The 144,179-nt window shown below is 40.1% G+C and overlaps 3 protein-coding genes across 5 annotated transcripts; 2 read left to right on the forward strand and 1 right to left on the reverse strand.

Annotated features, from left to right (window-relative positions):
* Window positions 1-1,849: 1,849 nt before the first annotated feature.
* PDHX (pyruvate dehydrogenase complex component X) lies at window positions 1,850-73,396 on the reverse strand. 3 transcript variants are annotated; one of them, XM_004436860.3, is made up of 11 exons: window positions 73,215-73,395; window positions 56,235-56,315; window positions 40,588-40,688; window positions 33,274-33,473; window positions 30,471-30,569; window positions 23,178-23,352; window positions 21,399-21,546; window positions 14,291-14,349; window positions 9,999-10,157; window positions 5,409-5,473; window positions 1,850-2,705 (listed from the first exon to the last, which is right to left on the reverse strand). In XM_004436860.3, exons 1-11 carry the CDS (start codon window positions 73,372-73,374, stop codon window positions 2,447-2,449), a joined length of 1,506 nt encoding a protein of 501 aa, XP_004436917.2. In that variant the 5' UTR covers window positions 73,375-73,395; the 3' UTR covers window positions 1,850-2,446. The 3 variants fall into 3 exon arrangements, with proteins under 3 accessions (XP_004436917.2, XP_087279270.1, XP_087279269.1); XM_087423144.1 differs by lacking the exon at window positions 73,215-73,395 and adding an exon at window positions 62,201-62,288; XM_087423143.1 differs by lacking the exon at window positions 9,999-10,157 and having other exon boundaries at window positions 73,215-73,396.
* A 194-nt stretch (window positions 73,397-73,590) lies between these two features.
* On the forward strand, window positions 73,591-105,839 carry APIP (APAF1 interacting protein). Its single transcript, XM_004436859.3, has 7 exons — window positions 73,591-73,754; window positions 93,207-93,307; window positions 98,536-98,584; window positions 99,724-99,841; window positions 101,635-101,770; window positions 104,740-104,907; window positions 105,516-105,839. Exons 1-7 carry the CDS (start codon window positions 73,698-73,700, stop codon window positions 105,613-105,615), a joined length of 729 nt encoding a protein of 242 aa, XP_004436916.2. The 5' UTR covers window positions 73,591-73,697; the 3' UTR covers window positions 105,616-105,839.
* A 13,137-nt stretch (window positions 105,840-118,976) lies between these two features.
* Window positions 118,977-121,539, forward strand: LOC147912668 (ral guanine nucleotide dissociation stimulator-like). Its single transcript, XM_087423201.1, has 4 exons — window positions 118,977-119,269; window positions 119,911-119,970; window positions 120,923-121,116; window positions 121,382-121,539. Exons 1-4 carry the CDS (start codon window positions 118,977-118,979, stop codon window positions 121,537-121,539), a joined length of 705 nt encoding a protein of 234 aa, XP_087279327.1.
* The last annotated feature ends 22,640 nt before the right edge of the window (window positions 121,540-144,179 follow it).

Consider the following 144,179-nt stretch of genomic DNA (forward strand, 5'->3'; position numbering starts at 1 on the left):
AAAATAATCTAAAAACAGAAGTTCCATTTGATGCTATATATAAAATACTTGTACCAGTATACATAAATTTCTTAGTAATGTTTCAAACAAAGGAGTCTGGCCAGCAGTATACTGATGATTTTAACCTGGCACAAGATAGTTAGTGAGCAAACTGTAAATGTTAACTAGAAGTTGTAAGCAGGGAGAGGCAGGGCCATTGGACTTATAAATTCTAACATTCATCGATATTTTCATGCCCAAGCGTTAACTGGAATGTGTGTGGCCTTTTCCTTAGAAGTCTTCCCAATGTTTTAGTCATTTACCCTGTTTAAATGAAAAAAAGATGACCAGGTATAAAATTTCATTTTTATATCCTCTCAGCACTACAAAGAAATAAATATATCTGAAGTGTGGAGAGGAGCCTGCCCATGCAGCACACAGTTCATTCTCTGTAATGACCCAAACCAAGTGTCCCATACTCCTTTCTCGAATCAGAGTTCTTCTTTGACCTCATGCAGCGATAGAATTCTTTTTACAAATGACAATTTCCTTACATAAACCTAATCACTAGAGAAATATTAGAGAAAATATTTTTAGTCAGAATGAATGAGTATTTGTGCCAACAGCTGAGAAGTCAAACCACAAAAAGTCAAACCACGAGAAGCAACTGATACGTGAAAAGCCTGGTTGTGATGTCCACAAAGAAGGCAAACGCCGTACATTTACGCAGCGTTTCTCTGTGTGGCTCACAACATCTGTAAGGTGGGCTAGGGTGGGCACCAATGCTACTCCACCACAGGCAGACACACACTATGGTTCACGCACGCCATTCCACGGAAAACAGAGCTCCAAGACATGGCTTATTTATGGCTGTCTCACATTCTACTCCTCAGACATAAAAATTCAAAAAAAAAAACCCAGATAATTTCAGTTATAAGTGAATGAGAATAATGTAACATAAAAGTTATTTTACAAGTAGCACTTGGTTACAATTTTCAGTGTAACCGTTAATATGGCAAAAGTTTTACAGACTATTTAAGAAGGGCTTGTTAAAGCTGAGTCATTGGATTAAGCGTCTTCTTAACAACTCATACGCTGGGCTCCAGTTATTCTAGAAAGCTCTTCTGCTGAAGTGCACGTATTTCACCATGTCGCCCCATGAACTTGTAGCACAGTCTTTCTTCTGGTGGTTCACGTCAACAGACACTAACACGAGCCTCTCTGTGACTTGTTAACTAAATTACCCTCCAATTCCGGCACACTTATCCTGCCAGTCGTAGCAGAACTGTTAAAAGAGAACTAAGCTCTTCTAGCCTTTAAAATAATTAGTGAAAATCCCACATTATCAATGCAATAAAAAGGACAGTTCTCACCTGCTTCACAAGCCTTCTCTTCCACTCTTTCCAAAGTTTCACATTCCATACCCGTTACTTTCCTAATGTCATATTAATTTTAAATTCCTTCTTTCCTTCTGTTGAGTTCCTCTTTAGCTGTTCCAGGAAAATCACTAATCTACCTCAAAGTTTTACTAAACTTCTGTGTCCTATCATTTAAAATACAATAGAAATTTTTATATTTTTTCACATTTTATTGTACAATACAAACTTGATTAAAATGCACTAAGAAACAACATTTTGTGTTTAAATCAACACTAACTTAAAATGTTTGGTAGGAAATAGCATAATTTATTTTAATATATTCCAACTTAGTGTGAAGGTGAGCAGTTTATTTCTGAAGGTTTAGATATTTTAATTATAGTTTATTATTAAAACAAATTTTTTGGTCTCTCTTTCTCTCTCTTCATTTTTGATTTTTATATTCCTCTTTAGTTCACAGTGTCATAGAAGTGAAAAATAAGACTGATAGAAACCACTCTAAAACATATGGCTTTATATACATAAAAACGTCAATAATGTTGCCACAACCCCTAATACAATGTGATCCTTACTTATTTACTACCATCCAGAATAAATTTCTGTACATATTAAATTGTTCAAGTATATCTAGAGCAGTGCTTGTAAAACTGAGGCCCCAGTGCGAAATTAATGGGATCCTCTTTGAAGATCACTTCTAATTTCAACATAATTAAGGTAGAGTTCTAACAACTTTTTGATATTATAATTTATGATACATTCTCAAATATTCTAAAATGCTCAAATGAGCCAAACATATAATTTAATATACATCTAGTTTAACACCCTTTTGTACAGCACCAGAGGTTAAAAATGGATCTGACTAACCAAATACTCTCTCTCTTTTGTTAGTTACAGTGTGTAATCCTTTATTTCTACAACCTTAAACCCAAATTGAAAATGAAGACAACTCAGGTCAAACTCTCTCACCTTGAATAAACAAACACTTCATCCACTGCACACTTAAATTTCTAACTGTTCTCCTAATAGCGTATGTCTCTGAGTAACAACTATAAGATTAACTAAGCCAAAAACCAACTTCTTATCTTTGAGGACTAGATAAGTCGGACAGGATTCTCTAGGTTTGCTTTAAAGCTTTCGAGAAACCTGGTAGCCAGTTCATCATCTACTGCCCGGCTGTCACTGGACATGGTGACCTTTATGAGCTGGTGCTGCTGCAGGCTGGCGTTCCCCTCTTCGTCTCGAGTGAGCCTCAGCACAGGCCGGAATCTCCCAACAGACAAGATGCAGGCTTGAGGAGGGTTGATCACTGAAGTAAATTCATCGATGCCAAACATCCCCAAGTTGGAAATACTAGAGGAAAACAAAAAGCTCTGAAGGTGGCCCATCCTTTATCAAAGTGCCCTTTCCCTGAATCACGCATTTTTACTTTACTAAAACACTACGTTACAGAACCTTATACCAAGTTACTCAAAAACTAAAGACAAACAGAACCATTTATAATAGTACCAAAAAATAAATATTGACACACATACAAACATTATGTCTAATATAAAGATTTATTCAGCATTGAACTGGAAGTCCTAGGCAGTGGAATATGGCAAGAAAAAGAAATACAAGGTATAAGGACTGGAAAAAAAAAAAAAAAACTGTCATTCACAGATGAACTGATTGTATACATAGAAATTCTAAGACTACAGATAAAACTAGTAAGATTAGTAAGTGAATTTAGCTAAGTCATTACATAAAACGTCAATATAAAAATTCATCTTGTATCTATATACAAGTTGTAATTAAAGAATGAAATTTAAAAGAATACCATTTACAACAGTATAAAAAAAAATCAAGGAATAACTGTAATGAAACATATGTAAGACCTCTATCCAAATACTACAAAATAACAAAGAGATCAAAGAACTGAATAAACAATGGTTTATACCATGTTCATTGACTAGACGACTCAATGCTGTAAAGATGTCAATTCTCCTCAACCTGATCAAAAGTTTCAATGCAATCCCAATCAAAATCCCAGCAAGGTTTGTATGTGTGTGTGGGTGTGTATGAAAAAATGACAAGTTGATTCTAAAATGTATTTGGAAAGACAATCTTGAAGGTGAACAAAACTGGAAGACTTTCATGACCAGAGATCAAGTTACAGCCTGGTGGTACTGAGCAAGGAAGGGACAGACAAGCAGGCCAATCGCAAAGAAGAGAGGACACAGAAACAGACCAAACAGACACATGGTCACCTTCTCAATGCTGTGGAGAAGGAATAATCTTTTCAGTAAGTGATGCTGGGTCAACTTAATATCCACATGGGCAAAAAAATGAGAATCCTGACCTCTATCTTTACACCATACACAAAATCCAATTTCAGATGGATTGTGATCTACATGTGAAAGGTTATAAAGCTTCTAGAAGATAACACAGAAGAATCACTTCATGATTCTGGGACAGGCAATAATTCCTAACATAAAAGAAACATTACCAACTATAAAGAAAAATACTGATAAATAGAACTTCATTAAAATGCAGAACTTTTGTTCATTAAAAAAACACCATCAAGAAGGCTCCAAAGGCAAGGTAAAGAGTGGGAAATGGTATTCAAAATAATGTATATCCTACAAAGGTCTGTGTATCTGGAAATAAGAACTCCTGCAAATCATTTTCAAAAATGGACATGAGATTTCAACAGGTACTTTTATCTGATTAGTTACTAGATACCCAATGGCGGAGAGATAAATGAAAACAATATTCAACATCATTAATTTGCATTCTTCTGACCATAGGGTACCACTACAAACACCCCAAATCATTAAAATGTAAAAGTTAACCTTACTAAGTGTTGGCAAAAATATGGAGCAATGAAAATTCCCACACACTGCTGATTGAAGTATAAATTTATATAACCATTTTGGGAAATTTTTGCCAGTATCTATTAAAGCTTTCAACCCAGCAATTCTATTTTCAGGTCTATACAAGAAAAACTATGTGCACAGATTCACCATAAAACACAAGAATGTCCATAGCACCATTACTTGTAATAGCACCAAGCTGTAAACAACACAAATGCCCAACAACAGTAAAAGGGATGCTCGTATATTTATACAGCATACCATGGAACACTATGCTCTGCAATAATAACAAGTAGATGACCCTTCACATAGCAACAGTTAATGTCACAGACATCGGTGCTGAGTGAAGCAAGTCAGACACTACAGCATAGGTATGTACATAAAGATCAAAGCTAGCAGAACAAATCTACAGTGACCATTTTCAGAACAGTGGTTACCTTCGAGGGGGATGATTAGGAAGGGGAGAGGGAGTATACCTTGCCTTGGTTGGTTAGTTTTCTTCACTTTGTAAAACATTCAAGCTACACTCAGTGTACTTTATTGTATGTAAGTGACAAACAAAAACAAAGCTGATAATAACTGAAGGGCCTAAGTATTAACCTTTTTCCCTGAAGTATCTTAAAACGAAAGAACACAAGTAGAAAAAAAACAGTTGAGATTTATAAATCTATTGCATTTATAATTTTTAAAAAAAATTTAAGTTTCAGGGGCTGGCCCGGTAGCGCAAGTGGTTAGGTGTGCGCGCTCCGCTGTGGTGGCCCATGGTTCGCCAGTTCAGATCTCGGTATGCACTGATGCACCGCTTGGCAAGCTATGCTGTGGCGGTGTCCCATATAAAGTAGAGGAAGATGGGGATGGATGTTAGCCCAGGGCCAGTCTTCCTCAGCCAAAAAAAAAAAAAACAAAAAAAAAAAAAAGAGGAGGATTGGCAGATGTTACCTCAGGGCCGATCTTCCCCACAAAAAAAAAAAGGTTTCAGACCCTAAACATCTTTCTATGAACATGTGAATGGGTTAAAACGAGCTAACCCTACTAACTTTGACATGAAAGCCTAACTAGTCTGAAGAATATTTTCTGTTGTCTAAATAAAGTATGTGATATTTAACTTAAATTAAAAAAAGTTTCAGAAAATAAATGAAACAGGTTGACATAAGCCTTATATCTGTTCGATGCTACTGATAAGTAAGAGTTTAAATTTTACCTAAAAGATCCTCCTTGGTATTCTTCAGGTAACAACTTTCCATCTCTTGCTTTCTTTGATAGAGCCTGAGACAAATACAAACAGAGCATGACAACCAACACTACAGTCCACAGTTGATTTTGTCACCTGAAATGGGTGCATGCTCATCTCTGATACGCCCTGATTTGATTTTATGAGATGTTACACGTCAAAATAATTTTTTCTAATACAATTAAAAAATGAACAAGGTAGATCACAGATAATACAAGAATCTAAAGCTGTAAATCAAAACTAAAAAAAAATCACTTCCCTTTAAAAATTCTTCAAATGTTGTAATTACTCTATGCACCATCACTATGCAGAATGTTTCAGTGTTTTCTTATACATATAAAGCAATTTTCTATTTTCCCTATAAAATTTTTTCTTGTAAGACACAGTATTAGGTGAGGCCATTCCTGTCAATCTGGCAGCTTTTAAATAAATTATCCAATAACAACAATTCACAACCAACATATCAATTTTCATTTTTCAGTGTTTGCTTCTTTTTTACCCATAACATATATGTCAGTTATAAAAAAACAGAATTTTATATATCCCTTCTCAATATTATAAGCATCTTTTGTGTTGTTAGTCTTTATAAATGATTTTTAAATGTCTGCTTAACATTCTAAAAACTGCATCTTCAACAATTTAGTCATTCCCCCAGTGTTATAATTTGGTTCATTGGTTTCTTTTGAATTATTTCATATAAATTCTCAGAAATGGAATATAGCTCTAGAAAATGGACATTTTTTTGGTTCTTGATCCTATAGCTGAAGCATTTCCTGAATGAGCTAGTCCAATTTACACCGCCACAAGGAATATAAGAATGTAGCAATTTCATATCATGACTGACAATAGTGATTTCTAAAAACTTAGAGGGAAAGACAGATGACACTCTGAGAGTAACATTAAGAAAAGAAGTTAAATTTCCCCCACCTGCACTTGCAACCAGCCACACTTATGTTCATTTTTATGTTCGATGCTTCCAAAGCAAAGGAACAGAGGTTGAGTTATTACATAAAAAATTAATAATGAAGTACTTTATGCAGGGAATAGTAGAGAAAAATGAAGCTATATCATTTGGGTAGATGAAATAAATCTGGTGCTTACTTAATTTTCTGTATTATATAGCTAGCATAGGTAAAATCACCACTGGTAACTATTTCGTTTTAAACCACAGATAATTAAACTGTTGAAAAATGAAACAATCTTTAAACATCTAAAAATGATCTCAACATATCATTGTGACTTACTGCCAACAGAAACAATTAAATATTTATATTAGCTGGATATAGTTACTTATAAAACTGTTTGGATCCAATATGAAACACAAAGAGAAATTTAGACTTGTATAGTCCCTGGAATATGAGAAGTAGAGAGAACAATCTACAAATGTGTTTTCCTGCCTTAAGCAATGTAACTGCTCACATGATTTGAACAGGCACATATCACATGAACTTCAAAAGGCATTTCTTTAAAGGCAGATGATCTCAACATATCCTGATGAGTTACCAGGCTAAAACGAATAAAAAACATATTCATTTAAAAAACTAGGTTGCAAGCACACATAATACACTTAAAAGAAAATCTCTGTAGACCCTAAACACATCAGCAGGATATTCCTGTCAATGAACTCTGAGAGCCTGGAATAAGAATAGATTCTGAGGAGGATCATGGATTCTGAAACTTTCAAATTCTCACTGGGATTTCCTGGCAACGTGAACTTAAAATCAAAGCACATGTTCCCTGAACCATCCAGCTGACAGGATATAATACAAGACGACTAGCAAACATTTCTCAACTATGTCATGTGCCTTACTAATTCATTCAAAAAATTTACCGGGTACTAATGAGGTAAACTTTGCCTCTGCCTTTTAAGACTGTCACGATTAATGAAGAATTAGGAATAGCATGGGATCTAAGGCTCGTTACTATATTACCTTCTTAGGGAACACAAACTTGAACTTGGCTGAGGCATGCCTTTAGCCCCAAACTTGAACTTGGCTGAGGCATGCCTTTAGCCCTGCACGTTGACATCCTTGGGATTACTGAGGGTCAACAAGTAAATATTTAGTGCAGGTGTTATTAACCTGGGGTCCACGGATGATTTCCAGGGACCCACAAACTCCTTGAAAAAATAATTTCAATAAAAACAGTTTTTATTGCAAATTAAAAAAAGAAATTCACTGAGCAACTACCATCTTCCAAGCACTCTTCTAGAACTGGATATATGGCAATGAACAAGACAGTCAACATCAGACAGCAGGGGGCATAGAAGGGTCAACAATCAAAGGTAATTTCAAAGGCTTTACTGCATGAAAACAATAAAACAGGGTAATGTCAGGAAGCTACTTTAGTTATGGAAGCCACAGAAGGTCTAAGAAAGTGGCATTGGAACTGAGAAATACCTGGGTTTAAATAAATCCTCACCTCCACTGCTTTCTAGATACATCACCTTGGGCAAATTTCTTAAAGATGCTAAAAATCAGTTTCCTCAATTTCAGAATGGGGAAGTTAAGGTTCCAACTATAATATTGGGCTAATAGGATGAAATGAAGTGCTTAGCCTGGTGTCTGATATATCACAAGAACAAGCGAGAGTGGAGTGCTGATCACAGAGAGCAGGGTGGGAGAGAAGCAGGGACAATGAGGAGCAGAGAAGCAGCCAGAGCACAGCAAACCTGAAGAGTGGGTGGGAAGTACAGGAAACGCTCAGCACCGCCAGAGGCCCTGGACACTCCAGAGGGTTGGGACTGCCCTTCCCACCCCTGGGAGGCTGCAGACACTGCTTCCTTACCACGCCAAATTAGGCTCTTTCAGGATGCAAGGCCCGATAACATGGCTACTTTAAGAACGACGCATTACAGTAGTAAAATTGGTAAATTGGTCAGAATCAAAGAAACCTCCCTATAATGGTTAACTTTAGGAATTTAATATATATAAAGATAAGGAAATTCTAACTCTGTAGTTAAGTTCAATATCATCTGAACGTCACAAAACACTAAAATATATGTATTCTCACGGCTGCTGAAAAGGCTTGATGAATAAAAGGCACGTGCTATCCTAGCAAGCCAACCTCTCTGACTTTGACTTCCCAACTGGCCACGTTAACAACACCTCTCAAGAAAAACAGTTACATTTTTATCTGTAAAAATACACTCTGCAAATCTTTTCAAAAAGGAATGAAACAAGACTTAAAAGTGTCAATCCCACGAAGGTCACCTTTAATTACAACTAACTCTAAAATTTCAAGGGTAGGCTTTTTATTTTTCTTTTATTTTTTTGTGAGGAGACCAGCCCTGTGCTAACATCTGCCAATTCTCCTCTTTTTGCTGAGGAAGACTGGCCCTGGGCTAACATCCGTGCTCACCTTCCTCCACTTTACATGGGATGCCGCCACAGCATGGCTTGACAAGCGATGCATCAGTGCGTACCCGAGATCTGAACCTCGGACCCCGGACCGCCACAGCAGAGCGTGTGCACATAACTGCTTGCGCCACCGGGCCGGCCCCTAGAGTATGCTTTTTAAACTAAATTACCTTGCATTCACTTATTTATTTTAGGCAAGTAGGTCTATGCATTTATCTACCGCCAGCTCCCCCAAGAAGTCTTTTTTTTTTTTAAAAGATTTTATTTATTCAGTTTTTCCCCCCAAAGCCCCAGTAGATAGTTGTATGTCATAGGTTCACATCCTTCTAGTTGCTGTATGTGGGACTCGGCCTCACGTTGGACGGAGAAGTGGTGCCTCGGGGCGCGCCCAGGATCCGAACCCGGGCCGCCAGCATCAGAGCGCGCGCACTTAACCGCTAAGCCACGGAGCCGGCCCCTCCCCCAAGAAGTCTTATCTTCTACTTTTATCCTCATAACTGTTCCACCACTATACATAAAACAGGTCCTTGGTAAAAGAAAAGAGAAAAGAACCCTCATCTAAATGAATCTGAAATTTTCAATGCTAACACTTCAAGACCTGCCAAAAAATACACTTGAAAATTACTGAGGCTGTCAAAGCTGACCTACTGCCTATGTTCCTGCCTACTCAATGTGATGCTTTTGGTGAAATCAGATTCTTCCATATTGGAAGAGCTACAAAAACTGTTTTTAAAGAAACCCAGGAAAAATAAAGTACCTTTGCTTCTGGAATGCTAAGTGCTTTTAGGGAGGAATGGAAGAAACTTTCTTTTAAGAATAAAATGCTGTTAACAGTGAGGTCTATCTATTACCACTTTCACAGAAATACAGTTTCAACTTTAAAATCTATCTGAAATATTTTTAGAGGTGAATTCTAGACTTTGGGCAATAAAGCATTTGTCTATAACTTGAATGCAGCTGGCCCCAATTTACTTGTATATTATACCTGAATTTTCAAATGTTAAATGTTCTTAAAATGGGTTGTACCTGGATAAAAACTTAAATCACACAATTGACACATCACTTGGAAATACCAAAAAAAAAAATATATGTATGTATGTATGGCTGTCTGTCTCTACCACAGTGTGACCAGGCCATGTGCAGACTTCATCAGAAAGGCAATCCTAACATCCTGACAGCACAGACTTCCCCTAAAACACACCTTTACTGAGTCAGCGATTTCCCGTATACCCTTAGCAGCAGCATCTTTTATGACTGGTGTCATTAAGCCTCTATCTGTTGCCACAGCCACTGAAATGTCAATAAAGGGCAGTTGCTTCGGGCCCTCTCCATCCCAGCTTACATTAACATCTGGCATTTGCTAGGAAACAAAAACAGAAAAAATATGTTACTAAAAAGTAGCTTGAGACCAAGGTGGTTACAGAAAAATAACACTATTATGCACTTTTGAAAGTGAATATAGCCAGACAGAAGGAAATAAAGACAAATTCAGTTTGAAAAAATGGTTTGGATCTCTGTGTTAAATATTTTTTATGTTTGAGAAGAATAAACACACCATCTTTTTTGAAGCAAGCTTGAGGAAATTCTGATGATATACACATTTTGATCTCTTTATATCATGGTTAAAAAAAGGGCTCCCTTTGTTAAATCTGATTGCAAGAAGGCATTTAACGTTTGCTGTACTTCTTGCCTCATATGATGACTGACATGACCTTGAGGAGAAGAGGGCAGGGGCGGGAGTGGGGCAGTGACAGTCACCCACATCATTCCTGTGACATGAAGGAAGCCTGATTTTCCAGTGCAGCCCTAGGAGATATTAGCAGGCCCTTAATAAAAGACTTCCCTATTTAAGAGATTCCCCAGACTTCATAAACATATGATATACAGTATATATAAGCACGTATATATTTAATATATATACCACAGCACTGAGGATGAAAAAAACAGATGAGATGACTAATTGCCTAGAAATAGTGTGTATTGATAATGTTGCCAAACATCACAGGAGAAAATGATGCTGAAAAATAGAAATCAAAAACTAATTTCTGGGTCGGCCCCGTGGCTTGGCGGTTGGGTGCGCACGCTCTGCTGCTGGCAGCCCGGGTTTGAATCCCAGGCGCGCACTGATGCACCGCTTCTCAGGCCATGCTGAGGCTGCATCCCACATACAGCAACTAGAAGGATGTGCAGCTATGACATACAACTATCTACTGGGGCTTTGAGGGAAAAAATAAATAAATAAAATTAAAAAACAAAACAAAACAAAACAAAACTAATTTCTCTTCTCAAAAACTCTTTCTATAGAACAAGATCCAAGCCTCCCAGCACATCATTTAAGCATGGCAATCCTTGATTTGATTCCACCCTACCTATAATTTTACTTCTGACCATGCCCCTAAGATGAACTTTCCACTTTACAGATTTCTCACTGTCAGGCTATGCCCATTTCCCTTTCATCCCTTTTCATTGGCTTTTCTCACTCTCCATCTTTCAAGGCTCAGCTTGTTCATTCACCAATGCCACTATGTCAAAATAATAAAGTCTCAACTCTTCAGAAGATTTTTTTTTTTTTTTTGTGAGGAAGATCAGCCCTGAGCTAACATCCATGCTAATCCTCCTCTTTCTGTTGAGGAAGACCGGCTCTGAGCTAACATCTATTGCCAATCCTCCTCCTTTTTTTTTTTTTCCCCAAAGCCCCAGTAGATAGTTGTATGTCATAGTTGCACATCCTTCTAGTTGCTGTATATGGGATGCGGCCTCAGCATGGCCGGAGAAGCGGTGCATTGGTGTGTGCCCAGGATCCGAACCCAGGCCGCGAGTAGCGGAGCGTGCACACTTAACCGCTAAACCACGGGGCCGGCCCCCAGAAGATTTTAAATTCTTCATAGCCAACACGAAAGTAAAAGAGAAAAAAAAAAAAAAACCCTCTCACAAATGAATAGCTGGCAAATAAATTTAATTAGAAAGCTATGTAACAGGGCCAGCCCCATGGCTTAGCAGTTAAGTGCGCGCGCTCTGCTACTGGCAGCCCGGGTTCAGATCCCAGGCGTGCACTGAGGCACCACTTCTCCGGCCATGCTGAGGCCGTGTCCCACATATAGCAACTAGAAGGACGTGCAACTATGACATACAACTATCTACTGGGGCTTTGGGGGGGAAAAAAAAGGAGGAGGATTGGCAATAGATGTTAGCTCAGAGCCGGTCTTCCTCAGCAAAAAGAGGAGGATTAGCATGGATGTTAGCTCAGGGCTGATCTTCCTCACAAAAAAAAATAAAATAAAAAAAAAAATAAATAAATAAATAAAAGCTATGTAACAAAAACCTATGGGACATAGCCCAAGTTGTATTCAAAGGAAATTCATAATCTTGATCCTTTTTATTAACAGAAAATAATTATAACGAATTATACATGCAAATTTTCTAACAAAATATTTCTAACCAAAATAAACCAAAGGAAATGAAGGAATACATAAAGAAACAATCAATATAAAAAGAGTGAGAATACAAATATGCAATAATAAAAGCGGGACACCATTCAGAAACACCCCAGGCACTGAGGACATTAAAATAATTAGAAGAAACAAATTTAAATGACTCCAGGCTAATAAGCTTAGGACTCTAGATGAGAAAAACGATTTTCCAGGAATATATATGTTTCTAAAACTGATTCAAGGAAAAGCCGAGAATTAAACAGCTCAATAATCATGAGGAAAAAAGGGGAAAGTTACCAAGGCCCCTCCTCAAAATAGAACCAGGCTCAGATATTTTTACTGGTGAATTCTATACAACTTGAAGAAATAAAAATCTTTATAATATTGAAACAAGCACAGAGAAAGGAAATGGAAAGAACATCAAAATTCATTTTATTAAGCCACCGATTTTAAAAAAGGAAAAGCCTGACAAAGCTAGCACAAAATTTAAATCACAATTACTTATGGCTTCTAATATAAAATTATGAAATGAAATGTTAACAAATAGCTAACGACCCCTAAAGATTCACTTATAGAGGGCAAGAATGATTCATAATTAGAAAGTCATCAATATAATTCAAAATATTATCTGGTCAAAAGAGAAAAGCCACATGAACATTTAGATACCAAATGGTTGGAAAGGCATGCCTTTAAAACTCTCTATCATTGTAGTGTTGAGAAATAAAAATAAATTCATTATAGATGCACTTTAAATACAGCACTTCATAAGCAGGGATCATAAAGTAGCCTAGTTCTGGGAAGAAGGCATGACAGAAAATGGTGCTGAGCAGGGAGTCAGGAAGCCTGGGTTAGGTGTAAATCCAGACACCTTCACTGAAGTGGAGGCTCGTGTGTTCACCTGCCTCCCTGTTACCCCACTGGGACACTATTAGGCTTCTGAAACCTAAATTGTCCCAAACCAAACTCCAGATTCCCTGCCTCAAACCTGGTCCTCTCCTATTCTCCCAATCTTGGTACATGGAAAGTTCCATTTTTCCCACTGCGTGGGCCAAAATCCTCACCCTTCTTTCTCTCACACTCCGCATCCAGGCCATCAGCAAATCCTGTAAGCTCTACTTTTGAAAGGTAACCAAAATCTCTCCTTCACCCCGCTCCACTGCTACCATCTCCTGTCCAGCCACTGTCATCTTCTACAGCCTCCTGGGAGAGCTCACCACTTGCGCTGTTGCCTCTCCACAGGCTATATTCCACACAGGACCACGCAAGTCGCTCCTTTTCCCTCTGAAGTGTAAGTCAGATCCTGCTAGTCCTTTGCTCAAAGTCCTCCCAAGGCTTCCTTCTTACTCATAATAAAATCCCTAGTCCTTACCACGGCCACCAAAGCCTCATGTACTTTGGGCCCTCTTCAACTCCTCCCTCTTTTTTTATGGTTCATCTCATCTCCGAGCCTCTACTCTTGCTAACTCCCCTCCGGGCATGCTTGTCTGAATGATCAATCCACTCCTCACAGCCTCTGTGCTGCTGTCCCTCTGTCTGGAGCACTCTTCTACAGATATCTACTTGGCACACTCTCTCTTTCACAGGCCTTGTCTCAATTATCACCCTGCCAGAGAGGCCTTCCTTGCCTAACCTTTGAAAATAACACCCCTAGTTATCCTGTCCCCTTATTCTGCTTTCCTTTTCTCCTCAGCACTTTCACTATCTGACATATATTTGTTTGTCTCTCTCAACTAGAATATAAGCCCCATAGGAGCAGAAAATATGTAGGCTTTTCGTCAATACTATATCTCGAAGGCCTAGAATGTATTTAATATAAGATAGGAGATCAATTAGTATTTGTTGAATAAATGGTCTTTATTCTGCTATTATTAGTTGTAAGCCCTTCTGATTCTCAGTTTCTTCATCTGTAAACTGAGGGAGTAAGATTAAATGATAGAATATTTTTAGCAATAAAATTATAAAATTTTTGTGACTTAAAAATAAGGGTTCTATTTATCATTAGAAAGAACCCAAGACATGAGACTACTTTAGAAGCCAAAATTATCTGGGGTTTGCTACTTACTTTAAGGGTAACAGCTGCTGCCTTGATGATAAAATCGTTTACTGATACTTTAATGTCATCTGAAAGAAAAACAAGCATATTAAAGTGAGTCTTCATAACAAAACTTCAGTGCTGACCACTATGATTTCATACTTGCAACTTACGGACTGCACTGACAAACAGTGATAAAAAATATTACAGGTGTGTGTTTGTTTGCTTAGTCAATAACGTTCCCCTGTTTAGAAAAACTTGCATTATATCATTATATGAGGTTGAGAACCAACTCTCTTGTCTCTAAACAGACAAATGGTCTCTCTGTGGTGTGGATAACCAGGAAGTTTATCAGATGACTCATTTTTTCTCATTCTTTTCAAATGTCCTTATTCTGTGTGTGCTTTATAATATATTGATTATATTACAACAGTGGTATATGTAGTCACTTTAAAGAAACAAATATATATAAAGAAAGGAGGGTGTTCAAAAATTTCTTTTTACTAACGAGGTGTATAACAAAAAAATTTAAGACCACTGCATTAAACAAGAGCTGCTTTTTAACTTAACAACACAGGACATAGCAAATGTCAGAGATGAAGCAATACAAGCAGAGTTCCTAGTGCAATGAATAGAATGAAGGCCTCTGTCTAGTTTTATGGTCAATCCATCTCCTTCCAGTATACATAATGATTTTAAGATAAAGCTGAGGTGCCCTCCCTTCCCACAGAGCTGATCATAACTAAAGTATATGACTTATACCTTTGCTTCCCCAGTGGGTATTAAAAAGTGTTGGAAAATGTAAAGAATACTTGATTCTTTATTGTAACAAGCTCTAGAAAAAGACTTTAAGACCGAGATCTAGTCAATGGTATGCAGCAGCATACACAAATCCTGTTACTATAGTATCATGGAATTTTATGTGAACAACAGCTCATTCCAAAGGCATGCTGGAGATTTCAGAAAGAGATTAGATGAATTACCATAAACCTAAATACCGCCCGAGTGTCATGGTAACTGTCAGCTGCTTTTCTAATTCACAACTCTTCTGATTCATACTTCCAGGAACACGTACACATTTTTGTTTGTTTAAAAGCCCTTTAGGAGTAGAAATATAAATGGATTTCCAGTGCTTAGAGACTTTTAATAGTAACCACATACAAGACTTGGTGCAAAAATTCAAATACACAGACATAATATTTTATGGACTCATTATGCTTATTTCTCATGCCTCTCAGCCTCCTCCTGACTTGATCTACTCTCCATAGGTCTCCGCCCAAACCACCTACCAACTGATGATTTCCAAACCTGCCACCCAATCCACAGCCCTCACCTAAAATCTCTGTCCCCATCATACAGTATTCTTGAGTGGACCACTGTCTGCATCCTGACTGAAACGTTGTCTCTTTCTGGCGTCTATGTCACTTTACTCTCTGGTTTTCTTCCACTCTCTGCTCACTCACTCATTTTCAGTCCCTTCCTCTCATTGTTGGCATCTCCCCAGGTGAGAACTTTCAGTTCCATGGTTTTGATACCATTTATATGATGATGATTTGATGATTCCTCCAAATTCTATCTCTAATCCTGATGTATCTGGAGCTTCAGACTCATATCCAATTTCTCACATAACATTTCCACTTACATGTCTAATAGACATCATTTCAAACTTAACATGTGCAAAGGAGAGTTTTTTCAAGTTCCTCTTTTTGTAACTCTTTATTATCAAAATTTTCAAACATACAGAAAGGAGGCCACGGGTGACATTTATTAAGAAGAGAGTAGGAAATAGTTTCTAAGGAAATATCAAACATTCTCACTGGCATATTGTTATAAAACAAAGTGTGGAACATGCTTATAGAATATTATATATTATAACCTTATATAGTAAAGGGGAGTGCAGGGCCGGCCTGGTGGTGTAGTGGTTAAGTTTGCGCGCTCTGCTTTGGCGGCTGGGGTTCGCAGGTTCGGATCCCGGGCACGGACCCATGCACTGCCACCTAGCCATGCTGTGGCAGGCGTCCCACAAATAAAGTAGAGGAAGTTGGGCATGCTCAGGACCAATCCTCCTCAGCAAAAAGAGGAGAACTGGCAACAGACGTTAGCTCAGGGCTAATCTTCCTTATAAAAAAAGAAAAAAAAGAAAGAAAGAAAGAGGAGTGGAGATACATAGATCATGTGGGCTCTTCTAATCCATACCTCCACAGAAACGGTACTGCTTGCTGCCTCATGAGAACAAGGAACTAGGAAAATTATTCTATAATTTTATAGATTTATAAATTTCCATGATAACCTCTATGTCACAACTAAGCAAGCATGATTTGAGACCTATAAGGGGAGCTTCCAGAGTTAACTTTTTGAGTACTGATCACTTTCCTTAAAATAGCTTTCCATTTGCTTCCTTGAACTTTTAAAAGCTGTCAGGTTGCCTTCATCTGAAATCTTGGAAGTCTGTATCTAAACTGACTCATCAGTCCTGCTTTCACTTAGGATGTAGAAAGCCACAAGAGAAAGCTGTTTCCATCCTAATAAGTGGGAGAAAAACCAGGATAAACTGCAAAATCATAACTTTTTGGAGTTCCTTCGGGAGCTGAGGTTACACAGCAAACAGGTGAACATAATGTAAAGGGTGATGATGCTCTCTGGGGACAGGCAGACACAGGAAGTGATTAACCACAGTCAGATATGGGAAGGTCTAGAACAGAGAGTGGGACAATGTGTATGAACAAACGGGGAATATCTGTAGAGAGAGATGGAAACTATAAAAACTCTCAAATGGAAATCCAGGGGGAAAAACCATGCTATCAAAGAAAGAATTTCTTTTGTCAAGCTTCACAGACTTAATACAGCAGAGAAAGAATCAGTGAAATTGAAGTGAGGTCAACAAAAACTTTCCAAATTGAAACACAAAGAGAAATCAGGGTGAACAAAAAAATAACAGAGCATCTAAGAGCTTTGGTCAATTTAGTCTAACACTCATAATTAGAGTCCCCAGGAGAAAACACACAAAGCAGAAGATACAGGTAAAAATAATGGCTGGGAGTTCCAAAATTAATGAAGGACAACAAACCATGACTCCAAGAAGCTGAGAGTAACCCAAACAGGATAAATGCAATAGAGAAAAAAAAACACTTTAGGCACATAATAGTCAAATTGTTAATGGAGAAAATCTTGAAGGCAGCCAGAGAGGGAGGAAAACATCAGATACACACGGGAACAAAGATTAAGAATGGTTGCAGATATTTTGCAAGTCAGAAGATAATGGAATGGTATCTTTAAATGGAAGGGTATCTTTATTTAAAGTACTGAAACAAAAAACTTGTTTACTCAAAATTCTATACCCAGCAGAAATACCTTTCAAAAATGAAGGAGACACACTCATTAGGATGGCTACTATAAAAAAAACAGAAAATAACAAGTGTTTGCGAGGAGGTGGAGAAACTGGAATCCTTGCGCACTACTGATGGGAATGCAAAATGGTACAGCCACCAAGGACAACAGTACAGCAGGTCCTCAAAAAAATTAAAAATACAATTCCCATATGATCCAGCAGTAATACTTCTGGGGATATAACCAAAAGATTTGAAAGCAGGGACACAAAGAGAGATTTGTATATTCATGTTCACAGCAGCATATTCACAATAGTCAAAAGGTGGAAGCAACCCAAGTGTTCATTGACAAACAAATGGATGAACAAAATGTGGTGTATTTATAAAATGGGATACCACTTTGTCATAAAAAAGAAAATTCTGATACATGCTACAATATGGATGAACCTTGAGGACAACGTGCTAAGGGAAACACGCCAGTCACAAAAGGACAACTACTGCATGAGTCCACTCATATGAGGTTCTTAAAGTAGTCACATTCCTAGGACAGAGAGTAGAATAGTGGTTGCTAGAGGTAGGGGGAAAGAGGAATAGGGAGTTATTGTTTAAGGGGTACAGAGTTTCAGTTCTGCACAATGAAGAGTTTTGTGAATGGATGGTGGTGATAGTTGCATAACAATGTGAATGTACTTAATACACTTGAAAATGGTTAAGACGTACATTTTATCTTATGTATGTTTTACCACAACTTTACCAAATAATTAAAGAAAGGGAAAAAATAAAGGAGAAACAGATTTTCTGGACAAAAGCTGAGATAATTTATTGCCAGCCAACCTGTACTACACGAAACATTAAAGGAAGTTTTTCGGACAGAAGTATGATACCAGACAGCACTCCAGATCTATACACAAAAATGAAGAATGACAAAAACAGTAAAAATATGGACAAATATAAAAAGGCTTTTTTCCCCTCATTTTTAAAACTCTTTAAAATATAGTTGATTTGCTAAAGTAAAAAACATTATATATTCTAGGGCTTATATCCTATGTAGAAGTAAAACATGAGAACAACAGCATAAAGGACGGGAGGGAGAAGTGCAGGTATATTGTAAGGTTCTTACATTATACATGAAGTGGGGTAAGAAAAACGTGCAAGGAGACTGTGATAGGTTACAGAATTACATTGTAAACCCTAAGGGAATCACCACAGGAAAAAAAAAAGAGAGAGAAGAGACAGAATAGAAATATAATGGAATCATAAATAAAAAAGTAATCCAAAAGGAGTCAAGAAAAAAGGAAAAACAGGAAGAAGAGAGGGGACAAATAAAAACAAAGGACAAAATGGTATAAAGGACAACAAATGGTACAAAGCAAAAACTAAAGACAAAATCACTAAACGTGAGTGGTTTAAACACCTTACTTTAAAGACAGAGACCACAGGACTGGATAAAAAAACCAGACCCAACTAGATGTCACCTGCAAGAAATCAGTTTAACTATAAAGACACAGATACATTAAAAGTAAAAAGATATAATATAAAAACACTAATCAAGGGAACCTGGAGTTGCTGTAGCAACATTAGATAAAGGTTTGAGGATGAGGATTATTATACCAGGAACAGACAAGGACACTATGTGACAGGTCTATTCATCAAGAACACACAAAAATCTTAAATGTGTATGCCTAATAACAGACCTTCAAAATATACAGAGCAAAAACTGACAGAACTAAAAGGGGAAACAAACAAATCCACCATTACAATTCGGCATTTTAACACTCCTCTTTCAAGAACTCATAGAACAAATAGATGAGAAATCTCCTATATCTAAGGATATAGAAGACATGAACAATACTATCAACAAACTCCACTTGACATTTATACAATACTTCTCAAAACAAAAGTAGGAAAAAAAACCCCCACAAAAGTAGAACATGCATTTTTTTCAAGTACACATGCAACATTCACCAAGATAGACCCCATTATGACTATAAAATAAATCTCAAGAAATTTAAGACTTAAATCATACAAAGTGTGTTCTCTAGACACAATGGAGTTAAACTAGAAATCACACAAGAAAGTTAACTGAAAAGTCCCCAAATATTTGGAAATTAAACTTATACTTCTAAATAACTCATGGATCAAAAAAGAAATCACAAGGGAAATTAGAAAACATCTTGAATTGAATGAAAAGGAAAATAAAACATATCAAAATTTGTGGAATACAGCTAAAGCACTGCTTAAAGGGAATTGAAAAGTATTATATACTTATGTTAGAAATAAATAAAGTTTATTATATTATATTGATCTCAGTTTTCACCTTAAGAAATTAGAAAAAAACCCAGCAAATTAAACCAAAGCAAATAGAAAAAAGGAAATACTAAAGGTTAGAGCAGAAATCAATGAAAACAAAATTACGGAAACAATAGAGAAAGCTAGTGAAATCAAATGCTGGTTCTTTGAAGAGATCAATAAAATTGATAAACCTCTAGCCAGCCTGATCAAGAAAGTCAGAAGACACAAACTACTAATATTGAAAATGGGGTCATCACTTCAGGTTACATGGATGTTAGAAGTGTAATAAGTTAATATTATGAACAACCTTATGCCAGCAAATCGATAACTTAGATAACATAAACAAATCTGAAAGACACAAACTACCAAAGCTCATTCAAAAAGAAACAGATAACTCATATCTATTTAAAAAATCCAACTCATAGTTAAAAATCCCCCTATAAAGAAAACCGCAGCCCTACATCGCTTCACTGCTGAATTCTACCAAACAATTAGAAATAAAACCAATTCTACCCAAACTCTTCCAGAAAATAAAGGAGGAGGAAACATTTCCCAACTCAGACTATGAGATCATATCACAAACCCAGAAAAAACATCTCAATAAAAGAAAACTACAGGTCAGTATTTCTCATATACACAAGTGTAAAGATTCTTAGCAAAATTTTAGAAAATAGAATCAAGGACTATATGAGAAAATTAATGATTAAATGAGTTTTAATCACTCATTAGTGAGAATAACTCATGTAAACAAGGTTGATTCAACATTTGGAAATCAACCAATATAATTCACCATATTAACAGAAAAAGGAAAGACTATCTCAAAAGATGCACAAAAGGCATCTGACAAAATTCAACATCCATTCAAGCTTAAAACTCTCAGCAAATCTCCTCAGCCTGAAAAGGAAATCCAGAGAAAACCTACAGTTAACATTAAAGATCGCATGCTTTTTCTCAAGACTAAGAACAAGGCAAGAATGTCTGCTTTTACCACTCATATTCATCACTGTAACAAAGGTCTTTGACAGTGCAATAAGGCAAGAAAATGAAATAAAAGTCTTGCACACCAAAAAAAAAGAAAGAAAGAAAACATCAGTTCATGCTAAAAATTCACGTCTCTCAGCAACATAGGTTTTAACTGATTTTGGGGAGGAACATTACAAATTTAATAACCTTAAAACGCATTTTGAAGAAGAAATAAAAAATTAAAACTTGTACAAAGAAGAGTGATATCTAAGATATATTTACAATCTAAAACATTCTTGAATTAGTTTTGGATTTTATATGTTCTGAGATGTTAAGGACTGCTTTGTTCAGGTATCATACCAAAAAGCATGATTTCTTCAAAACTACAGAACCAATTTATTTCCTATAGGATAAGAGAACCAATCACTTTCTCTAGCACTGAAATATGCCCAGATGATGAAACTGAAATAACAAGCTGTACAATGTACATTTTATAAATAAAGGATTTCATGATGGTTAGCATGTATATTGCATTAAGTAAACTCAGCTTTACTAACCTCTGACCAGATTTTGTCTAACTTTTAAAACAGCTCCAAGGTCACAGTCGACAGTCATATATGCATGAGGTATGGTACTTTTAGATTCAGTTAACCTCTTGGCAATCACTCTTCGAATATTGCTAGCAGGGATTTCAGTGAATGTGCCCTGCAAAGAAACAGCAATCTTCCATTAAGCCATAAACAGAAGGAGAAAAATCCAACAAACTTCATAAGTGAAATCCAGTCTCCATTACTTATAATAACTAAAGTTAATACAGGAAAAGTACTATTAAAATTTTTGATATAAGGAGGAATGTAAGAAATCTGAGTTTTAAGTTTATAGTATATGGCTAGAAAAAGTAGAAAAATTAATGTTTCAATTGTGAATGGGACATCTTATGTTACTAGGTTTAAGATGAGTTAAAAAAAAAATCTATCAATCATTAATAACTCCCCCATGCATATGCACATACACACACACAGATACCACCTGTAAGCAATTTTTGTTACAAACATCATTTCCTAACAAAACTCAAAGCAGCCAATAAATCAACAACTAAAAGCAATTCTTACTTATAAAAATGGCATACAATAGAAAAAAATAATCCAATATACTGGATAGTCTGCTAAATTATTTCTATTTTGGTTTGTCTTTTTAAAAAAATCACAGGAGTACTCTATTTCCTAGAAATTCATAATATAAAGTATGAAGGAGATGATAAAATCTTCCTGTAACTTTACTGTAGCTTTTTCCATTCTGTTCCTTGAACCTCTAACAAAAGCATGATGGACCTTAAATTACATCTAATTCCTTCCGTGTCCTTCACTCCATTCTGGTACTTGGTACTTGGTTACAATCACTTCAGGATAATAAAAAGAGGCAGAGAGTACAGCTGATTTCTTTTTTTTTTTTACAGATGCTCCCTTAGGAAATTAAACATTTTATGTTAGCAAAGCATTTGATCAAATAGAATAAGTGCTCTCTATATACCATAAGAATTGAAAGTAAGATTTATCTTCCTAATCTGAATAACTTACTTTTTAAATAAATAAGATTTGATTAGTACACATAAACTTGTTGTGTATGTAGTCTTGAATCATTAATGTACATTAAAAAAATCTGTTTCCTATGTGAAACTTATACTGTTTTCAATTCTTTTAAAATATTGGAATATATTTCTCCATTAAAAAGAGCAGCATAAGTTTATTTATTATTTTTTAAGCACCCATCTAATTTTAAAAAACCTTATTAACCTGCATTTCTTCTGATGGGACGCAAATGACATGAAAGGTACTAGGAAAGGGAGACAGAGGGGCAAAATGGAGCAATTTGAAAACAAAAAAGGGCTGTTATATTGCATGTGTCCGAGAAGGAAAGAAGGATAGCTATATAGTCTCTACAGTTCTTCATAGTGAGACTATCTATTCCCCTCAGTCAAAAAATAAAACACACCCACAAAAGGCAGCTAGTGCCAGTTACCAATTATTAGTACCACATCCAAGAAAAAAGACATGTAAAGTGTCATGATTAGAGAGCATCTACATGGTACTGAAGTTGTGGTACATCTAAATTGAACCGTAATTCTTATGTTCTATTTGGAGATTAGCACTGTAAAAACAAACTTGGTTTGTGCTAGGAAATCTGCAAAACAAAGCCTTTGGAGTACTTTGTCTTCTAAGACTTTTACCTACTTTACTAAAATAGATTGCTAAAAGTACTAGTAAAACAGACAGTAGTGGTTCTTATTTTCTCTTTCACTTAAATCTGAAAAACAGAATCTCCACAGGTGACATTACCACTACATTAGGTTGTCCTGGAGTTGACACCGGTGGGATCATGGGCCGGGGATGAGATGGCCTGGCCATGGCCTGTGTGGGCAGAGGAGCCGTGGGAGGGGTTGGAGGGGTTGGGACGGGTCTGGACTTGGTGATCTTGCCCATCTGTTTCAACTGGACCAGTTTGAGAGCATCCCTGGAGATAAGAGGGAATTAACCATGATTAGCAACAAGGAATATGAGGAACTCTTAGAAAATGGAGGTGCGATGTGGAGGGAAGACACAGAAATATATAGATGTCAAGGCTATAATGCAAAATGAATTATTTGAGCTAGACAAGTAAATCTTGTCTCTTACCTGGTCTGCTGATTCATATTATTTGTCCAATGCCTACAATATTTGTACGTTTTCCAAAATCAAACAACAATTAGAATTTTATCAAAGTATTAGGTGTAGATAGTTATTTTGCAAAAAGAAATTTCCCTGGGGTATCATTTGGTAGATGAGCAATTCATACATTACACCATACCTTCATTCTTTATAACAGTGAAATCATTGTCACATGACATTCAGAAAGTGACAAGTTTATTGTGCCTATGACTTTCATCAGGATATTTACTAAATCATTGTTTATTCTAGTGCAAATTAGATTATGGCCAGAAATCACACCATTTTTAATTTTGCTCAATATGCTATCAGCACAATCCAATGTAACAAACCTAACCCACAACATTGTTTAGCATGAAATATAACTAAACTAGTAACAAACTTGCCTTTGTAGTATTCTGTAAAGCAAAGGTATCTTTGTTTTTTAAAAGAATATAATTAGACTACTAAATATGTCAAGCCCTCAATTCACTAAGCTAAGTTACAGTGGGTATACAGTAATGTATTTTCTTAAAATAGTTTTTTTTGAAAATTTTATTATCTGACAATTCAGAAGTACCTTTTTCAAAAAAAATTTAGATTTAAAAAAACGTTTTAAATTATATATATTTTTTAATTTTAAAAAAAGGTTCTACATAATCTAAAAACAATGTCAGAATGACATACCTCTTAAAGCAAATTATATTTTTAAAATTTCTCAAACAGTTAATACTTTGGTATTTTATAAAAAGAATTGGTGAAGAGAAAAAGCTAGTATCCGTTGAGCATATTTGAGATGACAATTATCCTCTCCCAAACAAAACCTTTTACTGGATATCTTTCGGCAACATGATAGGCACAATTCTGAGATGGCCCCAACATTGCCGTTTTGGTGTACACAGCCAGTGTCATCCCTCTTGAGTATGGGTGGGTCTGTGAATATGATGGATGCCACTCTCATGATTGGGTTACATTATGTGACCAAGGTGATGGGATTTTTTAGACATAATTAAGGTTCCAAATTTGTTGACTTTGAGTTAATCAAAAGGCAAATTATCCTGCAGGGGTCAGACATATCAGATAAGCCCTCTAAATGGAACTGGGAAGTCCTGAAAGAAGAGATTTGAATGGAGAGAAATTCTCCTGCTGGCCTCGGAGGAGCAAAGAGGCATTTGTGAACTGCCTACAGAGATGACCACGTGGCAAGAACCTGAACAGGAGGCCTCAAGGAGGTGAGAGCAGCCCCTGGCTGACAGCTAGCAAGGAAAGAAGGGCCAGAGTCCTATAGCCCCAGGAACTGAATTCTGCCAACAACCACTTGAGCCTGGAGAGGACTCAAGCTTCAGATGAGACCCTAGCCCTGGCCAACAACTTGATTTCAGCCTTGTGAGACCATGAGCTGAGAACCCAGTCATGCTGGGCCCAGACTTCTGACCCACAGAACTGTTAGATAATGAGTTGGTGTCGTTTTAAGCTGCTAAGTCTGTTGTGACTTGTTATGCAGCAATAGAAAACTACCATAGGCAGGAATGCCCTAACCTGGAGCCCATCATTAGAGGGACCCCCTCCAACGTACTGGTACATTTTTCATGAAGGAAACTGTTATATAATCTTGGGTCACTAAGTACGGAAAGAAAGAATACAAGTGAGAAAATGAGCCCCTTACGTCTGTGTCGTGCTTAAGTTAACTATCTAAGTTTACACCAGCCATGTGAGGGAGGTGTTATTACTCCCAATTTACAGATGAGTAAATAGGCTCCAAGAGATTAAACTCCACGTCTAAGTCAACATTTCTCAAGCACCTACTCTGTCGCAGGTGTTGGGGACATAACGTTACACAAGACACTTCCCATTGAGGAACGTTATCCCATAGGGCAGTATGTTCAGCAGGTAAACAAATGGGTAGATGACAGCAGAGTAATGAGATGGAGACGGACGGACAAGAGGAGGGGTTATTTTAAAACAGGATGGTCAGGGAAGGCCTGAGGAGGTCACATCTGTGTGGAACAATGTGAAGGAGCAAGCCTGAAGAAGAGCTGGGAAAAGCATGTTTCCAGGCAGAGAGAACAGCAAGTGCAAAGGCAGTGAAAACAGGGCTCCCCTAAGAACAGAAGGCCGGCCAGTGTGGCAGGAGTGCAGGGAACAAAGCGAGAGGGCCAGAAGACAAAGCTGGAGAGGGGGTAGTAAGAGCTGCCAGGCCAGGATCACGGCCGCTATGGCCAACACCTGTGCACTTCTGGCCACTTTTCTACTACCTATGTACTTAGTACGCAAATTAAATATAAACTAAGGCCAAGTCAGACTAATTTTTTCTCACTAGAACAGACTAGAATAAGGATATCTCAGATTTTTTTTTTAAAGATTTTATTTATTTATTTTTCCCCCCAAAACCCCAGAAGATAGTTGTCTGTCATAGCTGTACATCCGTCTAGTTGCTGTATGTGGGACGCGGCCTCAGCATGGCCGGAGAAGCGGTGCGTCGGTGCCGCCCGGGATCCGAACCCGGGCCGCCAGCAGCAGAGCTCGCGCACTTAACCGCTAAGCGACAGGGCCGGCCCCGGATATCTCAGATTAACAGCAGCTCTGGGATTGAACGAGGCCTTTTACTAGTGAACAAAGGGTAGCATGGAAATAACTGGAAGTTCCCAGGGCTGGTTCTCAAAGCACGAGCCCCAACATGGTACTGGTTACAGAAAGACTGAGGGAGCAGAGGAGGCAAGTGTCCTAGAGAATGATCTTATGCACTGTTAAGGCTTCTGATACACGCTTACTTCTGTTTGGAAATTAATTTTTAACTTACTTATGATATTTATAACCAAAGCAGCATTTTACAGTTGTGATAACATTTACAGGTGAAGTAAATGACTGCCAGTACAATTCACTGTCATGAGCCAACACTCTAGCCAGACAGATACAAGTGCAAGAGCTGATATAAAAGAAGGCCTTCTGCTGATTCAGAAAAATGCCTCCCACCAAAGACATTTAGCTTGCAAGAGCTCTTACAAGTCACAGCCTAACATTACTAGTCCCTCTCCATTCTGTATGGGAATTAAATACGTCTGTAACAAAACCTATTATTAATCTGGGTTTTAAATCGAAGTTTAGCATTAGAGTGGCATATCCAATACACAATAATTGCTTTATACAAGGATCACTAGTTTACCCTCAGTAGTCAGTCAAAAACAAACAAACAAAACATAACGAACATTTGAGGAGACTAAAAAATCTAAAATAATGCCTGAATACATCTATTTTAAAAAAAAGGCTGGTCATACTAAATAGACACATTTTTATTTCACTATCAGCATAACTATTATACATACTATTTAATCAAGAAAATGCAGATTAGTTTCATCCCAGTAGTAACTGAGATTCTTGGGTAAAACAGCACTCGGTGAAGAATAAAAGTAAGGAGGAGTCTTTAATCCTCTTTACAAGCGAGTGGAAAATCAGTTTGGTCCCTGGTTCCCAGTAAACTTCTATTGCTGATTTCACACCTACATACCTCATAGAGTATAACTGTAAATTATTGTTTAATAACAGTCAATAATTTAGTTTCTATAATGCAGAGAATGATTTTAATGATTTCTGTCCATTAAATAATCAGACTAAACTGGAAGAATTAGGCAGGCAGTAAGAGCTATAAAAACTAGAAGAACTAACAGACCACACACTTCTGCAGAGAGGCTGAGGATGCTCAGGTAGCTCACTCAGGGCAGAACCTTTTCTACCAGACCCTGTAATTCATCTGGGCGTGCTATGAATTAGTTTTAAAAAGAAATATCACTGAAAACATAACAGACACTTGTCGGTCATGCCTACCAGATTTCTGATGCCGCGATATGAATACAGACATTAACTACAACTACGATTTAAAATGTAGATACGCCCAAGATGTTAGGCTGCAGGCAGAGAACCTAAAAGTGTTCTGCCTATAACTGTGACCCTGGCACTTGTTTTCTTAAAACAGTCACACATACAGGCAAAGGAAATCTATGCTTTTGCACAACATATATTCTGAATGATATGTTTGCTTTAACGCAACGTTAAACTAGCAACCCTGACATCAGGATTTTCTTCATAAATACAATGGATCAGAGGCACTTCCTCAGCAGTTGGAACTGACCCTTCTGTCTTACTGGCACTTTCAGTTGGCAAGGTGAGGAGGAAGGCTGTCCTTCACTATTTTAAGAATGTGTGCTAAGGTATTTTGGGGGCAGCTTATACCAAAGCCTGCAATTTTTCAATTTTATCAGATGACATTTCTGTAGATGACACCAGGACAAAATTTTTTCAAAAGCTCACCTTAATGTTAAAACACAGGCATCTTAGTGGTATACAAAGCAAAAATCCTTAATAATGCATGCTTTAAGGATCCATTTTTCTCATGAAGTCTTTTGTAATATGTCATATTTTGAAGAACAAAGGTTGACTCTCTTATGGTGGGGAGTTAAAGAATAAGGGCAGGGAGGGGAACTGGGTAATAGGAGGAGAAAGACGGCAGGAATATTAAAAACATAACTCTTGAATACTGCTTCCTTAGGGTATCCAGCAAGACAACAGCATTTTGCTCTCCTGAGGAAATGTTAGATTACTATTATAACTCTCAGTTTGGGTTTAAACACCATACTTGCTCATCATGTGTGCATTACGCACATATGGAGAGAGAAGGGAGACGGAAGGAAGCTCTACTTCTGTATCCCACTGCTGTCACATCGCTGAGCTGCCTCCTAAAACGTCACCCAAACACCAGCCTCAAGAGCCTTTTCTCAGATCCCTTCTTCTTTGACTCTTTACCCATCTCATAGATGTCCCCCAACACAGGAATTTTAGCTTTCTACAAAGTTTACCTATTGACGATCCTAATTATAACCATCACTTTATCATCTACCAAATCCACCTCTCCAGTCCCAAACTACCTCCTGAAATGCACCGTCACCTCGCTGATCCTGATACCTGAATGGCTTGTGAGCACTCACAATAAGCTTCAAACCAAACACATTAGTTATTCCACCAAGACAAATGCTTCCCCAAATCCCTCATTTCTATTTATGGAGCCAAAATTTCATCCCCCAGACCAGAATCCCAAATTCATTCCTTGACTTGTTCTGGATTCTATCCTTATAATGTCGTCTCTATCAGTAATCTCCCTTTTACGTCGTCCATTCACATTCAAGTATTCATTCTCTCTTACCTGGATTAGTTTATGAGCCTATTAATTTATCTCCTTACCTCAAGTCTTTTTCTGCTCTAATTTATCTTACACAAATTTGCAAAATTGATCCTTCTAAGGAACAGCTATGATTATTTTACATTTCACCAAATCTTCAATGATTAATAAGTTAAATATAGACTCTTTAATCTATCCCTCAGATATACAAGTAAGTCTACCTTGTTATAAAGAAAGTTGCTTTGTCTCATTTTTACAGAGTTTTACTAACATAGAGACTGGTAGAAATTTAACAAATATTAAGACACAAATAGTAGACACTATTAAGGATCCATATTGGGGAAAAAACTAGGTTTAACTGGCTATCAGGATTCTTAATTTTAATTTTTTATGGCTAAGTGAAAGTTTTAAGTCATTTAACTAAAAATCTACAGTGTAGGATGTTGCTTTCAGCCAGGGGTCAGGACAGCTGACTTCCAACTCACGTAAGTATGGCAGGAACGTCACGGTATATGTTTAAGAAAACCACACACGTGTTTGATTAACAAATCAGTAAGGCGGCAAGACAGATAAATTAGCATATCTAAGAATTAAAGCTATATTGCTTTCAATAAAAGAAATATCCAACAATAAACCAATGCTTTAATGAAGAGTAAAATAACCCAATGAAAAAAAAAAGAAAAGTCACCGGGTCCAGTGCTGCCACTTAAAAATTTCATAACCTTTGCTCTATCTCAACTTACAAAAATTTTGGCCAATATTACTGATCATTTCTAAAACTAGATAAACAGAGAATAAGCATACTGCTTTAAAATGTTAACTCAATTTGAAGAATTGAATATTACTGCCAACAGAAATGTGGCACATACCACCACAGTAATTTCACATTAGTTTGTATGCCTATTTGATTAATCTTTGTTTTCCCCACTAGACTAAGTTTCAATAGAGCAGGGGCTATCTGTTTTAATATACTCTTGAAAGACACAAAATTTTAACAAATGGAAAGACATACCAATGTTCTTTAATAGGAAGACCTCAACATCATAAAGATGTCAGTTCTCCCTAAGTTAATTTAAAATGTGATGCAATCCCAATAAAATTATCATAGTCCTGCCCAACCCTGCCAGTGGGGCTAGATGGATTGTTTAAAATTCATTTGGAAGAATAATAAAATAAGAATAAACCAAGAAAACTGGTTTATTGAAAAAGCAGAGCAAAGATAGCTCTATCGGATTTTAAAGCTTACTATAAAATATTTCTAATTAAGAGTGTCATACTAAAAAAAGTGAGGTATTAACTCATGGACAGACAGATCAATGGAATAGAAAAGAAAATCTAAAAAGAGACCCAACCTCATACGGAAATTGCTTTGATCAAACAAGTGAACAAAATCCAAATGAGGAAGAATGAAATTATTTTTAAAAGTGTATTTCCATGTTTTAGAAATTTAAATGTGATTGCGTGATCATTTTATACAAACTTAAAACAATATAAAGTTTCACCATTCTGTACTCTAAACTTTCTGCATTTAATCACTATTTCTAAACATCTGGGTTCAGTTACCAAATTAGATCTGTTCTTCAGTAATGCTGCAATTATTCAGAAAACAACCCTTGCATAGAATACAATTTTATACCGACAAAAGCAATTAAAAGTACAAAAGAACAGTGTACTTCCTTTTAAATCTTACCACTGAATAAGCTCTTCTTTAAATACTTTCAGAAAAAGATGGTTATGATAAATAATGGAATTGGTTACTACATAAAGCACACACATACTCTTTAGTGAATATCCCCCGGGGGCCAGTGGCTGTGCCCTGGCTAGCATCCAGTGTATGTTTTTCCAGAATATTGCGGGCAGCTGGACTTAAACGGAGCCTAGGAAGAAAACACGAAGATTAATGGAACAAATTAACACAACACTTGATTCAAAGATATCTAAATGTCAACAGTTTTGCTGATTATTAGAAAAATAAAAACTTACAATAAAGCTAAAACAACTCCCATAGATAGTCACAGTCAAATAAATTAATCTGTATGAATCTGGCTTATTTTACTACCAAGACATTTTCATACTGGTTACTACTTAAAAAGTTAACTGGTTACTATTTCAAAATATTCTTTTAATAAGAGTAAAAATTCGTAGGGAGAGAGTTTCTACTCTGACTAGTAACTTTTCACACGGCTCCTCATCACACACATCAGTGAGGAACCAGCTATATTGTTCCTTCATGTATTTTTTATTATAGTAAAATATACATAAAATTTACCACTTTAAGGTGTACAATTGAGTGGCATTAAGTACAATCACAAGGTTGTGCAACCATCACCACCATCCATCTCCACAACTTTTTCATTCTCCTGAACTGAAACTTCGTACCCATTAAACAATAACTCCTCCCTCCCCCAGCCTCTGGCAGCCATCATTCTACTCTCTTCACCAATCTGACTACTCTGGGAAACTCCTATAAGTGGAATCATACAGTATTTGTCCTTTTGTGACTGGCTTATTTTACTTAGCATAATGTCTTCAAGGTTCATCCATGTCACAGTGTATGTCAGCATTTCCTTTCTTTTTAAGACAGAAAAACATTCCACTATATGTATATAGCACATTGTGGACACATGGGATATTTCCATCTTTGGCAATTGTGAATAATGTTGCTTGAATGTGGATATACAAATATCTTTTTGAGTCTTTGCTTTCAATTCTTTTGAGTATATACCCAAAAGATGAACTGCTGGATCATATGGAAATTCTATTTTTAATTTTTTGAGGAACTGCAATACTGTTTTCCACACCTACACCATTGGTGTGACTATACCATTTTACATTCCCACCAACAGTGCACAAATTCTAATTTCTCTACATCCTCGTCAACACTTATTTTCTGTTTCTTTGTTTTTTGATAATAGCCATTCTAATGAGTGTGAAGTGTTATCTCACTGCATTTTTGATTTTCAGTTCCCTAATGATCAGTGATGTTGAGCATCTTTTCGTGTGCTTACTGGCCATCTGTATACCTTCTCTGGAAGAAATGCATATTTGAGTCCTCTGCCCATTTTAATTGGGTTGTTTGTTTTGTTGTAACTGAACTGTATCCTTCATGTATTTTTTAAAGTTCTCAGTATTTACATGAAAACATTTTTACTTTACATTCACTCCAGAAGAGTAAGAGAGACAAAAACAATTATGTTGATTCTACAGACAAGGAAACTAAGGCACAACAAAAGGTCACACGACTAGTAAATGTCTACTCTTCAATTAAGACCTTTAAGCAAAGCAGCAAACACGAACGACCACTGTTAGATGGAAACAAGAGTCAAATGGGCTGGGCTGGAGTTTATAACCCACAAACGGAGAGGAACAGACGTGGTGCTTGCTGCATTTCAGGGAAACAGCTCCAGCTGATAGGCGCTCAGTACTACCCAACTGTCACATTCTTCAAGAGACACTGAGACTTTAGATGTGTATGTAAGATTAACTAGTAACCAACAAATTAAAAAATGTTTCCAAAAAAGAAAATCACTGTGTGGGCCGACACTGTGCAGGTTCATGGGTCAGCCGGTTGTAACCCACACTGAGGGGCCTCTGACCCAAGTAAGTCTCGAATGACGGATCTTAAGGGAAAGACAAAGCACACGCTATTATCTTTGCAAGGGGAGAAGAGCATTAAGTACAAAACATCTGTGAGCCTACCTTCTAATTTTCATGGTAAATGAAAAAAGAGAAAATAGAGGAGTCAAGGCAGTGGAAACAGAAATACTGTGTGTAGTAATGGGGATTTCAAACTCAGTACTTCAAAACACTCAATTTTTTTTTTTTACAAGAACTGACGTTGGTAAATGAAACGGAAAAAATTTTTAAAAATGAAATGGTTTGCATTTTTATTTAAGTTCAAATGTGGTTCTTAATAGGACATTTTCTCTATGAAGAACTTTTTCTTATAAGGAAAAAGTAATTTTGTATAAACAGAATATTAAAATAAATAAATGAAACTTGTTAGAATTTTCCCAGTCCATCAATTAAAGCTATGTAAAGCTAAAGTAAAACGATGTTTACTAAGTGTCTGTGTTGTTACAGAACAAATGAACAAAACAGAGCTCCAATCTGTCTCAGAAACTCAAATGCAGACTAGTTGGAAAAGGAATGCATGTTAAAATGCTAATTCCATTTTATATCAGTTATACATGTGAAACTTTGGAATTCACATTACAGTAACTACCATTCCACGGATGGGAACACAAAATGAAGTTTGGTATATTGAATTCCATTCTGGAATCCTAAAACCTAAGTCAAGTCCAGTGTGGACACAGACTGTCTGCTTTGTTCTCCACTGGGTGTGCCGGGCTTTCACAGGACCTGGAACATAGCAGGTCTTCAATAACTGTCTGTTGTGGAATGAACAATGATGATAAAAAATAATCATGCCTAGGCCTTAGTTTCCTAAGACAAAAAAGGGAAGATCAGCAACTTCCTACTTACTGTACAAAGATGTTTTAAATATGATAATGATTAAAATACCCTAAAAGTTGCTGTAACTACTTTTTTTTTAAACATCATTCAAAGAAATATACTCACTGTGGTTTCCCTGGTGTGTATCCCACTTTGACAGGAGTAGGAATCTGCGGTTCTGGTGAGGGTTGAGGCACCGATGGTTTTGAAGTTGGTGATGGAGGACCTATATCTTTGGGAATTTCAACATGTTTCCAATCTTGTCCTTCTTCAACTAGCAAACCAATTAGTGAACCTAGCCGTATATTTTTAGATCCTTCTTCAATCTATATTTTAAAAAGAAAATAATTGCAGAGACAGAAAGGCTCATGACCTCATGAAGTAGTTTATTCCTTGGATAATTCTGTCCTGGTTAGAAAGATCTCTTAATTTGAGCTAAAATCTACTTCCAAGCCAGCCTGCCTCCTCCTCCTCCTCCTTCCACCCACCACCTTCCTTGCCTACCTTCCCCCTCTTACACCTTCTTTCACCACTCTCCCACTCCCAGGTACTAATGCTACCTCCTGAAACAAAGGGAAAAATCTAGAATCTCTCCTCTTTCTGACAGCCTTCAAATATGTAAGAGCTATCACTACCATCTTCTTTTTGATGTCAATCAGCACAAATCCAAAACAGGAGACTGCAGTTACATACCTCAACCACTTGTCTTTTGCAGACAGTTTCTATACAATGGCTTAGGAAGTCCAATCCCCCAAATTAGTCCTATTTACCCAAATAAATTTAAAGGAAAATCTTTTCAGTAACTTAGTCTCTGGAAAAAAGAACGTCCCATTGTATATTTAACTTTTTCCCTGTGTATCTATGTATTTACCAAACCTGAGAAATAAAATAAAATTTTATCAATTTTTTATAAGTGCATCAGAAACATGGTGGTGTCTCAGCTAACCAAACACTTTTTCATTGATAATGCCAATTAAAAGCATAAGTAAGATCAAAGATGAATTTTTTAACTTATGATAAATGTCTTTTAAGCCTTTCAGCAGCATTAATTTATAAAGAAAGGGTTGATTCTTATTTACTTGTTAAAAGTAGTCCCTAGAGAACCTTCAGATGACAGTATTTTATAACTTCAGTATTGGAACACATGTCATTCCTTTAAAATTTTCTACTATTCTCTTTCAATTACTTTAAGTAAGAGTCATTACAGAAGTAATTTAATGAATAGAATGCTAGGCTGCAGGATGCTCGCCCATATAGTAATTACAAGTAAAAGCATAACTCCGAGAATGCATTTGACATTTCTGAGTAACACTAATTTTGATGCTTATTAGTATGTGCACTATTCTTAAAATAATATGGCTTACGTACTGGGAGTTAGGAAGCTTCTAAGTTTACTAACTACTGATGGGGAAGAACAAGAACAACGCTCTGATGAAGCAAAATACATAGAAGCAATGGGTATATAAAACTAAATAAGGACGTTTAATGAATTGCAAGCTGTGAAAAAATACTCAACAACCCAAGAACAATTCGTTTAGTTTGTCACATACTAAAAAGTCTTACTTCTATGGACTGCTCATTTTTCTTTACTATGTCAAAAAGATGAGTTAAGATTATTATTAGGTCAACATTTTTTCTTCTTCTAAAAATGTTTAATTACCTGCTTATGAACTGCTAACTCAAAATCACAAAGTAAAATGACTAATTTTCTACAAAATTGATAGAAAAAGCACTAAGTGATATGAAGTCCACTTATGTTAATGTCTATCAAAACTGTATCAGCAATAAGATCAATATCCAAGTACAAAGATCATCACTCAAATGCAAAGCATTCTTTAAAAAACAGGAAAGTTTTGTTTTAAAAATGTCAATAGATGAATCAGACACTATACTGAATCTGAAAGGGACACCTCATCCTCTGTTTTATTTACTACAATAAATCATAGAAATGATTCCATACATACCCTACCTACTGACACCTTCACAAGTAGGCAATAATGAGCATTTAGTATCATTTTAATTTTTACCATACTGAAATATCAAATAAACTTTATTTTTAACTACTCATGCTTTTTCCATGTTTCCACCATGGAACATGAAACCCAAATACAATGCACAGGTGATATGCTACCACACAACTTGAACATGTAACAGAAGTCAACAGAAAACACTGTCTATTACAGCTCCACTTAAAGTCATTAAAATCACTAGAGGAATTGAAGACAATTTCCCTTTTACTATTCCCTTAGTGCAGTAAGAGATCTTTTAGAGGCATGCTAGTCTCCTGTAGACATTTGCTTATGTTGTGGTCAGCACATATTTGAAACTGGTGTCGACTAAGCAACAGAAGAGTAAACAATGCTCTTTTCAAAACTGTGTGCTGCTCCCTGAGTGAGCACTGTGGACGCCCTGGCTCCACTAGGGCCTCTGAGCCAGGCCACACCTCAAACACCCAGCTCTTCTCCCAGGCATTCGGCAACTTGATCAAAACTCTCTCCTACTCCTGAGCCACTGATTTCTTATTATCAAAGGCAGGATTTGTACACCACGCTCTGCTAAAACAGCTCACTAATGCTCAAATATTGGATCTGGAGTCTGTCATTCAAAGTATTAGCCTTTCCTCTCAGTTTTCTACCAACTTCCTGGGTTTCAATGCTGGCACTGTTACTTACTACTTATGTGACCTTAGTCATGTTTCTTTACCTCACCATGCCTGTTGCTTCATCTGTAAACTGGAAATAATAGCAGCTACTTCAGAGTTGTTATAGGATTGAGTTATATAATAAGACAGTTAGAATAGTATCCGCCATCTAGTAACTGCTACACAAACGTGAAAGGTATTATCGTTGTTATTATTATTATCATTATTATTGTGGTGGTGGTGTTTTCCTCCCAGTTACTGATTTTTAAAATGAAAAATACACTCAACATAGATCAAGACTGAACTACACAGGACTGCCCCATTGGTGAGGGTTGGAAATTCATGCCTCAAGGCCCGGCATGTGGCTGGCAGCCCTGCAGAGGAAACAGCAACATGTGAGACACTGACGTGGTAAGGCCTGTGACAAACTACTTCTCAATAATACTCATACAGAGGCTAAATTCTATCCCTAGGCCCGGATCCCCAAGATGGGGCCTCTTTACCAGAGACCTCCCCACGGGCTGATGTGAATCACCTGCAAATATGCTAACACAGCCCACACAAGCTTGTCAGTGTACCCAAGGATAGGAGATGCTGAAGTCCAGACACAAAATGTCTACCGTAATATCTCCCAACAGAGAAATTGTTTGAGGTGCTTCATTCCATTAAAGGTGCTAGTAGATATTGTCTGTTTTGATTCTGACATTAAAAAATAATCAACAAATAAAGCAGTTTTTAAAATATTTTTCTTCTTTAAAACACAGTAGTCTGAGAACTGCAGAGGCATACACGTGGTTAGTGGGGATAAGCTGAGTCACATGTCTGACTCAGTTGATTTGAAAACTTAGCAAAGATTTTCTCTCGTGGTTTAAAACTTTATACAGTTTTAAATTGTTTTTATTCTTTAATACATACTGTTTAACTTATATGCACAATGAACTTTGGTTTACAAGGAAGATACATAAGAAACACTGAAGCTGAAAACAAATTAGTGACAAGCTAAAACGCAGAGGGGGAGAAGAAACATTCATTAAGTCCTTGAATAACAGTCTGTCTAGCATTCAAGCGCCAGGCACTGTTCTAGCACAGTATTAACTCATTTAATTCTCCTAATAACCTTATTAGGTAAGTGCTATTATTAGTCCCATTCATGGACGAGGAAACTGAGGCAAAGAAAGGTTAAATAACTTGCTCAAGATCACAAGGTTAGTAAGTATCTGAACCAGGATTCAAATGCAGTCTGACCTTCGAGATAGCATTCAATACAATCAGTACCAAATCTGTGAATCACATTCACATGATCAGTACCGAATCTGTTAATCGCATTCACATGATCGAAATTATCATGTAGTATCTCAAGATGGTGCTCTTTTTAAAAACAAGCCTAAAAAAGAAGATATAAAAGGGGATTATAATTAATTTAGCTTTTAATTCATGAGGAACATAGACTGATTTACCACTTCAGTATGTTGTTTACTCATTTCAATATGAAAAAATTGGAACTGAGAATATGTTCCATTCAGTAGGATTTGCTCTGAGCTTTGAGAGGGTATTTTCTCAATTAAAAATATTACAGTTTACAGAGAAGAATCAAGTGAAGGTCTCACAACTTCAATATCAACCATAAACTTGCAAACTATAAAATGCAACTCTGAAGGCAACTGCAGGCAATTTCATGAAAAATAAGGGGAGGAGGTCCTAACAATAAAATAAAACCACGTTGAAAAATAGCCATTCTTTAGAAAATGCTAATGACACAGTATTAGAGTGAGAAACAGCTACGAAATTGATTGAATAACGTAACTAGTACCAAAAATAATTATTATTTTTTAATATTCAGATGACCAATAAAAGGAAGTATTTTTTAAAAAATTTGTTTTAATATCCATAGGTGTTAATTTTAGAAAAGAATTCTATTTTTGAAAATTGTTTTGAATAATGGTCTACCAATAAAATAAAAATCTATCAATAAATGTATTGCCAGTCAATGAATTAAAATTTCAAAAAATTATGTAAGTTTAAATAATCATAACATCCTACACCCGTTTCATGCGCAAAAGTATCCTGGTTTGTATGACAAATTATACAGTAACTCTAAACACGTTTGAAGCCAAACTAGACAATCTCTAATAAACTCTCCAAATATGTCATCCTAATATTCTGTTTTATTACTTTATCATTTAAAACACTTGCTGTCCAATTTGCTGAATAATAAATTTAAGACTAAGTTTATGAACTAATAGATGTGTAATAATTTAAGGTTTCTGCATGACTATTTACTAGTGATTAAATGAGAATTTAACAACTCTCCCATTAACTGAATTAAACTGGAAATAAATCATACTTATCTATACTGACAGCAATTACTCTTTATTAACATTGTTAACACCTTCTCAGAGCACGAGGGGCCAGACGACATGGCACACTGACCTATGACATTGTCAGCAACCTGAAATGCACTGCTAAGCAGCTAAGCGGAAAACGCTATCAATTCTGGAAGACTTTCACAGCCAAACCACCCAGAACTAGGACCAAGAACATAGCTTGCCAAAAGCACACACAATAAAATGTCGCTGGGGTTATTACAGATGATAGTTCAAACAATCTTTTTCCTTTTCAAAATGCTGCATGAATTAGTCAAAGAAACTATTTTTGGTACAAATATTTATATCTTCCTAGTTATAAATGTATAGAAATTTTAGCCTTCCATTCATATTTCCTCCAAGGAAGTATTTTCAACAATGTGTTTCAACACGGCTGTTAATATCACAGATGACAAGTAAAGGAAGTTTGACAAATTAGAATACAGGAAATAAAATATAAGTGACTAGAAAAAAGGGAAAGGGGCTTTTCTAGTAAGAAATAGGAATGAAAAACCATGTACAGATCTACATCTAATTAGAGTATAACATTCCACAGGGTGGTCTTTGGATAAAGTATACAAAGGAAGGCGTTATATCCATGCTCAAAGCAGAGGTGAGCTGGTGGCTCAGAATTAAAAACCCATCAACAATTAGCAATAGCTATAAATAGCAATTAGCAATAAATATGTGGCTTATTTGTACACATCAAACTACAGAGGCATGAATGGATACTTACTGCCCAGTTACAACCAACCAATACAAATTAATACACAAACATACAGATTGACGTGGGTGCTAACGGTCCCCAAGAGCTGAGTGAAGAATTGTAACGTTAAAGAGAATGGCAACATTTATTAACACTTGTTGTGTGACAGGTCTTGCTTATGTGTATTATCTTAATCTCTACTACCTATCCCATGACATAGGTATTATTGTATCTCCACTTTATTATAAAGAAAAAGGCACCGAATTCGCCAATCATTACATAACTAATAACTGGCAGAGCTTAACTAGCTATATGAGGCAGGCTGCAGTGTGACTCCAGAGCTGACAATCTTACTTGACACACCATACTATCTATTAATGCTCTAGAACTTAAGAAACAAACACACTCCATAGTTAATATACCACCTAACCATAAAATGCTGACTTTTCATATAAATTAATATTGCACTATAAAAATAAAATACATATTATAAAAAATTTAGAAAATACAGAAAAATAGAAAAAATGGGGCTGGAGGATCACTTAGTTGTACTCCCCAAAGACAAACACTCAACATTTTTACATTTTATTCTGATCTCTATATTTATGTTTTTCTTTATTTAAAGTCCTACAAGATTGTGATCCCTGTCCATTGGCAATTTTAAAAGTATTTTTTCAAAAAACCTTTTTGAACTTCTATTAACATATAACATATATAAAGAAATCACAGTATTTTTTCTAGAAACAATTTTTAATAGCTACATGATACTCCATATTTTCTTCTGCTATTTAAGTAACCTCTCGTACTGCTACACATTTTGGTTGAAAGGCTGAACTAACTTCAGCTTCTACTAATACCACCAAGTATTCAAGTTGTAGCTCCATAGTTTTAATTAGTCATAAAGCAAAGATTGCCCAGAGAAGAGTATTCAAAATTACTGCATATATTTAAATTTAGATCTAAAAGGAAATGACTTTGCTCTTGCTAGACCCACAAGCATAGTTTCCATAAAAATGCTCACGGAACAGAAAATATACTATCAAAAGACAAGACTGTCAACTCAATTATATTTAAGTACGTGAAATATTCTATACATACATCTATTTATATAAATATATTTTTAAATGTTTATAAAAATGTCCCAACTGTAAGGATGAGTGAATTGGACCAGGCCACCGAGAGTGGCTATGAAATCTGCAGACAAGAATCTGCACAGGACAACTGCACACAGCCTTGCCCAGAGAACAGGAGCTGGGCAGACAGTCACTTTACATACTTCCAGCCCTGGGAGTCCTAGCGATGGATCAAGATGGGACTTTTTTTTTTTTTCCATGTAATAAAAGTAAAACATTCCTTCTTTTTGATTTTATCAACTACAAACTTGAAAATTGCTAGCTCTAAGCTTTAACCTATACTTTCTTTGTCTTGGATTTCCACCTCAAATAATCTTCGCTCATCCCTCAGGCCAGAATGCTTCTCATCCTCAACAAGAGAACCCAAAACACTGAGCACCAATGTCACAGTTGAAATAGTTCTATGTTATCTGATCATCACTGGCTATCATTAGACATTAACACTAAAATATTTTAAACATCTGAATTAAAAATGTATTATCTCAGATAATACAACACTAAAAACAAAGAGGTAAAAATAAAAGGAAACTTTATTTCAAGAAAATTTACATTTAGGAAATCTTCATCCTGTTGAAGACAATCAAAATAAAAACTTACCACTATTTTGGCCAAGATGCCATCATCACTTGCATCTAAGGTAACCACAGCTTTGTCAGTCTCTATTTCACATAAGGCATCTCCAGCACTCACGGCCTCACCTAGAAAACAACACTGGGTTTGTTCTGTTTTTTTTAATATAAATATTAATATGTGAGTCTGTGTGTGTGTGTATGTGTGTAAAACACGAATAATGAATACCAAAATATTCAGTAGCTATTTCTGGGCTATGGAACTACAAGTAATTCTCATCATTGTGTGTGCGTGTGTGTGTGTGTGTGTGTGTATGTTTTGCTGTATTTTCCAAAAATACTATATTGGATATAAATTTTATTTGTTATAATAAAAAAGGGATTACAAAGATTACTGAACAAATACTAAAAACGAAATCACATTTTAGAGACAATAGCAAGGAATGCATATCCTCCAAACATATCAATTTCAAATCCCACATTCCTTCCTTTTTTAATATACTTTATTATTCCATGAAGAGAAAAGTTTATAATTAATAGCACTTCTGGGTTAACATCATAGGGTGAGTTTAGAAATCCTGTTGGCACCACACAGCATAAACAAATAAAGCCTATTAAGCATAAAAAGAGAAAATCAAAGATACAGCTGAGGTCAAATGAGAAACATTTCTGTGCAACAGAAACAAAATGGATACTCAACAATGTTGAGCAGAACCTGACTTGCTGGTTTCTGATCCAGAAGCAGGTTGGGGGCTGGGGGGGGGGGCGCGGGAGGCAGTGTCCTTTTGAGTAAAGGGAATGAAAGTGGCCTGCTGAAGACCAGGACTCAAATCAGATTCTCTACTTAAAGCTAGGGTTGGGTTAGGGTTCCTCTACTCATAAAGGAGGCTCATAAAATGGGGAATCAAGCCTGCTGACTAGGACTGTGACTTTAATCAGAACTGTGGGTCTAGGACTGTGGGGAACAAAACCACTGCCTCAACACCAGGATCTGAGCCAAGCCACTCTCTGGCTCCGTTACTGCAGCTACGGATATGTCCACTACCAACAGTAAAATCCCTAGAAAGGGGCTGGGGGAATGGGAGAAGAGGAGATGGGTGGGAAGACATCGACACACAAATCAAACCTTCCACTCAAAAGCAAACTGCAAAACAAAGTTCCAAAACATATGAAGAATTGTAACGCTAAGAAAGAAAACCCACAAAATCAATAACTGGAACAGAAATTCATTCCAGGTGCAGTTCATTTACTGCAACCTGCCAAAGATTTTAAAATAAGCATCTTGAGGATGTTCAGAAATATAAACGAAGGTAGAAGATCCATCACAAGAATAAGAGATTAAAAAAAGAATAATGTACAGAAATAAAACAAAATAATACCATGTAGAAAGGAAAAAACTAATTAGAAATCTTGGAAATGAAAAATACAGTCGTTGAAATAAAAAGAAACAATCAATGGGATATATTCTAGACTGGACATAGTGAAGTGAATTACTAAATCAAATATAGCATTAAGGAACTACCCAGAACTTAACAAAGAGAGATAAAAAGATAAAAAATAGAAAAGAGCAGTTTAGAGAGACAGACTGAGGCTGCAACGTTTGTCTAATGGAGTTCCTAGCTTTAAGGGAAAAGACTGGAGGGAATGGTTAAGGAGCAATACATGAAGACATATTTGTTGAGAATTTCCAAGAACTGAAAAGAGAGATATATACCCTCAAAATGAAAGAGTTCTGAATGAGTTTGGAATAGCGGTTATCTATGGCGTATTGACTAGGAGGGGGCACAGGGAGCCTTGTAGCTTGCTGGAAATATTCTATATCTTGAGTAGGTAGTGGTAATCTCAATATATGTGTGTGTAAAAATTAATAGAGCTTACACGTTATGTAAGTTATCACATCAATAAAAAAATAAACAAGAAAAAAGAGTATTAGACTATGTAAACACTAATTCATATTAGATACACTGCAGAGAAACTGCACACTATCAACAACAAAAACAATCTTAAAAGCTATCAGAGGAAAAAAAACCAGATTACCTCAGTGGAATGACAGACTGAGAGCACACTTCTCAGCAGCTCAGAAGACAACAGAGTCACATCTTCAAAAAGCTGAGGAAAAATAACTGTCTAGAATTTTATATGCAGCAAACCATCATTCAAGATTGAAGGAAAAGTATTTTTTAGACATATAAAGGCTAAGAAAATTTACCACTTATTGATGAACTATTACAAAATGCAGTTCATCAAGAAGAAAAGTGGACACAGGGGACCCATGGGCTACATGAAACAAGTTACCACAGAAACGGATAAAATGCTAACTACTAATCATTTAAAAGGTAATTTCTGAGGGTTTAAATACGTGTAAAACTCAAACTGTAAAAAATAATAAACTGGGTAAGGGGATGTTTAGTTGATAGTTAAAGCATGCTAAGAACTCTGATACAGATAAGTGGAAAAAACGCTGAATAACTCTAGACTTCACTGGAAAAATTTAATTAAGTATGTACCCCAAAAACTTCATAGTACACACCAAAAAATATATAAAAATAGAAATATAATTCACAGCAATCAAAAAAGAAGAGAAAAAATTAAATAACAAAAACTGTCACCCAATAGAAGGCAGACACATAAAAAGAAAAAAAAAACAAAGAATAAAACAAAAAACACACAAAAATGATAGAAATAAGTCCAAATGTCTTAGTAATTGCAATAAATACAAATGGATTTAAACTACCTACTAAAATCAGAAATCACCAAAATGAATACAAAAAAATAAAATCTGGGTAAATGTGGCTTACAAGAGACAGACCTAAAATGAAAACAGAATAAAAACACAGAGAGTGATACATATATAACACACAAATACACTCCCTCACACACAGAACAAAAATAGCTGGTAAAGCAATATTAATAGGCACACTCAACGCAAGAACATAAAGGAAAATCTAAAACACTCAGACAACAAATATGCTCTGAAAGTTCTCTGTACAGAAACTACTCCATTGCATATTAAGATGTTCATACAGATATTATAATATCTTCAGCTGAAATAGTTCAGAACTACCATAATAAACTATTTTAATGAAATAAACAAACTTATCTGTTAGATGATATTTATTGAACACTTAAAATGTGCTGGGTCTCACCCCAAAGAGATTTTTCTACTCCACAAATATTTACTGAAAATGCATTAGGGCACCGAGGATACAGCAGTGGAGGGGAGAAAAGTCAAGACTTCTGCATTCAAGAAGCCTGCTTACTCTCCACTGACAAGTTAACTGGAATCACAGTGGGATACAGTGAAATTACAGTCAGGACGCTATGGGAACACTCAGGACGGACATCTAATGCAGTTTTTGGAGGGTGAAAGAAGGCTTTTTAAAAAAAAAAATGATACCTAATCTGAGCCTGAAAAGATGAGGATACAATCATGTAAAGGGCAGTGATCCAGGCAGCAGGCACGACACACCCAAAGCCCTGGGGCAAAAGGGACAGGAGTCTGGAGGATCTGGCTCCTGGCACCTGACAGAAGGGATGCCAGATTAGTGGGATGAGGTAAGCAGAGATCAGACCAAAAGGGACCCTTGTATGCCCTACAGAGAAAGCCACAGTACCAGGTTACATAACCTTACACACTGCTTTATAGGACAGACATTTCAGTAGTTAAAATAGATTGTCCTTCAAAAGGAAAAAAAATCACACCCTTATATGTTTCTGCTGTAACCATGGAAAAAACAACTGAACTAGGAACCTAACAATTAAATACTTCTTCTAGACTCCTAGGAAAGAAATTCTGGTCACAGGAAAACAGTAAAATGATGTTTTATCACTTGTGCTCGCCTATTTCAAATCCCAAACACTCTTTAAGAACCATCCACAAATTCTACTTCAGCCACAGATCAACCTAGATGATGCCGTTCCTATTCCTGAATTCCTACAGTAGTTGTAGTTAATTTGAATGAATCACAAATTGTATTATAAAAAGTTATGTTACTATTACTACTTCTTTTAAACTGGGCTTTCCTCGATTTACCAGACTTCTTCACTAATGTTTTATACTCTCCCTCATGCTCAAGGACTCCAGCTGGTGCCTCCACACACAAAGAGTTTGAGATTAAACACTTCAGAAAAAAACTGCAATAATTTGACAAATCCTCATTTCCTTATAAGGTATACATCAAATTGTCCTTTATATCTCTTTTGTTTCTAACGTTCGATTTGTAGTATGCTTCTAACATAACTTAGGTAGATTGTTTCCTTTTTATTTTGCTTTAATTCTATGTACATCTATTCACCTAACATAGACATATATATTAGCTTTATGAGAATGCTGAGAGAGAGAGAGAAAATGAAAAGAAACAGAGAAGGATCTATCCATCGTGTGGTGAACTTTCCCTAGGAACCACAGCAAAGTTTAAAACATCGTTATTATTATACAAGGGCACATTACCCCTAATTTATCATGAAACTAAAGTTCTATCTATCAATAATAAAACATAATGTAAATGCCTAAAGAAAATTTTGAGACTAAATAATGAGTCATGAAGATTCCAAATCTACTCAGTTTCAGCCTTGATCAATAATTTAGCGCTATAATTCAGAAAAGCTGCAAGGCATAATAGTTAAAACTCTTCCAACTCAGAGACAGGTTTGATTCCAAGTTCTGACGCTTAACTAGCAATCTTTTTTTTTGTGTGTGTGTGAGGAAGATCAGCCCTGAGCTAACATCCGTGCTAATCCTCCTCTTTTTGCTGAGGAAGACCGGCTCTGAGCTAACATCTGTTGCCAATCCTCCTTTTTCCCCCCAAAGCCCCAGTAGATAGTTGTGTGTCATAGTTGCACATCCTTCCAGTTGCTGTATGTGGGACGCGGCCTCAGCATGGCCGGAGAAGCGGTGCGTCGGTGCATGCCTGGGATCCGAACCCGGGCCGCCAGTAGCGGAGCGTGCGCACTTAACTGCTAAGCCACGGGGCCGGCCCGCTAACTAGTAATCTTAACCAAGTTACTTAACCTCTCTGACTCAGGAAGGTTTTGAATGTGCAGTTACATTAAAAAAAAAATCATGGAACTGAAAATGTGAGGTTAACTCTTCACAAACATCTTCAAATAACACTTCAAAACAGCTTTAGATAAAAACATTAGGGATGTTATTAATAACCATTAAGAACCAAGATTCATTCTAGCTCCCTAGTCTATACTCTGTCATTTCAAACAGATCACTCGACAAACATCGGTGTATAACTAAGCATCGCGTATAAACACAGCGATAAGACAGGGTTGTATCCACGAGTTCACAGTCTAGAGAAGACTGAGAAGGTGGGGGAGAGCATCATGGATGGTGCGAGGGGACAGACGGGTCCTCAGCTGCCACGTTGATGGCTGACTGGGTGTAGGAGATGGCAGCCTTGCTGTGTCCCTGCGCCATCTCCTTGTGGTGTGTGTCAGCAGCCGAGGTGGAGCGGGCCCGGAGCGAGAGTGCGGGCCCCAGGAGGGGCCAGAGCAGAGGCCCGCCCGGGGGCCGCTCCCCAGCACCGAAGCCAGCAGCATCATCCTGTTCCTTTGTCCAGACGGGCAGCTGCCAGACCTGAGGACTGGAGTATACAGAGGCTTCTCTTTCTCTTTTTAAATTCTGGGTATGAAATACAGTCTTCATGAAACACAGTTAATGGTGATGTTTATGTGATTAACTAAACACATCCTGTGGCCTTCACAAAATAACTTTGTTCTGCCAAACATTAAGAATAAAGGTCTTTATTTAAAAGGTGTGTGTAGTGGTAGTGGTGGCGGAGAGTTAGTTTTTATCTGTAAGACCAAATAAATCACACCTACATGAGCATTAAAGGAAAAACCTCTTCTTAGTGCTATGCTGAACCACGATGACAACCAGGATTAGACAGAAATGTCAACTGTTTACTCAACGAATACGTACAAGCTGCCTCTATGTGAATGACATTGTGCAAGACACCATGGTAAAAAGTAATGCGACAGACCTGCTTCGAGAAGCTCCTAATCTGACTGAAAAAGAGCACGAACAAGCAGACAATGCCATCCCGTCTGATCAGTGTCTACAGCGATGTGGGAAGACAGAGAAGTCCCTAGGCAGTGTTTGCCAACTCTTCCCCCTTCACCACACACACACACACACACAAAAGGGTATCATTTGCATGGCCCAAGACCCAGGTGACCTGGCTCCTGGGCCGGCTGAGGTCCTGCCAGAGGGCTGACGGCGTGAGCAGCGGTTTGAGGAGACTGCTGGGCGAAGCTACCTCCCTCACAGCCTTCTGCCCTCATACATTTCGTTGCGCTGCCCGTTTCAAGCGCTCGACACCCACGTGGCTAGTGGTGACTGTACTGGACAGTGCAGACACAGAGCATTTCTAGCACGACAGAAAGTTTATTGAACAATACTGTAATCTATAATTCTACTCACCCATTCTAAAATTCTGACACAACAGAAATCTTAAAGATAAACATAAAAAAGCATTAATGATGGAATGCAATTTAGCAATAAAAGGAATGAACTGCTGATACATGCTACAACATGCATGAACCTCAAAATCATGCTAAATGGAAGACGCCAGTCACAAAAGACTAGATATTATATGATTCTATTTACATGAAATGTCGAGAAAAAGCAAAATTTTAGAAACAGAAAGCAGATCAGGTTAGGGATGGGAGAAGGAAGTGATTGCAATCAGCCACCAGGGATCTTTTTGGATGACAGAAATGTCCTAAAACTGGATTTTAATGATGGTTGTACAACTCTATATATTTACAAAAAATCACTGAATTGTGCACTTAAAATAGGTGGTATAGTATGTAAATTATAGTATATTTATTGAGATATACCTTAGCTGTTAAAATAGTAGTAAACAGTGAAGCTATTTACAAAATGCACATTTCAAAAATTTTCCATTTTAGCACCAGAGACATGTATACAAATCCCCAGAAATAAGAGAAACCAATCTTCTACAACAGAAACCAGAGACCCATATAACTCTCTGGTGGCACCTAGTGATAACACTTCAGTGATAAACTCCTGCAAAAGTTTCACTTCTGAATTTTACACACTACATTAGTGAGATACGGTCTAAGATTCACATGAAAACTATTTGAAATATTCAAAATTGCGAGTCACATGACAGAAGGAATGCCCATATAAAATGACAGTCTGAGATAACACCAAGAGCAGCATCACTGCGGGAGCATGTTGTATGCACGTTCCAGACACCGCTTGGCTAAGTACATCACATAACTATCTCAGCCCAGTGCCGTTCCACAGCGTTTCCCGACATGCTCTTAAACATTTCAAGAAAGAAAACAACGTTTTTCATACCCTCAAATATTCTCTCACAAAAAGGGGGAACAAGAATATTTTCATCTTTTTGTTACTTTGTTTAACAGATTTGACCTTTCAATTGAGGAAAAACTGAACTACATCCACTTTAATTAAACTGAAAATATTTGAAGCACCCTTTTCTCCCCCAAATAACAAACTTGTAATAAAGATGTGGAATTACAGTTCAATTCACCTTTCAAGAGATTTTGAAATTGTACATGTTACCTAGCACTTTTGAAATGTTTTCTCTACTAATTTTATGATGCAAATTCTTAATCCTGACTGAAATTAAGGATTCTAATACTCATTACAAAACTACTTTTCTAGCATTCATTAGACCAACAAAGATGGGAATAATTTATATGCTCTATTATTCCATGTTTCCATGACTTCAAAAAAGAAAATGAAATTGAGTTATCACAGAATTCTGAAGCCAGGGATATACCTTAGATCTCACGTAGTTCAACTCACTCCCAGATACTTCACGACAGAGTGGGAACCCCAAAGGACACACGGTGATTCCTAGGCCAGAGTTCTTTACACTGGACCCTTATTGTCTTGGCCACACACACACACACACACACACACACACACACACACGACATTAGTAATAGTACACACACACACACACGACATTAGTAATAGTACACACACACACACACACACACACGACATTAGTAATAGTAGTTGTGAATTACAGAGTCTCAGATTTTCAAGAAATCTTAAAGGTTTGTAACACCGAACTGCTATCCACTGAAGTGTGACCAGATCATTAGCCTTTGCTTAAAAATAAACTAGATTCATAATTAGATACAACACTACTCTTTCTCATGAAAAAAATCTCAATCCTCTTCACGTTTGAAGGTCTAATCTCATTGTTTTAAATAACAGCATACATTAATAAAGATCTCAAGATAAAATTTTTAAAAAACACAGCTAATAAGAGAAAAAGGTATATAAAAAGTTTTCTGCCAGAACATAAATGTTTTTAACACAGAATGACTAAACCAGTTATTATAAATGTATCAAGCACCAAACCTGCTTAGACACATACAGTCCTACTCATGTGTACAGTACCTAAATGTTAATGAAAAGAAGAAAATTATGCTCAAAAGATCACAATTAAATCACAAAGGTGATGAACTTAAAAAGAAGGCAGTGAATTATTGAGAACCAAGGATTAAGCTTGCTCTCAATTATTTATAACATATTGGTAAATAACCATTTCTCCTCAGGTGACAGAACACACAATTTTAAGAGCAGCCTTCAGGGAAACATGCTGCAGGGGCTCCAAGTACAGCCTGGCTTGTCCTATATGAAACAGCACATTGTCATCAAAGTGAAAAAGAACAGACTGATGAGACCATATGTCTCTTGGCTCTTCATCATTGTCTCCATATTCTAATGGGCGTGAATAACTTAGCAGACTGCCAGCGAAAGTCTGAGAGATAAATGTGGTCCAAAGAATCTTCTTATCTACTTGCCCATCAGTTCTCCAAGTGTGAAGAGATTTCATCCTTTTATAATAATGCTAAAAGGCTGTTCTGTGTCTGAATCATTATTTAACGACACCAACAATCTGTCACATTGAATATAGAAATAGCCAAAGCTCTGTAATTCATCAGGAAAAGGAAACCTAAAAATAGACTCCAACTGATTACATTATTTATAAAGGTGAAACTTCCTTAGATACCGGTAATTACTTTAAAGGATGGCAGCAACCATGCAGAGCCAATTGCTCAAAGTGCTTCCTAATGAAACACTGGCTCTTTCATTTATATGACGTATGTCTTTTCAAATTCTAGAAAGTTCTCTGCCATTTTTTCTTTGAATATGACCTCTTCCTCATCCTCTCTTTTTTTCTCCTTCTGGAAATCCTCCTATCGGATTATCAAATGGTTCTCATTTTATTCTTCACGTCTCAACTTCTCTTTCATATTTTCTACTGCTTTATATCTGCCGTGTGTAAGCTAACTTTTTCAGGTTAGTCTTCATCACGAATTCATTGGTCAGTCACATCTAATCACACTTTAATCAAACCTTGAGTTTTTTGTTTTTCAATTTTAGAGACAATACTTTTCATTCCTAGAAGTTCTATTTATCCTTTTCAAATGTGCCTGAACTTTTGGATAGTGTGTCTTTTTTCATATTTTCAATTCCTTCTCTTACGTTTTTAGTCATTTTAAACAGACATTTTTATGTATCTAATAATTCCCAACTGACTGAAGTTCTTGGAGATCTAGTCCTGCTGCTTGTTATGTCCACCAATTTTTGCTCCTAAAAGACTGCTTCCTTGTGCATTATTAAATTTGAGATTGTGAACTCTTGGAAAGCGGGCTGTATCTGGGAATCTTGTGTGGCTTGGATTAGATGCAGCGTCCTTCCAGAATAACGGCTTCTGCCAGGTACCCCAGGAAGACCATCAGCCCAGGACCACCTTACCTTTTCCTGTGGGTTCAGAAAATGCAAGTACTATAAATTTGGACCCCAAAGCCTCATGAGGACAGGCCCATGAGAGCAAATTTTCAAGGGAGTAGGCATTCTTATTCCAAATAGATCTCAAGTCACACAAATAAATTTGCCTATCAAATGGCATTAAAACCCATTCACATGTTGACAACTCTCAAATTTCTATGTCTAAGCCAGACTTCATTCCTGAACTTCAACTCCTACAACCAAGTGTCTACTGAACATCTTCCCTTGAACGTCTAGTAAGCATCTCAAACGTTACCACATCCAAACCTGAATCTAATTTTTGATTTCCATCCCTCCCTCTCCCCCCACCCCAAAAACACCTGTTCCCCATCTCAGCTATTCCAGTCTTCTAGGCCCAGTGGGGCACGTGGCTTCAAGTCTCACTCTCTACTCTGGACGCTGCTGACACTTGGTGGCTCCTAACTCTTGAGTTAAAGCTCAACTTACTTTTAAAAGATTTGTTTTATAACATTACATCCAGTAGTGAGGAGAAGCTTTTTCCCATCTACTTAGATGGTCATATTGACTACAAGTCCTCAGCACTGGCTTTTTTTTTTGGGGGGGGACGGCGGGGGGGATTGGCCCTGAGCTAACATCTGTTGCCAATCTTCCTCTTTTTGCTTGAGGAAGATTGGTCCTAACCTAACATCTGTGCCAACCTTCCTCTATTTTGCACATAGGACGCCATCACAGCATGGTTTGATGAGCAGTGTATAGGTCTGCACCTGGGATCCAAACCCGTGAACACTGGGCCACTGAAGCGGAGCGCGCGAACTCAACCACTACGCGCGCGAACTCAACCACTACGCCACCAGGCCAGCTCCCAGCATTGATTTTCTAAATGTGAACAGGCAAATGGGCCTACTTAAATTCTCTATAGTTAGCTTTTGATACCAGAATGTTCCTAGGTTCCATTGAGCACTGTTCCATTCAGTGTAATGCTACTAACACAGCTCAAGAAAGCACACAGAAACCAGCGCCTAAAAAATAACCATGAGTGTGGGTATATCTTGGCTTTAGGATAAGGACCCTCACAGACTGACAAACTGCAGATTGCAATTCAAGATCCTTCCTATAACCTATCTTACCTCACACCCACTATGCCCTTAATGCAGCCAGAACTACCTGCTATTACTAAAATATATGTCGTGACATCTCACTTCTAAGATTTTGCCCATATTGTTTACACTACCTAGAATATCCTTCATTCTCACTACTTTTTTTTTTTTTTTAAAGCCCATTTATTCTACAAGGACCAGCTCCAATAGTACCTCATCTGCAAAGCCTTCTCAGATCCCTGTCACATTTCCTGCTTTTGGCTTACTCTCTCTTCTGCCAATATATTTACTAACTGACTACTTACAGTGCTATTGGGTCTGCTCCATTACTATGCTAGTCATAACAGGGAAAGGAGATCTATCAAAACTCAGACGTATTCCCCTTGAGGAACAGAATTAAGTAATGCTTCCAATCACACGTGGTATCTAGCACATGAAGGACCAGTCATAGTCATCTGGATAGCCCCACTGCACCATACCTCTTAACCTCCATATTGGCCCAATCCATAGTCCCAAACTCCTGCTGTGAGGCCCATTCTGTAATCTATCTTGTTGCCTTTCCTAGCACCCCTGTCTCCCTCAAAGAACTGGGGCCTTCTCCCAAACTCCCAAGCTCATTTGGCTTGGGTTCTGAAGTAAATACTGCAGCCCTCTTCCTGATCCCCACACTTGTCATCACTGGTAGTAGTGATGCCGTGAATGCCTCCATCTCCTGCAATCACAACATAACTCTGTCAGACTCGGAATTCTTGCCCACTGCCTAAACTCTCTCCATGCTATTTTATAAGCACTAGACTGGACCACTCTATATCAACGTTTGCCTGGATGACATCTGTGCCCACCAAAACACATACGAATACCCTAGAAGTCCTTGCCACAGCTAGTCTCTGGAATCAGACAAGTTCTCCCAGGCCACGTCCTTCATTCTCAACTCACTCTTCCCTCCTCTCTGTCCATTTTTACACTTGGCTCACCATTTCTCAAGCAGCATAATAATGGCTGTGGGGAATTCATCTGGTCACTATAATTTCTCTGTACATCTGTTGAACAATCCCTAATAGGGACCGGAGACTCATCCACTTTCCTCCACGAAAGTTTAACATGTTGAGAATGAGTAGAGCATAGGGAAAGACGGTTACACAGGGTGCTAAAAGATGCTGTCCTCGGGGCTGGCCTGGTGGCGTAGTGGTTAAGTTTGCGTACTCTGCTTCAGCGGCCTGGGCTTTGCAGGTTCGGATCCCAGGCGTGGACCTAGACACTGCTCATCAAGCCATGCTGTGGTGGCAACCCACATACAAAGTGGAAGAAGACTGGCACAGATGTTAGCTCAGGGTCAATCTTCCTCAAGCAAAAATAAAAAAGAAGCTGTCCTCCCAGGAGGGGAGAGGCCTGCTACTCCACCACCACATGTGGCAATGACCAGAGTAAGAAAAAAGAAAAAGAAGGCAGCTGCCAGAAAAATAAAAGGTCTCCTTCCCCAACTTCTTTCACAGGAACTGTTCCTTTGCGCTGCATTACGAACACTGCAGCACATTCACCTCTTTGGCCCTCACAGTCTTAGTCTTATTTTCTAAGCACCATATTGAGCACTTAAATCTGGCAAAATGGTTGCTATAAACAGTAGACTAATATAGCTTTATAGGTAGTATTGTAGCAAATATTTTCTTGGTAATAGCAACATTCTAATTCACCTGGAGCTTACAAAAAGGAGAGGAAAAAGTAGTTTCTCACTCCAAATTAAATCTCAAAGGCTATTTATTGATTGTATGACTTTTAAAAATATATACTATTACAAAAATTTCAAACATATACAAAAGTAGTGAGGAAAGTTAATGAAGCCACACATACCTTTCATCCAATTTAAACAATTGTCAACTGATTCACAGTCTTGCTTCATCTCTGTCCTGCCCCATCCTTTTATCCACCACCAGAGTTATTGTGAAGTTAATCCCAGACAATCATTTCATACATAAGGATTTCAACTCATCTCTCTTAATAAGATTTTTAAAAAAATATAACCACAATATCACTAAACCTCTAAAATGATTAATTCTTTAATATCATTAAATATACCATTTTCAAATGTCCCCAAATGTTTTATTGGCTTGAATCATAATCAAAATATGGTCCGAACATTGGAATTGGTCTCTTAATCTCTTTCAAGCTATAGGTTCCCCTCCCTCCTTCCTTTGCCCACCCCCTCCTGCCCCTTGAAATTGATTTGTTGAAGGAACTGGCCTGTGGAATTCCTCACAGTCTGAGTTTTGCTCATATACTCCTCATGGTGTCATTGAGTTCATCCCTCTTTCCCTGGTATTTCCTGGAAAATGGTAGGTAGAGCTACAGGCTTGATCATATCCAGTTCTGGCAAGACAACTTCGTATCTGGCGTCTGGGTGTACTAACATCAGGAAGCATGTAATATCTGGTTTTCTCTCTTTTTGTGTTATTAGCAGCCACTGATAATCACTGGTTATATCCTTCACTTCATTAGAAGATGCAAAATGGTGATACAGTAACATTCTATCACTCCTCTATCTTTTAAGAGTTGGGATATGCTAACAATGAGAAACTTATTCTCATCAACTATTGGTTATCCTGAGCTACAGTTAAGATTGGAAAGGCAGGGAAAAAAAACTTGAGTCTTTCCACTGATTACCAGTTTTCAAAATGAGTTAATTTACTAGCATCCTTCAAAGAAGAACAATAATTAGTAGTTTTTTTCTTTAGTATTATTGTGAACTTTGGATTCGAATACATTTCATGTGTTTCAATACACTGCACTCATTCTCCTTACTGACCATCAGGTTGCCCCATCTTTAGCTCCTGAGTCCTTTAGGATGTCCTCGGGAGTTCTCATAGCCTCTTCGCCTTCTAAATTGACAAGATGTTCCAAGCTCATCTTGTACCTACATTTCCTGCCCAGAACTGGAAGCAGCTATTTTCCAAGGATCTTTAGTTCACTTTAGTGGGAGTTGGCATTTACAGACTACAGTCTGGTTGCTAGGGGTGCTCACTGCTACTGGGCTGGTCCTTTTTCCAGGCTCTGCTAGCAAAAGAGCTGGAAAATTCATCATCACAAGATCGCTCCTTGACTTTAGCTATCTTTTAACTGTCTCTCCTTTAAACCACACCAAAAGTCTGGGTTCCCTGTGATATCATCTTAATCACTATATTTTCTTTATCCCATTAAATACACACAAAAGCCTTAGAATAACAATACCAACATAACCACTTTACGATTACACTAAACAGTTTAGGATTTTTTTTTTTTGAGATGTCTTTGTCCTTCAGTTATTATCTATTAGGGATACATGGTCAAGTTTACTGAGATTTGAAATAATCCCTCTCTGTATGGTTACATCAGCCACTCAATATATAATTAGATTCATCTGTTTCATTTTGTTTCCACTTTTGGGGATCTTTTAAATTTTAATTTTGTTTTAAAATTATTCAAAATATGTATATGGTTCCAAAGTTAAAGAAACGAAACAAGATATATTCAGAGAAGTTTAGCTTCCACTTTCTCCACCACACTGTTCCCTCCAGTGGTTACTCTCTAGGTAACCATTTGTTGTTCAATTTTCGTTTTATCCTTTCTTTTTAATTTTTCAAATACTAGTACTCCCATCCCTTTCTTCAATGAATGATACATACTATACCTACTTGTCTCCACTCTGCTATTTTCCCTGAAGATCACTCTACAGTAGTATAAACAGATACTCTTCATTTCGTTTTATATTGTGGATGCAGCATAAGTTATTCAGCAAATCCGGTATTGATCAACATTTGGGTTGTTTCCACCTTTTGCTATTATTTGCTGTATCTAACCATTTGTTCATGTATCTTGACTATTTTCCTACTGAGTTGACAGTTTTCGTATTCTCCAGTTTTGGGGGATATTAACCCTTTGTGATAAAAATTGCAAATACCCTTTCTAATTTGTCACTTCTTTTTTTACTTCACTTATTGTGTTTTCAGCTATACTAAAGTTATTATTTTTATCATCAAATTTATCAATATACCCTTACTGCATCTGGATTTTCAGTTGTAGTTAGGGTGTTTATTCCACTTCCAAGTTCAGAGGAATTCACCAATTTTTTTCATAGTACTTGGATGGTTTCATTTTTGTACATGTCTGATTCATTTGTAATTTTTCCTTGGCAGAGTACAAAGAATAAATATGAGATCACCTTCCTTCATTAGACACTAAACACCCATGCGCAGCTGAGTCTACTTCCTCATTTTCTATTTGGTTCTATTAGTCTGTCTTTTTAAGCACCAATACTACACTTTTAATTATGGGGGCTTAACAATATGTTTCGATATCTAGTAGGGCTATAACCTTCCTCCACTGCTCTTCTTTTGAGAGCCTTCCTTATTACTCTTATTTGTTCTTTCCAATGAAATTTATAATCAACTTGCCTAGCCCAGGAAAAACACACATACACACACACACACACACACACACACACGACAAACACACAGAATCATCATAAAGTTATAAATTAACTTAAGGGGATCAACAAATTTATGATGTTGAAACTAAAAGCTAAGTATGAGGAGTAAAACTTAGAAAAAAGCCTTAAAATATTTTACCAATCTCCGCTTGTGAAAAGATAGGGGTTAAACCCAGAAAATCTTTGCTACATTACCATGGGAAAATTTTATTTAAACAAACTTAGATTAACTATTAAACGAATCCAATTTATCTCATATATATCACGTACTATGTAATACAACTCATTAGAAAAAAACCAAAATGGTCAAAATAACACAAAGCATCAGTAATATACTTGCTCACCTTCCTTTTTCAGCCATTTCACAATGTTCCCTTCCTCCATTGTAGGAGACAGTGATGGCATTAGTATCTTAATAGGATCAGCTGGAAGTAAAAAAAAGGAAAGATTAGCCACAACAAAATAATGTACTTCCTGAGGCATCAATCAAAAGTTCAAGTAAATTAATATCAAATTCAATTTGAAAAAGAAAATATTCTGAAGTCTAAAAGACTTCCAACCGATCAAACTAAGCGTCCAGTAAACAGTATGGAAACATAAAATTCTCAACTTTTTAAAAATAACACTCTGGAATACTTTCAACTCCTAGTCCTCTATGCTTTTTTGCTTTTTTTTTTTTTTTTTTTGCTGAGGAAGACTAGCCCTGAGCTAACATTTGTTACCAATCTTCCTCTATTTTGTATGCGGGTTGCTACTTCGGTCTGCGCTGGGGAACCGAACCTACAAACCCAGTCTGCTGAAGCAGAGCGCACCAACCTTAACCAGTAGGCCATGGGGCCAGCCCTCCTCTATGCATACTTTTAAGCTAGGTGCTTAAAAGATTAAAAACAAAAATTTTGACTTATGTTTCATCTTCTTCCCCTTTTGTTGCTGAAAAAAATATTTACAAGTAAAATGACCAGAGGAAAAGATAAATAAGAAAATAATAATAAAAAAAACTAGGGTTCTGACAACTTAAAACAAAATAATCAAATCAGACTTTAAGAAATTGGCTGCATTTTCATTTTCCTCTGATATTATACTCTTCAAGAATGAAAGGTTCTTACTGATAAGTGTGAATGAAAGGAAAAGTTTGTCTTGTCAAGGATGATTAACCTAAGTAGTTAATCTCAAATAATGTTCCATTCCACAACTCACCGGGGACCCACAAAGGCAGACTCAAACCAGGACAGCCTCTCAATGACACACAGCTGCTTTCCCTAGGTATCCACAAAGGAGACACTCCCGCTATTTGGCCAGATGGGGTTCCCAGTAGTCATCTGCTGCCCAAGACCATAACAAACAGCACACAGCTGTTAGATGACAAACTTATGTGAAGTTTGTACTAATAAAATAGTTAACAGCATGCGCCAGCTCTTAGCAGTAGCCATGGTAACAAATTACCTTCCCTGAAATCTTCCACTGAACCTAGTCTCTCCTCAGATTATTCAATTCTGTGACGCCAAAAAGCAAAACAATGCACCATATCTAACATATTTCAAATGTGGAAGAGGGTAGAATGGGGCTTCTTTTTTTTTCCATTGACGCTTTAGGGTTAAAAGGAAGGGAACTGAATACTAATGTTAAATGAGGTTAAGTATTTCCTTTGGGAAACTGAACTAATTTTACTGTCATTTCAAATGGAGAGTTCCTATGGCTTTACGGTAAAGGAGTTTCATCTCGGAAGTATTTCGAAGGAAGCTTCTGTCCCCTCTCCCCTTTTCCTTCTCTCCTCTCTAAAGAACTGGGAAATGGACCCAAGCATACATACCTGCCTTTCAGCCTTTTCCTCATTTTGTTTTAAGACTTGCCTGCCAATAGGGAACCTGCATTTTCCTTGCAGCTCTTCTATGTGCTAGGCCTAAATGCACCTGCCTTTCAAAGGCAGACAGCAAGCCCACCTCTCTCTGTCGCCATCAGGGCCCAGTGGGCGTGAGGAAGCAATTCAGGTCTGTGTGTTTGTTTTGTATATACAAACTTTCCCTCTCAAACAAAAGCCCAAAGTGTAAATATAGGGTTGTACTGGGAAGTCCAACTGTACAAGGCCACAGATCTAAGTCGCATTTTCCAATCCAACAAAACCGTCAGCATCAAGACTGTTACTTTGATCTCCATCTGTCTGACTTTTTTGCCTCTGTCTCAATCGGTACCAAACTCCAAGAAGAGTAGAAAAGTAGACTTATCAATCCTAATACCCCAAAAATGATAGAGCCCAAACCAATTTCATCAATGAGAAAACTACAATCCATTGATTAAAGGATTTGAATTCTGTCTGCCTAACTCTCAAGGCTGTACTCTACTACACGGCACTACCTCTCATCATTAATCGATGATCCTTACAAATATGGATCATCAGTTAATCACTGGTTATTCACAGCCTACTCACTCAGAAATTCAAACACAGCAAACCAGACATATCAAGTCCACGTGAGCATTCTTCATATGTCCAGTCAAACATCTTAATAAACACTTTCCCTACCTTGGGCATAAAGAACTCCTGTACTAAGAAACCACTTTTACTACTGACAATGAATATTTTGAATGTAGAAGAGAACAGGTCATTGTTAAGTGCATTATATCTTGGAATTAAGGGAGGAAAAATAGCCACAATGAGTTTCCTGACTCCTGACTTATTATTAAAACATACAATTATCTCAGAAGAGCCTGGAGAACACAGGCCAACAGCTCCTGTGCACTACGTCTCTCAGTAACTTTCACCACTACAGTTTCATTTAACTTGCAAGCTGCCTCTAGTTGAAATGCAAATTATGACTGGAACATAGCTTAAAATATCTTCCCATATTTTCTTTAGTAAAATGAGTTCTTGTGGATTAAAAGAGGCACATTAAGACACTGAACAGGTAGAAAATAATGCAAACTACTATGCACAACCTCAGGGCACTGCAGTCTAGGAAACACTGGAGCAGTAACCTCCTGAGTGAATGAGACTGAGGGAAGTGGGCTTAGGAAAGTACACACAGGCAAACTTTGTTTTGATACACTGGAACATCAGCGATGCATCTCCAAACCCAAACCTAACAAGCCTACACTTGACTGCAAGAGTTCTTCCAAAGTGCTCAAAGCTTGATACTCGACACATTTGGAAAGGATAAAATGAGCTGTCTAATCCCCTACATTATGTTGTGTCTATTATCTTTTCCACTTTTTACACGGTTTGATGAAGAAAACAAAAACATTTGCCTAAAGAATGTATAGCCAGCTCAAGCCTCAGCATTTAATCTTTTTAAGGGTCATAATGACAAATAGGATTAAAAAAAAAAAAGTAAACAGACAAACAAACAAAAACTATCTTCTAATAGCATCCTAACAAGAGGCCAGCCTCTTCTTGAAAAGCATAGCTTAAAACAAGTCCCAATATGATGCTTCTTTTAAAACGTTCAAGCCTGGCATTATGAGATGGAATATTTCATAATCACATACACATTAAATTTATACATCAAATAGAGTTCCACTACAAAGAAGCAAAAGAAATGGACTTCACCGAGTCTATGACCAGATTCCAATTTATGACAAACACTAAATTGATTCTCTCAACACAAAGGCTCTCTTCAGTATTTTTACACTTGGTTCTGGTTGCCATGATACAATTCACATTTATTTTATGAGTCTATCTCCTACTATAATCTCTCACCTACAAGACCTTCACATTTCCATTACTCCTGACATTAAGGACTATATTATGAAACTTTTACATTTATTGAGTATTATTTTCCAAATTACCACATCAAAAACCTCAAAAATTTTCATATTTTAAAAGTCAAAAGAACAATCATTCCTCATACAATCACCCTTCATGGATGCATTGAAATTGCTTTTCTGAATAATGGCAATAAAGTATAAAAATTCTGTAATAGATCAGTGTCCTTACTCTGGAACGAAGGTCACAAAAACCAGACAGACGTTTTGGATATCTCCATTACTCACTTCTACCCCTTGATTGATTGTACTGGCTTACTAGGCAGAGCAAAACATGCAATGTATTTTCTGATTAATCTAACCAATCTATCTGCAGACTCTCATGCTAGAAAATCATTTCAAAATGTAAGCATTAATTTATTAATACTGGTACGTATTCATTCTAGTGTATGCTCTTTCCACTGGAACATTATACACATCTTTTCCAAATGTACTTTTCCAGTGGGAAAGTAATTATACAATCATAATACCAGTTCTGAGTGACAGGGCTGCAAATAACTAACATTTACACTTTATGGTCAATTCTATTAAGACATTATGGGCTTTTCTAGACTCCTTGTAATTTTAACCTATACCCAATATTGTTTAATTTTATTAGCAATTAAATACAGCTTCCCTTTTCATTCCAGTAAGCAGTACATTCTACCTCTCTCCTGTCAAATTGAGGAGGCCTTGAAACGTGCACCAATTATATTTCCTACTAACGACTGGGCACAACCACAGGTGAGAATAAAGGAAATGTGCTTTTTTTCTCCACTGATCATACGAGTTATTTCAATTAGTGCTCAAAAAAAAAATACCCAAAATTTAGTTAGAATTTAACCCTTTTGTAGTCATTTTAGTGTTCTATTCCTTTTTATCAAGCTAATAAATTATATCTAATGGCTTATAAAATCTGCCCTCCCATAGGAGTTAAAAATCATATTTAAAATTTAAGATAACTACAGTAATGTGAAATTCCAGCTTATATTTAAACATACTGATTTTAAAAGTAGAGTCTCACAAATCATTACAACTGTCTTAATCTTTTTTCGTGCCTCAATAGAACGATACAATAAATAAAACTTTTTGCTTAGTATATTGCTGCTTTGCCTTCCATACTGAGCACATAAGCAATCTATCAGTGAATTTTACAGCAGTTTCTCTAAGTAATTGCTACATTTCTTCAGATTCACTCTTCCCCTCTTTCTATAGCATAATGCTGTCTTCAACTTCAAATATGGTACACTAATCTAATTCTGATTTCTTGTTTCCTAAAGTATTTCTTTTATCCAAGAGTAAAACACTCATACTTCAGCAAAATGAATTATATCAAAGTTTTAAATTGATGATCTATACACCAATTGTAAAAGGTCTCCAGATTAAAAAAAATAAAAAGATTAATATAAGCAAACTCTTAAAATACAAATGCAGAACGAATTGCTTTGTGGCTAATACGAAGCAGATCTAAGCTCTATTACTCTGACTAAAGTAACTAAGGAAATTCAGCAATTTACACATGGTACTGCTTGAGTGTCATGCTCCAGTCCATTTATACAACTATAATCCAAACACACAAAAATCATGAAATGAAGACAGAGCAAATGAAGAAGTAAATTACCCAGCACTTACTTAGTGTGGCTCCCTGTTTCTAACATTAATCTGCTTTTTCTCTATTAGGGAGAGATGCTGCTCATTTAATCACCTCTCTTTCCAATGCAAGAATTCATTAAATAAAATTGAATCTTTAAAATTTCCATTCAAATAAAACAATTCTGCCATCTGCAGGCTGGATGAAATAAAGCCAAATGAAGTACAGGTAATTTAACAGTCAACACCAGGGCACAATAATACTCACACTACAGTTTTACATACAGGCACCTAAAGTTTTTTTTTTTTTTTTTTAAATCAGTGCTTGTCATATGAGTCTTCTTTGTTTAAATAGTTATTTTGGTGTGGTACTGGTGTAAGAATAGATTGAAAATGTCAATGGATAACAACAGAAAATGTATGCACAGTAGTTTGTTTGAAAATAGCATTTACAGGTCTTGGCATGGTAACAAACATATAAAAGATGTCCCACAAACAGTATATGACATAACCCAATTTCCACCTGATTCGCCTGTACACAAAGACTGAAAAGATAGCCTCTAAAATGACAATAGTGTTATCTCCAGTTGGTGATATTATTATAAGTGCTTTTTATTTCTTTTGTTTCTTATAAGCTACATTTTAACAATTTTCTACAATAAATTTATCCAATTTCACTCCCTCCCCAAAACTTATCTAACACCAAGTAAAAAATGTGCCTTTGTTTTTCCTATTTTTAGACAAAAACCAAAAAAGACAGGGAGAAAAGGAACAAGAGCACACAATATTGGAAGCAGAGAAGTAAAGAGATGAGTAATAATTGACTAAAGAGACTCTAGAGAGCCAAATCCTAAGCCAGCAGTGGGGAAAGCTGAGATGATCAACCTGGTTGATACACAGAATCCCCCAAAAGCCCAGGAACTGGCAGTACTGAGGAAATGGGGGGCAGATTTGGGTGAATGCCTTTAGAGATGCAGTTAGATACCTGGATCCTCTTCGTCAGTCCAGTGCTGGTAACAGCCCCAACCTCATTCAACGGCAGACTGAAGACTGGACTCTGGAGAAGGAAGAGAGGGGACCTTTGGAATGGACGTTCAGCCTACATACCTGGGGATAGACAGACCACTGCAAAAATAAGTTTACTGAGAGATTATCTAATGTGACTGACAATACAGAATATTGTGCTCAGACCCTATCAGATGGTGTGGGATGATTTAGCAATAGCTACAGACAAAACTAAAGAAAAAATTTAAAAGGCAACAAATAGGGAGCGGGAAAACACCAGAAGAAAGCTAAGAGACAAAACGTGCTGTTTCTAAGGAGGAAGACCACTGGGGAAGGCGGGAGAGAGGGGTCCGAGACCCCTGTATTTATAAGCCTTTTAGTGTTATTTGACTATTTAAACGATATGCGTGTATTACTGTGTTAAAATATATATTTTATTATTTAATAAAATGATTTCTTTTTAAAAAAGTTAAGAAGCAGCAGTATACCATCGTGATTTAGATAACAGACACTGGAGCCAAACCGCCTCTGTTCAAATTACAGATGCTCACTGACACGTTACCTAGTCATTCTGCACCTCGGTTGCCTGTTGCGTAACATACAGAGTTTTGTAAGAATTAAATAAGGTAACACCTGCAAAGTCATTACAACGGGGCCTGGCAAAGAGTAAGTCTGTCTCAAAAATGCTAACTATTTATTATCGATAGGCAGTACAGACAAAAGAGGGTGGACTCTGAAGGTATCCGGACAGTTGGCTCGATGTGTCACAATATCCCACTTCATAATTCCTTTCTCAAGAAGAGGGATGGATTCACAGGTTCCTTTCACCTTCCCAGACTAAACCTGCAGGGTTCCTTTTTACCCTCTCCTTTACCTAACGCAGCCTCGTTCCCACAGCTCAAGTACAGTAACTCTTGATTGCTGTGGTAACGGTATGGCACAACTGAAACCCAAACTCGCACTAAAATCACTGGCCAACATTTTGCCCTCAGTGGTGCTGTCATAATGTTCACCACCAAAGCCAAAGGGCACATCAGGCATTCAACAAACGCCTACTGAGCTCCTGCTATCCTAGCCCTAGCGCAACACAAGACCAGCATCCTGACCTCAAAAGGGGTACAGTTTAAACAGGAAGCCAAGATAAATAAACAAGTACTAGAGGGGAGTATATAAAAGTGCCCTGAGAACACCAAAGAGCTATGAGAGCTGAGATTCTAGATCAGAAACGAAAAACAAAAAAAAATCTGTGCCAGTACCACTTCATAATCACTAGAATGGCTAGCATCAAAAACCGGAAAGCAAGTATTAGCAAGAGGTGGAGAAACTGGAACCCTTGTGCGCTGTTGGTGGGAAAGTAACATGGTGCAGCCACTGTGGAAAACAACATGACAGTTCCTCAAAAAGTTAAACACAGAATTACCACTTGATCAAGCAATCCCACCTGTGGATATATACCCGAAAGAACTGAAAGCAGGAACTCGAACAGGTATTTGCACACTGTGTTCATAGATAGCAGCATTGCTCACAATAGCCAAAGGGTGGAAACAACCCGAATGTCCATTGGCAGATGAACGGATAAACAAAATGTGGTACATACATATAATAAAATACGATCAGCCTTAGCAAGGAATGAAATCCAGATACCTGCAACAACATGGATGAAACCCGAAGACGTTATGCTAAGTGAAATAAGCAAGAGGCAAAAAGACAAATATTTTATGATTCCGCTTTTATGAGGTACCTAGAATAGGCAAATTCATAGAGACAGAAAGTAGAACAGTGCTTCCCAGGGGCTGGGAGGAGGAGAAGGGAAAGTTATTGTTTAACGAGTACAGAGTTTCAGTTTGGGAAGAGGAAAAGGTTCTGGAGATGGATGGTGATGGTTGCACAAAAGTGAATGTTCTTAATGCCACAGAACTGTACGCCTAAAAATAGTTCAAATGATAAATTTTATAATAAAAAATTTTATTTAAAAAAATCTGTGCTAGGCAAATAAAATAAGGTGAGGGGCACATCACATGCAAATAAACAGAGGTGGGAATCATAGCTTAGTTTAGCTGACAAGCAGAATATAATGAAAATGAAAAGTGCACCACGTAAATTAAAGTATGTTGGGACTAATACCTTATAGTAGCTACAGTACTTTATAATACACTTTAATACCTAGCTAATGGGTCTGACGTTATTTAAACAGCATGGAAAGCCACGAAGAAATTTTTGAGCAAGTAAAAGAAATAACTACAATAAAAAACTGAACTTGTTTGTAGTTCCACATATACGGCTATGTTCACAAGTCTACAATTTACGGAAAAAAAACTGCACATGCTTTGAGATGGTCACAACTACAAAGCTAAAATAACGGCATTTTAAGTACAAAGTGAAGATACCCATGAATGTGTTACCTGTTCTCCTTTCCTCACTTAGACCGTGTGACCTGAGAGACTGAAAAGGCATCTAGGAACCAGATCCTTCTAAATGTCTGGGCTTCATCCCAACAGTGGTAGTGAGAAATGGAAGGGTTTTAAGCCAGGGAGTAGGCACTTCTGGAAGATCTTTTCACGGCACAGGTGTGGAGTGGAGAAGGAAAGAGACAAGAAGACCTGTTTGTTCATTTATTCAACAAGTATTTATTCAGTGCCTATGAGGTGCTAGCTAGGTGTTCTTCTAGGGGTTGGAGATATCAAAAGTAAAGAAAAACATAAAAATCCTGACTTTCATGGAGCTTACATTCTAAAGAGGGGAGACAGAAAATAAACAATACGCGACGTCTAGGGGTGATGCGGACTAAGAAAAGAAAGGAAGGTAGGGGACCATGCTGCAGTAGAGGAGCTATTTTATCAGTTGATCAGAGGAGACCTCCTCTGATAAAGCGAACACAGCTGAATGGGGGAAGCAACACAAATCTCTGACAGGACAGCCTTCTAAATAGGGGAAAGAGCAAGCACAAAGAATGAGCATGTGCTTCCTATGTTCAAAACACACCAAGGGAGCCAGCATGCTGGAGTGGAGTGAGCAAGTGAGTGAGTGAGGAGTGGCATAGTAAGAGCTGAGGTCAGAGAGGTGGAGGATTCCTATCATATTGGGCCTTGTAACCAGAGTAACCACTTCAGATTTTATTCTGAGTTTAATGCGAAGCTCTTCGAGGGTTTTCAGCAGAGGAGTGGCATGATCTGATTTATCATTTAAAAGAAGCACTCTGAAAGTTGCATGGAGACAGTCTGTACTGGGCCAAGGGTGGTGGGAGGGGCATCTATTGGGACACTGCTGCAATAATCTAGATTAAAGGTGGTGGTAGCTTGGACCAGTCTAGTTGGTAGCAGTAGAAGCGGTAAGGAGAGGTCAGATTACATTTATAAGGTAGAGCCAACAAGAATTTCTGATAGACTGGATGTGGCATATGAAAGTCAGAGTCAAGGATGACTCAAGTTAGGAGTACACGTGAAAAAACAAAACTCAAAATTAGATGCCATAGGTCCAAAAAGAAAATCATTCTTCCCAGAAAAGTGCCCCAAGAGCCTTATAAACTACATAGACTTGATTCCTATTCATCTATTCAAATGTAGACAGAAAAATTCCACTGAAAATCAGGTCAGTTATAATCTGTGCTTACTCTTGTGTAAGGCACTGACCTAGGGATGCAATCCAGGGAAACTACACGTGAGTCTTCCAAGTGTAGAAATTATATTTGCTCTCTTCCCCTCCCTTAGCATGAGAACTACCACATATACACAATCCAGTACTTGACAGTATAAAGTGCAATGACTGATGGGTGTGAGTCAGGAGGACAGGGGCGCTATCTCCCATTTGCCCTTCCAGATCTACTGTCAATCTGCCCCCACACTACTGTATGGGCTACATCACAGGCTTCCTTGTGCGCTGGTCTCCAGTAGGGTTCAGCCAATGGGCCACATAAGCAGGAGACTGAAGGGAGAGAAGAGAGCGAGGTCAGGGTATTTATTTTCTCAGCTGCCTCCCCATGAAGTCACCTGGGGCTGGCTGGATCCTTTAACTGAGGGGCACAGCTTGAGCAGATGTCCTCCCACAGGCTCCCTCCTTTCCAGTTCTGGTAATTGCTTCCTTCCCACGCCTCGTCAGGCCTAGGGGTGGTGACAGCACCTTGCTCTAAATAGCCCCTTAATACAGCACCCTGAATTCACAAAAATGGTCACTTATTAACCTCTCCTCAAATTACTCTTTTTAAGAGTGTCATCTCTTCCCTGCCAGGACCCTATAGAAAGACTCCGGAGGGTGGCACTTAAGTAATGAGAAAGATTTCAAACCACAAGGAAAGTTATTCATTTGAAGGAACAATATGAGCAAAAGAAAGGAAAGGACAGATGTTGAGGGAAAGATGAGTGGTCTGATAAGCCTAAATGCACAAGTAAATTAACCCAAACCCAGATCTGAATCAAGATTTCCAAATTACTGGCTTTGTTGTAGTCACTTATGTCAATGTAGCCACTAGTCATTTGCTTATAGTTGGAACCCCTACATTAAAACATATCTTTCTTGTTCTCAGATATGGTAAGTATCCTTGCAAAGTAGCACAACTATTTTATGTAGGAAATGATCAAAATGTGTATAGAAATAGGCTGGAGACTATGTAGTATTTATAAATAAATTACAGGGAGATCTACAAGTTCCCTGGAATCACATACAAAATTGAGGATATATGCATTTTTCTGAAGAAGTGGTATAGCTTTTTACCAGTTTTCAAATAGATAAGTGTCCCTCTAAAAACCAGTGCTAGTAGATTCCCAAGGAAGCTCCCCTGAATTATAAATCAGCCAACCTTAATTCTTCCCTAGAAAAGTTTCATGTAATTGAAATTCATGTAAGTCCTTGATTGCAGAAAGGTACTGAGTAGATCATTGGTTTACGGAATCTGTTGATCCTTTCACACACTTAGTGTCCAATGGTACATTTGTAAGGGCTGGCTGAAGTGCTAGGTAGTCTATGGCTGCAGAACTATTTCCTCTGAGTGAAACAAACCAAACACTTCAGAAGAGGTTTCAGCTTACAACACTGGTCTTCTAAGTATTAAAGTATAAAATTAAGACTCTACATGAATCTCAGTTTATTTTGCAATCTTGGAACAACGGCAAAAAGAAATCACTACTCCACTTAAGAGTCTAGCAAAAGAATGAACACGTGCATAATAGTTTGGGGATTTACACATTTTGCTGTAAAAAGCAAATGAAGCTCAAGACAACAATAAGGCATATTTAAGAGTACATCATCTTAGAAACTTACAGATGGGGGATATTAACATGTTATAACTCTCTTAAATGGTCCTGCCACCCTTTATACACAGTCTAGATTTTTAGTATCTTAAATTGTTCTAAAATGATGTGATAACATTACTGTCACTGAAATACTATTTCACAATGTAAACATTACTAAACCATGTCTCACTTCATGAAACAAAAAAAGCAGAGGGGTAAAATAGAATATACACATGGTGAACAAAACTTCAGCAAGCTGACACTGCTATGCTGACGTCTATAGCCAAGCTATCACACTGAGGTAGATGGCGGTTAAGGTTAAGGAAACAGGCTTTGGTTGTCAGGCAGACCTGGGCTGAAATTGGAGTTCTATCTCCAGAGCACAGCATTAGCTGCTGCGAATGCTAAATGAGTTAATTCACGTCAAGTGCTGAGAAGGGTGCATAGTACACAGTAAGGTCTCAATAAATGCTACTCATTATTCCCAAACCCACTCCTCCAACTTCTTTCTTGCTGGCAGAGCCCTAATTTTGTTAGCTGTATACCTTTCTTGTGAACACACGCTCTGAGTGAGTGACCTCATTACCTCGTGTCTCAGTCTGTTCAGACTGCTATAACAAATGCTTGAGACTGGTGGCTTATAAACAACACTGACTTCTCCCAGTCTGGAGGCTAGGAAGTCCAAGATCATGATGCTGGCAGGTTTGGTGTGGTGGCTGATGAGGGCCCACTCCCCAGTTCATAGACAATGCCTTCTCGCTGTGTCCTCCCATGGTGGAATGGGCTAGGGAGCTTTGTGGGGTCTCTTTTATAAGGGCACTAATCCCATTCATGAAGGCTCCCATCATGACCTAAGCACCTCCCAAAGGCCCCCACTTCCTAATAGCAAAACAGTGGGCATTAGGTTGCAACATATGAATTGGGGGGGGCGGGGCACACAAATATTCAGTCTATAGTACCAAGCCCCTTGATTAGTCCAAGTCAATTCATTCTAAAATATCCAACAAGAAAGGACCTCTTTTCTTCCTCTGGATACTAGTATAGTATGTGCATAGTTCCAAAGCAGTCATCCACTTACTCATTAACCTTGGCCACACAGTAATCTTCACTGAGTCTCTTTTCTTCACCTGTAAAACACAACTAACCCTTGCAGGCTTCTTATGATGATCAGAAGTAATGCAAGTAAAGAATCCAAAACGAAGCCTGACAAATACTCAGTGCTCAAAATGTGATGGCTACTTGGAATGTCCCACTTTCATACACAGAACGAAATGTTTTAAAGCAATGCAAATATGTACTAAGTACTTCCTGATAATCCAAATCGCACTAGTTTCTCATGCAGCTGCTTCTACTAAGATCTCATTTATCTCCTTCCATGGCCACACATCTCAACTACTGAGGAGCCTAGATCTGTTTTGCTTAGGTGATCATACATTTTGCTTAGTCATTACTTATCCTAGAAACAATTAAAATGAAGAAGCACTTCACTACTGTCCTAGTTTAATCAGACTGTCGTAGTAACAGACATGCCAATCACTGATTCCCAACTGATACTTCCTTTTCAAAGAAGACGTCCAAACTGCAGGCTTTGAAGGAATCAGCCCTGTGTGCCCTAAACCACAACTGACCCACACTGGGTCATCAGCTTCCCTATCCAGGGAACCTGGAACTAGATCACAGAAATGACAGTGCACACTCGAACTAAACCGAAAGAGCACGGAGCATAAGGGCCTGAATCAGCATGAAGGCAAGGCAAGCTGACATTACAGAGAGAGAAAAGCCATGAGTAGGCAGACTGGCAAGTCTGCGGAGAAAAGCAAATCAGAGAAAGAGAGAAGACAGACAATGGGAGCCCTAGAAGAAATGGATGGAATCGTCATGGTTCCCCCATGGCCCAAGTAGCCCTTCATCTACGTGGTGGTGTACTCTTCTAATAATTCCCATTTTTGCTTCAGCTGGTCTACGTATTCCTGTCTCCAAAGTTAAAGGAGAATTCAAAGAACGGGATCAGTCTCATCAGTATCGGTGTAGAAGGATTTGATAAGCACCAGGTGTAGAAGGATTTGATAAGCACCAGGCCTAAAATGGTATCCATGTTTTGGCAGAAATACCATACCGTCAACTCCTATCAAAGAAGTTGCCTCCTTGTTATAGAACTGCTGTCAAAAATGTAGATGCCTACAGGGAATAGGAGGAGAGAGAAGTGGGCTAGCAGGATCTTAAAGTTTTTCTTTAGATCCAGACATGCTTTATTTTCATATTAAATCTACAGGAATTTTCTTCCTTTACATACATACCCACAATATCTGCTCTCTCCCATTTTTCCTGGTCTATTTCTTGTTTTCTGCTTTCCATAAAGACAAGGGTATAAGAAAAGAATGACAACTAGAGGTGATGACAAATACCAAGGGACATTCAGCCTTGTTGACTGAGAGGTAACAGAGAGTAGAGGGGACAGTAGTAAATTAGAAGGATTTCCTACCTAAAGATAATAATCATTCCTCAGTCTCAACCAACTGTCACCATATAGGCCCTAACTTTAAATTTTCAAGAGAAGACAAAAATCTAGATTTTTATGTGCAGTTCCTAGTTTTAAATGTTGTCAATAAATTTAATTTTCTTCTAACATGATGTAGAGTCAGTTCACTGGCTGTCAACTTGCAATCCTACTATAGACCTCTGTGTCCTTTTATAAATTCCTCGATTATAGACCTGTGTCCTTTTATAAATTCCTCGATTTTTCGCTTCCCTAGATACGTCTATTTAACATCTACATGCACAAGGTCTGTGGTTATATAACAGGCAAAGCACTACAAAGGTTGAACCTCAACTATTTTTCCACCTAAATGTCATTTTAAATTCAACATGTTATTTCTCAGAGACAACTTAAAATCATATTATCAATTAACATCTTATTATTAATTAAATTCCAAACCATGCCATTTACTCTGAGAGAGTAGCAACAGAAACTCTTCCAAGTTAACTGCCTCGGGTAGGCTGATAAACTGTTTACAAATGCTATGTCACTTATGTAAATATCCCATCTGGCCTCTCGGCCTTTAAATCTGCTATTCTTTCAGCCTGGAAGGGCTGTCACCTCTAGGAAGCCTTCTTATGTAGTCCCTTATCATCCTAAGTTTACCCCACAGAGCTCACTGCACACAGCACTGAAATCAGCCCTTAATGTTGATCTCCCCAGGCAGACTATTAATACCTTAAGGATAAGGCCTATACAGGATTCAGTATTGCGGCTCCAGAAGCTAAATGTGACTAAATGGGTCCTGGGCCAGAATACAGAGCATATGTTCTGTTCAATAGGCCAACTACCTCCCAAGCAGGCCACCGTATGCCTAACAATGAATGCTCCTTTTTTCACTCAGTATCAGTAGAATGGTGAACAACAGTCTCTGCCCTCGCAATAAACGCTTCAGTGGAAAGAATGAAACAAGTTAGGGATTTGTTAAACATAGACACAAATTATATATATATATATATATATATATTTTTTTTTCTTCTTTTCAGTGCATTAATATTATGCTGTGTGGCTTTGGGAGATCTACTTAATTTCTCTGGGCCTTAGTACTTTTGTACAGTAAAATGCAGATAATGCCAACTTTACTAGGTTGTTGTGAGGAGTAAGGTGTTCCAGGAAGTGCTAAGCACATGGCATATGTCATAGCTCATTAAAATGCTGCCAACAAACACCTCCTAAGGAAACCAAAACTCCAAGTGTACTCCCAACGGACAGATTTTTAAATCCTGGATAGACATGTGAAAGAGGAAATAGTTCAATAATTGTACTTAATTCATATAGTCTGTAGATTACCAAATAATTGCTTAGTTTTATGAAACTACACTTTCTACCAAGCTCAGAGAAAAACAAACAAACATGGTATAAATCTATGCTTTGTAAAACAAACAGTTCAAGGATTGCCACGTGTATTTGGCATGGCAAAACAAAAACCTGTAGGTGAAAAGTCAGGCAAATTTTGACTCAGTATTAGGAAAAAAATCCAAAATTTCCAAATAACTTAGAGCTAGCCAACAACAGAGTCAGTTTCTGTGGTAGGCAGAATAATGCCCCCTGCCCTTCTAAGACATCTAGTCCTAACACCCAGAAGCTGTGAATATGTTATGCTACACGGCAAAGGGGAATCCAGGCTGAAGAAGGAATTAAGGTTACTAAACAGCTGATCTTGAGATGGGGCGAGCATCCTGAATTATCCAGGTGGGCCCAATGTAATCACAAGGGTCCTTTTAACTGAAAGAGGGAGGCACTGGGAAACTATGACAGCTTCCTTGGGATGTAGTGTCCTCTCCCTTACAAATGACGTTCGAGCAGAGTTAGAAAAGTTGTTCATGGTGTGTTCATGTGTTCATGGTGGGGGTGGGTAAAATGTCATGATGCATCAGATAAAGATTGCCTAAGTGAGTTTCTAAAGGCAAGAGTCCTTACATTAGGTGTAAGGAAAATCCCAGAGAAGTTCTAGAGCATTCAAAGATTCTCAAAAGGATCTGTTTTACAATCAAGGTTAAGAACACTTTTCCTAGATTATTCCCAACACTGAGCTTTTACTATTCCGTGATTTTCTAAGACAGTGAGTCTCAAAGGGTAGCCCACCAAACACCAACATAAAATATCAAAACTCACCTAAGGTAGTTTGTAAAATGCAGATTGCTGAGCTCCACCCCAGACAGAATCTCTGAGAACTGGAGGAAAGTGCAATATTTAACAAACTTGGGGGAGAAAGGACAGGGAATTCCCTACACAGATAAAAAACCACTGCTCCAAGGAGTATTTTATGAAACATTAAGCTGAAGAAACTGAAATAAATTGTTCCCATTGCCGAATCTTTAAAAATCTCAGTGCACTCATCCTACCGTGTGGCTGTAACTTTTTTTTTTTTCCCTGAGCCTCAGGCAGCTTAGAATATGTAGACAATGCCGACTGCACCTAATTTTTTAGATTAAAATTCATTCTGTAGAGCTCCAGAATGATGATTAGCAGGTCATATGTAACACACAAAAATTGTGGGTCCTAGCTCCCCGCCCCACTCCCATGTAAAGAAAAATAATGCCCGGCATACTATACTACATACCGTTAAATACTTGAAGCCTTGTGTTGTGTCGATATCATTAGTAAATGTCAACTTTCTATGATAAATTTCTTGAAACGATTCCCCTTCTAAACTTTCACTATTCCAAATGCATGTTTTGCTTAAAACATTCTCCCAGACCTATATCTGTGATGCCATGGGCAAATTTACAAACTAAGTCCTCCACTAGTCGCAGCGTGGGGCAACCGGAGTGGCCTCGAAGAAAAGATCTCAAATAGAGATGGCCCAAGAGGATGAAGAAGGACAGCTAAAAGTGAGCGGCTTTTGAATCTCAGCAACCTGAAGCAGCTTTTCCCTATCCGAAATGCTTGACAACCCTAAAGCAACCTGAGACGCGACTTTGGGAAGGGGCCTGCGAGAAGAGCATTGAGGACCTCTCTGCGCGCCTCACAAATAACCCAAATTCCAAGGCAAGGTCACAGAGAAGCCATCCCAACCAGGGAACCAGGGACAGAGTCAAGTTCCCCCAGCTCCCAAGAAAGCCCTTCGCGGCATGCACCAAGCCAAGTTAGCGGAGCCCTCCCCGAGAAAGGGCCGGGGGTCAGGAAGTCCCGGTACCTCCACACCCAGACGCAGGCCCTCAATCAAAAAGCCCCTGCCGAGGCCCCCCGCTCAGCTACACAGAGGAGCAGAGAAAGCCCCAGCCACTCACCCTGCAGCCACTGCGTGCTGTGAAGCCATCTCCAACCAGCTCCGCGGCCGACAGACCACCCGGCAGCCCCCGTAAGCACTCCCGTGCCTCGGCGGCCGCTAAAGCCCAAGAGGCAGCGCACAACCCGGGGGTCACAGCCCAGCCTCCAGGTGGCCGCCATCTTCCCGGCCTTCTCGCGGGCTGCCCGAAGCACCGCCTGAAGGCCCAGTCATCAGGCCCGCCCGGGCCCGCCTCCCAGCCAGTGGCCACGCCCCCTGGGCGCCGGCCGATTCCCCCCGCCGCGGTGGCCCCCGCCTCCACATGCGGCAGCGCCGCGGGATCTGCGGTTTGCAAGGCCCCCGGGCCCGCCTCCCGCCTCGTCCGCGCCGCCCCCGGGGCTGCCCCCGGCGCCGCCTGGTGGCGTTGCGGCGCCCCGCGAGAGCCCGCTTGCAGCGCTGGGAGCGACTCAGGTAGGGCTGGAGGCCGGGGTCCACTGGTCCGGCCATGTCTGGCTGTCGCGCTCCGGAGGGAGACTGCTGCTCTCGGCGAGGCGGCGCGCAGGTAGGGCGGGGCCGCCGGTGCCCTGGGCTCCGAGGAGGTGGGGGCTGCGGGGCGCTCCGCGTGCCGGCGTGGGGCAGGGCGCCGGGCGGTCCGGCTCTCCGACGGCGGGCGGGGGCACCGAAGACCGGAGGGGGTGAAATAGCGGAGCGAGGAGGCCGCTGGGCGTCTCCCGCGTGTCCTAAAGACTTGTCGGGAGGACGGGCCGCAGGGCGAGGTGAAGCGCGCCGGTGCGCTGGAGCTGGGGCTGGCCTCGAGCTCGCCCCCTGCCCTGGCGCCCAGCCCGACGGTGGGCCGCAGGGGCACGCGGAAGCGCGGGCCTCGGTACCCGCACGTTTCCTCTGGGCATTGCTCTCTGCCTGCCTCAGTTTAGGTTGATTATGGGGTGATCGCAGAAACGATTCTTCCTTAAGCAGACGTTAAAGGGAAATCCACCCTCGGGCTGTGTATACTTTTCACTCACTTATACACAATAACGGTTTTATGGGACCCTTCTAGGGGCTCAAGGATACAGTAGTGATTAAGACAAGTGGCCTGGGGTCTAGAGGAAAACTAGAGCAGTGAACAATTACAAGGCAGCGTGAGAAGCCCTGCTAAAGAGCCGGGAAAGCCTCCTAAAATTAGCCCCCTCATTGCTCCTGGTGTTCTTAGGGTTGAAGGTCTCAATTAAAAAGTAATAACATGCGGGAGATTTTATTCTGAAATACTTGTCAATGCCGACTACGTTGGGAAGGAATGACAACAATTCCAAGAGCGGCAGATATTCATTTGGGCAATAGAATTGCAATTCAGGAGACACAGGTTCAGGCTAAAACCCAAAATGTGCTCCAAGGAAGACAAAGGAGGGAGGGGATTATAAAGGCAGAAAGAGAGAAATCACACAGGTTGTTTGCAAAATTTGTGATTGGTTCTGGCAATAACTGCTATTTCTTAGCTATCCGTGATTGGTAAGGTCATCTCTAGGGCAGAAAGTTCATATTTGTAGGAGTAAGCGTACCTCTTGAGAGAAGGTCAAGATGACAGCAATGAAGCACAGTTCAAAAGTTACCTTCGGTCTGGGTAGACGTGTGCGTACATGAGCCCCATTTCCTTCGTGGCCTCCCCGCTCCATTGTAGAAGCCTTGACATGTGGTATTCCATTTTGTTATTGCTATCCACATTTCCCCCTTTTGGTCAAGATCTTGTAGCAGAAAGCATCACGGATCAACCCTTTGATATATTGATGTTTCCCTCGTTGCCAGGAAGGCTCATTCCTGGGGAGTCATGTCCCTGGTAGCCGGTGCTCGATCATTAGTAGGAGTAATGCAGTCAGGGGCTTTGGCCATATCTGAGCAATGAGGAGGCAGTCACGAATTGAGTCCTAGGTCTAGTCTCTACCTGGAAACAGTGTCAAGTCCTTTGTTCAGAGTTGCAGGATTGGTCAGTCATCTCAAGTCGCTGAGCAATCATTACTCTGGCGGTAGACACAAATATGCAGTATCATGAAATGCAAATCATTAGAAGTTTCAAGCAGGAAAAATTGAACAAACCAGAACAATAATCATTACTAAGGCCTGGAACCCTGATCTCAAAAGAGCTCGAGGCCAGAGGGTAACCAACCAAACAGGTTAAAGTGGTCCAGGTGGCCAGTAGTATGACCTGTATCGCTGAGGACATTTATATTATCTTTTATGACCTTTAACTCTTGTTTTATGTGACCAGACTCATTTACGTAGAAGCAACATTCTTCTCCCAGGAGTGCGCAAGTACTCCATTGTTGAGCAGTTAGGATATCAAGAGCCCTTGGGTTATCTGATATAATCCCCCTTAGGGAGTTAATACAGTCCCCCTTAGGGAGTCCAGGGATCGTTGTTGAGCCAAGGCTTGAGCAGTAGAATTTGCCAGTGTAGCTGTGGTTAGGGATAAAATTTTGTCAACAGGTCATTATGGATAACATCAATCCAAGGGACAAACCCTTCAGCACTGGTAACCAGTAGAGAGTAGATGAGGTATAAAAAGGGGTTGCCAAGCCTCGCCTAAACCTATGAGATTGTGGTTGGATTTTTTTCCTTTAACAAGAACTTGAAATGGAATATTATGGTGTCGTAAAAGGCATTATCCTTTCATGTGCCAGCTGTCTGGATGTTCATAAGCTCATGCTTCCTCGTAGTAACCAGACACAAAGTTGTACCCAAAGGGGGGCATGCAGCATGCAATACTTTCTAGTTCTGCAGCAGTGTCAGCAGTCAGGAGCACTTGGCAAGGTCCTTTCCAATGGGGCTTGAGGACTGTCTTCCTCTGATGATGCTTCCAGAATCCCCAGTCACCAGGCTCTGCACTCTGACCAACAGGACCCTTTAAATTGGAATCTGTTGATGATAGGCTTGAGCATAAGACAGTAGAGACTTACGCTGGCTGGTCATATTAGCATAAGACAACAGGGGATCAGCAGAAAGTTATGTACCAGTAGACAGTGATCTGCTGGTGACTGTCTCATGTAACATTAGTTTATATTTTCCAAAGAGGGTACTTCAAACAGTTGGCAAGGCCAAAGGGAATACCTTAGGCCAGGGGAGTCTAGTCTATAGATATATAACAAAACCTGAAGACAATTAACAGGACTAGAATCTAATATTTATAAGGGTGCACACGTAATTTTTGTCTCTACAGTTATCCTCATTTTTTACCAAAATAATCACAGCAAGACTAATTTGTTTATATTAAAAACTTGGCCTGATTTTTTATACAAGTGGAAATAAAACTACTCTGAGAGTTTCTGAATTCTGGCGGATCAGGTAGGGAGGAAAAGTAAATGTTTCATCTATGTTCACAAAGGTATGTCTTACCAAATTGTTGATAGCTTAAAAGAAAACATTTCTTTAAATCTGGAAAAACAAAACATTAGAGCATCTTTCTTAGCTCACGTAGTCCCATGTAATTTAATGTTTTTTCTGCTTGAATCCAGTTTTTCCATTAGTTTTCTCAACTTTGCCTGATGATTGAGGGTGATAGGAATAGTAATAATTCCAAGAAGTTTGAAAAGGTTTCCTTAAGGTTTATATGATTTTCCCAGTGAAGTGGGTGCCTCGATCACTGGATGCTAGAAGGTCTATACCTTCCCAAGTGGGAAATACATTTTCTAGCAGTTTCTGTGCCATCATGAGGGCGTCAGCTTTGTAGCAAGGGAGGGCTTTAACCCATCCGGAAAACATACGTACAATAACAAGAACATGATGATAACCAATACTAAGTAGCATGTGAATGCAATCCAGCTGCGTGTGCTCAAAGGACCCAGAGGGAGGAGGTCTGAGGCCTCTGGGGGCCGAATACTTTTTCATAATGCACTGTGGCGGGGACGGAATGTAAAAAAACGAGAAAGTGGGGTTTCCCAGGGAGGCAGGAAGAACCAAGTGGCCATCTTGGGTTTTCCATAGCCCCAGCTGTTTGTTGAATGTACAGACATTGTTTACCCACCTTAATTTCTCTGATTCAGGAGCAGACTGTTGCCCTGTTACAAGGACATCAGAATGGCAAAAGTCTGGCAATGAGAGGTCAGTTTTTTTTTTTGCAAGAGAAGCAGAATGGACTTCATCCACATGTGTCATAACCTTTAAGATTCTGTTGTTGCTACCTTTGCATGACAGTCAGCTAAGGTGCTCTTCTGATATTTAGTGTGAGCCTCAATTTTGATGACAGACAACATTTTATGTCAGGACACATTAGACTCCCAGGAATTTCACATCGTTTCTGGAACTCTTATAACCTATAAAGACATAACATAAAGAAGGCTTAATGTTATTTCTTATTTGACAATGCTTTCCATGTAGTTTAACATATTGAATAAGCCTAATTAGTTTAATATCTCTCAGGACAGAAAAAAAAGACTTTATGTAGAATTTGATTTTTGGGAAGTTTGTCAAAAGATATCAAAAAGGTTTTAAAACATTTGATCAAAAAGGATCACAAATTTTTATGAAATAGTACTTAATTGTCTCTTTAACCACAGTGACCAAGTGATTTTAAAGGCAAACAGAAAGTTACATAGTGCTGAGCAAAACCCAGCTTTCCTAACTAATTGAAGACTTGATAAAGACAAAACACAGAATCTGTGTTTCCTAGGCAGATTACATTAAAGGTAAAGAAACTTTGTTTAGTTTCTTATTAAGAGCAGATCAGAGATCTGAGAAGGCTTTGTCCTTTAATAGAGAGAAAAACCAAATTCTTATTTTGTACCAGTGTAGTTTTGATATTAAAATTCATTTTTAAAAATAAATTTATTTTAATCTTAGCCAACTTGACTACACATCAAAATTTCTTTTTAAAGACTCCTTTTTCACAAACCTTCTACAACTTTCTATATCTGTTTAGGTTTTCTCCTATCTTTTTCTTTCTTATTTTAGAACAATTATTTTGTTTTAGGACAAAATTACTTTCTTGTTTTCCTTTATCAAAAATTCATCTTCATTCTTCCTACCTTCTCTTACCGAAAACACATATCCTTCTTTCCTTGTCTACTTTCATATATAGTCGTTTTCTTATTTCAAAAACCTAACGAAGTTTATCTAAAAAAAAGAAATGATGCAAGGCAGTTGTTGCAGGATGATTACAGATTTACTCTTAGTGGATATCATAATTGCCTATACATTACATTAAATGGATATAAACTCATATATAACACAGTTGAAGTAAACTATACACTCTGGAAAGTACAGTATGAGATATACTTGTTTGTAGGTTCATCCTGACATTGCTCTGCCAAACTGGGCATAACAGAACAGGCAGAGGCAGCACGATTCCCACATTATTGCTGAAGAGGGTTGCTCTAGGTTGAGTAGGTGGAATAAAGAGTGGAAAGATGAAACAACAACTTCTAAACCTTCTAAACCGATGGCAGAGCTACAAATATCTGGGAAGCCACCACCAGAATTCTCAGCCTTGTAAGTAGTAATAAGAGATGGGGGAAGTTCTTTTAAATAAAGATTGTTTCCTGGCTGTAAATCTGAAAAGAGAAGGCAACAAGGTATGAGCCTATCAGAGAGTGATTACAGTCTGGCCTTGAGGAGTTATCATGGTGTGTGTACAGGCCAGAAAGGGTGGCGGTTCTTATATTGGCCTCTCCATCTGGCAGCATAGACCCTTCTGTTGCTCAATTTACTGTGGTATAAGAACAGTGGCTTTCAAACATGTTGGATCATTCCATAGCAAGAAATAGAGTGTATATTGTGGTCCAGCATATACTTAAATATATAAAACCATATAAGTAACTGAAATAAAAATTTAATAAACTGACACATACGTCCTATTTTTAATATCTGCCATACATGTATACTATATTGCATTTTATGAAATTATTTTATTTATATGTATAGAAGTACATTTATAATAAATTTATGTATTATAAATAAAATTGAAGATATATATTATCCATTTATCTATTTTGGTAAATATAGATACCCTGTACATTTTCTGTGTAAATTAAAGTTAATGATAATTTTTCAATGGTCTGTGACCATAGTTTAAAAAAGGAAGACGTTACGGTAAACCCTCCGTAGTGGGAGAAAGCTCTCACGAGAGCTCCGTGGCTTCTCATCTTTCAGAGGGGCGCCTGCTGCCCTGCCTGCATTCTCTTGGCGCCAGTGCACAGTGTGTGTAGAGTTAATTTATGTTTATTACTCTGTAAGTGTTCTGACATTTTCTCTTTGGTTCATTTTGTATTCTCAGCTCTTCTCCCAACTTTGTTTTCTTTAACTATTTGTGATCTTTGCTTTCCAGTGAAAACTAGGAAGCAGGTAATTGTGAACTATCCTATAGTAGCATCCTATAGTAGGTTAGCAAACCCATAAACACATTTTATAATTCCTGGATTTAATTGCATATATCTCTTCACAGCCATCTTTTCAGTGTGGTGCAAAACATGTCTATTGATAATCCAAATATTGTTTGTCTCTGAAAAAAATTAGAAAGCCAAAACTAGACAAACTTGTTCAGCAGTCAGTGTCTCAGTATACCATCCTATCCATAGGAAATGATTTAGATATTCAAGGAATACCTATCAATTAGTTTAACTTGGTATAAACTTTTATCTTCTTTACACTTATTTAAACACTTGTTTTTAACAGTCATATTTGGATTAGACAGTAAATAGTTAACCATCATCTCAAGTCATTTCCCTTGTGGACAGATTCCACAAGAGAAACGGCAGGAGCCTACCCAACCATAAACCCAGGGAGAAAAAGTTGTATGTTTGCATTACATTCAATTTTGATAACTCTGAAGACGTGTCTGTTTTTATTAAACCGACAAACTTAAACTACCTTTTATCAAAGATTATCTCAGATCACTTGAACTTGAAAAACATTTGAATTAGTTTCTATATTTCTGAGAGTTTTAGGAATACTTAATTTATATAAATGTTTAATTTTGGCGATATAATCCAATGGTAGAGAAGTATCATATATATAGAGAGACAGACATACCTACGTAGACATACAGACCAACAAAAACAGAGATCTTTAAAAATTTTAGCCGTGTCTCAGGTACAAAACTCAAAAGAATACTTGGATCCAAATTGTGTTTCTGGCAGATGGACTAAGTTAAAGTTACCTACTTAGATGGCTGGGGATTTTTTTTTTTTTCCTGCATGCTATAAGGATCCTTTTTAGAGTTGTTTTGAAGTCCTTTTGTCTTTTAGAAGCTTCTGCATACCAATCAGAGAATGCATTCCATTGTCTCTGAAAGGTTGGGAATCTTCTAAGGGTGACCCTTAAGGTAGACTTATCTGAAACAGAATTTCCCCAGAATGGCCATTAGAGTTCCAAATTATTTCAAAAGTTCACCCATTTCCACTTGTTTAGCTTTAGATTTCTTATTTTCTGACTGTGCACACAAATAAACTAATTTAGGTGTTTCAGATGAGCCCCATTGGGGCCAAGAAAGTTTTAAATCATCCTTTGATAATATGGGTCCATTGAGATAAAAATTTACAAGAAGAGGGAGCATGTTCTTTAAATATAGATCCAGGTGGCGTTCCCAAAGGAGACTGATACATTTATGGTTGTTCTACAACAATTGTTTCCCATAACTTAGCGAGGGCTGTTCTCAGATAACCAAGGCAGGAGGGCATATGTTCTGGGTCCAGTGTGTGCTGCTTGTGAGGACCGCTTTCCAGAGTGTCACCAGTGGGCTGTTGGTCTCTCTTTTACGTGTCTCAGAGATTCCTGAGCACCAATTAGTGTCAGGTTGCTCAAGGTACTAGGATGACCCAGTCCTTTATGTGTACCTTCAGGATGAGCTTATGAAGTTCCTTCTGACCCAGGACCAGGGTGTGTTCTTCTGTTGGGAGGCCGTGTAAGACTGCTGCATGTCATAGACAGAGTCCCAGCACTTCGCTAGGTTTCTGGTCACCTAGAAACAACCCAAAAAGGGTTGGAAGGAGCAATGTGTCTTATCTTCCGGGTCAGAGAACCCTCATTTGGATAACAGAAGAAACTGAGAGGTCTGCATTGGTTACCAAGAACAGCTGAATTTCAAATTGTACGAGAATGTGGCCACTTAAAGTGAAAAACTACTAAAGCTGCAATAGCATTCACCAGGAAATGTCCTTAAACCTGAATCCTCCACGTGGTTAAGATGAGGATGGAATCCTCCCCTCCAAAGGAGAGAGGACAGAGAAGTCCATGAACCCAAATCCTCTGCCTCGTTAAGGGAAAGACAGAATCCTCCCCTCCACAAGAGAGAGGACAGAAGCCGTTAATCTGCCCAAATGAAATCTGGTCTGAATCTCAACTGAAAATAGGAAGTTTGGATCCAGGAGAACTTTTTTTACCACCAGAACTTTGAGGCTCGCTGGTGGAAATGCTAGAGAACAAGGGCCTCTTAGAGTTACCTTCCATGTGTCTGCAGAGGGACCAGGGTCCACTGTCAGTTGCTTTGGATCCTGCTGACTATGCCAACTATGCCAAGAAATGTTGACCAAGGAAAAATTCACTAAAATTCAAATAGCAAATATTTATTTAGGCACTTGAAATTGCAATTTGGGAGACCTAGATTCAGGTGGAAACCCAAAATGTGTTCCAAGGACGACAAGGAGGCAGGAGTTTATAAGACATAAATCACAACAGGTTGTTCTGCAGAATTTGTGATTGGTGCCGGCAACAACTGTTACTTCTTGGCTATAAATGATTGGTTGCTAAAGCCATCTTTAAGGCAGAAAGTTCTTATCTATGGGAGTCAGCATATTTATTGAAAGAAGGTCAAGATGACAACAGTGAAGCAGTTCAAAAGTTACGTTCTGTCTGGGTAGAGATGTGGTGTGTATGCGTAAGCCCCATTTCCTTAATGGCCTCCCAGCTCCATTTTAGAAGTTTTGACATATGTTACTCCGTTTTGTCAATTTTGTTATTGCTGTCCACATCAACCACTATCTCGTGTGAATAAGTGACTTTCCCCAGAATGCAAAGATGACTCTCTGAGGATAGAAGACTGGACAGGGAGCATTGAATGGAAAGGGAGAAGATGTTGGATACAAGACAGATAGCTCTGGATGGTTCCTAGGCAGGTGTGTGTGGAGGACATAGAAAGTAGAAGCAACCTGTTAGTAGAATCATTTCTAAGATGTTTCAGTAGCATACATGTTAATGCCCCCAATAAGTAAATCTTGGTGAAATGGAATCTAAATGAACGTCAGAGAGAGCCTTAATCAAAGGGTCTGAGAATAAACTAGAATTCTCAAACCAACCATGGCCCACAGACAATTTGGTGAGTAGGAGTGTTTGCTCCACTCATTTTTCATAAAAAATTTGAGCCAACATTTCAAAATGCAGAACATTTCCGGCTTCTCTTAAAACTTCAGAACATCTGGTGGCTCTGGGCCCTTATTCCTCCGTGGGATCTGGATTGAGCTGACTAGTGAGCACCACTTTCAATGGGGCATGTGCTTGCCAGGTTACCACAGCTCCACTACTCACACCAGATTTGCATAGCCCATCTAGATGTTTGTGTATACCTGGTTTTAAACAAACATAAAGCAATAGGAAAAGTTTCAAGAAGTCATAAAATTTCTGTGTAGCTTTAGAAGGTTTGTGGACAATTGAGGGAGACAGTCTCTTTAGCCTTAAGGAAGGGAAATGTTCAACTGTAAGTGATTAATTCAACAAATATTTAGTGAGTGCGTACTATGTGCCAGGCTTTGTGGATTGAGCAGAGAGCAAGCCACAAATGGTTCCTTCCCCAGTAGAGCATACTTGCATAGTGGGAGATAAAAATAAGTAAAGAGTGTTAACCTAAAAAATAAGAGTCCTTATTTTACCAGCGAACTGGGTTCTTTCAGGAATAGCAGAGAAATTGCCATTTGAGACAAGCAAACTATAGCAAAGGCCGTAGGCAAGTTCAATAAGAAAAGGAGAGGAAAGTTGTTTTATAGAAAAAAAGAAGGAAATTGGGAGGGTTGTTTTGAGCAAAAGTCCATTGGAGGAGAGCAAGAGTTTAGAGTGGTGACAGGTTCTCATTGGCTTAGTTGCTGAGGTAGTCAGTTTCCTCCAGGAGATGCATGTACATCTTATCTTTGGTGTTGAACCTGTAATTGACAATTCTTTCCTGTTGAGGATTCTTCTTGTTGGGGTCTGTAATTGACAGTCCTTCCTGTAATTGACCTCCAGTGGTACTGCTGATTCTGTTTTAAGTGAGGTTTCCCTTTGTTAATTTTCACAAGACATAGGACAGTATGGCAATGTGACATTGTACTAGGATGGAAAGTTCAAGGTACTGTAGGAGCACAGACTTGAATGGGTTAGAGAATGCCTCAGGAGGATATTAAGGTATCAGCTGAGGCCTAAAGGACCAGGAAGATGTAACCATTGAAATGGAAGTAAGGGTTTCCCAGGTAGATGAAAAGCATGCACAGAGTCTTAGAGACGAGGGCATGGTGGCTTCTCATATCAAGAGAAGTTTGGTGTTATTGGAATATGAAGTAGGGGGCAGGAACTTGGGAAGAGATGAGGCTAAAGAGGAGAGCAAGATCAGAACCTTCAGGGCTTGATAAGCCAATCTTACAAATACGAATTGTATACTAAGGGCAATGAGACAATCAAAAAGATGACTGAAGAAAGCCTGGGGGGTGCTGGCTGGAGTTGGAGACTAGAGGCTTGGAGAAGCTGTGGTGGTAATCTAGGCAAAGATGACGGTAGCCTGAGTGAGGGATTTAGGCAATAAAATCAGGAGGATTTGGTTATTGATTGGATGTGTGTGGTGAGAGAAGGAACCAGGAAGGACTTCTAGGTTTCTGATGGAATGGGGCCTGGTAGTCCATCAGAAAGAGCACACAGGAAGAAGAAGCAGTTCAATGATGAGCCTGTTGTGGACATGTTGAGTTTGAGGTACATGTTAAGTGGGGCACTATAAACTAGATTGTTGTATTTATGGCTCTCAAGCTTGGGAGAGAGAGCGGGATTGGAGATAGGTTTGGGATACTTGCTCACTAAAACCTTTCCACTGAAGGCCCATGTATTTATTGATAGATACCCTATTCTGAACCCATATAATATTACTTGCCTTCCTCTATAGCCCTTTCAATACTGTTATTTTGTCATCCTTTGTTCTAAACTTTCCCAGTTGATTTATGTTTCATGGACTTTCTTCTAATATTCTCAAGATTGTCCAGGCACTGACTATATTATTTTCAGGTCACACTCAGCTTGTAACAGTAATCTCTGAAGTGGTTTTACAGTTCTGAAATTAAATTCCCAATGACGTACTTAAGGCTCTTAAGCTGAATTTTTCTAACATCAACAGAAGTCAAGAGGTATTTCCCTAAAAATTTTGTGTATTAGCGAAGTCCGGACTCTGAAAGATGCAGACATGAATGAGCCACTGTCCCTGCCCTTGGGAAACTGAAGCACTTCCAAATGCATGCCAGTGACACGTACCACACACCAGCAGTGAGCTGTTGGCGAGGTGGTGGAAAGAGGACTAAATAAGTTCCTTAGGAGAAGGACAAAGTATTTTGCGAGTGCAAAAGCAGGGGAAAGTAATTTCAAATGATGAGTCACAGGAGGCTTTATGGAGGATGTGGCATTTTAGTTTGGCCCTTATTTTGAGTTGGAGACCGAAAAGAAGATACTAGGCCCAGCGTGTGCTCTGTCTTAAGAGGTCGCGCTACACAACTCCAGCCTTTTTTGCTATATGGGAGTATGGGCCCCTTGTCTAAGTTCTCCTTTTTTAAGGGAAGCTAGAAATGCAGAATTTCTGTGAAATCTGATTTTTAAATGTTGGCTCAGATTCTATTTAAGCACTGTATAGGCCAAATACACCACTTCCCGTGAGCCTGGTTCCATCCATAAGACACCAGTTTGTAACCTCCAATATAGGACTTTTTTTTTTTTTTAACAGGTTGATCTTTTTATTTATTTATTTTTGTGAGGAAGATCAGCCCTGAGCTAACATCCATGCTAATCCTCCTTTTTTGCTGAGGAAGACCCACTCTGAGCTAACATCTATTGCCAATCCTCCTCCTTTTTTTTCCCCCAAAGCCCCAGTAGATAGTTGTATGTCATAGTTGCACATCCTTCTAGTTGCTGTATGTGGGACGTGGCCTCAGCGTGGCTGGAGAAGCGGTGCGTCGGTGCGCGCCCGGGATCCGAACCCGGGCTGCCAGTAGTAGAGCGCGCGCACTTAACCGCTAAGCCATGGGGCCGGCCCAGGACTTTTCTTAATGTAAGAGATGTGATCTTAATTCAGCCAATGTATATTGAGCAAAACACTTGGTTAGGTGTATCTGTATATGAAGAGCATGTTCCCCACCCCACCTAAAGGGAGCTATGTGTAGTTGGGGAGATGAACCAAGAATTACTTCTGTTTTTGACTTTTACCTTACCTATCACGGTGTCATATATATACGTTAACCCTGAAAAATATTTGTTCGTTGATACTACTACAGCACAAGGCCATCCAATACCCTTGGCTCTATTTTCCTTGATCTAATCAGTTTCGTTCATCTTTACCCCTCCCCTCAGTCTCGTGCCCATTCCCATGGCCATATCTTTCCCTGCCCAACCACTATCCCTTCACCCCACACTTTTTTGGGTGAAAGACTTTTCTTTCTTGCTGCTACAGTTCTCTGTGAGTAGCCTCTATCATAGGATCCTCCATATTATATTACAAATAATGGCCTTTACTTGAATGCCTCCCACCCAGACCCCCAAGGGATGGGGGGGGTCACTCCCTGTATAAATTTGTGTCTCTACAAATATTATGGTGTCTTACTGCAGCTGGCCCCGAGTACCTCATGGCCGTCCTCTGGGGAGCTTCCTTTCACATTCCCCTAAGGAGCTATCCCAAAACCTCACCGTCTCACTTCATGCTTTACCCCAAGCCTATTTCATAGATGACCTTGCCTCCAAAATAATAAGAAAATGGAAGCTATTAGGTTGAACTTCTTAACTTCAGTTTCTTCCTCTTCCCACCCACATTATAACATAAAGGTTAAGAACTAAGCATCTAAAATCAGACTGCCTGCATTCAAATCTTGGTTCTGTCAGTTACTATCTGGACAAATTAATCTTTCTTAGTATAATATAGTTATTATAAGGATTAAGTAAAGTTGTCCATATAATGCCTGGCACAAAATAAGCGCTCGATAAATGTTAGCTAGTCTTTTTATCAGTTGTCTTACCACATATTACCTGCATCTTTACTCTTTCCCCTGCTGAAGGCAAATACTTCACGGGTCTCCTAATTCCAGCTGCTTCTGTCTCCACAAAGACTGACCTGTTAGGTAGGCCTTTGCTCTCCTATACCTTTACTCTCCCCCTGTTCCCTAGTTTTACCTCTTAGCATGTAAAAGAAAACTCTAACAAGTTTTCCCCTCTGTTTCACTGTCTAGCTCTTCATAGCAACGCTGTTGCAAGAGTCATTAGAATTCTCTGCCTCTGAGTTTCATTCACTTCTCAACCACTGCCATCTGGCTTCTACACCCAGTCTGTTGGAACAGTTGTTACTTAAGGCCGTATATGACCTAATTTACAAATGTAGTTGGCCTAGCAAGACCCCAGCCCAAGATGAACCCTGCCACCCATCCTCTTGGTGATTACACTGAGCAACTGAACATTGCTGCAGAAAATTCCACAACTATGCTGGCTGTCTTCACTTCATATTCAAGATTTCAGCCTCAAATTGGCACTTCACACCGCCCAACACCCCTCCTGCGTTTTCTTGGTAGTTCACGGTCCCACTTCCGGAGATGAGTAGTGTCTACCTTTCATTCTCCTTTCAAGGCTTTCATACTCTGTCCCCACACTCTCACTCAGCTGATGACTTTGTTTATTCTTAAGAAAATAGAAGTCATTAGATATGAACTTCCTCACCTTCTTTCCACAACACCTACACATCTGCTTAAACATAACCCCATCTTCTTTCATTTCATAAAATAGAAGCAGCCCAGTCCTCCCACTTGTCAGAGTGTCCATCCTCTTCCACCTTCTAAAGTTGTTTCTCTTGCTCTCCCTGTCTCCCACCGTGAATCAGTTTCCTTCTGGAAGGTCTGTTCTCATCAGCATGGCTTTCAAGCCCCTTCACGACCTGGCCCCTACAGCCTCGTCTCCTGTAGCTCTCAGCACTTCACCACTCTGCTCTCAGCACTTCACCACTCTGCTCTCAGCACTTCATCACTCTGCTCTCAGCACTTCATCACTCTGCTCGAGCCAGCTGCTCTTCTTTCTGTCCTTAAACGTGTCGAGCACTTGCTCCCCCCAGGGTCTTCACACCTGCTGCTTCCCCTGCCTGGACTGCTCGCCTCTCCCCAGCACAGAGCCTTGCACATGCACACACACTCGTTCATCACACACTGGCTATTTCACATCCTTTAGGCCTTAAATTAAATGTCACCTGCTTGGAGAGGCCTTCCATAACCACCTTATCAAAGTTGATCTCGTATGTCAGTTATAGCTCAATAAAACAGGGGGAAAAAGGTAATCTCTGCGATTTCTCTCTAAGTCCCTTATTTATTTCCTTCTTTCCACTTATTGCAATTTATTTATTTATCTCTTCTGTTTGATTTTTTAAAACTACCCCCTAGAGTGTAACCTTTAGCACAGGGACTTTGTCTTGTTCGTCACTGAATTCCCAGGAAGGGCTTGGCACATAGTAAGCACTCAGTAAAAACTGACAACTGTGACATCCCAGTGAATGGCATCACTCTCCACTCAGCTACTCAGCCAACCAAAAACTTGGAATTCTTGAAGACTTCCTTTTCTTCAGTTTTCTCACCCAAAGTTCATCCTCTCTTTTTAACTTCTTAAATATCTTCCAAATCCATCTCCACCATCGCTCCCTTACAACTTCATTTTGAAATATTTCCACAGCCTCCTTACCGGTCTGGTCTTTTGCCTCCTTGGTCACCACCCTTCAGCCTCTTCTGTCTACCGCCACTGTAGAAATGTTTCCAAAACGAAATCTGATCATGTCATCTTCCAACTAAAACTGCTCAGTGGTTTTCAACCATCTATAATATAAAGTCCAAACTCCTGTGCATGGCACGAAAGACCCTTTATACTCTCCCTCCCCTCCCCAACATCCCAGAGAACCTAATTTATAACCAGTTCCAACTACTGAGAGTTCCCTCTGACTGAGATGCCCTTTCTCCTCTTCACCTACCTGCGTGCTCCCACCATCCTGCATTAAGATTAGCTCTGCCATCCCTTCTCTGGGAATCTTTTCCCAGTAGCTTCTGCTCCCATAATGCCCTAGACGGTCTTAGATTATGTATCGCTTTGTCATTTCATAACTGTTAACTCCTTCACTAGACTGTGAGCTCCTCGAGGGTAAGGATTTTATCTTACTTGTGTTTATTTCTTCAGGGCCTTCAGTGCAAGTTTGCTGAGTGAGTGACTGAGAGGGCTGTGATACATACCAGAGGAAAGGTACACAGAGCAGGTGCCGTGGCCCGGAGTTGTGGGGAGGGGTGAGTACTTCCTGCTGAGGTGACGAGAGAGGGAGTCCTAGGTGAAGTGGGTAGGAGCCTGGTGTAGGGCTGACGAGCAGGGGTTTGACAGCTGGAGTTGGGGTGATTGGAGATTCAGCATGAGCAGTATTGGTGCAGAGAAAAAAAGATGTATTCTTGGCTGGCAAGAAAATATGTTTTAGTTATCTATTGCTGCATAACAGGTACCCCAAAACTTAGGCTTAAAACACAAACATTTATTGTCTCACAGAGGTTCTGAGAGTTAGGAATCCAGGAGAGCTTAGCTCAAGGTTCTGGCTCGGGGGCTCACATGAGGTGGCAGTCAAGGCTTGACTGTGACTTGAGGATCTGCTTCCAAGCTCACTCACTCACGGTGGCTCACTCCGTTCCTCACTGATTATTGGCCGTAGACCTCAGTTCTTTGCCACGTGGCCTTCTGCATAGGCTACCTGAGTACCCTTACAGTATGGCAGCTGGCTTCCCCCGGAGCAAGTGATCCAAGAGAGCAACCAAGGCAGAAGCTACAGGCTCTCATAACCTAATCTCGGAAGGGCCATACTGTCACTTCTGCCCTAGTCTGTGGTCACGCAGATGAGCCCTGGCACAATGTGAGAAGGGACCATACACCCAGGTGTGACTGCCAGGAGGCAGGGGTCATTAAGAGCCATCCTGGAGGTTGACTGCCACAGCTAGGCTGAAAAGAACTGAGAGATTTATGTAAAAAAGTGGAAGAAAGTATTTGAAAAGTTCAGTTGGGGCAAGGAAGCAGAAGGACTTAAATAACAGACCAAGGAGGTGGTATTTGAGCATTGAAGGATCTGAGGACTGGAGTTCAGTGATTGAAGTAGGGTGTTATCTTAGTCCTAATAGTAGAGTGAGGCTACGCTGGAGAAGAAGAATTGTGGGCAAGGAGACCTAATAGGAGAAGATAACCTTAATCCTCCCCAAGTGTGAGTCCCTGAAAGAGTTTTTACTCGACAGGTACAAAATAAGAAAAATAAGGAGAATGAAAAAATTAATTTCACAAAATTAATTGTATTCAATTTAAAGGACTACTTTTTATTCTGAGATCATCTTTCTTACTCTTAATGTCATAACTTGGCAGCCTTATGTCAGTCCCTAAAATTTAAAAAACAATAAGAAAAACTACTGGTCTTGAAATTCACAAGGATGGGAATCGCTGATCCAGATTATTAACATAAGGAGACTGATACCCAGAAAGAGTCACTGACTTGCCTTGGGGCACTGCCCCCTCCGCTAGTGGGGGTCAGAGCTCAGGCGGGGCTCCGGGTCTTCCGGTTTCTTCTGGTCGGTGCTTAACTGATGCGAAGAAGAGTTTGTAAGTGTGGGGAAGAGGGAAGGGAGCGTTAGGACTTCAAGTGGAGGTGCAGCAAAAACAACCAGTCTGCACAGAGAGGAGAGAGAAACAGACGTGCAGAAAGAAACAAAGACAGAGAGAAGCTGACGGCTTTGCTGTGCCTGTCTCCAGTCCCTGCCTGAGGCCAGTGTCGGGAGGAATTGTGCGGGACTGAAATGAGCCAAGGTTACTAGGTGTCTTGGTTTTACAGCTCTGTAAATCCTAAGCTCCTGACAGTGCTGCAGATGGCCACTGCTCATGGAAATGCCAGCTGTGTTGTGGAGACTCAGCTTAGTGCTGCCAGGGATGTTGTCCAGTGGTGCTTTTGTAGACCCAGATTCCTGATTGCTTAGATGTGCATGCGTACCTGTGTTTTGAATTCTCTTTAGAACCAGTTGTAACATCTTTGTGCTTCCCTGAGTAACTGATGGGTTAAATCATATCTTTGACCCGTGTTTTGTTTCTATATGTGTGAGAGCCCCCCAGGAAAACCTCTGTCTGAGCAGTACGTGCCTCTGTTACGCTTACATGGAAAGAAAAGGTGGGGTGGGGATTAGAGCTGTTGTCAGCTGTGAGCAGCTATCTCAGTGACGGTCAAGGCTGATTTCCTTAAAATAACTCGATTGAAAAAGTGGAAAAATAGAGTATTGATTCAAAAACTTTTTAGACTTTAATATTTTTAATATATACAAAATACTGTTAAATGTTTCTCCCTCGTACTTAGAGTAGAACTTCTACTGTAAGCAGTTGATTGTAACCCATCTCTAGATACATCTTTCAAAGCAATTCTTATTCTAATTGAAAACCAGATGCAACGATAACAGAGGAGTTAAAATGTTGACATTCAGGGGAGAACTAAAAACTAAACCTTTCCTTCTTGTCAATTTTTGTTAAAATATATATTCTGATTTTCACTTTCTAATCATTCTGGACAATTTAAATGACTGCATTTTTACCAAATATATCTCCATTGGTTCCTGTTGCCAAGTGATTATTTTCATTGAAATTATAATTTTGTGCATTTTAACAATTCACTGCAACTTGATTAACAACAGCTGCCTTATTATTCCTATTCCTGTAGCATGAAGCTGGCTGATTGCTATAATACCTAAGTACTGGAAAAGACAGAGGGAAAGGGGAGGCCCGTAGTAACAGACCATTTTGTATAATGTTTGCACCTTGCTATGCAAATTGATAGTGTTACTGATTGAAAAACTGCAGGAGTCTTCTCATTAGCTGTACTTTCGTATATAATTAAAATATCATTTATATCCCTAAAAAAGGAAATAACAAATTATACAAGCCGTGAATAATTTTGGCTAGATTGCATAAGGACAGATATAAGAAAAACCAACATACCTTTATTGTTAATTTTAGTTCAAGAATTTTTAACTCATTAAAATGGGAAGGAAACTAACACTGTGTCACACATTTGCTGGGTGCTTTATATCCATTATATCTCCTTTTAATCCTCACAGTGTTTCCATTTAATGGATGAGTAAACTGAGACCCAAAATCATGTAAGCAGTAAATGGTAATGTGGATTTGACTTTGTGTCTGTTAACTCCTAAGCCTGTGTTGAATCAGAACTTCAAAAAAGTTTCAAGTTCCTTGTTCTTAATTTTGTATTTTGAAGGCTACTCCATCAAATTATCGTTCTTAATACTTACCAAAAACCAAATGTATATGTAAAATATTAACCATAAGTTTGGAAAAACACCATAATTTCAGGTATCTAGTTAAGTACAGTCACCTGTCACTTAACGATGGGGACACATTCTGAGAAATATGCCATTAGGCGACTTCGTTGTTGTGGGAACATCATAGAGTATACTTACACAAACCTAGATGGTGTAGCCTACTGCACACCTAGGCTCTATGGGACTAATATTATGGGGCCAACATCGTATATGTGGTCCGTTGTTGACTGAAACGTCGTTACATGGTGTATGACTGTAGCTGAAAATTCAGTCTGTTCAATAATAACCCTTCTTTGGACCCAAAGATGTTTTTCCCCTTTACCCAGTGACAAGAAGAATGACATAGCTAAGTGTCTTTGCTGTGCTTTCCCGCACGGTGGGTCTGTTTCTTGTTCGCCCTTGTCGTGGGGTTCTCAGGCTGCTGTGGGGGTTCTGTTAGACGCCCCCGTGTGAGCACGCCCTGGGTTGTGTCTCGGTTTCTAGGGGCCTGTATAGCTATCAGAATTGAAGCTGCAAATCACGAGAATTTTGCAAATACCTCCAGGGAAATTATGGCTTTGGAACTCAGTTCCCTCCCAGGTAGTCTCGCTCTCATTTCTTTTATGGCCCCATGAAAACTTGCTTTCTTGACATCTCAGTGCTTTATTTTGGAATAGTTTTTAAATAATTTATTTAGCATTTTTAGTTTTCAAGGTAAGGGTTGTATATCATACTGCCAAAAATGGAGTGCATTGTATTTCTTTATTCTTTTTGTTTTCATTAATTTTAACCTTAAAAAAGAGAGGGAAATATGGGTGTGTTTTTTTCCTAAAGAAGTAATCTTTAGACTTATATAAAAATAAGCTGGATGTTTATCCCAACATGTATACTTATGCTTCTGTATACACGTATCTTCATAGAAATGGGCCCAGAATGTATTAATTGTGGTTGTTACTGAGTGTGTGCTTTTGATGTTATTTTCTTGACTTTATATACCATAATGAGTATATATTCTTTTGTAATAAAAGAAAATAATATAATCACTATGGAAAAAAGATGGGACGTTTTAGAATAAAAATAAAATTGAGCCAACACAGGCTATGAACAAGGAACTATCATAGTATTGAATAAGGTGCTTTACGTAAAGAAATTTTCTGGACAAACTGAAGCATGTTCTTTCAGCGCTAGATTCTGTGTGACTCCAGCCATTTCAGTAGACACTCTGTGATTGTTCTCACAGCCTGTTCCGCAGTGCTGGACTGTATGGCCCTATACTGAATAGTTCCAGGCTGCCAAATAATATAGTAAATCCACCTTCTAAACATTAAAAACGTCAAGTATTTCATAATAGTTTTCTCCCTCACTGTACCCTCTCTATGGCAGGTTTTCTTAAACTTCCGTAAATTGGCTTCTTGATAGAGACGTCAGCTAGGATAATCACTCGATAAAATATTGTCTATTTTAAAAATCGTTATCTTCTTTTTAAGGACAAGGAACATCCAAGATACCTGATCCCAGAACTTTGCAAACAGTTTTACCGTTTGGGCTGGGTCACTGGGACTGGAGGAGGAATTAGCTTGAAGCATGGGTAAGTTTCTGGCTGATTTCATTTCTGGGAATTCTCCGTTTAAGTCAACCATGGAGAGCGGAACATGTCTTATGTCCAGAGAACAACTGAGGAGCAGTTCAAGATGATACTGAAGATATTTTGTATCTAAATGGAGAAATGGTTATCTGCATAACTGAATGGAACAAGGGTGCAGATGTTGCAGTTATAACAAATACCTCAGGATTTAAGAACCACAATTTCTGATCAGGATAATTTGGTCCTCAGTCTTTGGAGTACCAAAGCTAAATAACATGCTGCCAAGTACAGTAGTCCCACCTTACCTGGGGTTTCACTTTCTGAAGTTTCAGTTACCCTTGGTCAACCTCAGTCTGAAAATATTAAATGGAGGTGAACAGTTCGTAGTTTTAAATTGCATACTATTCTGAGTAGCATGATGAACTCTCACACCATCCCTCTCCAAGAATTATCCCTTTGTCCAGGGTATCCACGCTGTATTCGCTGCCTGCCCGTTAGTCACTCAGTAACTGTCTGGGTTATCAGATCCACCATCGTGGTATCACGGTGCTGGTGTTCAAGTAACCCTTATTTTACTTACTAATGGCCCCAAAGCCAACTTTATTATTAGTTATGGTTGTTAATCTCTTATTGTGCCTAATTTATAAATTTAACCTTATCATAGGTACGTATGTACAGGAAAAACACAGTGTATATAGGGTTCAGTGTTATCCGTGATTGCAGGCATCCACTGGGGGTCTTGGAACATATTCCTCGTGGATAAGGGGGGACTACTGTCTGTTCCTATGTCTGGAATTAGAAAGGATCCCCTCTAGGTAGACAGGATTTGTTTCAAAGGTTCAGATGCATATTTTAAAGTCACTTATATACAGATTACTAACTACTGAAAATCTTAAAAACTACATTTTCTTGAGTCAGAAGAAAGGCAATATTCCTTTCTAAGTGCATGTATCATTATTAATGGACATGGCACCTGCTGGTCTGTGTTCCTCAGAGGACAAAACAAGAGGTACTGGACTCAAATCAAACAGAGAAATGAATAGTATTTAATTGTTCATTAGATTGATTCAGTTTCTTTCCTCCAAGAGGGTGAAGAAATAAGGAACTTACTAACAGTGAAAATAGAGGTTGTGGGATCTCATTCTCTGAAGTGCTTCTGGAGTAGGATTAATATTTTTCCTCCTGAAATGTTTTAGGAATATTATTGTCTGGAACTGAGTGTTAAACTGAGTAACTTGATTTATATCTTTATCCTAACTCACTCTAACAAAATTGAATCACTTCAATATTTATATTCTATTGAATGTATATAGTAGTGCCCCCAAGGAGGCTGCATTTTGTAGAAATGAATGAAATGTAAATATAATAAATGCATTTTGAACAAAAGGGGTTGTCGGGGAAGAGGGAGAATCCCCCTCCGCCCTTTCCCTTAAGGTTCTTCTGGCTGGCCAAATAATTAACAAGACAGGTTAGCAGGAGAAAATAATACCAAGTTTAATAACGTGTACATGGGAGAAACCAGGGACACTGAGTTTCTCAACACAATGCAGAGATTCTTGTCTTAAATACGACCTTCAGCTAAAGACAAAAGAGGATATTGGGGGTGGGTGGTGTTTTGGGATTTCAGAGGGGGAAGAAGACAATTTACATGAAGAGGGAAATGTAAATATTTGTCAGACAATGCTTTGCAGGGCCGCCTATAGAGAATGTGGCCCGAGAGACAGGAATTAGAGTAATCAAGAGTATGTACATTTAAGTCATCTTCTTCTGTCCTGATAAGAGTCTTCACAGATAAGGTCATCCCCCCCTCTTCCCACTACACAGAGGAAGATATGTTTACAAATGTAAATATTTGGTAAACAGAACTTTGTTAAGAATGGGCTTAGCGAGGACCCTGCCAGTCTGTCCATACCCACAGTTAAATTCCTTTAGGCAGTTAGTGGGGGAGGTCAAATGTCCGTCAGAGAAAATAATCAAGGTAAAGAGATAGATTTCAGGGTGGCCAATTTTGATCTCCCCCAGGGTTTTATGACATACCCCAAGATGATGCCATTGTAATTTCATGTTTCAAATCACCAGGTAACTCAGAACTGTTAACTGACCTGTGGGAGACGGCAGGAGGGGCCTTAGTCACAGCTGTCAACGTTGCGGATGTAGGGATGTGCTCAGTTCACATCGAGCATCCATCTGCGCCTCCTCTCTCGTCACCCACCCGTGCTCGTGTGTCCATTCAGCATTTTGCAGACTTTCACATTAGTTTGCCAAGATTTTCAAGTTGACCTGTTTACAGCAAAGTCCTTTCAATAACAAAATTTGTTGTTGTTTCATTTAGGAGTTGCGTCCCAGTAATTTGGTTTCTCAGCTGTACTTATAATAAATCATATTCTAAATGTTGCCTTTAATTAACTACTTTTTATTTGCGTGTAGTTAAATAGTTTGTGTAGGTACAAAATAGAGCTTTCTACCAAACTGAGTTAAAAGAACCATTTTTAACTGGCTCTTTAAAAAAAACAGCAAAGTTAAAAATAGAATGCACATAAGGGACCATTGAAAATCACAAGAGCAATTTTTTTTTATCATAAAAGGACTGTATTCTTTCTAGCAGAATTTTACTAATCCATGCACTGAAATTGTGTGTGGCCACCATAAAATACTCACTGGCATCTTTTAAAATTAAATAGTTTTTATAGCACTAGCATCAATTTATAGGAAACTTGCATCTTATGTATAAAATGCTTTTTCCTTAAGTTCTCATTGGGTGAGGAGCGCCTCCCTGAGGTCATGCGTGGAAACAGCAACAATTTTATGGCACTATATTTGGAATCCTGTTAAATTTGTACATTACAGAGTAAAATGGGTATTTTATAGTAAAATGATTAACTTTTCCCTAATATTTAAATGAGTTCATAAGCCCACATCAATAACTTTATCAGCAATATTATTCTCATGTTGTTAGTGAAAATTTGGTTTTCTTTGATACTTAGAGCAAATAAATTTGGAATGAAGTGTAAACCCAATAAATTATGTTTCCAGAATAATACTGACAATAAGATCTGTGGAAGTTTAAAATTATTTGCTGATTCCAAGGTTTGCTGATACCATTCCAGCTTATGCTTCTGGTGTGTGGTACCAAAAGATGTATACAAAAGACAGCTTAAGACACTATTTATAAGAATTAAATGGGAGGAGGAAATGGAGGACCAAGAAAATAACAGTAAACAAGGCAATTCCAGGATACTCAGCAGCCATTGTGTTTAGCTTGGGTCCCTACCACTCAAATTTGACATTTCCTGTTTTCACAGCGTAATATTGATATGTGTCAGAGACTCTAATCCTGTTGCATGCTATTAGATTTAAAATTAGTAAACCCTTATCGTAGACAAAACAGTTGAAGCATAGTAAGACTTAGATGATTTTTTTTTTTTTTTTTTTTGGTGAGGGAGAGTGGCCCTGAGCTAACACCTGTTGCCAATCTTCGTCTTTTTGCTTGAGAAAGAGTGGCCCTGAGCTAACACGTGTGCCATTCTTCCTCTGTTTTGAGTGTGGGACGCCACCACAGCCTGGCTTGATGAGTGCTGTAGGTCCGTGCCTGGGATCCGAACCTGTGATATATATTTTTTCTAAATAAAATTTTTTCTAAATAAAATATATTTTTTCTAAAACCTATTTAGCTGATCTTTTAATTACCCAAAGTTGATTAAAGTCTAAACTGATTTCCATTTTACAAAGGCAGTAATAAACAGATTTAGCATACCAGATCACTTGAATAAACAGAATAAATACCCTGGATTTTCCTACTTTGCAGATGGGTTTTATTTACCAGCAAACTGTTCTGTGCTTTACTTGCGTATGTTTCCAGGACTGCATAAATTTCTCCCCACACGAGATGACCAATGAGTCCACTCACCAGGGGAGGTGATTGGATGCCGACCACACAGGATTCTAAAGTTTCTTCCATGTTGCACAAGGACAAAAGCTTTGGATCCCTGGTATTTGTACAAGGCCCTTTTTAACAGTGTGATCCCTGCGCATTCCCACTGGTTCCAGAGGAATGTCGCTCTAGTGTTCTTGTGCAACAAAGCTCTGAAACAGCAGCTACCTCGTGGAAACAAATGCTGGGATGCAGCCTTGTGCTCTGGGGCTCACTCCCGTGGTCGGGCTGTCATGTTCTAGACCTTAATTCACCACTGGGCCTTACGTCTTGGTCAGTTCCAAGTCTGTAGGTTTATTAGTAACCTCAGCTTTGACAGCTCGATTCAGCATAGGCCGTCATCCTCATTTTCACTACGAAACAGTTAATCTTTATTCCATGTCCCTGTGTCCATGCCTCAGTGGCAGAAGCTGGGGTGTGCAGGGGCTGGCATTTCCTTCATTTGCGTGTATGTGGCAGCTCTTTAATACCCTCTGGCAGGAACTGAAACTGATAAATGAGCCAAAGGAGCTCTATTGAGAGTGGAGAGAATTTAAAGAAGCTTTTGAAATTAGTTTCCAAATTAAATTTGAGAGCACCTTGTGGTAAATGATATGGTGTAGCGTCTCCCTTAGCACAGCATTCTGTAACAGAGATCTCCAGATGAAGCCATTCCTTTTATATTTCTAACTTTTGCAATTGTGCTAGCTTTATTACCAAATATTTTCACAAGATAGATGTGCTTTTCCAATAGGAAGCATACTGTCCCACCTGAAAAGCCGCCCAGTGTTAATGCTGTAATTTAGTAAACTGTCCAGCAGAGGTCTCTGAACTTCATATTTTTATCATAAGAGCATTTCAGACGAGAAACTTAAACCTGATTCCTTGCAACACAAAAGTCCACTCCTAAGGAGCATATTTTCCCCCGATTGGATTTTGGAATGACTGTATCTCGCGTATAGTAGGATAAACTCTGCTTATTCATGCTTAAAGATGGTAAAGACTTGTGTTCTCAGAATTTTATTTCCCTAACCAGAAAAATCATGGTTACCATTGATTTTGCACTATAAGAAGAAATAAAGAAATATATATATGAAAACGTAGAAGACAAAAGCAACTGTCAACATTTTACTGTGTCACCAGCATTACAGTAATTGGTATTCTTTCTATACAGCCTATACCATTAATTAAATCAAGCAACTGTTTGTATGACTTGATTTATAAAGAATGTAATGATTGTATTGCAAGGATACACTTTTCTTTGTGCAAAAGCAGAACATTAGAGTTAAATAAATACCATTTCTGTATTTTGTTTTCCCAGCAATGAAATCTACATTGCTCCTTCAGGAGTGCAAAAGGAACGGATTCAGGTATGGTAAAGGGGTCTTTCTAAAACTCACATGTCTTTTCTTCTCTACTTGATTACTGTGTGGTGAAATGGAATTAATTTTAAAAGAAGTGTTAGTTTTGAAGGGTGGTTATATTGTGATAACTTACATAACTACTGAACAATCATTTGTTGAGTAACTCTTAAATTATTTTTGAGGTGGTAAATATCCTCCATGTAACCAGTATGTTTTGAAATCTCTTTCAGCCTCTAGAGGGCAAAGTGAATAGCACAATCTTAAGTCATAATAAAAAGTGATTATAACTTTGTAGCATTGTGATACCACCTTTATCAGGCTAGTAGGGTAAAAAGATTGATAGTCTCAAATGGACCAAACTGATTCATGTTTAATAATAGCAAAGCTATTCCAATTTAAAGTTATAAAACTTCATTTCAAAATTTTGAGAAGACTTATTTTGTGTTAATGCTAGAATAATACCCAAAATCTTGTTAAAACAAACATATACTTCTATCTAAGGCATTTTACTTCATTAATAAAACATTTGTATTACAGTTTATAATAAACTCTGACAAATAAAAGTTACAAGTCAGAAATATGCATGTATTACTAGGAAAAATCTGTAGATGTGCATAATTTCTTAGAACTTGAAGAATAATATACCTTATTGAGATTAACATTGCTGAGTACTGTAAGTTTCTCAGAATATAAGATTTTACTCTGTTTTTCCTCTTATATTATGTGAAAAAAAATTGTAACACTCATCTTAGAATGATGGTTTCTTTATATAGTCTCTCTGGAATATAGTTATGAAATTATAGGGTAAAGTTGGGAAGCTAAATTGATAAAATGACAGCAACATCATTACACATAATAAATTTTACATATCACTTTTTTCTTCAAATTCTGAAGGAAACTTTTTTTAACTCTCAAGAATATTTTTATTAGTAGAAAACATTTTTTATTTCTCAAAATGGCTAAAAAACTTTGAGAAACTATAATTATATGAATATTTAAAATATGAGTTAAATGTGTATACATATATATTAGCACTCTGTGTGTGTGTGTATAATATATGTATAGAAATGTATGTAAAGAAAGGGGACATTTCTAATTGATACTGTATGACCCGCCTTTTTTTCTTTTTCTCCCTCTATAAATAGCCTGAAGACATGTTCGTTTGTGACATAAATGAACAGGATATAAGTGGACCTCCACCATATAAGAATCTAAAAAAAAGCCAGTGCACTCCTCTTTTCATGAATGCTTACACAATCAGAGGTGGGCAGAAAACGTGTTTGACATACAGAATATTTGCCGAGTTTGTTGGTGTTAATGCCGTGGAGTCGATTCCAATAGGTGACTCTCTGGACAGCAGAGCGGAACCCTGCCTGGTCTTTTTTGCACCGTCCTCTCACCTCCTGGTGCTGTATCAGACAATCCTCCGCTGCTATTCACAGGGTTTTCATGGCCAGTTTTTCGGAAGTGGGTGGCCAGGTCCTTCTTCCTACTCTGTCTTAGTCTGGAAGCTCCGCTGAAACCTGTCCACCGTGGGGGACCCTGCTGGTACGTGAAATCCTGGTAGCATAGCTTTCAGCATCACAGCGACACACAGCCACCACAGTATGACAACCGACAGAGGGGCGGTGTGGTTCCCTCACCAGGGCTTCGGTGGTGAGAGCGCCGAATCTTAACCACTAGACCACCAGGGCTGGCTATTCGCAGAGTAGGCGCTCCTAAATAATGGTAATTATTATTGTAGTTAACATTTCTTGAATACCTACTGTGTGCAAGAACTTGAAATGTGTTAACTTGTTCAGTCCTCCCATCAGCCCACAGGGAAGGTCTGTTATTATTTTGTGTGTGAGAGAACAGAGGCTCTGGGAAATCTTCCCAAATTAAACAGCTCGAGTATTAGGGCCAGAATTCTGACCCAGGTCAGTCTGACTCCACTGCATTGTCAGATTGACTGACTAAATATTATATTTACAATCAGATTCCCACTCTTAGTTTAGAGTTATACCTCCGGGAGCTTGTAGTAAAAGTAAATCACAAATGAGGGAGAATTATGGCCTTCATTTCAGCTGGAGTGGTCCTCTCTTTTTGAAACATTTACTGTATGATGAAAGTAGGAGTCTTATTTTAATTCCCGGAAATTGTGGTAGAAAACCAGCCCAGAAAGGTTGAGCCTAGAGGACAGTGTGCAAATAGAAGCTTATAACTGAAGTGCAGGCTCCACCCTGACAGTGCCGTCATCAGAAGCAGGCGTTACAGCCGCTGAGGGAGGTCGGCACCGAGCAGGGAACTGTGCTGTGCTCTGTGCCGGGACGCTGTCAGCTGCTTCTGGCAGAATGTAACTTCAGCAACAGATCCTGACAGCAGGAAGCTAAATAAGCTTCCAATTGCAAAGCAGCCATTACTGAATTTTATAGCATGTAAATCGTTTCTAGATAAATCTATTACATCTATACCTAAAAATTCTTACCATCCCTTAAGTTACCAAGACGTGGCCTGTGCTGTGAAGCCTAACTTGGTGATGAAAAGTCAGACTGACCTGGGTTCAGATCCGAGCCGTGCCCCACTGTCTGTGAACCTGGACAAGTTATGTAACGTCGCTGAGCCCCCATTTCCTGACGTTAGAGGGAGGAGATAGAAGTTACCTCTGTGGTGGTGTGACGATGCGAGGGGATAACGTATGTGAAGGAGGTTTGCCCAGTGCCTGGCACACAGGAGCCCCTCACTGAGTCAGGGTAGTGGTGTGATAAGGAGCTCCCTAATTATTATCGCTGTGCTTCCGAGTACAGGGATTTCCTGAGCGTGTGTGAAGTATTGTGTATTATCCTTGTGCTGGGTGAAGTTGAGTTCTTTTTTGCTTTCCAACTCCTCTGTTAGTATCCCTGTCTCCCTACCTCCCTCCTTACCCGCCTCCCCACCGCCAACTTATTATTCCACGCCGAGAAAAACAAGTGCCTAACCTATATGCATATATTTGTGTGTGTGCGCGTGTGGTTTTTTTCTTTCTGAAAGGTGTAGTTTAGTTTTCACTGAGTGTGCGCTGTCTTCTTCCCTGCCAGGAGCAGGTGCCGTGATCCACACACACTCGAAAGCTGCCGTCTTGGCCACCCTGCTCTTCCCAGGACGGGAGTTTAAAATTACACATCAAGAGATGATCAAAGGAATAAGGAAATGGACCTCAGGAGGGTATTATAGGTATTTTTTTTTTCTGTTTTTGCTTAAATAATTTGAAAAGTATTTTTCCTTCTTTTGATAAATAGGATACTAATCTTTTTATGCATTTAATGAGATGTGGCGGGATCTATGTTAAATAATACCCCACTTATACATCCAGATCTGTTCTCAGCGACACAGATCGGATGGCTCCTCTCCTCCTGCCCCACCCTCACTCGGCCTTGATAAAGTCTTAGAACATGAGTAATGAAACGTGTGTCAGAGTAAAGTGAGAAAACCTCGGCTGAGACGTCTGAAGAGGTGGGGAGATGATGTTCTCATGTTGAAGAACCCAAGGAGCAGGGTCTCCTCACCTTCACTTTGTCTCAGGAAGTTTCAGCCCTGACTAAAGTTTATACTTCCTTTTTGATTTAATTTAGTATTTCTAGAACATTTTCATATTTATAAAAGTTTTCTAATAATCTTAATTAAATAGATCTCTCTATTTTTATAATTTTTCACTGTGGAAAGTGGCATAGATAGTGTAGAACAGAGGCCTTCTAGATATCAGATAAATCCACCGGTCCACAAAAGTGTAGTAATTATTCGTAAATCCGGAATATAGTGACATGGAGAAACCTGTCCTTGGGCTCAGCGTTTCATCTGAATGTGTTGGCATTCTTCCTCCTGAGCCCTCACCCTTTGTAATTTCCTAAAGGGCCTGATTCTGCCTTGTTTAGAGAAAAGAGTGCCACTTTCTCTAAAGTGTTCTCACAGCAACATCTTATTGTTACGGCACTTAAGTAATCAAATGTACGTGTTTAAACTAGTGTGCTGAGAAATTGATTTGATTTTAATTAATGTTTATTGCGTGCCTGAAGCATTCCTCAGCACTGTGAAATACCTGTTTACAAAAGTTCAGTATTTAAATTCTGAAAGTATACGTACTGAAGAGAGTACCCCCTATTGCCTTTTCCATATCTGGGTCTTGAAGGAGAGGCGTTCCATGTGCCATCCATGTTATTGGCATTTGATTGCCTTGGTGAAGAAATAAAATAGGAGAGAAGAACGTGTAAAAGGTGGGTAGAGGAACAGAGCACATAGAGAGCCTTTGGGATTTTGTGGGAACAAGAGTGACATGAATGGAAAATTGCCGTTTCTTATGCATCATAACGTACACATTCTGTATGTTATGTCTGATGTTTCAGAATTGAAAGAATGCAGACTTTTGAGATGTCCTTTGCAATTCTGGTTAAGCCTGGCTGGGAAGTCTAACAGGGTCGTTATCACAGCTCGGGGGGCAGTGGTGTTTTATCAGAATTTGGGGAGAATCCTGAGTCCAGTTTTCAAAAGAAGGAGCAGTGAAGTCTGGATGAAGTAAGAAAGGAGGGTTTTGATATTCTCTACTCTTAATTTTTTTTTTTTTTTTTTTTAACTTTGAAATACCTAATTCTTACCGGGGGAGGTTACCATATTTAAATATAATTGTCCTCCCTTTTGGAAGCAACATGCCTATGGTGGAGTGAAAAGAACACTGTTTGATGGTCAAAGGACCATCCTGGCTCTGTTCTTCATTTAACTGATAAAGATTAGTGTTCTGTCTGTAAAAGGAGTAGCTTGGATTAAATTAGCTTTCTGGTCTTATTTTGCTATGCAATTATTTTGCCCCTGAAAATATGTCTGACTATTCAGTATATGCTAGAGGAAAATATAAGTTTGTGGTTCTCCTAGCCAATATTAGGAAGGATTTTGGACTAGCAATTCATTCCTTCCCTAATTAAGAATATTTTATAATTACCTGTATTTTGCTTAAGTGAAATAATGAGCAACTCCATACTATCAATGGTTGGCCGAGGTGTTTAACACATGACAGCTACTTAGACTATACCTGCCCTAAACTAGCCGTTTCTGATAATAACTTTACCTAGAACATTTTTTTTAAGTTTAGCCATTACAGAGGTTGTGAAAAAGCGGATGTTAGATTAAAAAGGCAAGAGAAATTCATGTGAAAAGGAAAACGTGTCTGAGTTTTGACTAGTTATAAATGACCTCGGGGATAGACTTAATTTTACCAATAACTAAGTTATTTGCTTAAATATTATTACCTGAACAAAAAGGAGAAAGCGTATTCTGATTTCCTTACATGTATTTACTGAGAACAAGGAGGAAGTAAAACAAGTTCTAATGCTACAGATTGGAGAATGTTCTGATGCAGATATTATCGTGCCTTCGATAGTTGTCTCCAGAAGGTTCTTGCTGTCCCAGTGCCACAAGCCACACCTGGTGTATTTGCCTATCTGAGACACTTGGGCATCCTGCAGAGAGAAAATAAAATGATTTTGCATCTTTGGAAAATTCCTGCTTACTAAGTAGTTCAAGTGTTAATCCTTCTTACGCTTCTGATTCTGAGACCTGTCATTTCCCATCTCCTGTTAAGAATATTGTGATTATCTCTGCTTCAAGGCAATACTTGTATGATCTTGATAATGTCTTTGTTAGGTTTGGGTATCCTATACAAATTTCTGCCACTTCTACTTAGGATTAGAACAATGCCTGCCAAATTCCCAAGGCATCTTTTGATATAGATGTTTATTCAAGATACACAAAATAACATGCAACATCTTGTTCATAATTTGGTGTGGCTTTCCAGATAGAAAGAGAATATCTAACTAGTTACTTAAAAAATTATAAATTTTTCATATGAATACTTTTTTTTTTTTTTTTTTTTTTTTGCGAGGGAGATTAGCCCTAAGCTAACTTCCAATGCCAGTCCTCCTCTTTTTTGCTGAGGAAGATTGGCCCTGGGCCAACATCTGTGCCCATCTTCCTTTACTTTATATGGGACGCCACCCCAGCATGGCTTGATAAGCAGTGCGTCAGTCCGTGCCCAGGATCCAAACCTGCAAACCCCCAGCCACCGAAGCAGAGTGCACAAACTTAACCGCTGTGCCACCGGGCCGGCCTCTTTTATTTGTTCTAATGGAAAAGAAATGGCTTATTTTGTCTTACAGATATGATGATATGTTAGTGGTACCCATTATTGAGAATACACCTGAGGAGAAAGACCTCAAAGAACGAATGGCTCGTGCAATGAATGAGTACCCAGACTCCTGTGCGGTGCTAGTCAGACGTCATGGAGTGTATGTCTGGGGAGAAACATGGGAGAAGGCTAAGACCATGTGAGTATAAATGAGATTACTTTTGGAAAAAGTTCACACTAAAGGTGAAAGAGAACAAAATATGTTTTATGATTTAAAATGAAGTATGATTTTTTTGTGTGTTACCTGTCAAATTGGTTTAAATTTAAATAGCTTATTATTTCTAGATATTTGATTTGTATTATGTATTGACTTATTAAGAAATATTTATTGGATAAACTATTATTTGGCAAGGTACTATGCACTTTGATACAAAGACGGAGACACAGATCTTGTTCTCAGAGTTTAATGCTGGGAGGGAGAATAAAGCTAACCCAAGTTATGTAATGATCTACTACATTCACTTCAAAAAGTAGCACATTGTAAAAAATTGAAATTTATGTATTAAGTAGTATATTCCAAACTCCCTTTTATTTCCTGAGAAATATATAATATGATTGCATGATTTGATATAATTCCTTTCCATGTTTTAATAATGGGGGCAAAATAAGAAAAATTTGGCTTGGGAATTGAGAAAAAAATGTCCTAGGAACAAGGTTAACTTGACGGAGAGGAAAAGTGTGATTGTTAGGACTGGAGAACTCGATTTCACTGCAGACCTTCAGTTCTTGTCACTGTTTCTTTCGCAGGTGTGAGTGCTATGACTATTTGTTTGATGTTGCTGTGTCAATGAAGACAGTCGGGCTGGATCCCGCACAGCTTCCAGTGGGAGAAAATGGAATTGTGTAAGCCGAATGGAAGTTTAATTAGACACAGAGACAAAGCTTATTTTAATTATTACTTAATGAAACTTGACTATTTTTTTAAATGAATTGACAATTTCCACGATGCTGTTAATTTGTCACTAAATACTGCAGATGATCACCCTGAATCTCTTCTCACATTGGATGATATTTGCTTATATTCTTGTAGTTTTAAATGACAATGCAGTGGAATAAAAATTTTGTAATGAGTGTTTTTTCTGTTTATTTTTAAGTCCTTAGCAACAAAATGTTTTCCTTTAAATTAATTCCTGTTTTATATACACTCCCAGAGAATTCTTTAAGTTGCTGGTGATAATAGAATTCATTGGAAAATTTCAACTTAATTATGGAATGAGCATTTCCTTGTTTTAATATTGGCATCATAAAATTTATGTGAAAAGCTAAGGCCAAATATATCTTTCAATGTTGATGTCAAAACAATTTTATAGATTTCCCCTGTATGCTGTAGTGCTTCCCTATAATAAATCATCGGGCATTCATTTTATATTGGGATCGATTGTGAAATTCAAATCAGGTGATATTAACTCTTCCAGCCAAACAAACCCTGACCAAACCAGTGATGTAATCAGAAAGTACTCTTTTTAATGTAGCCACAAACAGCATTAACTTGATCATAAAAGTTTTGTTTGGTTAATACTCTTTTTTAGGTGATGGAGAAAATAATGCACCATCTTCAAAATCTTACATACCCCCCTCTTGGTTTATTGTCTTCGACCCTTGGAGTTGTGTACCGCAGTTCTTTCCCTCCAGCAGCTCTCTAACCTCATCCAGACTTGCAGTCTCTTGATCACATCATTTGTCATCGTCCAAGACTCCTTTCATGTCCTTGCTTCCTTCCCTATGAAGCATAGACTGCGGCCCAGTGTTTGCACCACTTCACTGCAAACATCCTAACCCCCTTGTATCTTGCTCCCTCTGTCATACTCACCTGGCACAGCCCTCAGTCCTTGTTAAGCCACTTACTCGGTGCCTGCACCCAAGCAGCAAGGCCTGATGGGGAAAAATTGCACAACTGTGTTGACTGATCTCACTTCAGAATTATGACCACAGATCTCAGGTGGGCACTTGATACTACTGCCAAACAGACCTACTGTAATTCCCTAGTAAATTTATTTTCCCAAACATGACTTTCTCTCACCCTTGTTTTTCATCCAATCTCCAACATTCTCCCCCCTCCAGATGATCTAACTTCCTCTCATACTTGAAGAGAGAAAGTAGATTCATTCTAAAGAGAACTAAGCAGTCCTCCCTCTTCACGTTTCCACAACCTTCCTGCCTGCAGCCTTCTGTGCCTTGGCTTCTACAGAGTTGGCTCTAAGGCCATTTCCTCTACTTTTGTGTTGGATACAGTGTCCTCTGACCTTCTCAGGGGCTTTGCTTTGGCAAGGATCCCCATATTTATCCCATTTCTCTCGTCGATTTTTTAACCTCTTAACTGGATCTTTCCATTGGTATAAAAACGTGCTGTAATATCTTCCATCTTAAAACACACACACACACCCAGACTTTGCCTTCAACCTTCAGGTAATCCAGCAAAAGTTTTTGAAAGGGTTGTCCACGTTTCTGTCAATTTCTGTTCTCCGACTTGTTCCCTGACGCACTCCAGTCAGGCCGCACCGCTCCACTGAACAGCTTTACGGAGTAACCAAAGCCCCTGTGTTCTCAGCCTGTTTGAATGCTGCTTTACTTCCCTGCTCTCAGTGCAGCTTGCCTCTCCCCTGAAGATACAGTGTCCCCTGAAGCTCTCAAGTGGTGGTGGTTTTCCCTTCCGCTCTTCCTCTGGGTGAGTGAACTCCTTGAGCACTGAACGTCTTTCCCTTCTCTTATTCCGTTGTACTCAGCAGACCTTCACAGTGCAGTCCAGCTCTCCTCGGACTCCGCACCTCCATCTGCGTGCCTTTATGTGACTGAAGGAAAACAACCAGGCTCAGGTCAAGTGGGCCTTTAACGCTGCCCGGGAATTTTGCTTTATTACCCTCGTCCACTCATTCCTCCCGTCTCCTCAACAACTGTTCTCTTCTCAAACTTCAAACACCTCCTCCCTGCATACTCTTGGCTGATGCCTTGATCACCATTTCACTGAAAAACTAGAAGCCATCAAAAGGGAACTTTACAAGCTTCCCCCCTGCCTGTGTGCACTCTGCGGTCCAAATGAACTCTGCATGCTTCCCAGCAGGGCCAGCCTCTTCACTCAAGCAGTAGAGCTCCCGTCTCTCATATTCAAGGACAATGTCCAGAATGCAATTCGCAATTCCTGAAGTCTTCTTCAACTCAGTTAACTCCATCCTTCCCGTAGCTCAGCCTGATGATCTTGGTGTCATGCTTGGTGGTTTCCTGCACATGGTACATCCAGCTAATCAGCAAATCCTGTCAGCTTTACGCTCAGAATGTATCTAGAGTCTCTAAACTTCTCACCGCATTCACCATTACCACCTGGCCCAAGACCCACCCAATGTTTCTCCCCTAAATTATTTCGGTTGCCTCCTAACCAATTTTCCTGCTTCGGTCTTTGCTCCCGCCACCCCCACGCCTGGTCCCAAGAGTCTATTCTCAACACAGCAGTCTGCACGATCCTGTTAACATGGGAATGAGCCAGTGTCACTTCTTTGCTCAGAGCCCTGGCTTGCCGTCTCACAATGAAAGCTCTAAAAGGTATTCACCAGTCGCCCTGTTGCCTCATTCAGGGATCCTCCTCACTTACTCTGTTCCAGCCACTGTAGCCATGGGTCTTTGAACTCACCAGGCACTTCTGCACGTGTCCTTTCCTCTTTAAACAACCTTCTCCAGACTCCCACATAGCTCATTCCCTCTGCTCATTCAGGTCTTCAAACGGCACCTCCGTGGGGTCATCCCTCGACACTATTTTAAATTGCAGCCTCACCCCCACAGCCAGAGCTCTCTCCTTCCTGCTTTAGTTTTCTTTAAAGTGCTTATAACCAACTAGCATACTGTGATTTAATTATCTTTCTCTTCTCACTAGAATGCAAATCCCGTGAAGGTGGGGATTTTCATCTGCCTTGTTCACTGGTATATCTCTAGTCCCTTGAGCAGCATCTAGTATATCGTTGGACTCAATAAATATTTGTCGAATGAAAGACCACATTTTGCCAAAATTAGTGGTCAATTCTCAGTATTTTACTTGACTTCTCAGTAGCTTTACTACTGATTACCCCTCTTTGAAACATTTTTCTCTAGCTTCCATGACACCAGACTGCACTTTTCAGCTTACTCGTTGGTCACTTCTGTGTTCTTTTCTTGACTATTTCTTCTCTATCACATGTTAGAGGGCTAACCATGCTCTCCATCTATGCCTTTTTCCTAGGAAGCCTCATTCAGTGCCATGGCTTTAAATATGGACGATGTGCTGACCCACTGTGTTTTATCTCCAGCCCAGACCTTTCCTTTACATTCCAGACTTATCCCTCTGCCTCCTACTCCTCACCCTTTGGATGTCTCATAGGCATCTTAAACCTACCATGGCCCAAAACAGTGCTATTGATTTTTCTTCCCTATAAGCCATTACCCTCCCCTCACCCCCAAACATTTTCTGGTTTCTTATACTAGAAATCTCTTTGAGACAGACCTCTGTCTTGTTCACTACAACCAAGAAAAATGCCTGACACGTTGTAAGCCCTCAACAAATATTTGTGTTCTAGGTTCTTGGTGGAAGTTCTTCCACTGGGAAAAAATAGTTTTGGTCACCTCCGCTTAACATCATTTTCCTCATTTTCAAAATGGAGCTAGTGAATGAGGTAGGGTATGTGAAAGAACAAACCACAGTTCTTGGTCCGTCATAGCTATTCAATAAATATTACTCTCCTTTCTATAAGCCCCATTTAATCCTCAGAAGGCTGTTTTGAGGTAGGTCCTGTATTATGCCATTTTTTTTAGATGAGGAGATTGAAGCTCAGGAATAATAAATTTAATTGAGATTAATTAATTTCTCTTATTTAATTAAGAGAAAGTATGTAGACTTCTTACTACAGTGCCTGTCCTACTAGGAATGCACTCTGACTATCAACTTCGTTTCCTAAACACCTCACTTAGTGGTCCTCAAGGTACTTGTAATGCAGGGGAGTCACGTAGGCTGTGCTGCAGCACAGTGCATCTCGAGTTGTGTGGTTCTTTACCACTGGAAATGGAAAAAGATTTGCAAAACCCGACTTAGAGGTGGGGGAACAGCTGGGCGAACAGCTGGTGGAAGTCTATATCTCCTAGTTAATTTTTTTAAGGAGAATATGATCCCTACTGTGTGATTGCTAGGAGCTGAGGACCAAAGGTGAAGGCAAACAGCTCTGGGAAGGCTGCTTCTCAGGGTCCTGCACGTTCAGTGACTATTTGTGGAGGGGGCAACAGGCGTCTTCCCATGCCCTTGTGACTGTTGTTCTTCAGTTATTCCTCCTCCTTTAAATAAGGAGGGGAAAGCTTGGCTATAAAGGAAGGATTAAACTGGTAAGAGATCTAGGTCAAACATTTTTTTATTTCTTTCAGTGTAGAACATTCCATTCACTCTCATTGAAAAAGGGACTAAGATGTTTTAGTTGAGTATGTCATTTGTTTCTCAAATGATTTTAGAGCCGTTTGGTCCCACCCAGCTCTCTCTTATGAGAGGTACCTCAAAATAATAGAGTTCCCCAGAGAATGTCCCAAACAATCAGAAAGCTAAAGTCGTAGACTAAGGAGAGTTTCATCTTATGTGAATTTCAATTTGTTCAAATACTTCCCTTTCCATGACGAAAACTGCCATGTCTCAGCAGCAATTCTAGTCAAGGTGGTCAGATATGGGACTAATACTATTGATATCACTTTTCAAGAAGCGATTAGAATTCTCCCATCAAGATTCTTTAAAACAGGACTGCAAGAGAAAAAGAATTTGGTTTCCATTTCGTTAACCTGTAATCTAATCTATAATCACTGAATCAAGTTTTGGTTGATAATCACCGAATTAAGTATTATTCTTTTGAGGTTACAAGTTATAAGTAGTCTGCATCACTTTCTCTGTCACAGTTCTCTCTAATTATGTAATTTTTATTGTTTGAAAGTATGTTTTCTGAAAATTAAACCTAACACAAGAAAAAATAGATATAGTTTTCCTCTCCTTGTTTAAAATTCTACAAGTTTTCAATTATTGGACTTTTAGAAGCCAGAGAATAAGCAAGGCAATTCTTTTCACAAATGCAGTTTTAATCTCCTCTGTCATTGTTCTTGAAAGTTTCTGATTTAGGTGTAAATGTTGTGAGGATGAAATGAATTTATTCATGTCCTCAGAATGACCCCCAGCACAGGCCAGGTGTAATTGGAGTCATCCCAGCAGCCTCTGGTTTGTAGGAGCCCAAGAACTATGGTAAGGACCTTTAAATACATTATATCCAATTCTGATAATTACTCCTGATGGTATTACTACCCCCATTTTACAGATGAAGAAAATGAAATTCAGAGTAAAAAATTTACCAAGATCACCCAGTAAGCCCTCTGTGCTTTCCCACATTAACTCAACTTTATTGATCAATGTAATGCAAATTGCTCTTAGGTGTGTAAAAGAGCGTTTTCCTCTTAAAGCGTATGTGGCTTCTGAGATAGGCATTAGGGACTTAGGAATCTCACAGAGTTTTTAATATGTTCACCAAGAAGCATCTTTGGCTCTACTGACCTAACATTTCCCAAAATTTCTTTGGGGACCATTTATTAATGATGCGTTGGGTTTCCATTTATTATTCAACTGTATAATCAATTTTCATCCTTTTAAATATAAAGATAGTATTCTCTTCTATTATTTTACTTATAATCTTACTAAGTACCTTTTACTTTCCTACATAATATTATTTATTATTGAAATAAGGGCCACCTCTCTGCAAATGAAACCGATGAATCATTTTTTGTTTTGTTTATTTTTTTGATATACAGTAGAGCTGTGTCTTAGGTTTGAAAGTTAATGAGTAAAGTGAAAATCTCCAAGAATCAAAATTACCTTTAAAAATCCTTTAAAAGACCCCAAATAGCCAAAACAATTCTGAGAAAAAAGAACGAAGTTGGAGGTATCACACTCCTTGAATTCAAATTATACTAAAAACTATAGTAATCAAAACAGCATGGTACTGGCAAAAAACAGACACATAGATCAATGGAACAGAATTGAAAGCCCAGAAATAAACCCACACATCTAAGGACAGCTAATCTTTGACAAAGGAGCCAAGAACACACAATGGAGAAACGAAAGTCTCTTTAATAAATGCTGTTGGGAAAACTGGACAGCCACAAGCAAAACAATGAAAGTAGACTATTGTCTTCCCCATACACAAAAATGAACTCAATATGGGTTAAAGACTTGAATGTAAGATCTGAAAACATAAAACTCTTAGAAGAAAATATAGGCAGTACTCTCTGATATCAGTCTTAGCAGTATCTTTTCAAATACCATGTCTAGTCAGGCAAAGGAAATAAAAAATAAACAAATGGGACTACGTCAGACTAAAAAGCTTCTGCAAGGCGAAAGAAACTGTGAAAATAACAAAAAGACAACCCACCAACATGGAGAAAATATTTGCAAATCATATATCTGATGAGTTAATTTCTAAAATATTGAAAGATCTCATACAACTCAACAACAACAACCAAAAACAACCCAATCAAAAAATAGGCAGAGAATCTGAACAGACATTTTTCCAAACAAGATATACAGATGGCCAACAGCACATGAAAAGATGTTCAGCATCACTAATTATCAGGGAATGCAAATCAAAACTACAGTGAGATATCACCTCACACTGGTTACAATGGCTATAATTAACAAGACAAGAAATAACAAGTGTTGGAGAGGATGTGGAGAAAAGGAAACCCTCATGCACTGCTGGTGGGAATGGAAACTGGTGCGGCCACTATGGAAAACAGTATGGAGACTTCTCAAAAAATTAAAAATAGAAATACCATATGATCCATCAATTCCACTTCTTGGTTACATCTGAAGGAAATGAAATCACTATCTTGAAGAGACATCTTCAAGACACCCCCATGTTGCTTGCTACATTATTTATGATATTCAAGACATGGAAACAACTTAAGTTTCCATTGATGGATGAATGGAAAAGCAATTGTGATAGAGAGATGATAGATAGATAGATTAGATAGATAGAGATAGAAAGATAAGATAGATGTGTAGATAGATAGATACATGCATATATAGATAAATAGCACTCACGCACGCACACACACACACACACACAGAGGAATATTCAGTCAAAAAGAAAGAAATTCTATCGTTTGCGACAACATGAATGGACCTTGAAGGCATTATACTAAGTGAAATCAGTCGGATAGAGAAAGACACATACTGTACGATCTCACATGTAGAATCTGAAAAAAAATAAATAAAAACTCATAAAAACCGAGAGTAAATTGGTGGTTCCCAAGGGCGGGGGGACAGGGGAAATGGGTAAAGGTGGTCAAAGAGTACAAACTTCCGGTTATAGGATAAATAAGTTCTGGAGATCTAATGTCAGTATGGTGATTACAGATAATATATAGTTAACATAGTAGTGTACTGTACATTTGAAAGTTGCTAACAGAATAGATCTGAAAATTTCTTACTACACATACACAAAAATTGTAACTACATAAGGTAATGGATGTGTTAACTAAACTCATAGTAATAGTTCACAGTATTTACATATATCAAATCATGTTGTACTTAAACTTATACAATGGTTTATATTAATTAAATCTCAATAAAGCTGGAAAATTTTTTTGGAATGATTGAAAAGGCAGCCTACAGAATGAGGGAAAATATTTGCAAACCATGCATCTGATACGGGGTTAACATCCAAAATATATAGGGAACTCATACAACTCAATAGCAAAAAAATTACCTGATTAAAAAATGGGCAAAGGACTTGAATGGACATTTATCCACAGAAGACAGAAATGGCCAACAAGTATATAGAAAGATGCTGAACATCACTAACCATAAGGGAAGTGCAAATCCAAATGACAATGAGATATCACTTCACACCTGTTAGGATGGCTATTATGAAAAAAAAAGTTAAATGTCGGTGAAGATGTGAAGAAATTGGAACACTTGTACACTATTGTTGGGAGGGTAATATTGTGCAGCTTCTGTGGAAAACAGTAAGGAGATTCCTCAAAAAGTTGAGAATAGAACTAACATACAATCCAGCAATTCCATTTCTAGGTATATATCCACAAGAATTCAAAACAGGATATTGAAGAGATATCTGCACTCCCACATTCTTCGCAGAGTTATTCACGATAGCCAAGATATGGAAACAACGTAAGTGTCTGTCAGAAGAATGGATAAAGAAACTGTTGTATATTCTTATAATGGAATATTATTCAGCCCTAATAAAGAAGGAAATTCTGCCAACGTGGATGAGTCTGGAGGACATTATGTTAATGGAAATAAGCCAGTCACAGAAGGACAAATAGTGCAGGATTCCACTTATATGGGGGATCTATAATAATCAAACTCATAGAAGCAGAGAGTAGAATGGTGATTGCCAGGGACTGGGGGAGGGGGAAACAGTGAGCTGTGTTTCAATGGGTAGTATATCATAATAAAACATATTTATGCAATCCTTTTATTATATTAACAATAAAACATTTTACAAAATTGAAAAACTATCACTCAAATTTCATCTAAATTTAGATATTCCAAACTTTATTAATTTTCTTATTTTAATATTTTTGAGTATATGATTTTACTGGGTACATACTATTCCTTATCATATTTGTACATAATGAACTGCTTCTATAGTTCCTGATGTCATCTTCCTCCACCAACCATATTTTGATTATGTCTCCAAGTGGAGTTCGCTGGATATAAGCACCAGGTAGCTTCTAAATCTAGAATCATTCACTGAAATTCCAGAGCACTTTCACTTTATCCTTTCCTCTTAGGATGGCAGGCATGTCATACCACATCTAGTCTCCCTCTCTAGACTGGGAGCGCCTCCCGGGGCAAGGTACCGCTCAATCACTTCTCCATCCAGCTCACAGCACAGTGCTTGGCACATGGTAGAAACTCAAGAACAATTTGAAAAACACAGTAAATCTAAATGAGTTACTCACTGTTGCAGAGAACGTTAGTTGTCCACAAAAATCCCCTCTGCTCTGCTTGGGGCACACAGCTGGACTCCACTATCCGGCCTCCGTGGTGGCCCAGGACCACCTCTTTGCCAGCGGAAGAGGAAAGGAACTGATGCGTGCCATGCGAGACCTGGCTGATAAAATCCTCCCACGTGCATTTCTTTATGTCCTTTCCCCTGACGCTGATGGACGCAGAGGTGGATGATGTCCTAGGGATGGAGCAGGCGCGTGATGGAAGAACTGTGGGTTCCTGAAGGACCACGAAAGAGTGTGGGCTCTCCAACCTGAACACCCACCCAGCACTCATGTGGGAAAATATATACTGATATGCTACTGAAATGTGGGAAGTTATCTGGTAATTCACCATAAACCGATATACCCACAAAGGGCCTAAATCACAGGATTAACTTAAATAGTTACCGACCTAGTCTATCTAAAATGACGCAAGTCAGTTTGGCTCTAATAATTGAGCGGGCTGGCGGTGGGATGGATCTTCTTATCTAGTCCTTCAGCGACTGTGCCCCGAGCGCTCAAATGCTGCCAGTGCTGGAAAAATCCCCACAAGGTGCTGCCCTCCGGGAGCTCACAGTCAGGAGGACAGGATGGACAACAGCAGGGAAAGAACCCATGTGAAGGGCAAGAGCGAACGCCACAGGGAAAGCAGCCGGTGCTACAACGGAGCGCTGGGTCCACCAGGCCGGGGCGCCCACAAGGCTGCGCCGAGGTGACCTCTGATTGCCAGCAGCACGACAAGAAGGAGCCAGCCCTGCACAAACCCGGGGACAGGGAGCCTGGCAGAGGGCGCAACGGTGCAGACACTCGGAGGCACGAGGGCGTGTGGCCAGAGAGGAGCTGAGACGGGAAGCCAGGGCGGCTGCAGGCGGCTCCGGAGGAGAGTCGGGGCCGGAGGGGGAGGGAGGACAGCAGGGCCAGGGCCGCGGCAGCAGGACAGCTTGAGTGATCAGCTGCTACTGCCCTGTGACAACAACTCCCCAAACTTAGTGGCTGAGCTGAAAGACACGGGTGAGCTCACAGTGTCGGTGGACCGGGAAGCCAGCAGCGCTCAGCGGGCTGCTTCTGCCGGGGTCTCTCAGGAGGGCGGGCTGCGGGCTCCACTGAGGCAGGACCCGCTGGCCTCCCGATGGGAGCGCACGCGGGGGCACCGGCAGGACTCCCTCCAGACTGACGCCCGTGTGCCTCTCGTCTGTTGGGCTCCCTCAGGCGAGGCCACGCGGGCCTCTCTCTGTTGGAAGTCACAGCACAGAGGCTCGTTCCCCAGAGTGAGGGATCTGAGGGAGAGGAGGAGAGAGAGAGCACAGGTCAGAGTGGACACGAGGGCGGGCACCGGCTGTTTACAACCAAACCTGGGAAGTGACATTGGATCACTTTGCCGTCTTCTGTGGAAAAGAAAGGACTCACTAAGTTCAGTCCACACTGCAGGGGAGCGGATTACACAGGGATGTGTAGACCGGGAGCTGGGGATCACAGGGAGCCCCTGAGGGGAGAAGCGGAAGACCCAAGAGCTTCAGTGCCTTGCCCAGAATCACAGACTGGGGAGACGTTGGAGCCAGGCGTGAACCCAGCTCTGTGTCCTCAAAGATGGGGCCCTGGCCGCACACAGGCTCTCTCAGGGGACTCTGGGAAAGGTGTGTAACTGCATACAGATATGCAGATGGCACGGGGGTGAGGGTGAGCCTTCGGTAGCCTAGACGGGCATCTGGCAAGTTCTTCTCTGAGGAGGAGCCCAGGTCAGGGGAACCCTTGAGTGCTCCCCAGTCCACATCACACCCAGGGCGGAGGGAGCGGGGACCCACCTTTAGGCTGAGCTCATGCTTATGCAGTTCTGAATTTAGTCCCTCATCAGATAATTGGGAAACTGAGGCCCATAGAGGCAGGGACTGCCCCACCGCACGTGACAGGCAGAGTCCAGAGGTGAGGGTGTGTTCTGACCTTCTAGGCCAAGACTAGAACCCCTGCCACAAGCTTTGCTTTGGAAATTAGAAACCCTAAGACCTTGGGAAGCTCTTGCCCATCACTCCCTTTGCGGGGGCTGTTTTCTCCTGGGTATCCAGAACGTGAGCACTAACACACACACACACAGACACACACTCACTCACTCACACATACAAACACGGTGACGTTAGATGTAAGGATGGACTACGGGGTGGGATCAGAAGAGAAGCAGACACAGGGGAGGTGACAAGAGGAAGAAAAAAGAGGTTGGAGGCATTCCCTACATGTGACACCACTCCTCCAATTTTAAAAGTATTATCCCACACGTGACTGAGGACGTCTCGAGGAAGTCCATGCTAGAATAATCCCCATTGTGCAGACATGAGGCAGACAGGCCCTGAGAGGCACAATGGCTTATCCAGGATCAAGAACAGGTGAGAATGAGGAGCTGTGTCTGCGTCTCTCTCAAAGCTGGGACCCTGGCTGCACCCAGACCTTCTCAGGGGCCAGTGGAGACAGGTGTGTTGGTGTACCCGGGTACAGATATGATGTTGCCTGGAGAAGGGGGGTGAGCAGTCAGCAGCCCAGAGGACTGTTTGGATGGGTGTTATCGCAGGAGGGGACACAAGTAAGGGGACTCCAGGAAATGAAGTCACTTCCTTGACAACAGACCCCAACAGAACTTGGAAGCCCCGTAACCAGGCATCCACATCCTCATACCCAGCTCACTTGGCTGGAGACATCTGGTGTTGAAAGATGTTCTCCCGCCATATCGCGACTCACCAGGGCTCTGGTTTCCAGAAACCCCGGAGGGAGAACCTTTTGACACGTTCTAGACGTTGGCTGAACTCTCAGGCTGGCTGCCTCTGGCCCTTTGCCAGGAGGTCCTCTAAGGTAACACGAGGTGGCCTAGGTCAGGCCAGTCGAGGTCAGGCCACCTCTGTGAGCTCTCCCTGGGCAGACCCCATGCCCTCCTCTTCAGTGTAGGGGGGAAGAAGGACATGTGGGGAGGATCCGCCCTAGGGGAACAGGTTGGTGGGCAGTTGATAACCTGAGGCTGCTGTCCGGGTCACATCCCAGGACAGGCTGGCAGGACGGGAAGGGGATTCCCCAGGTGCCTCTTATCTGTGTTAATCCAAGGCCCTCAGGCTGTCTTCTGTGTCGCTCCTTGGTGGAGGTCTGTGCAGACTGTGGCGCCTGTGTGTCTGGAGTGGAGAGAGTCACAGAGGTGTGAGAGCCCGCAGAGACAGCCAGGCAGGGCTCTGAGGCTTTCCGCCTGGCTGCCGGGCACTGTCTTTACAGAGCTCTACGCAGGAGACTAGACAGGAGCTGATCGATGGGGTCCTCTACTCGATTGCCCCGCAGCAAAGGAGGGTGCCCCACACCACTAACAGAGTCCAGCACCGGCTCAGGGTGAGTGCAGGTGCTGAGAAGACCCAAGACCCTGGAGCCCAGAACAGCCAAAGAGGACCCCAGAACACACAGACACTCCCCAGGGCTCCCTCCCAGAGCCCTGCTCCCAGAGGAATCTGCATGGCCCTCTCCTCCCACCCGCCTCCACCGCCCAGCCCCTGCCTTGGCCACACACAAAGTCACTGTCCACGTATTTGTGGGCACACCAGCAAAGAGACTTTGATAGCATTTCACCTCACGTTCGGTCAAGAGTATTTACACCATTTCACCTCCTGTTCAGGCAAGAGTAGTTTTGCATTTGTCTACACATTTTCCTGTTTTAACTCCCATCCCCAAGTGTCCACGTTGTCCTGACAATCCTCCCGCAACTTCTCCACGTCTTACACATCATCATGATGGCTAGGGATATTTTTCCCCAAAAGAACATGGGGCTCCTGCCGTTATGCCTGTCGCTCTGTAATTTGCTGTCCCGAGGACCACGTCCCGACGGCAGGTGCTGGGACCTCACTGGGCTGCACAACATTCCCGAAGGGAGACCGGTTACCGCAGTGATTCAGCCCCTCCCTGACGTGGCACCTTCGGCGGCCATTTCCACAGTGCTGCGCTGACCATCCCGCATGCCCCACTCTCCCGAGCCCTCCCACCCCAGGAGAGGCCTCTGTGTTCTCATCTCTGGAATGGGATATGTTTCAGAAATCACAGGGATGACGCTGTTCAGACACGGAGACGCTGGCAATACTCTGCTAACAAACTGACCGCAGACACTCATGTCTTTACTCATTCCCCACCTCAGACTCTAACTTGAAGGCCGAGAACTTTCTCCCACTGTGGGCACTCACGTCCCCCCTCCTGCCGGAAGTCATGGAGGCCTTGGGGCTTCCGTCTGAGCTCCAGTCCCCAACCCTCCTGCTGCCCATGGTGCTGCCTCTGACTGCGCCTCTCTCATCTGTCCCACCCCAGGGTGAGAATCCTTCAACAGCCAAGAGGGAGGAGACCCGCAAGGTGTGGAGCACGCAGGGTGGCTCCGTAGACAAGCTGGTGGAGCACCTGGTGCCCGCCTTCCTGGAAGGCGACACCACCTACATCCACAGCTTTCTCTGGTCACACAGGGCTTTTGCCACCACCCTGCAGGTGCTGGACTCGCTGTGTCAAAGGTGAGCGCCCTGCCCCTCCACTGCACTGTGCTGACCCAGCCACCTCCTAGCTGTGAGGCCTGGGAACATCACTGCACCACTCCGAGCCTCAGTTTGCTCCTCTGAGCAGTGGGGTGCAAGGAGGATCAACCTCAGAGGGATATGGTAGGGACTCAACGAGGTCCTGCATGGAAAGCACGTTCTAGAAGCCTGGCCCTGTGGAAGGGTCTGCTGGAGGGGCCGTGGCTGTGCTAATCCATCGTTTTCCTCTTCCCCGTGACGAAGCCTCTGCCTCAGCCCTCGCTGTCCCCGTGGCCTTGGGCTGAGCAGTGATCCCATTGGAAAAGGAGACTGGAGATTTCATCTAGGTCTCTGGCCTGGGTGAGGCCACACCAGGGATCCCCCAGGCGAGCTGGGGGCCCCAGGCCCACTCAAACATCTGTGATGCGGCTGGCTGGAGCTCACTCATTCATCACATAGAGAAGAGGCCCCGCTAGGTACAGGCACTTGGCTAGGCACCGACCATAATCCAGGGCACAGAGCAGACAACACCCCTGCCCTCCCGGGCTCCATTCTAGTCCAGAGTCAGACAGTCACACTAGACTTCTCAGGCAGGGACTGTCCACAGTACAGTCAACGTGATGCCCTCCTGTCTCCTCTAGATACGGGTGCATCCTCCCTTACTCCAGTGAGGACGGCGGGCCCCTGGACCAAGTCAAAAGGTGAGTGGGCTTTGGATCGAGTTGGAGGGGCTCCCCTCTCCATGCTGTGAGGGGAGTGTGGGGTCTGTGAATCGGCGATGCGGGCAGAACCCGGCATCCCACACATCTTCTGATGGCTACGGGAGGGCAGAGGTCTGAGGGCTTCTCCTAGAAGAGAAGAAAGCACTCCTCCAGAGCTGCGGATGGGGCTGTGGGGGCTGTGGGAGAGCAAAGCGGGGCTGGAGGACAGAGTCAGCCCCTAAGAGAATCCATAGCCGTCCCCTGTCCATCCCAGCCCTGCCTCCACTCCCGATCCTGGGACTCAGAAGAGGAGGTGTGGGGAGCATTTTGCTCACTAATCTGGCAGAACCTCAACAGTGGGTGCTCAGCTGGTGCTCGGGGCGGGGGACTCAGTGAGTGCTCAGGGGCCAAATGACCGCCTCCCTGTTAGAGATTAGTGTCAGTGGAGGGTGACCCACGTGGGACACCTAGTGAACTAGACAGCACGCAGGCACGGGAGCTGAAGTTGGGGTATGAGGCAGGCCCTGGGAAGACTGGGCAGGAGACAAAGTTCTTCTGTTCCCTCACTCGTCAGATCATCATGGGGCACCTAGTGGGTGCCAGTGAGTGCAATGAACAGAGCAGACTCCACTGCTCCCTGCCCTCAGGGAGTTGACGTTCCAGCGGGCAGTGGGCCGGGAGATGCACAGAGGAGTGTGTCAGGCTTCCCTGAGGAAAAGGAGAGGTGATCACACCATTGCCCAAGAGCTCTCACTTACAGAGGCTTTTTGCCAGGCCCTCCTTGGTGACCAGGCCTGTCTCTGTCTGGACTGCCAGAGTGCAGGTGGACGAAAAGGGGGACTGGCCCCCGGACAGCCAGGAGCAGGAGGCACAGGAGAGGAGCCCAGGCCCACACAGGGGTGCCCTGGGAAGGCCAGTTCTCTGACGCTGCTGCCCACCTGTCTATCCTCAGGGCCATCTCCTTCATTCTGGGCACCTGGCTAGAACTATACCCTCAGGATTTTTTCCAGCCCCCCGACTGTCTCTGCCGGGAGGTGATACTGGCATACATTGGGCTCAACATGCCAGGCTCGGCCCTGGAGCAGCGTGCCCACTTTCTTCTTTCACAGCTGGAGCACCTTCAGCCCACCGAGGCAGAGACTCAGGGTGAGGGGGGCTCGGGGTGGGGGACGTGGGCGTGTGTGGAGGGGCTGGGGCTGGGCCGCACAGAGCAGAGCCTCCAGAGGCTGGGGTTGGGCCGGGAGCAAACAGCGGGCTCAGATCACTATTCCCACGGCCTCCAGTCTGGGAAGACTTTCTGGGGATTGGTTCTTGGAGTGAGACTCGTCAGTTGGTCTGAGAGGTTTCCTTTACTTGGAATGACATGGAAAGGCAGTCCTGTTGATGGTATTCTCTCTTCTTGGATCTACAGCACCAGCTCCAGAGAAAGATCCAGCACCAGCTCCAACTCTGGTGCGCACTACAGCTCAGAGCCACACATTCAGATTCAGAGACGGAGCAGGCTCCAGCCACAGCTCGCCTTCATCTTTAAGACCTGGAACAGGGCCGGCCCTGTGGCTTAGCGGTTAAGTGCGTGCGCTCCGCTGCTGGCGGCCCAGGTTCGGATCCCGGGCGCGCACTGACGCACCACTTCTCTGGCCATGCTGAGGCCGCGTCCCACATACAGCAACTCGAAGGATGTGCAGCTATGACACACAACTATCTACTGGGGCTTTGGGGGGAAAAATAAATAAATAAATAAAATTAAAAGACCTGGAACAACCACTCGCATCCCCTCAGCAACTGGCCTCAGTTCCTGAGCTCCAGCACCACAGAATTCCTTCCCCTCCCCTAATACTGCACTTTTTAAAATGTTTGTTTGTATCTTACACATACTCAGTGGTTTCCTATATTTTACTCTATAATAATCACCTAAATAAAATTTAATTCTTTGTTCCTCTTAAATTGTTCATTGAAGGGGCAAGAGGGACACTCACAACGTTCCACAACCGTCCCCATGATCTAGTTCAAGAACATTTTCAACAAAGAGAAAGCCTGTACCTCTTAGTCAGTCAGTCCTCCTTCCTCCCAACCCCGGGCCCTGGTCACCACTGATCTTTCTGACTCGATGGGTTTACCTCTTCTGGGTTTTTCATGTAACTGGAAGCATACAGTAACTGGCCTTTTGTGTCTGGCTACCTAAGGTCTGAGGAGAGTGACTTATGACTTTTTTAAACAAAAATAACATTTTTTATTAAGAAGAAAATCGCTGAGAGAGCAAACACAATGTATGAAAATGAAGCCCCACTATTAACTATCTCCATTTTCTTGGGATAGGGACCACTTTTATAAGTAGGACACAAGAGCTGGAAAACATAAGGGAAATGTCTGGGGCAGGGAGTCACCTTTCAAGTCTCTTCTCTTCCTGGACGGGATGGGCCATGTTTAGGTTTTTCCAATGTGCAAATTATAAAAATATTATAAATAGATATTAGCAAGCTCTGAACCACTTTATTCATTAACTATATTTAATAATAATTGCATAACATCTAATAGTTTAGCAAGCACTTTCACCCTTCTAGTCATCTTCTCAACAATCCTGTGTTTTTGGTGTTATCACCATCTGCCAAAGAACATAAGCTTCTGGAGAACCAGGGCATGTCCTATCGATTTCCATAACCCTGTGCCAACACATAGCAGACAATCAAAAATGTTTGTTTTTTGAGTAAACCCCCAGTTACAAATGAAAGCGCAGTTACAGAAAGCTTACCCTGCCCAAGACCTGTGAGCAGTAGAGGTGGGAACTTGTCCTGGGCCTTTGGCTCTTAATTCTGTGGTATTTGCCCAACTGGGATGAGCAAACCTCTCAGCAAATGCAGATCTATGCATTTGATTTACAAATTTTTAAATTGTTCAAGACAACGTACATAGGGATATTTTCAGGTTGACTTATCTGTTTTCACTGTTTATATAAATGTCAGGTATATTCTTTCTGCCATTTTAGTAAAACTAAAATATGTTTAGTCAATATATTTTAACAATATTCATAGAGGTGATTAACATCTATCATCTAAGAATGATAGACTACTAAGATATTAAAGAAGCAATTATTTCCTTATCTCCCTCTACAATTCTTAAGAATGAATTTATACAAACTGATCAGCCTACACATTTCTGCCCTTTCCACTTTGTTGTAGTATTTCTTCATATATATGAGGATCCTGATGACCTCTATCTCATGTAACTTAGAAATGTGTTGATTCTGTTTTAAATTCAAACCTCTAAGGGCTTTGCACCTAAGTGACGCTCTCCAATGGCACTTTCAAAGCCATTCCTTTTAGAGGGTGTCAGGTATAATTCTGCCCTTTAAATTCCTTTGTTTTTAGCAATTATTGCAGTTAATTTAATCGCATGACATCTCTAACTCGTGATCATATCACACAATGGAATGAATTAACTCATTTTGATCTACATTCGTCAATGTCTTATCAGCAATGTGTGCTTTTTATACAAATTCTCTAAAAAAGACTTCTTTCCTCCATTTTTCTAAATTTCAGACCTATTGTAATTTTCTCCTTTGCGTCTTTTTATCCAGAAAGCAAAACTGAACTCTCATTTCAAGTTGCTGATTTCCCTTCCCAGCCAAGAAAGACATTGTTAAAAACCTTGCTGTGTTGGGAAAGCTGTTGGCATGTGAAGGATATTACTTTTGCCCCAGGTAACTTCCTAAGAATTACCGTTTAGCATTTACAGCGATTCTGACTCACCAAGCCTACAAATAAGTGTGATTTTAACCCAGGCCTTAACTACTTCTAGCTGTTAATCTTCAATCATTCAATGCCATTCACATATTCTTCAGGCATTTTTTCTATTTACTTAAGAAACAAACTACCACCTATAGTTTCAATATGAAATAAGAACTTTGCTGTCAACCAGATCTAAAGTATGTATTTCACTTGTGTCTATTTTCTGAATGTTTTCACACCCTGGGATTTCCTCCTAGTTTTCCTTTTCGTCAATCCTTCTGCCCCTCCATTCTTAACTGGAGATATTTTATTCATTGCTTTATTACATTTTTTTCTTTTTTTGCCTTTTTCTTAGTTCTCTTTCTTTTTATTCTTTAAACATATATCTGTGGACAACGATAACGAAATGGAGTAACACGTGTCAAGTCTTCTACAATGGAGCCGGGAGGCCATGAAGGAAGTGGGGCTCATGTACGCACATATCTCTACCCAGACGGAAGGTAACTTTTGAACTGTGCTTCACTGCTGTCATCTTGACCTTCTCTCAAGAACTATACTTACTCCCATAGATAAGAACTTTCTGCCCTAGAGATGGCCTTAGCAACCCATCACGGATAGCCAAGAAGTAACAGTTGTTGCCGGCACCAGTCACAAATTTTGCCAAACAACCTGAGTAATTGATCTCTTTTTGTGTTTATAAACTGTTGTCTCGTTTGTCTTCCTCAGAACAGGCTTTGGGTTCCTACCTGAATCTGTGTCTCCCAAATTGCAATTCTAATTGCCCAAACAAATATCTGCTCTTTGACTTGGAGTGAATTTTTCCTCAGTCAGCATACCTTCTTTTAATCTTCTGTCCTGACTTGTGCTTTCTCTCCTGACACCTATATTCTCAGCATATATGTTAGCATTTTTAATATTTTTTCATTGACTTTGAGCAGAATCACATAACTTTCTTCCATTTTTTGGCTGACATTTCCTAAGAGTCTCTTAACTCCTAATTTCAGCTTCTTTTTTCCTCAGTACTTCTCAGTACTCGGGTATTGGTATGTCTGTAGTGGTAAGCTGTTGTTGAGTCTGCACAGTTCCTTCATTCATTGGACCCACTTCCACCCCACCCTCCCATTCCATGAAGTTCTGGAATGATTGTCAGTCACAGTGTCCTGCCCACCCTCTGGCTGCAGGCGTAAGCACATGACCCAGGCCTAGCCAATCATGGTACACCATTCCCCTGCCCATAGGGATTGTCCCAAGGATGCTGTTCCTGAAGCCAGGGCCCATCTTCCCTGCCACACAGAGGAACTCTGTCTCCTGTTGGAGAGAATGAAGCCAGTACACGAAGAGAAGCATAGATAGCAGAGCCAAGATATAGGAATAGAGAGTTCTAACAGAGAACTATCTACTGAAATGTGAGTCTCAGTCCCTGGACTCAGCAGTGCCTTTGGATTCACCCTTAGCGTTTTGAGTCAGAGGGGTGAACAAATTTGTTTTTTTTTTTAACTCAAGTTATTTTGAGATGGTTCTTTCATAACAGAGTCTTAACTGATACAACCCCTGACGAATGGCAAGTCAAAGCAAGTGCTAGGCAATTGTGTGGAATAAAGGCTAACTCACAGTAATGTTGATGAGACTACAGTCTTTCATGCGCATTACTTCATACAGAATTGGTAAATGGAGAAATGATGTTGGTCTATTGGCATAACGTGGAAGTTTATTGGTTCATACACAATTTTTCTCAGTACATTATTTTAAAGCAATCAGGGCAAGCTCTCACAATTAATGAGAAAGCTTTAGAAAATATGAAAACCTTGGGGGAAAGCTGAAAATCTGCAGAAACTCATTCTTTATTGCAAAGAAAAAAAGCCTGATTCGGTAGCTTCACAAGCCCCCTGTATTTTCACTCTGTGAGACTCTCTGGGGCAGGTGTGGAAGAAGACACTAAGAAGACATTTCCCGCTATTTAAAACAATGAATTAATGAAGAAGGCTTTGCACTGGATCAGGTCTTAAATTTCATGAAAATACAGTCTTTTAGAAACAAATGCCAATCTAAGACCTACACCTTAATGGTGTAAGCACAACCCCATGGAATTATAAGGAAGTAAATGATTAACTAACAGTGATCTTGGTATAAATACTAGAAGATAGAGCTACTGCTAGCATTTTATTAGTAATACTGTTGTTTTTATTGGTGTTCTGGTTACACGGTCCCATAAACTTTTAGTGGTCTGCCTCAGCCTTGCCAATCTCATACACCCTATTATTTTTAGCATAGCATGGATTCTTCAGTAACATATATATGGTGTTATCGCATTTATATTTCATTTATATATACCCATGCTCATTCTGAAAGGATTGAGGACCATATAAAAATTTACATAATGCGTTGATGTGGGGGGAGAAGGAAGAGAAAAGAAGAGATGGAAATATAGGCATTGAAGGCTAAAGTTAAGGCTAAATCAAAATAAATGTTGTAAAGACCTGTGTTGGTGGATATACTACTCATATTTTGCATAAAATCAGGTTCAGTTTCATAACAAACCTGTTTATTAATATTACTATTCATTTCATGCTACCCAGTTGGCTGTGTTGGTTTAGATTGAAAAATAACAGGATAAACTTGGTAGAATTTAAATATTTTTACTCATTTGGTTGAGAAGGCCTGGCCATTTCGGCTTGATGTTAGGCATGTCTGATGGGCCAATTTAATTCCAGGATTCTTTCTCCATGGGGTCAGCTGAGGCCATCAGGCCTGCATTGCAGCTTGACTTCTCCCTCTATTCAATCCTGCTTCTGTCCCCTCCCTTCCACAGGTGGAGTTACGAACAGTCCCAGTTTTTCAAGGTCTGAAGGGGTTCCCAGGATGCTGGATTTTCATTGCTAAAACCAAAAATGTCCCAGTAAAACCAGAATGAATTGGCTACTCTATCCACATATGTTGTCCCAAGGACACCACGTAATAAACATCCTGTACACTAAACTTGGTCTCAGAGTCCACTTCTTGGGGTTCTCAGCCTGTGACAGTAGCAAGAGTGGTCTGAGAAGTAGATATAAGATAGAGTTTGGAGCTGAATCTCTTACCACCAAGTTTGCATTGAGGACCCCATCTTGTAGTAGGTGGAGCAGATAGCCCCTGGCACCAAAGGATGGTCCCATTGTTAAAACTTTCACTGATGGTAAAGTGGAATAGTGTACCAAGGAAGGGAAAACACGAGCACAGCCAGTATATCAGAACATGAAAATTATGGGAGAAATAGTCATTGCAACAACAGTGGGATTGGAAGGCTACTGTGACTGTTGCTCTGGTAAAAGATAACAAAAGGCTGAGGGTGATTAATAGGCTGTTGAGAGCGAACAGTGAAAGCCAGAGGGCTTCCTTGGTAGCCAAGAGATCTCATCCCCTGCAGTTGGAGAGCTAAGAAAGCAGAAGAACAAGCTCAGGTTTTAATCATCAGAGTATCTGCGATTCAAAGAATGTTAAACTCCCAACTAAGGTCTGTCTGCCATAATAGGGTCAAGTCTTATTGGGAAAGAATGAGACCTTGACACATCAGATGGAGAAATCAGTATTGATGTCCCTGAAAATCTTTCATTCCGAGATTCCCTGAACTTCCTGAGCCTGCAGAAGTGAATTCCCCTCCCTATTAGGAGCTAGCACTCCTCCTTTGCCTCTCCCTCACAAGGCAGCATCCCTCAGGATCTGTTCCCACCTCCTCTTGGCCACGAGGCGCATAACTAGCGTTAAGTCAGAGAATAACCCCAACAAGTGTTGTGCTAGGGTCCGTAAGAGAGGAAAGGGACCCACAAGGAGCTGCAACACCTAGCTACAGGTACTGGCAGGAGCCAGGGGTGTTCTGTGGGGATAATTCTAAGAGTGCTCGACCAAGAAAGCTGGGACATAAGGCTGGTTATGGAAGAGTTGATTTGTTTTCCTTGGGGAAAGCAGGAATTCCCAACCACTCAACAGCTGTTGGACACAGGTCTGAGGTGACCTTGATAGCTAGAGACCCAAAGTGTCATCACAGCCCCTTGTTAGAGTGCGGTCATATAGGGCCAGGTCACAAATGGTCTTTCGGCCAAGTTCTGGCTTAACAGCAGGCCCACTGGGTCCATGGACCCACCTACAGGTCATTTCCAAATGTGTAATTGGAGTAGACGTAGTTGGTAGTTGGTGCAACCCACACATTGGATCCTTGGCCTGTGGGGTGAAAGATGTCTATCATAGTAGAAAAGGCAGAAGCCTTTGAAACTGCCACCTACTCCCACCCTGCCCCCAGCCAAGATACTAAATAAAAAATAAATTCATATCCTTGGAGGGATGGCAGAAATTAATGCTACCCTTAAAGATTTAAAGGAGGCAGGAGTAGAGATCCCCATTTTATCTCCACTTAATTCACCAATTTGGGCCCCTGCAGAAATCAGACAGATCCCCTAGAGAATAACAATAGACTATCACAAACTCAACTGTAGTTGCCATGCCAGATATGGCATCTTTGTTAGAGATTAAGATGGCCTCAGACACATGATATGGAGCCATCGATTTCTATATCAGAAAAGATGATCAGAAATGGTTCGCCTTCATGTGAAATAAGCAATAGTTATAGTTTCCCCTCAAGGCTGTGTTAGCTCTCACTCTCATACTATACTCCAGAGATTCAGACTTTCTGTATGTCTCACAGAACATGGTATTGATCCACTGCATTGATGACATTATGCTAATGAGCTGAATGAGCAAGAAGTAACAGTATCTGCTCCAATGAATGGGAAATAAACCCTATGAAGATTCAGAGGCTTGACACATGAGGAAAAATTTTAAACGTCCATCCAATGGTCAGGGGCATGGTAGGATATCTCATCCAAAGTGAAAGACAAATTTTCACATCTTATGCTTCCCAGCAGGAAGAAGGAAGCACAATGCCTTGTAGATCTCTTTGGCTTCTGGAGGCAGCGTATTCCACTTGGGAATACTGCTCCAGTCTATACACTGGGTGTCTATACCCTGGATGTCTTGGAACACTGCCAGCTTTGAGAGGGACACAGAGCAGGAAAGAATTCTGCAGCAGCTCCAGATCGTGGTGCAAGCAGCCCTGCTTCTGAGGCCATATGACCCAGAAGACCCTCTAGTATTTGAGAATCTGCAGTGGGAAATGATGTCATGTGTAGTTTATGACTAATTCCAGTGGGAAAATCACTATGCAGGTCCTGGGCTTCTGCAATGGAAGATTATTTGCCTTCTGAAAACTCCTAGTGTGCTCTTGAGCCCTGGTAGAGACAGAACTTGCCTATGAGACACCGAGGGTGAGGGTTAATTTTATGCATCAACTTGATCAGACTGTGGTGCTCAGATGTCTCATCAAATACCAGTCTAGCTATTTTTCTGAAGGTATTGTTTAGATGTAATTAACATTTAAATGAGTAGACTTTGAGTAAAGCAGATTACCCTCCATAATATGGGTGAACCTCATCCAATCAGTTGAAGGCCTTACGGGAAAAGACGGAGGGGCGCTGAGGAGGAAGAAGTTCCGCCTCCGGACTGTCCTCAGTCTCAGGATTGCAATATCAACTTTTCTTTGTGTCTTTAGCCTACTGGCCTGCCCTGCGGATTTTGGACTTACCAGCCCTCACGTGAGCCAATTCCTTAAAATAAATCTCTCTCTCTCTCCACGTGTGTGTGTGTGTGTGTGTGTCTGTGTGTGTGTGTGTGTGTACATCTAGATCTCGATCTAGATCTCCTATTGGTTGCTTCTCTGGATTACCCTGACTAATACACCAAGTGACCATGCATCCAGAACACTTATTGTCATCATGTGTTGCGTTTTCTCAGACCCTCACCCCCTCAATCATAGTTCAGACAGGCCCAGACACAATTTATCAGAGAGCGATAGTACCCCTGGGCTCAAGCATGAGCTGGGCCAGAAGTCACAAGCAATTGCAGTAGCAGATAGCTCAGGCTTCCATACCATTCATTATCGTTGCATGAGCACTTCTCCCTTAGCTCACACCTATGATCATGTGGTGGATTCCTTACAACTAGCTGACAGAGGAGGAAAAATCCTGGGCTTGATTTGTGGATGGGTCAACTTGGTATGTAGGTGCAAGCCAAAAATGGCCAGCAGCTGCACTATATCCCCACCCAGGGGTGGCCTTGAAAGATAGTGGAGAGGCAAAAATTCTTCCAATGGATAGAGTACCAGGTGATGAATCTGCTCACCCTCTTTGTATGCACATAAAAAATGGCCCAGGGTTAAAATATATACACACTCGTTGGCAGTGGAAAATGGCCTGGCAGGTTCCTCACGAGCCTGGAAGGAGAAAGATTGGAAAAATGGGATCAAATTGGTTAGAGGTAGAAATACGAAGAGAGACATATGACAGTGGCATGAAGTATGAAGACCTATAGAATAGGTATGAAACAATTAAGTGGGCAGAATGACTCAGCCAGTAGCTTTCATCCAGCCTCTAGGTCTCTCGCTGATAATACCTCCCAAAAGTCATTTTATTGATTATTTCAGGCTGAAAAAATCCTCAGTGGACCACACCCCTAGTAACTAAGGACAGCCACCAAATTTGGCATTACTGTCAAGTTTTATGGAAATATTTGAGGACTCATAGCAGGAGGAGTCAACCAAGAAACAGATCTGAAGACCCTGATAGGATCACGATTCTTCTCTGTCTATGAGCTCATTATTCTTCCACGCCTGGACTTGACTTGAAATTAAGTCTCCCTGGGCACTCAACACTAGGATGCGTTTACCCAATGAGTGTAGTGATATTGTCACTCTCACATGAGCTACCAGTAGCTTCATATCCAATGATCCTTCTCCATCCAGGTCTACTTAGCAAGGACTCCACCCAGTTGCTGTACTGGACCCTTCCAAAAAAACTCAAGCCCTTGTCATTGGAAGAAACCAAAATTCTATTCTCCCCTGTAGAAGCTCCATAACCCACTCTGGTAATACAGCTGCCTCCGATGGAAAAACATGAGAGAGTCCAACTGGTGTGGTTGCCCCAGCAAATTGTTGAAACCCTCAGTGGTTCCACGAAACTCTTACTATCATCTCATAGCAATGGCAGGAAATATCCAGTAGCTAGCTGGAAATATGGGTCTAGACTTTGGGAAAAAGAGTATCCAAGAATTCTCAGCAGATCAGTGATTAACCCATCCATTCATCCATTCATTTTTTCAACAATACTTATTGAACACCAACTATGTGTGAGGCACTCTGCAAGATGATCACAATTTTCCAGTGAATAAGACAGATCCGGTCTCTATTGTCCTGGTGTTTAGAATCTGGTGAGATCATGGAAGTGTTAAATGAAGCCATGAGTATAGATCTTTCCACGGGTGTGAAGAAACACTAGCTTAGCAGTACATTCTAGAGTGTAAAAGAGAAGAGAAACCAACAAAAGAAATAGAAAGAGGAAGTAGGTGGAAAACCAGAGAGCATAGCGTTTAGTTTAAGATGTGAGAGTTTCAAAAGGGAGAAGGTAAAACATTATTGCTGCTAAAATATCAAGAGTAAGACTGAGGAAAAACGTGTAGTATAGTATTGTTAAAAACATGGACTCTAGTTTCAGAAAAACATAGCTTTGAGTCCTATCTCCATTTATCCATGATGTGACTTTGAACAATTCTCTTTTAGTGGGGATGAAAATACCTCCTTCAATGGTTGTGTAAATGAGATCATGTATGCAAAGTATCAAGTATACTGCTTAATAAATGGTGGTTTGATTTTTTATTTTGTTTTCTTTCTTGAATTTGGCAAAAAGGAGAATTGGTGCATTCTAGGAAATTGCCTAAATTTCTTAAACTTTAAAATCCAACATGCTCTTCCTCATAAAACCATACAGTGTCTATGCATCTCAGACCGACAGTCTTCCACTACGCACCCCTCTGATAAGATGTAGGAAGAAGGGCAATAAAGGGGACATTTGTGATAACAATTTGTGACAATCATTTGTGATAACCATTTGGTGCCCAGATGTCTCAACCTTTTAGCTTAGAGGATGTGGTCAGTCACATAGCTGGAAATTTAAGCAAAGCATATATCCGGGCTCTCACAAGTCAGAACTTGGGGCTGAATTGGACACTGTCTCCCACAGCCAGTGTAGCATGTGAATAAATCAAGCATCAGGCTTACCCCAAGTTAGAAGCCTACAAAATATTTTTCTTTTGCCCTTACTTGAACCTTGGAGGCAGGGATAGTAGAAAGGAACCGTTAAGAGAAACAGCAGGGGCAACCACAGAAAGTACTGACAAACCCAGGTCCAAAAGAGGAGAGGGCAGAGCTTGGGGAAAACTGAAAAACAGAAGCCAGATATCAGAGGGTCAAGGAGACGACCTTGAGAAGCCTGTGTAGACCACTCATTGGAGAAGTTTGGTAGTGAAATGACAGAGACACAGGGAATTCTGGATGTGCAGCCATCAACTTCAACCTAAGCTCAGAGCAATTACTTAAGCTAAGTCTTTTTTGATGAGTTGGTTTCTCAACCAAGCAATTTGTCTCAGTCACTTCCCAGGGCCTGGCTTTCTCATGTTCCTCAAGCAGAGAGGATCATAGTCCCCGCTGAGATATCAGAGGAGATGATCCTACTTTCTAGTATGCCCAGCCTGCAGACAATGATCTTGACTAGAAGATTGCAAAGCAGGTAAGAGCAGTTAAGATACCAGGTCACACTGTCCTTCTTCCAACTGGGGAAAGATCGTTCTTTCTAGGCCTTAACTTAGGCAAATAAAGCAATCATTAAAAGTCTCATTCTCTGCAGTGACACCAGGTTTCATGTCAAGTCCCACTCTGGGACACAGATACAGCAGCATCTACGTCATCTGTGTGCATTTGGCCTTCCAAATCACTGACAGGCTATGGATTCAGTCTAGGGTCAGATCATTTTCTCAAAGAAGAACTGGTCAGTGATGGGGGATGAAGACTATGGTTTGGCTCAAATTTCTTAAGACCTCCCTCCCACCTCAAATCTATTCCAGAGCATCTTTTACTGTGCCCCCGTTGGTCCTAACTCTGACCCTAATGAACTGGGGGAGACTGGACCTTCCATTTCTGCTCCTCTCATTTCCAGCCCCTGCCTTTGTTTGCAGGAGTGGCTCTACCAGCCCATGTCCACTTGGCTGGATGTACCAGAGGGCCTTCCTTTGACCTACTGTGTGTGCATATGATTGGCATATGCCAATCAGGGCAGTGAGGAGGATTGCCAGAATGTTCACCCCAATGGTCATAATGACCAAATGTTTATGGTGATGTCTGGCTGATGGGTTTTAAAGCCTCCTAAAACTTGAGATCCAAATTTTAAATTAATCTACATACTAGCCTCATGGCTATACAAAGAAATTTCAAGGGGAGTCCTTGCCAGGTCTGCCTTCTGAGTACATTGATACCTGGTAAAGGTCATTGGCTGGCATGGGGCAGGTGAGCCTCTCAAAGTGACAAATGGGATCTTTCTACAGATTTCCATTGATGGATTTAAATTTAAATAAAACATTTTGACATTAGGTTGCTGGATGGTGAGGACAGGAATAAAACAAAGCATTAAGTTTTAATTTTTATTCATTCATTCACTCAACAGGTGTTTCTTGAGCACCTACTATGTGCTGCACTCTGTGCTAAATGCTGGAGGCACAGCATGAGCAAAAACCAGTCAGGTTCCTGCTCTAATGGAGCCAGGAGAAGTTAGTCAAATCTTCTTACAAGTAAACAGGAAAGTCTAAGTGCTATGATGAGAGCTATGGGTGCTATGAGAGTGCATGAGGAAGTCTAACCTGGTTTTGGTGGGCATGATGGAGGAGTTTAGGAATGTCTTTAAGTTTAATTGCCAAGAACACAGAGGACACTAACAGGCCATCATACCCGGGAGTTTGGGAAAGTCTTAGCTATGTTGTCCCTCCTCTACTCTTCTCACGTCATTCAGTGTTTCCTTCTGGATGGAAAGGAAAGAGTAGCAAGTATACAGATAGGTTAAGAAGGTGCGTTGGGATTAAGAAGTAATCCAATAAGAGAACATGATCTCTTGACTTACTAAATTCAAGGCAGTCTCTGCTAGTTGGTACTTCTTAAATGAAAACCTCTAAGGTAGAATCATAAGAAGTTGATAATATTCAATGTTTTTGAACCATAAAAGCAGCAAATTCATATGGTTTGGGCTAACTGTGTAGAGACTTCAGATGAAGAACTTTCAAGTGTAATATTGAAGAACAGGCCTGACTTTAACCCACACAGTGAGGAACCGCACTCAAACGGTATTTCTGCAGCACCCAGCTTAGTAAACTCGGAGAACCAAGAAGGTGTAAGAGAACGACCACCAGCCTGGGTGTCAGGAGACTCTGGCTCTAACGCCAGCAAGGCCACAAATGTTTCCTCTGTGACTTTGCGTAAGTTGCATTCTGTCTCTGAAGCAATAGTTTTTCATTTGTGAAATTACAGGGTTTGACCTATGATATTTAAGGTTCCATCCCTTCAAGACTCTTTTCTTGCTCCTTGCTACTGGAAGACAGCAAGACAGAGTAACAAATGTTTATAATCCCCAGCTCAGAACACAGCTGTCTCTCCTTTCTGTTGCCTCTCTGTGTGGACAGAAGGCGACAGATGGCAATACGGCCCATATCTCTGTCCACCACGTGGGCTAGGCTCTCCGTGGACCAAGACAGAAACAGATTCACCTTTCTTGGTTGGATGATTTGTGAGTTAAGAGCTCAGAGTTGGATCTGAGCTAGCTAGCATTAACCATTTACTACCTGTGTGACCTAGGTAACTCATTTCAACTCTCAGCACTCTATTTGCCCATCTGTAAAATGGGGATGGCAATCATAACCTCTTAGGGTTGTCATGTGTCTGCTATATAATAAATGGAGGTAGATGACTTTGTGATTATGTGCTAAAACGCCAGACTCAGACTCCTGGGTTCAAATCCCACATCCACCACTTACCAGCCCTGTTCCCTTGTTCAGGTAACTTAACTTCCCCTGCATTTCACTTTCCAATCTGAAAAACGGACATGATAATTATAGTGGTGTGCATCAGATGCAATAAGCCATGGAAGCACATAGAACAGTCCATGACTCGTAGTTAGAACTCAATAAAATTTAACTATTATTAGTAATAAATGGTAGCTAATACTTTATAGACTAGAGTACATATTATACACCAAAAATGCAAATATTCAGCAGGAAATCATTATTGAGGACATTACCCAAAGAGTCAGAAAAATAATTGACCTAACTACTAGCTAAAGCAAATATAAATTAATTACTAAGTATTTTGTTTTTTCACCCTTGATGAAAACAGAGATAGTATTGCTTAGCCCTTAGGAGCTGATTCCAAAGCAGTGGGAAAGGAAATGCTTTCTGAAGTCCATGGTGGCCGCTGACACACCTCACCTCCACACTGCTGCCCAGTGCGACCGGGCACCAGCAGCCGAACCCTCACGTCTCTCAGCAGAAGGGCAAGTGGTGACCGCACAGGACCCGGGCCTGCCAAGAGTGAGGTCATGATTCAGGGTTTGACTCTGTCACACAGTGCTGACAAAGACACACTGTTTTCCCTGACGGTACAGAATCATATTACTGCACACACAAGTGTCTCACACCTGGGGAAGATGAAATTACACTGAGCTTAATCCTCAGAAACCAGCTCAACGAGAAGTCGCTTAAACATTTAGGAGAGGAGTTGTCTCCTGGCAAAGAAAATATTGCAGGCAACTGGGCAGTGTTCACTAATTAGAAGGGCCTGGACTCGTCGGTTGAAATAATCTTCGATCCTTTATTCTCTTGATTAATTATACCTTGAGAGGTCTAAACACAGTGTCTTTTAAATGGGCACTTGGGTCTTCTGCACTCATCCTTATGAACTGAGAAAATCAGTCCTTCCGTGAGGTTACATAAACACATTAAATCAAAGCAGATTGATTCCAGATACTTCACTAAAAATAGACACATAAATTCATCCCTTTCAGCAAAACTGAGCTTTGATCCAAGAAGGGCCACTGAGGCTCACGCACACGCCGGAGTGCGTCGGTGAGGACATACCCAGGGGTGTAACCAGAACTGAGGCCGGACAGGTGTCTCACCACCTTGGTCTCCGGGTTTGGGTAACCAGAAAGCCAGCATCTGGAAAGGCGTTTAAACAAAAGTCTTCCGACGGGCTCTGCTGCACACATTCCCCTAGACACGCGATCCCTCTCTCCCACCTGCCCGTCCTGCAGGGAGGCCAATGGTCTGGCCCCACGCAGGCAGGTGCACAGAGGCAGCCACCTCCTCAAGCCGTCTCCAGCCCACAGCTCCAGTTTATCGTGGCCAAGCTCTTCCCTCTTCTCCCTCCCGCAAGAAGATAACTCAGTTTGGAGTTTTACAGAAAATTAACCCATGAAATATATCTCAATTGATCTTCCTACCAAACGCAAAACAATGCAATGGTGAAGGGGAGGCAGTCGACCTACATTTTAAAACTAAATTAAAAATCAGATAATACACGGGAAAAAAATCAAAATAGAAAACATACAGCAAAAAAATCTCAAAAGACACCTAAATTATACAATGAAAAGTAGATCTTCATAATCCCTCTCTCTTCAGCTACCCAGCTTCCTTCCCTAGAGGCAACCAGTGTCATCAACTTCTAACCATTCTTCCAGAAGTGTTTTATGCATATTCAAGAATATACATAGATATTTCCTTAGACACACATGTACATACAGATGGTAACAAACCTCACTCACTGTCCTGTACCTTGCTTTTTTCACTGTATGTTGGAGATTCTGCCACATCAATACATATAGGACAGACTTGCTCTTTTTAAAGACATCAAAGAATTTTACGGTATGGATGCGTCATAATGGACTTAACCAGTTCCATAGAGAAGGACATTTAGGTTTTTTTCTCCCAAACTTTTGCTGTTACAAACAATGTTGTACATGCAAGGATATGTATGTACAATATCATATCCATGTATAAATATACCTGCAGAACAAATTCCTAGGAGTGGAATTGTTAGGTTAAAAAATATGCACATGGTAATTTTCGTAGATATTGTGCAATTTCCCTCACAGAGGTGGTGCTAATTTAGCTTCCTACCAGCAATTTATGAGAGTGGCTGTTTCCCCAAACCCTGGCTGGGCCAGTGTGTTACCAAACATTTAGACCTTTGCCAAACCAAGAGTGAGGATTCTATCCTACTCTTGTTTTCATTTGCATTTCTCTTACGAGCAGGCAGAGCACCTTTACAAACGTTTAGATGTCTTTTCTTTAAATTATACAAGTCCTTTATGTCTTGATTTATTGGTCTTTTTTTGCCCTTATTTTTTTTATTGAGGTATAATTGACATATAACATTATATTAGTTTCAGGCATACAACATAATGATTCGATGTTTGTGTATATTGCAAAATGATCACCACAATAAGTCTAGTCAACATCCGTCACCTCACATAGTTCCCTTATTAATTTGTAAACACTTAGTACATTAAGGAAAATGGACTGTGCTGTGCAGTACCAATATTTTATCCTAGTTTGTTGTTTGATTTTTGACTTTCTGTCATTTTCTTCCATGCATATTTAAAACATTTCTTTTGCATAATTAAATTGATCGAGCTTTTCTTTTGTGGTTTTGAAGGAGTGGAAGTGGGGGGAGATCATCAACATTTAACTGACCGAAGTCAAAACTGACCAAAAGCCAAATTCCTCAAAATGATCAGCAAGTTTGATTTTCTTGCTTCCCTTTCAAGTCCTATCTCTAGAAATCCTCTCCAAGCCCATTAAGTTCCAGCCATGTAAACTATTTTCATCTCACAAGACAAATAATGATATCTGTCTGTTTTATACATATAGACTATGGTACAGGCTATTCTTTCTACTTGGAATGCATTTCTTAATTCTATACTCCAAATGTATCTGTTGGAAAATTCCTGTTTCATACAAAGCAATTCAAATATCATCTCCTATGTGAAGACTCCCCTGCCTGCTTCATCTTACCTGAGCATAATTAGTTATGCACCATTTTCTATGAAGCCCTCTGGTACTGATCATATAGTTCATTTCATACCCTAGACGCCTGTGGTATGGGCTCTGGAGCCAGGCTGTCTGGGTTCAAATCCTGGCTCTGCTACTTATTTGCTGTGTGACAGACCTTGAGCAAATTACTTAACTTATCTGTGCTTCAATGTCCTCATTTGTAAAATGGGGATAATAATAATGCCTCATAGGACTGGTTTGAGGATTAAATGGGTTAATACTTGCAAAAGTGTTAAACAGCGTCTGTATTGAGAATAGTACCTGACACACACAAAATGCTTATTATATAAATAAAAACCTGTTGAACCCAGCGCCAGTCTAACCAACAGAGAGTAAACCTCCAGGAGGCAGCTGTGCTGTCATTTATTTGCTTTCCTGTCTGTCCTCCTTCCTTGACTGTGAACGTCTTGAAGGAAGGGGCTGGATACTGTGCTGCACTCGGCTTTGTATCCCAAGCACCCAACGCATGGTAGCTTCATTGAATGAATAAGTGAATGAGGCCCTCACTTTAGTAGAAATATAACTTAAATATATAAAATAGGTTGAAGAAAGCCCTCAAAATAAAAATAAGGGAATGTAAGTCATCTGTGACACAAGCAAATGTGAAGTCCTTCTGTGGGTGATAGCTAAAGAAGGAGTCCAGGAGCCCAGGGGAGCAGGACAAGGAAGAGTTCTTGAGGCCTTTCCTCCAAAGGTGTAAGTCAGAGAAAGAACACGATTATAGAGACTGTTAGAGAGGATCCCAGGGGGGAGAAATGACCCACCCGCGGGGCTGCCCAAAGATCCTCTCAAGTTGTAGGCAGCCCCACCCATACCTTATCAAACATTTTCACATATTTCCACATCCGCCATAACTTGGGCCCCAAATACTTGAAAGGGCTTTTTTTAATTTGGCTTTCAAAATTATTTTCTGTGATCGACTCCTTTGATTCACACTTGGTTATTATTTCTCAGCAATCGTTGGGGACCCATGGGAAATTTTCACTAAGAAAATCTAATCCACAAGTGGTTTTTAATTGTAATGAGATGTTAAGAATATCAAATTTAATAACTGATGAAGCTGACGTGTAGTATAATTTGCAGCAATGTCACTAATCATTTTAAAATTCTGATTTCACAATTTCCGTATTTTGGAAACAAAACATTTCTTTCTTTCTTTCTTTTTTTCTTGTTTTTTCTTTTCCCAGGCTTCAGGTATCTTAATCTGCTATTGGAATGTTCTTGGCCCTGGCCGAGGCACTCTGCCTCAGGTGCCTAATGGGCAGCGGGGGCCTGCTTGTTTGAGCGCCTGAGGCAAGTACCATCAAGTCTCTGCTGAATATGGCGAGCTGATTTTCTCCGTTGAGGCCAAGTATCTATTTGCAGGATTAGTTGGATGCATACTTCCCAAGGGAACCAGCTGTTTTTGTAAGTAAAGGCCTGTTGCAAAAGGAACAAAAAACCTGCTTCAATTGGGAGGTGGGGGTGGGGGGGGCACACCGTTTTCTCACCATCCGCCAGGAACACCATGCCCTCATTTCATCTCAAAGTCTATTAACACTCAACACCAGGTACAAGATCTGAGATCTAAACACTCTTTTTTTTACCACAAAGCCAGTTCTCACACCTTTTCCAGCTCCATTGGAGCAACTTAGAACCTTTTCTTTTTCACCCCCCGACCTCCCTTGTGATAGATGTTGCACAACACGACCCTCGGTACTGGATGAAAGGTCCCATCTTTGAATGATGAACAGGAAAAGGTAAAATAGACTGAGGCTAAAAACATCATTTCACCTGAACCAGATGGTAGGAAAAGAATACTAGAATGGACTATCCAGCTGGACGTGAGCATTGTTGTTGTGGGCAGTTGTATGAATGGCCCCATTATAGAGGAATCGGGGTCAATATTTTGTACAACTCTGGGGGCTACATTCACATAAGTTCATGGTGCTCCCTGGAGTTGTGCAACCTGTGGGCTCGAAAGCAATGGTCCCACGCCTCTCATTTCCTGGGAGATGAGAAGAAAATGGCCTAGGAGAAGAGAGAGAGAATATTTTACCAAGTTGCGTGTGTGCTACAAACATTCCAGAACTGCATTTGATTTCATGCCCAGCTCTTGCTACACCTAAGATTTGCATAACCCAGTACTGGGGAGGTTTGGGGGAAAAACCGGGATTCCAATCCTGAATCCAAGCCAAACCTTCAATGACTGGAGACTGGGAAAACTGCTTTTTTCAATTTTAATCTGGTTTCTCTTTCCCAATAGCATTTAAAGGACAAACATGTTCTGTTCTGCAGCCCCAGAGCTCACGACTCATGGTTAAGTCATTACCTGTGAAGACTTTATTAGGGTTATTGAAAGTTTAGCTTTACAGTAAATGTAATATAATTTACACAATAAAATGCAGTCCCTTGCTTAATTACTTACCTCACCTTTTGGGAGTTTTTCTCATTTCTCGGGTCAAAGTTTTTACTTAGAGCCATAACTATGGAGTTGACATTGCTGTGAAACACTTTTGAACCCCTCAGAATAACACTTCTTGACAACACCTACGGAGCAACTTGCCAAAAACAATGAATGATGTTTCACAATCTGAGTGGGTGTACTTCACCTAACTAATATGTAAATAAAGGAGTGGTGAGTTAACAGCTCAGTACTAGAGGGGCCTCTCAAGAGAGCTCAGCCACTAGCAATCAAGGACAGCTTCATTCAAGTCCTGTGACACTGTGGAATTCAGGCACAGCAAGGTGGTTGGGCCTGGACCAAGGGGAGGACAAAAGGCTCCTTTCTCTCTCTGGAGCTCACCCATGTCCAGAGACATGGGACGCCAGGAGGTGGGACTCCAGAGGTGGTTCCAGATCCTCCTATGTAGTTTGTATTCTAAACTTATTTCCCCTGCTGTTGAAAACCACCAGAGAATTACAGATGGTCCCAGAGAGGAAAAGGTCAATGCTGCACTTTCATCTTGCCCTCTGACTCACCTCAGGGTGAAAGCCCAATAGGCCAGCATGTCTTGAGGGAGCAGAACCACATAGGCCCAACCAGACAAAGGAAAATAGGGACCTTGGGGGAGAAAAATAATATCTGTAGGTACTAATGGAATCACTACAACAACAGCAACTCAAGTGTCAGTAGCTAGCACTTGCCCACACTCACTTAAACAGGGACCTCAGACCCTAGCAAGTGCTGCCCTCCTTCCAAGGCTTTCTGGGAGTCCCCGGGTGGTGTTGCACAGGCATTTGCACACAGCCCTATTGTTTTCCATTCTAGCCTCTGTGTTGACGATGTCCGGTTCCCAAGACTCCCCCCATGGTCTCCATGACCGTCCTGGTGTCTGGGCTAAGGCTGTCTCACCGTGCTGCCAGAGCTGCTAACCTGAAAGGGGCCAGATTGGTCTGATCTTTTCACCCGGGCATCAAAGCACCCCAGGTCTCAGAGAGACCCTCTGAAATAGCTTCTTCTGCTTCTCCTGCATCCCACCTCTCTGGGAGGGCTCAAACAGGCATCCCAAGAGCTCAGACCCGTCCATTTGGGAACTGATACTGGAGACAGATGTGATCCTTTCCTCTCCATCTCATCCCTTTCTCTGCCCTTATTCTCCCCCAGCCCTCCCTCCACACATTCTGTTTCAGTACATCAGTGTGAATCCCAATAATCTATATTTTAATGAGTCCCCGTGGAGGCCAGACACCACCTTCTGAGAAGCAATACTGTGTTCAGTGTTGTAAAAGGCTGTACAGCCTGGCGGCTAAAGCTGTGAGTCTCACCCAGATCTGAATGCAGGTTCTACAACTCACTACGTCCTTAAGAAAGTGACTTAATGTCTTGGTGGCCCAGTCTCCTTAATTGCCAAATGGAGGTAATAATAAGACTCAGTTCATAGGGTGGTAGTTAGAATTCCACGAGATCGTTTGTTTATGTCTTCCTGGTATAAATACTTTACTGAGGGCCTGTGCTGTTCCAAGCACTGTTCTGGATGTTAGGAATACAGCATAGAACAAAATGCACAAACTCTGTGTCCTCATGGGGCTTAAATTCCAGTTGGGGAAAAAAGCAAGCAGAAAAATAATATAATGTTGGGCCATGATAAGTTTTATAAAACATAAAGCCAGATTAGGGTATCGAGAGTGACAAGGAGGCTATTTGAGATAAGATAGTAAGGAAAGGCCTCTTTGAGGAGGTGGGCTATGAGCAAAGATCTGAAGGTAAAATATTTGGCATAATTCAGGCACAGAGTGTTCAATAAATGGGACCACTAATAATCTTACTTTCCAGGTTCTCATACTTACAGACTACACGTCTGGAAGTAAAAATTTATTTTATTTTAAAAAAGATATCTCTAAACAATATTTTAAAAATATCATCTCATTTCGCAAACACAACCACTTTTATTGTAATCATTGTATCTCATTAATTCTTGGTCTCCCAGCCCTGGTCACCTTTCTTCTGAGTGTCAGAGCAAGGTGCAGAACTGGGTGTTTGACCGCTGGTCCTTTACAAGAGGTCTGTCAGCACCTGAGAGGGGCAGCAGTACACTTTCTAGAGTGGAGCCACTGTTTGCTTTTGTGGAACCTGAGCCATAGATGGGAAACAGCGATGGGGATGTGAGTGAATCACATTTGGTGGACACCACTGTATGTCACTCGGGAGCATGATTCCATTGGTGGTAGGTCAGCCACCGTGGATGGCATCACAGCACTGTCATATCAGATTACTCAGCAACCATTGAAACCTGGCATTGCTGTAAACCAGACTTTTCCAACGTGTGTTCCTGAAAACATTTGCTGTATGGGATTCCATGTTCAAAATATTTGGGAAACACTGCAGACTAAATTTCTCCTCTGGAGATTCACAAGGCATATTAACAGATTAGATTAAAGGACTTGAGAAGTTCTATGGTTAAGAAATCTGATTAACCTTAATTGACCCCAAATTCTCTGACCACAGAATCCCTTTCTCTCTTATTAACCTGCACTTTTTGAAATACTAACATAAAGTAAGGACGCAAAATTTTAATCAACTCATCACAACTTAGACTTCTACAATCCTGGAAATAGCACAATAGCAGGCAATTGGTAAATATGGGGAGAATGACTCCAAATAAGAGTCATGATGGGTGAAGCTCCTACCAAATATACGTTCTGCTAAATTTATATGCACAAAGGAGCGCTCTGGCTTCAAGTGTCTCAGTGGAGCTGACATTAGACAAAGACTTTGGAACTCCTTTTTTGGGGACTCATTTTCAGAATCTAAAACTTTGGAGGTGGAAAGTAATCTCAAAGAGCATTTTTTAACCACCAGTTCTGAACCACGTTGTCAAGACATTGTGAAATTTGTTAAAAGTAATTTTTAAAACACATTAAAGTACCACAGATTGCTAACGATGTTTTAAAAATGAATTAGAACAAAGTCAAGGTTATCCCTACCACATTGTCCCACTTTTGCCCCATTGCACTCCAATATCTTTCTCGAGCAGAAGGGAGGGGTGGAGTTACAGCCAGTCTGCTGGGAATTGCACATAACCCACAGCCTGTCTTACGGGTGCTGGGGGGCACACCCTTGGGAGTGTGTCATGCATGTAAATCTTATCTGTCATGTCTGTTGTCTGATGGAAGAAGCTTAAGAAATACTGAACTAACACAAACCTTACATTTTACAGATGAGAACATGGAGGCCTAGAGAGCCCCCAAAAAACCTACCTAGATTATTCAACCAGAAGAAAACTCAATAAAACTAAGGCCCAGGTGTTCTATCTTCTGGCTCTGAACAACTTGGCCTCTTCTGAAGCACTTATCTCAGGCTGGGTTCCCTGGAAGTGGAGCCGGAGACGGGAGTTCTAGTATAAGAGACTTATTGGAGGAGTGTTCTAGACCCCACTCAATCTAGGACTCTTCTGTGTCACCCAATAAACAGATAAGTATTCAGGCATGGAATATGCTACCTCCTAAACCCAAAGAGACCTATCAAGCATGATGCTTCTTTCTAGTTGTATAAGATACAAGGTACAAAACCTTGACCTTTGCTTTAGATAGGCTAACCCAGCATGCCCTGGGTCACTGAACCCCTAAAAACTTCTCCAATGTGGCCAGTCCCTGAATCTTTGTAGTGCTTATCTCCTACTCCTTGAAGCATGTGTATCTTGCCAAGGGATCCAGAGAATTTTCCACCTCTCATCAGGTTTGATTAATATGATGTCATCAGTGTAGTGGGCCAAGGTGATGGTCTGCATAATAGTCAGATTGTCTAGGTCCCTTTGGACTACACTGTGACAGAGAGGGCAAAATGAACATAGCCTGGAGGCAAAACTGTGAATGTATATTATTGTTATTGTACATGCATGTCAACTGCTTCTGATCCTCCTTTCTGATGGGTATTTAAAACCACATATTTGCCAAGTAATAGCTGAATACCGCATATGTGAGGCTGTGTTAATCTGCTCTAGTGAAAAACAGCTGCAGGTGGGGGTATTACTTGCTTAAGTTTGCAGCAGTACACTC

The sequence above is a fragment of the Ceratotherium simum genome, chromosome 34 (assembly GCF_057802395.1).
Source record: "Ceratotherium simum simum isolate JZ-2026a chromosome 34, ASM5780239v1, whole genome shotgun sequence".
Classification (NCBI taxonomy): domain Eukaryota; kingdom Metazoa; phylum Chordata; class Mammalia; order Perissodactyla; family Rhinocerotidae; genus Ceratotherium; species Ceratotherium simum.

Excerpts from the sequence above, each read along its gene's own strand:
- APIP (XM_004436859.3), top strand. The coding sequence starts at position 73,698 with ATGTCTGGCTGTCGCGCTCCGGAGGGAGACTGCTGCTCTCGGCGAGGC. Across the intron at positions 73,755-93,206 it reads CTCGGCGAGGCGGCGCGCAG|GACAAGGAACATCCAAGATA; the intron begins GTAGGGCGGGGC and ends CTTCTTTTTAAG. Across the intron at positions 101,771-104,739 it reads ACCTCAGGAGGGTATTATAG|ATATGATGATATGTTAGTGG; the intron begins GTATTTTTTTTT and ends TTTGTCTTACAG.
- LOC147912668 (XM_087423201.1), top strand. The coding sequence starts at position 118,977 with ATGGAGGCCTTGGGGCTTCCGTCTGAGCTCCAGTCCCCAACCCTCCTG. Across the intron at positions 119,971-120,922 it reads CCCCTGGACCAAGTCAAAAG|GGCCATCTCCTTCATTCTGG; the intron begins GTGAGTGGGCTT and ends GTCTATCCTCAG. Across the intron at positions 121,117-121,381 it reads CACCGAGGCAGAGACTCAGG|CACCAGCTCCAGAGAAAGAT; the intron begins GTGAGGGGGGCT and ends TTGGATCTACAG.
- PDHX (XM_004436860.3), bottom strand. The coding sequence starts at position 73,374 with ATGGCGGCCACCTGGAGGCTGGGCTGTGACCCCCGGGTTGTGCGCTGC. Across the intron at positions 14,350-21,398 it reads TAGACAAAATCTGGTCAGAG|ATGACATTAAAGTATCAGTA; the intron begins GTTAGTAAAGCT and ends TTTTTCTTTCAG. Across the intron at positions 2,706-5,408 it reads TACCAAGGAGGATCTTTTAG|TATTTCCAACTTGGGGATGT; the intron begins GTAAAATTTAAA and ends GTTTTCCTCTAG.